Here is a 144179-nt window from a genome sequence, read left to right on the forward strand (position 1 = left end):
GAAGACAAACCTCAAATGAATTATGCACATATACAGTAATTTGATTGCTTCATTAAAGACTTTATTAAAAAAAAAAAATTATATACTTAACATTTTGTGTGACCACAAGTTGGATTTGTTGTCATCCACTGAAGAGATGTTTTTAGGATTCTTCCTCTCTGCTTTCACACCATTAGGTACACCTGCACTGTAAAACAAAGTTTAATACAAGGGCTTTAACAAAAATGTTGCCTTTACAAAGATAATAATAATTTTTTTTAATTAATTTGACAACACGTTCATGTGCTTGTGGTCTGCGGTGGTATACAATTGCACCGCATCATACATACAGTGCATGTACATGCACAAGAGGGAATTATTTCTGATTATGCTGCACATATCTGCAGTGATACTGTTTATTGATAAATTAAGGCCTCTCTTATAGTAAATTAAATTAAATTATAGTAATTCTTAAAATATAACAGATCATATGGCATATTTGGTTGAGATTCTTGTTCATGGTCCTGCAACACATTTGGGCAGCCTCTTGTTGCTAGGCAGAATTTGAATAAAAATAATAATAATAGAATACAATCATTGCATAAGTCAGCCTGTTTCTATCCAATTGCACAGTGAAAGGCTGCAGGAACAGGAACACGAAGGAAATCACCAGAAAATGCTAAATTTGTGGAGCAATAGTTTGTGAAAAGCCCAATGGAAAAATATTATTTGTGATGCCCACTGGGCTGTTTGAATGAGAGTAAGGAGAATGTCAGCAGGAACAAGCACATTATCCCCCTGCCCAAATGCACGAGAATAATTACGGTATGAGATGAGTGTATGTTACATTTTTGTTCATATTCAAATAAACACTTCCTATCCTAAAACATTAAAATTGTAAAAAGAAAAACAAATTCATTATAACACTTATTATAAAAAAAATAGAATGTACATAGTGTACAGTACTACTGTGCATTACTGAATGTTTAAGAGTTTAAAGGCTGTTTAAAAATATAGAAAGTGTTTATAAGCATATTGTAGAGGTTAACAGCAGTGTGGGGAACATTAATGAGAGTCTGGGGATGTTCATACAGCTTTAAAATATGTATTAATAATCCCCCAAAATAAGTGGTCGCTACTTTGCAGATTTCACCGATTCCAGGGGCGGTGCGAAACCGAACACCCGAGATAAACGAGGGATTACTGTAATTTGTGGAGCACAATGATTTGATGCCCCAAAACCCAATGAAAATGTTCATTTTCCTCTAATGCCCACTGGGTTGTTTGAATGTCAGTGGACAGTAAGTCCTCAGGAACAGGAACACTATTGTAATTACCCCAAATTGAATTATGAAAAGAATTATGAAAGTTCATGTCAGATTCTTTTTCCTGGTCATGTCACATATTTTTGTATGGCCTTTTGTTTCTCAGCAGCAGAAAGCCAGCAGAAACAGGAACAAGAAAATTACTTTGAAACATGCTGTAAGAATTATGAAGCCATATTCTTGTTCCAGTTTGTGCAATGCATTTGCATGGACTCTTTTTGTTCAACAGAAAACAATATGCAAACTAATAAACAATTATATGTCTAACCTCTTGTTGCCAGGCAGAAGAGAGACATTCAAGGAACAGGATCACGAAGGATCACGAAGGAAATGACCCCAAAATGGCCTGTAAAAATAACGATATAGATATGTCGAGTGATACATTCCAGGTACTAAAGGCATTAAGTGGATATACTCTCGCGGTTCAAACATATAAAGATGTGGAGTTCGATGTCAGGTGCATTTGAGTGACAGGTGAAGGACGAACGTGGCGTTTTTGCATTCAGCGGACACGCCCAGTGTCTGAAAGCAGGAACATCTTTATTTTTCACGATTTTGGAGCCTCATTCGACATGCTTTGCATTTTTTAAATTTCAATTTGGCAGGGAGTAAGACATTACACATTTTTATTTTCACTATATAGGGACTTTAACTCTCGTGGACACCCACTATCCGCGGTAGATTAGGACTGGGTCACACCACGAATCACAAAAATCTGTGGATAATTGACGCTCATTATAATTGCATTGGGGGAATATATATGTATATATACACACACACGCTATATTGCCAAAAGTAATCATCTGCCTTGACTCACATATGGATTTAAGTGATATCCCATTCCTGATCCAGAGGGTTCAATGACATTGATGCACCCTGTGCAGCTATATATGTATATATATATATATATATATATATATATATATATATATATATATATATATATATATATATAGTAACTCAAAACATATTTGAATAAATGGGGATAAACCGCAATAAATTTGTTCATTGTCGGTTCCTCCCTAAAAAAGTGAAAGAGAAATGAAATTACGATGCACCAACAGTTTATTTCTTTACATTGTATTTATTTGTTATTACTATATGTTTTCATCCTGTACTATACTGTAGAGTGCTATTATTTTTAAATGAAAAACATGCTGCAATGTTGTTGTTTTTTTTTTTTGGGGGGGGGGGGGTGCTGGAGAGATGAATGGCCTTTCCCAAAGGCTACCTTCTATTCATTTCAATGAGCAAAGATGTTTTTGCGATTGTTGTGAGTTAAACACCAGCGCATAATTTATGCTTCATACTAAAGCAGAACTAGTTGTGCCTTTTTTTGTCTTCTGTTCTTTAATATTTCACTTTCATTATTCGTCGATGACCATGAACACGCACGAGTGTCACCGGTTGAGTTTGTTGATTGAAAGAGGAGGACGTCCCTGTCGGCAGCCATGTTGGATGAGTCTTTCTGCTCAGGTGTGTTCCAAGCCTCTCACTTCCGGGAGCTCAGCTGCCTCGGACCACCGGCGGCACCGACACAGTGGACCGGGCGACAGGCAGGAACAAGGTCGTCATATAGTTCGTGAAGCGCGGCGGAGGAAGAACGCTTTCCTGACAACAGAAGAGTCTTCCTTGCAGTCCACTTGGCGTGGCTCCCCCGCCGGAGCTGAGCGAATTGACGCATTGTGGAGTCGACAGGGTGGGGGGGAGAGGAGGAGGAGGAAGAAGAAGAGGAGGAGGAGGAGGAGGAGGAGGAGGTGTTGGTAGTGGTGGTAGTGGTGGCGGTGGTGGCGGTGGAGGGGGCGCGCACTGCAACCCCTCCTTCCCGAACACAACCGAGGAGGCATCTACCGGCGGAAGCGCGATGGCCGACACCGACGACCATCAACCGGAGAACGGCTTCGTGTCCCCCGAGAGCACGTCGTCGTCTTCGCCGGCTCCTCTGACGCGCATCGACGGCTCGGTCCTGCCTTTCCTCGGCGGCTTCGGGAAGTACCAGAAACAGCTGATCCTGCTCACGTGGATCCCGGCGCTCTTCATCGGATTCAGCCAGTACTCGGACAATTTCCTGCTCGCCCAGCCGAACAACACATGCATCCAGCCCTTGGCGAACGCCACCGTTTCCACCACGAGCTCCACCACGACCACCACCACCGCCGCCGCCGCCTCCACATCAGCCGGCAGCAACGTGACGTGGGCCCACTCGGGTGGCCCCAAGAACGCGAGCTGGCGGGCTGCTGGCGTCCACAACGACACGGGCGACACGCAGTGCATGTGCAACGCTTGGACCTTTGAGCTGGACACCGGCCTTGTGCAGAACGTTGTCACCAAGGTAAGATGTCTTCATCCTATGGAGATATTCATTCATTCACTCGCTCATTCATTTATTGAACACAATGGGGGGGCAGGCATGAGGGTTCTGTCCCTGATCACCTGCTTAATTTCCACATTTTGGTCCCAGAGTGTCTCCGCAAGCGTGTCTATACGATTGTCATTACCCCTCTTTTTTGAAATTTACTCACCATTTCTAGTCTGTCCTCTTTGACAACAGTCCACATTTGTCAGCTGCACCCCTTGGTGTCACCTTACTGACAGGCCCGGTGGAATTTGCCGGTGGTGGCAGCACACCAAAAGGACATAAAAGACAGGAGCCGTTCGATTTGGGGCAAAGGTCTTTAGTACGCACGCTCTGGAATAATGCAACTCGTGACCAAACGTCGCCTCCACCCCTGCCCGCCGGCTGCCCCGTGACTAAACAACATATTCCTACACTGCTCGTTCTGGAGGCCTTTATCATGTCGTATCATGCTGTTGATCAAATAAACTAGCGTCACCTTGGTGTTCTAGTATCATCACAGCAATTAAAAACCTGGCCTATTTGTGTGTAAAAGGACCATGATTTGCTAACGTAATCAAATCTTCAACGCTCGCCTCACAAGGAGAATCAATGGAGATGAAAGTGCAATTTGATTAGCTGGCGGCTGCTGGCGAACAAGAGGAACTTATCCAGATTCTGCAAATGAATGTCGGTTGAGTTTTGCGGGCTTATCAGCGCACACGCAGTCGGATGTTAAGCTAAGCTTTGAAGTGTCTTTGCACTAAAGGTGGTTGGGGCAGCTTGGGCTTGTGCCCGCTACGGTGCCGACAGCCCATCTGCTTATCTAAAATAATGTCTGATTTAAGTAAAGCAAACAAACCGCAGCGACCCAGGACGAAAGTGAGCAGTAGTTGATAAAATATTCTGGTTAGAATGATTTACGTATTCATAGGGTAAGAAATGTTTCACAGTTTAAACGGGGTACACGCATACCAATTATTATTATTATTGTTTTTATTTTTGTTTATTTTTATTTTTTTAAATATGAAAGACCCCCATACTACAATTGTCCAACCATTGCAAAAAAATTGTTAGAAATTACATTGACGATGTTATTTGTTAATATTCTAATTGAGTAGGATGTTATTGAAAATGTCATGTCTTAAAAGTCCCGTATTTTGCCAAACTAACTTTTTCTAGTATATGGGATGTAATATTGTCTCCATGGTGCCTCAGTAAAGTTCCAGATGTTTTTCTACCGAGACGCCTGAAATCAGGCCATTTGAATTTCTCGAGCTTAACTACGTCACTAGCGAAGATCTCCGCCTTCCCTTTCCGCTCCCGAGCCAGCGCTGTAGACATAACGAGGCACACGGGGCAACCAATCAGAGGAAAGGTGTCGATCTTAGCCAAATATGGATAAAGCAGATACAAAACTGTGTCAAACAGAATTAACTGTTAGAGTGGCCTTTTCTGGAGACGCGTATGGCAAAGCCAAGGTGTTTTTTTTAAAATGAAATTGACACTTTTATGCTAAGTCCATGTTAGAGAGTAACTCTATAGGGATCTAAATAGCCAAAATATTGGACCTTTAAAACTAAATAATTTTACCTCTGCATCGAAACTTAAGGGAGACCCCAATATTTTGATAAAGTACCCACAATCTTGTCTTCTCCAAAAACCATGTCATTTGTAGTACCAAGGCTGACCTGTGAGAGGCAGCATATTGCCGCAGGGTTTCCAGATTTGAGGAAACTACAAAAAAGAAGCAGTAGAAGAAGAAATGGAAGAAGCTAGGCAAACTGATAGCTTATCTAGTAACTACGTTGCAGTTGCAATCACTTGACTTGTGAGGAACTTTATAGAAACACTCAGCACAACTAGTTTGTGTCCGGCAACAGCGGAAGCTTCAGGTCGCATCCTAATTGGCTGTCTTTCCATTTTCATGTCACAATCGCAGAGTCCATGTTCCTGCTAAATTTGGTGTTGACCACATACGTAAGGAATTACGATCATTAATATCGAGGGAGTTTAAGATCGAGCCTCCCAACCGTTGGTCGATCGGGAGGGGAAAAAACACTCTTAATCCACCCTGCACAACTTGATATTTACTCAGGATGATCTTTTGGAGACATCTGATAATGAGGCCTTTGCTGACTTTGATTAGAATTGAGAGAAAATGCTTAAATTTGGCTTACATGTTGGTATGTGTTTACCCTGCTTAAGTCGTAAAATATATTGCAAAGTGAATGGGTGGATCCACGCTCAATATTTTTTTTTTTTCTTTTAATATTAAACACCGTTTCATCCTCTCTTGCTGGTGTTACCTGCTCTGCTCATTCTGCATTTGTGTTGCCTTTGCATACACACCGAGAATGTCATGTTGATGCCACGACATGCTTGAATGGTCAGTAAACGTCTCAACCATGCATGTCAACCTTGTGACAAGGTCATAATTGGGAGAGATTAAATCTGTGGCGACAACAACCTTTTACTGTCTGTACTCTTCCTACAGCATTTTACAGCACAAATCTCACATAGAATCATCTACATTTGCTATAAAATGACACAATTTTCCCAGGCACAGCTCAACACAGATTCTAGTTCCTGGTCATGTCACACTTTTATTGTTACCAGAATTTGTGGAGCACAATCACGAGTGCCCATTGAAAAAAGTGACGTGACAGCTACCCCCACTGGGCTGTTTAAATGACGGTGGGCAGAAAGTCAGCAGTGGATGGACCACAATCATTTGCGCCTGAAAACCCATGTGAAAAAAAACCCAGACATGCCCACTAGGTTGAACGACAGGAATAGGAACACTAAGGAAGCTACCCCCACACAAAAATTTCTGCAGCAATCATTTACGCCCTATTGGTAAAAATGGTAGTGTATATGCCAACAATCCCCAACGGGGTGTTTGAATGACAGCTGGCCAAAAGTCAGCAGGAACAGGAGCACTTTAAAAACTGAGAGTAATTTGTGTGAAATTCTTGTTCCTGGTCATGTCATACCATTTCACGGCTTCTTGTTAGGCAAAATTTGTGCAACAATTATTTTAACCCATTGGGAGAAACATGCCATATGCCACCCATGCCTACCAGACTGTCTAGATTTTAGTGGACAGATGGTCAGCAGGAATAGTAGAGCTGCACGATATTGGGGGGGGGGGGGTGACATTGAGATTTTATTTTTTAAACCTGGTGATATATATCACGATATTTAAAAAAAAGTATGGGAAATGTAAAACGGGCATGAAAACCAGCGCACATTTCTTTTCCCCCCTCTGATTTATTTTTTTTAACAGTTTATAATACTGTTAATACGCATTACTGTATGTTATCATTAACATAGCTGATGTTCGTTGTTTTAATTCTTTGCTTTTTACATGTCATTTTTACAGTAAACTATAACTGGTAGTGACAAACAGCTTGAAGCAAGCACGTTCTGCTTCTCATTTGGAGAATTGTTCCCCATTTGTCAAACGGGACACACGCACGCTTTAAAAAAAACAAAAAAGGTGCTAAAAAGATCATTTGAAGGCAAGGTGCAGCGATTTGACTTTTGTGATGATGACGCTCAAACGATATTGTGCAGCTCTAAGGAATAGTACCCCCCTAAATTTGCGGTGCAATCATTTGTGCCGTAAACAACATACACACACACGTTACATTATAGTTATGCCCAAACGGGCAAAACGTCAGCAGGCGCTGGACCACTAGATACTGCACATTACCCCAAAAAGCACTACAGTGTAAGAGTTTTTGCCTGCACATTTATTTCACAATAAAACCTATGAGGGTGGCACTTCTGCTCTTTCTCCCACTGCGTGAAGTGCGGCCCCTGCAAAAAAAAGGATCCTCTGCCACTTGTGCTCCAGCGTGTGTGCATTGCCACATGTTCCCTTCTCCAAGTACATCAAATAGGATGTGGCACAGCAGCGGGAACTGATGACTCTGCATTTGCGCCTGTGTTTGGACTGCGTGGTCACAGTTGGGTTCAGCTGTCCGTGACTCTGTGTAAGTAAGGCGAGTGTCAACACTGGCCTCATGCACAAACACACACAGACACACAAGCACACGCACGCACGCACTGAGCCCCATGTGACTGGGTCCTTATGATCATGTGTGAGCAACCCGAGGCCACACTCTGTACTCTGCATTGAGTTCTCACTCTTCAGCTGGAAGGAAAGGGGTTTGAAAGCTTCAAATAGTAGAGTGCTGAAATGACGCCAACCAAACACAATTCAGATCTTCCTTAGATTCAGGGCAAAACTCACTGATAGTCATCGGAAACATGTTGAGAATTGTGACATAACGAGACCTCCTTGTGCTAGTCAGTCATTCTGTTATCACTTTGCAAGAGTCAATTCATGAGCTCCACTCATTCCTGATGCTTTTCAACCGGGCAGTGCTACTAGTTTAAGGACCTTGTTCCAAATGTGCCTGGCTGTTTTTTTAAATTTGTTTTACATTGATGGCCTATATGGGTTTTTCATTCAAATAATTACTCTTATGACTTTATGACTGTCTTACGACGCACCCGTAGGAACGGAACGCCGTCGTGAATCGAGGACTCCCTGTATTAAGTGACATGAACCTCAGCCATCGTATGTAGGACATCACTCAAATGTAATTCGGTTCATCCTTAGATTTAGGACAGTAACTCTTAACAGTAACCTCAACCATGTTATGTTGAATGTTATTTGAAATGCTTTGCTTTATTCCTTTAGCTGGTTTACCAGTTGACGTACTTGCCAGGTTTCCTGAGTGCAACTTGCTATCTTTCAGTTCCCTCCTAGCCAGCGCTGAAAGTAGCATTTACAAGAAGTGGCGAAGGATCCAAAGTGGTTCATGTAGAGACTCGCTCTAATTGAGTCAAAGTCGTCCTCAGGGTCCATCTTAATTGGACTGAGCCTCTGAAATGAGAATGTATCATTACTCTCGTTTGTAACCGACCCTTATCGGCTCACACTTGGGGTCAGAAACATTAGAGCGAGACCCCAGAGTGCCGCAGGTTTGACTACGGTGTGGGCGGATGTGATAAGGGAGACCGTTACGTAAAAAGCTGCTGGGCCTCAGATGTGAAAGATGATACTGAAGGATGAACACCCATGACGTGAAGAGGCCCTCACTGCACTGTGTCCATTTTATTTTGTTTAGCCAGCTGCTCATACCCCCCCCCCCCCCCCCTACCTTCCTGCTGATCAGTGTGGGACACTTTGAAACACTTCCAGCTGTCAAAAGGGGATGAACCTGCCCACCCCCGCCCATCCACCCAACCACCCACCAGTGCAGCCACTCAGGATGCAGACATGAGCGTCACTCTGCAGTGTCAGCAGGGACGCAAGACGCCGGTGTTAGCCACAGATAAAACTTACACGCGTGTCAGCTTTGTATCTAATAAGTGCAATGAACATTTGGGGAGGTTGGGGTTCGATTCCATCACTAAAGTATGGTACTGGGGGTGGGACACAATATCAATATCGCACTGCAGCTTTGTCATTGCCTCATCATTGTGACATTTCGGGACACACAGCTAGAAAAAAACAAAATAATGATGTTAGCGAGACGCGTTGATGTGCCTATTGCAATAATATAGAATTAACATAGCTGTACTCTAAATGTTGTTTGTTTGCATTTTTTTAAAATATATTTTGGGGTCTTGGGTGGCTGGGAAAATGTGTTGTAGCAGGTGTGTGGCTTAAAAGGAAGTTTTAAGGCTACAGTTGTTGTTTTCGTGTATATTGTCAAAGGTCTTGAAGGATGCCAAAATGACTACTTTGTCGCGATTCGCTTCTCTCCTTTGTGCTGCCAACGGCAGTCTTGTGGCCCCCGAAATGGGTGGAGCTTGACACACTGCAGTTTACTGATTGGTTGACAGAGAACCGTCACTTCCTTGTGACAGCAGGAATTGAATGGGAAGACAAAAGGCACTGTTTCTCAAACAAAGCTTGTCTTCTTCTTGTAATAAACATCATCCACATGCCAAGAAGAAAGAACATGCCATGCCCCCCGTCTTTGTTGAATTCATTGTTTGGACACTTTCATGCTGCTATGATGTCATGCTATTTATTGCCTGTGTTCAAGCCAGATCAGGGTTTACCATTCCAAACTGTGCCGCGGTGAGCTCAACTGAACTATACGGCAAGTTTTTGTCAGTCTGTATATTGACTGCGTAGGTCGGTGTTGATGTGGTTAGCACGGCTGCCTCACAGTCGAGAGGTTCGGGTTTCTGTGTGAAGTTGCATGTCCTCCCCATGCTTGCGTGGGTTTTCTCCGGGTGCTGTAGCGTCTACCCTCAATTCTAAATGCAGTCATTCTAAATAAAATCATTTTAGGTTTCGGTCCATTCGGTCATTGCTACATATCTGTAAGGTTCTAGCTTAACCGCAAACCTAGTTAGCTAAGAGGTGGTGTAGAAATTCGACGGGTGGATCACTGCAGCAGTACAACGGAAGCAAATTGAAGCACGGATTCTTATTCGTACACTTGCTCATATTGTCTTTAAGCCCCAGTCTGTACGCCCACCACTTCACAGCATTTTCCACCCATGGGTCAGGTAAAACTTGGAAGGGTCTGATCATCACTGTTGCTAGGCAGTAACTATGCAGCAGCCTCTCTCTCTCTCACTTCCTCTCTTGCTCTCTGTATCGCTCTCTTTCTCTGTGTTCTTCTTTCTACCTTCTCTTCCCCTCAAAATGTTTCCTTGTGATTCATTCTTTTTATCTGTGCATTCCTTTTCATCGTGTTTCGATCTGATGGTCACATATTTAATGTATTTTTGTATTTTATTTTTTGCCTTTTTTTCTCTTCTGGTGTTTCTCTTGCTCTCCTCCTTCCCCACCTTTGAAACACCCCACCCACAACTTTAAAGTTCGGCAGGTTCACAAAAGAGCAGCACCAATTGTAACATGCCGACTGATCGTTGATGTAGTCTTTCATTATTATGACTTTGATCATTTATTAATCAGGAAACCCCCCCCCCCCCTGCTGAATTTTCTTTATTTTCCATCCAGTTTAAAAAAAAAAGTTTTTTTAAAACCAGCTGTTCATTATGATCGTAGATGATTGTTCAATACAGTCAATTTATTTATAACATATTTAGTATACTATAATGATTCACAGAAAGATACAGCGGTACCTTGCCTTACAAGTGCCTCAACTTTAGATACAAGCAAGCTTCTGATTAAAAATAATAATAATAATAATGGAGCATTTATGTGGGCAAGGAGAGCAGCTGTCGTTGATGTACTTTCGGCTGTTAATTGAACGGGACAAATAGTCAATCGCACAAATGCAATATAAGAACACTGGCAGGGAGCTGCTGTAGGTCACAACTCACGCTCCGATGCTCACATGCAGACTGACCGGCCAAGCAAACTCCAGCTCTTGACATCAATCACTAGGCCATGCCCCTTAAAGTCATACGTCAACACAGAAATACTACAGTGCTCGCAGTAATTACACGTAATAAATAGGCTTTACACGATCAGGATTTTTGGGGCAATCAAAAATAAATAAACTATTTGGGGCAATAAAGTCTGCACAGAATTTGAGACAACAAGCCTTTGCTAAAGATTAGCATTCGCAAGGCTAATGCTTGCGATGCATTAGCGAGTTAGTGATGACCATTTTAGGTAAAATAAATAAATAAATAAAAACCCGCTAAATAACACTACTATGTTATATTTATATTACACATTTAATAGTGTCAAAAATCACTTACAGATGCTCGTCTGTCGTTTTTTGGCAATGCTTTTCCACTGGCTCAAAAGTGCGTCCGTCTGCAACAAATGTCCGTGCACACAACATGGAGAGTGGCGAAATGGTTCCAGGCGGCGCAGATTTTTTCCGAGTGGCTCAAATATGCTTTTATTAGCGTTATTTCTCATGTAAAATGCACACCCATGTATTATACGCACCCCCAAAGTTGACCTCAAAATTATCATTAAACAAAACATAACCATAAATAAATTAATGACGGTTGTTGTTCAGTCATCAGTCCTATTTAAAAACACAATATTTCACAAATTCTGCCAGCGTATGTGAACAACTGTGTGTGTGTACAACTTTACATATATGCCGTCATACGTACCCCTGTCATATTTGAATGAAAGTGTAGGCTACACCTTTTTCATAACTTCTAGGTGGCGGTGGCATATTAGAATGAACATGTACACCTATCTCATAACCTCTAGGTGGCAGTGGCATATTGGAATGGAAGTGTACAGCTTTTTCATAACCTAGATGGCGGCATACATTTATAAAATGTGAGTTTTTTCCTATTTTCCTCTATACCTATGTATAATGCGCACTATTGACTTTTGACGTTTTTTTTTTTTTTTTGGGGGGGGGGGGAATATACATTATAGATGGGAAATTATGGTCATACTTTTTATTGCCTCGAGGCAGAAATTTTTGCATTGGCCAATTTTTGTGGTTGACTTTGTCGAGTTAGCCGATTTGATCATTTATTTGATTTAATTTTTTTTTTACCACCGCCGTACTTTGATGCTCACTGAACTAAGTTGAACTCCAGCATAGTTTCCCAAATATACTGGCCAGATTACGTGGCATATGCTGTGAGGGATTCCTCTGTAGTTCATTCCCCAAGTCACACACATCTCAACAGCACTCGGTTAGTTCCAATTAGTCAATGTTTATTCATGTAGCAAAGACCTCAAATGAGCAGCAGGAATGCCGTAACCATTGTTCCAATGCTGTCGCATTCATTTACGAGAAGTCAGTAGACGCGCTGAGGATTTTAACGTATTTTCTCTCCCCAACCCGACCTGTCGGCTCTTCACGGCTTCGCATTTCTGTCTGCTAATAGGTTTATATACGTGTCTCACCCAACTCTACACACTGCCTTCTATTCATTATTCTCTAATGAGCAACACAATAGCAAAGCAGCAGAACACGAGGATAATGGGGTGCCTGCATAGCGGACGAGCCGCGCATGATGGGACTGGGACTGAACCTGATTGTTTGGAATTGTTGCAGAGAGTACCTTCATTTTCATACAGTAGCACCTCAGAGGTTGATCTTGTAAGTGCGTAAGTAAGTGAACTTTCAAAGCAAAATTTTTGTTTCTTTTTTCACTGCTCAAGTAATGTTTAAGCAACATTTTAACATTATTCGTTGGCAAAAATGAACCAACCAAATAGTAATCCGTTAAAACAAGGAGCCACTCGCTTAACTCCAATGAATAATAGGAGTAGTGCTATGCAATTAGGACAACATTTTATATCCTGCTAACAATACACAGCCTGATATACCTGTAGTATTTTCTTTAAAATTACATGAAAGTAGATTTTCTCTTGTCTTTTCCCCTTTTATTTATAAAACACATTTTTATCTAGAAAAGATAATACAATGAATAAAGGATAAATAAGAATAGAGTAAAAAACAAATACCCAGTGGAAAAATACTATTCAAAATATATGGTAGTACAACCAGTTTTCAAGGAATGTGCACTGTTGTTGTGCACATTATGTAGTGTAATATAAAACGTAGTTACAAGTAGTGTAACAAGGTTCTATAGTGCCACAAACTGTTATTTGCGGGTGATGTAAACATGCTACCGGAAAGTAGATGCGTTACTGCAGTTACGAACATTCTGACTTGTGTACAAATTCGGGTTCCGCCGCTGCTGTTGGATTGTAACTCCCTCATAAACAGAGGACCCTGTCAGTGTACTACTGTTTTTGCTAGCGCAAGCTGCTAGCTCAAGTCACAGCACGTAGTTGCCATCAATGAATGCACGAGCTTGGTCAGCGATAGACCTAGTTAATAATACATGTGTATTGACAAATGCTTTAACAGAAAATGCTAATGACGTGTTGGCAAGCACAACCTCCCCCAATCTGTCCGCTGTACAGTTCTGTAACCCTTGAACATTTGTCGTGTTGTGGCTTTGCCACCTTGTGACATTGGACTTCCATCCATCCATCCATTTTCTACCGCTTATCCGGGTCGGGTCGCGGGGGCAGTAGCTTTAGCAGGGACGCCCAGACTTCCCTCTCCCGAGCCACTTCATCCAGCTCTTCCGGGGGGATCCCGAGGCGTTGCCAGGCCAGCCGAAGGACGTAGTCTCTCCAGCGTGTCCTGGGTCGTCCCCGGGGTCTCCTCCGGGTGGGACGTGCCCGGAACACCTAACCGGGGAGGCGTCCGGGAGGCATCCGAATCAGATGCCCCAGCCACCTCATCTGGCTCCTCTCGATGTGGAGGAGCAGCGACTCTACTCTGAGACCCACAGCTCGTGACCATAGGTGAGGGTAGGAACGTAGATCGACCGGTAAATCGACAGCCTCACCTTTCGGCCTTGCCCCTTCTTTACCACAACAGATCGATACAAAGTCCGCATCACTGCAGACGCTGCACCGATCCGCCTGTAGATCTCCCGTTCCGTTCTTCGCTCACTCGTGAACAAGACCCCAAGATACTTGAACTCCTCCACTTGGGGCAGGATCTCATCCCCGACCTGGAGAGGGCATGCCACCCTTTTCTGACTGAGGACCATGGTCTCAGACATTGGACTTTTTGTATTTCATTGTGTTGCAACACTGGTCATCTAGAGCTTCGGTGGGCTGCAGAGGCGTGTACAGCACATTCGCCACACAGCCTAGCCTCTAATTTGTTTCAGTCTAGAGAGTCACTCTGCGTTTTTTCATTCCGTCCCTCAGCTGTGAAGTGATTGCACAACAGGAACTTGTTTTGTGACCCTGCGTCTTTTTCCTTGGCTGACATCGATACCAAAAGTGTGAATGAGTGACATTCCTGGATCATGTGATGCCTGGGTGGTTCTGTGTAATCCTGGTGCGTTCCATTCTAAGCGGGTCACTGAAGTCATGCCAGGTTAAATCAAGCGCCCCCACCACTACCCAACCTAAAAGAAGGAAACCGTGTTCAGTTGTGTATGATAGTAATACAGGCTGATTTTATTATATAAGCAAAATAGAGAATGTATGAGTACTGATACAGACTGTTATAATCGATATCAGCTACAGTGGAGCCATAATGATTGAACAACACCTGATTTTGACACCAATTTCAGTTGTAGGGTAAACTGTTGCCCTCTTAAAATCTTTCTCCACTGTGTAGGCAATGCTGTAATGAACATTTCTTTAAATCTTTAAATAAAGTGTACCAATGTAATATGATTAAGTTAAATAAATACATTATCATAACTTCAATGACGTTGGACGAGGAGGATGTAAAGTTACGGGTTGTTTATCTCTTTTTTTTTTTTTTTTTTTTTTTTTTTTAACCTCACCAGCAATATCTGTCACAATAGTGTGGTAAAGTGGGTGGACAAAGTTCTTGAACCCATTGTAATTACTTTAATTTCTGCATTAATTGGTCATGAAATGTAATCTGATCTGAGTCTGCTTAGGCCAATAACACCCAAAAAAAATTTCATATTTTTTTTATTGAAAATAACGTAAACATTCACAGGATAGGAAGGAAAAAGTAAGTGAACGTCTCGGCTACAGATTCTCCAAGAACTCATGATTCAGGTGTGAGCCAACCTGGAATCCAATCAATGAGAAAGATTGGAGATGTAGGTGGGGTTCATGGTATTTGATTTTCTCTTTGTTTTTATTGAATAACGTTTATTGTAAAAATTCAAAAAGGTCAAAGTGGCAGATTAATAAACGCAGCAGGCGTTCCTTCATTCACCATGGTGCCATCCTGCTCAAGGCCCACCTTCCTGCATGGCATGATCTTGATTGGCTGGCATTTCAGACACTGTCATGCATATCATTGAACAGTCTCACCAATGCCAATCTTTGTAGCAACACCACTTATCACTAAATGGGTATTTTTCCATTCAAGTCTGTCAAAAGGGAACGTAGTACCTTAAATTTGACAATTGTAGGAAAACTTAACTTGGCATTCATTGTCTTTACAGTGGAGTCTGGTGTGTAACTCAGCATGGAAAGTCCATATTGCAAAGTTCTCCCTCTTGGTGGGCTCCATCTTCGGCTACCTGGTGTTTGGAATCCTCGCGGACTGGTAAGACATCCTGACAGCTTTACAGCCGCGTCAATATCTTTACATTTATAGGTGTTTAAAGATTTATTTAAGGTGTGTGTGTGTGTGTGTGTGTGAATATATATATATATATATATATATATATATATATATATATATATATATATATATATTCATATTCATTCATTCTTTACGTTGCATCTCATTTTGTAGGTTTGGCCGCCACCCGGTGCTGATCTTATCCGTGCTGTTCATGTTGGTGTTCGGGCTCACCGTGGCCTTCTCGGTCAACCTTCCTATGTTCAGCACGCTGCGATTCTTCGAAGGCTTTTGCTTGTCAGGCATCACGTTGTCCCTCTACGTCCTCAGTAAGTACTTCCTCTGAGTTTTATTTGGTTTCACAACTGCATGGCGGACCAGATCAAAAGCTCTGAGCTCCACGTGACGTATGTTTCCAAACGTCCTGCGCTACCTGGACCAAAATATTATTACTCGTCACAATAGTCTCAATCCTACAAAGACATTTAGGGCAATTATATGCTTCCAACTTTGTGGTAACAGTTTGGGGGAAGGCTGTGTCGTACAGAACTTTCAACATCCCGACAGAGTTGGCGCACTCCCTCTCCCCCGCACTCACCCAAAAAACAAATGCAAAAGTCAAATCAAAGCCCTTTTATGGCCAAGGCATCATGATTAATTATGCACACAGTTGGGGAACCCCTGTCAAAGAGGGAATGTCCATCTTTTACTTTTCTAAACAGCAACAATGCCAGATTGCTGCACTTTAAATCTTCCCCACCCTTTTGGTAAATACCAAAATAATGTAGAAAGAGTTCCCAGGACTTTGGAAGCTGTAAAAGCTGTAAACGGGGTACAATATGTTAATATATTTTGGCTTATATTGGTATAAAAAGGTTTGTTGATGTCCATATGCTGAAATATTATTTTTTTTGGGATTAACCCTCAAAATTCAGTACAAAGCACACCTGCACATGTTTGTTGAAGCTTGATTTAATATTTGTATGGGCTTTTGTCTTTTCCATGTGGGCCTACCTGCATTTCAGATGCGCTTTTGTGTGTGTGTTTTCCAGTCTGTATTGACAAAACTCCGCAAGCACTCTGAGACTCTGGGACGGTCATTCGATAACACATTAGCAGGGAGAATCAATCCTGTCTGACCTCCCGCCGTTCTCTTTTAAGCATTTGCTTCAAAACCGGACAGTGGCCATAAACAGCAGTTTGCAAAAAGCATCTCGGTCATACGAGGTTTACGCTTGCAACAAAACGTGACGCTTTTTTTTTTCTGGCTGGATTTTTATTTTTGATTTTTTTTTTTCACTCTCCCAGCATTGGTTCGTGTGTAGTAGATATGTAACACTCATCCCCTTTCTTCCTTGATCATCAATCCACACGCAGTTAAGTCTCCTCTATGGTGCACTTTATCCTTTTACGTCATCCTAAACAGACTGTGAGTATTAAGGGCCTTTTGGAGGGCTTGAACACGCTCCCCAAAAGGCAATATGGTAAATTCCTCTTCAAAGTTGATCAAAATGACAGATATGTTTGTCATAACAAGACAGACATAAAAAAGTCTCGGGACACCATGCCTGAAAACAAACAGGAAATGAGCAATTTTAGTTTGAGCTCAACTTTAGTCTAATGTACGTGTCTAACTCTCTTTCGACGATTTGTTAGATACCAAATTTAACTAGACAGATGGGCACATTTAAATAGTGAAGAATATGAGTTCAGCATAGAGACAAAGTTGCCTCGTCATAAAATGCAAAATTTTAATAACTCTACAAAAGATTTGGCATTTTCCTTGCTCAGTCATACCGCCAACTTATAATAATATGTAAAAAGATGTGTGTGCTTTAACATACTTAAAAACATTCCAAATTGTGCAAATGTACAGTATGTATTTTAGGGCTCCCGGAGCACAAAACCCCCAGGAACTTGTAGGAGTCCACTGTCTCCACTTCCTCCCCTCTGTAATGACCAGGGTCGCGAGTCTGCTGCTCTTCCTGTAGTCTACCACCAATTTCTTGGTCTTGCTGATTTTGATCTTCAGGTGGTTGCTGTTCACCGATTGCCGGTGGGTTTGGGAGAGTATCACCCGCAATCAACGGGGGTTCGTTGTAACTCAGCAAGAAATTCATGTGCCACCTTCCTTTAAGTACACTGCCAAATATCGGCGACGGGAAATGTTAAAAGTTTGTTATAACGCAGCCAAGCGGAGGCCTCCCTGTCCATTAACTCATTATGTCCGGTTGGTAAGCCCAAAAAAAAAGTTCAGTAGCTGCAGGAGCATTTGCACAGAGTGGCCTGCCGTGCTGAGACTTTGGAGCAGGTTCAAACATGGCTGAAACGATGTGACACTTGTGCAGCTACTGATGCTGTCTGCCACACAGGGAGATGGAAAAATAAAGCGAAAAGTATGAAAGGGGGAAAGAAGGAACGTAGTGAACCGGCCAAGCACCCTGTTTGCATAAAGAGTGTATGGAGGAATGTGGAGGCTCAACAGCTGACAAGATTTCTCACCTGTGATTTGCACTGATTTCTCATCTGCTAAGGTGATGAAATTAAACATCAGGCTCCACATTTGTATTACACAGATTTGAAGCAACAGACATTTACTGTAGAAAGTCGTTTGATGCAATTTTTTTGTTTTGTTTTAGTTTAGTTTAGTTTTTTTACCCTGACCCGCCAAGGTAGGGTGGCCCAGGCAGTCAGTCACTTATGCCTGTTATCCAAGCTCTGTTCACACATTGCCATTAGCGTGCATCCACCTGTGACAGCTTTAATGGCGTCATCCAGCAATTGAATAAGCACTTCACCTACTAAAATAAAAAAACATTCACCTACTAAAATAAAAAAAACATGATGTCTCATCACGTTGCACGAGCTTTCCTTGAGTGGACGAGATGCGGCGTGTAAAATAAAGACCTTGAAAAATAATTCAGGGTTTAGGCACAACTTAGCTCCGTGTAAATGTTAATCAAACTGCCTCGAACCGGATGATGATCCATTCACCGCTCAAAGAGTGCGCTCGTGGGCCTCTGTGTGATAAACGCTTCATTAATTTAGCAAAAGACCTTTGTTTAGAATGTTTACTCGCTGTGAGCGCTCTGTCCTCCTCGACCCGTTTTGCGTGTCCGAATGGCCACGCTTGTGTACGTCACGCACACTCATACGCGCGTGTGTGTGAGGGAGAAGGACGGGTCAAATGCAGACATGCCGCGTGAATATGTCATCAAGGATTGTCTTTTTTTTTTTTTTTTTTTACAGACATATTGTTCAATGTTTCGTTTAAGAAGGAATTTCTGATGTTGTAAAGTGCCGTCTGCTGATGAATAAAGAAACAAGATTAATCGTTCACTGAGGTTCTCCTGTAAATACGTACAATTGTGTATTATTTGCACCTTGTCAGGTTAGTCAGGTAGCTTGGGACGATCCCGGACGCCCTAATGAGATGTTTTCTGTTTGGTTCCCTCCTGTGCACGCACAAATTCATCTCTCACAGCGAGGAGACTCCATGTTTGTTTGTCCACATAAGTCGCTGCCGGATCTGCTGGATCAGCGCAGACAGGTGTCACGATACAGTATGCACTCATATTATGTTGGATAATTAAGCTACACGATTAGCCGGAAGTTATCTGTAACACCTGTTCAAACATGTTCACATTGAGTGAATGTTTATAACCACTGCTTGAGACCACAACATGTTCAGACTTTAATTTCCGAGGGTTGAAGCTAGAGCAACTACACTGTCGTTGTGCATTTATTTATTTAAATGAATCAGAATATAGATTACCTACAGACTGGGACACTGTGTGGCCCTCATTTTTAATTACCTTTGTTCAGCCAGTGTTCAAGTCGTATTTGAACATATAATACATGTGTAAAAGAACAAAAGATGCAGAAATGAATTTAGGCTTGTGTGCATGTGTAATCATATTGAAATAGAAAAATGGATGCAAAATTAATAAATCCCTAATAAAGCCGAATGCTCACTTCATCGTGGCATCCAGTAGGTCCAGAGATTTATTCCCTCTCGTTGTACATTCTGCAGATTGTGTGAGCTGTGTTATGTTATGTTACATTATATTACATTGTTATGGTTAACATGTTATGTTATGCTGTTTTACATTGTTTGTTAATGTAATGGTATGTTAAGTCACGTTTTGCATGATGTGGTTTTATTACATGCGTGTTGTGTTAAAGATGTATTTCATCTATATTATGTTACGCTATGTTGCATTATGGGAAGATACAGTACTTGGCGGGTCTGTTTACGATTATATTTTACACACAGAACAAGTATTTTTTTCAATTATCTGCGATACAGTTTGCCATGTCCTTGACCCATCACTTCTGCAATCTGTCTTCAGTCGTCATCCTGATAAATGGGTAAAGGTGCATACTTCTCTCTATCGAGGAGGGTTAAAGTTCCCTTCCGTGCAGCCGTTTGGCTCATGTGTGCTGAGCAAATACTCTTCTGCTATGACTCTACTTCACGTTCCGACTGTCTAGCTGAAAAAAAAGAAACTCTTCCCTGTTTCAAACTGCTGTTTGTTAGTGTGTCACATAGCCTCAAGCTATCTCGCATATTCCTGAGTGAAGTCCAGTGATTGACCAAATCAGCGCGGGTGACCTTTGTTTGGAGATTATAAAAAGTGAAGGAATTCAGGTCTGAGTTTACATTGGGAAATTATTCCAAGATTTATTTATTTTTTTTGGGGTCGCTGTTCCCTTTTTCGGTGGCTCCTGCTGAGCCAATCGCTTGTTTTTGTGCTGATTGAGCATGTGTGTGGGAGGAAGGTGGTTAAGGTCAGAACAGACAAATACACTCAAAATGTAACAGTTGCCCAAGCTGAGTGTTTTGCATCACTTTTTAATGGCCAAAATTATCAAGGTTTTTTTTTTTTTTACAAGATTTTATTGCCTTAGTCTGACATAGTGCAATCGTGAAAGAGCAAATTTGTCTTGTAGTCTGATCCGGGCATTACATGTTGTCTGTCTCAGGCGTGTTGTCTGTTCCACACCGCCGACGTTTTATTTATTTTATTTTTTTATTGTAAATAACTTTATTGGCCGTCAGATATTTACAGGACTACGCCAAAAGGCACGCGACAAGGCTACAAATAAAAAACTAGCTTTTGGATTCAAATATACTGTGCACGATGTCTTGCGGAGCCGATCAATGATGTCATTGATCGGATCGGTGAATTGTGACATTAAGGCTGATCATCATAAAATGGTAATTATCGGCCGATACCGATAAGGCCGATAAAATCGATGTAACTGTTACACATGACAACATCTTCAAGGATCAATTATTATTTATTTATTTTTTTGCATATTTCCCCCCAGAATTCCAGAATGTTTGACAATAAAGGTTCCACTGTAAATGTTCTTGTTCATGAAATACATGTTGTTACAAATCCGTGCAGTAAACATCTGATTTCTCTTCCGTTTGAATTTTACTTTATTGCAAAATACCACTGCTTTCAACTTGTTGAAGTACATGGGGATCCTCCGTTTATGATGGAGTTCTGATCGTAAAGTAGTGACGTGACCCAAATTTGTGCCAGTTGCAATGTGTAGTCTGTCACTAACGAACACGGGTACGACCGTAACTGAGTGGACCTTTTTACATCGCTGCACAAAAGTAGTTTGTGCAGCGATGTAAAAAGGTCCTCTGTTCACATTTTGAGATTACAAATGGCACCCAATAAACTACTGCACAAAAGTAGTTTGTGCAGTAGTTTATTGGGTGCCATTTGTAATCTCAAAATGTGAACAGAGGACCCCTTGTAATCACTGTAATTATACAATACATATAAAATAAACCCTGAGGTGTTTGAACGGATTGAGGTCAGGCCTCTCGGGTTCTTCCACACAAAACTCTTCCAAGTTTGTCTCTATGGTCCTGACGTTGTGCACTGGGAACAGAAAAGGGCCTTGCCCCGAACCTTTCCTGCAAGGTTGGAAGCATAGAATGGTGCAAAAAATGTCTGAATAAGATGAAAAATTAAGATGTAGAGAGAAGTGTTCATACTGAATGTAATTTAAATTATCAGCGGCTTAAAGCGGCCTAACGGTAAACGCTAAAGGCCCTCCTCCTCCTCGCACTGACAAAGCACTTTTCCTTCCTTGCACAAAAGCTCCTCTAGCTATCTAAGTCCAGTCTAGCAGCAAGCCGAGCTGGCTGCGGATCAAAGATACGCTCAGTGCTGACAATGCTGCACTGGCCTGTCAGTCATAACGAGCCAAAAGTCATCAGCAGCTTTGCACATGGCTGAGCTCAGTTTGAGCCAGACGAGCATTTCCATAAATATGACTTCAGTTTGAAAGAAAGAAGTCTGCTTTTAATGTTGGCTGTACAACAGAATGCAAGTTGCAATTTATTAAATGCATTCAGTCTGACTTGCCTTGGAAAAGTCATCACTTTGGGGGATTATTTTTGTTTGAAATAACATCCATCCACTAATTTACATAATATTTTTTGTCATATCGTATTTTATGTTAAATTAGTTTGGCCCATGTTATGCTAAGCTAGTTTACCTTGTGTTGAGTTCATTGACAAAGTTGCATTTTAGAGGACAATATTAGTTTTGCAGTAAAACAAAAGGCAAGCCGGAAGGATTCAACAAGCGGCGGCTAGTTGACATTCGTAACATTGCCCAACCCTTGAAAGATTGACTGTGAAACCTGCCGAATGTGTACACGTGCCAACGTTTGGCAGTTCAAGGCAAGACACAGGAAGCAAACTGTTATTTTACTGTTTTCTCATTTTATCAAGAAGGTCTGTTGCTGAATATAAGGACACACGTCGGTGAAAACATTTGTAGCAAAGACCAAAAAGTACGCTTAGATGAATGGGCCCGACGAGCTGCACGGCCACCAGGGCATCACGTGACCAGTTCAAGGTCACTGTGGGTACAGGAAGTGGCTTCACTGAGTGCTTGTAGTGGTCAACTGAGTAAAACAATAAGCATCCCAGACGTCTGCTGTGCCTTGTATCCGATTCACTTTCTGCTTTGGCCAGTCAGCAAAGCAGTCAAAGCTTCTTTTGGGATTATTGTCATTGCTAATTGGCTCTCAAGTAGAGTTGATTACATCAGTGTCGGACGGAAAAGTACAGTGCAGCCATCGAAACCTGGAAAGTCGAAGACATTGAAGTTCCAGGAGGCAGCTTGCACTACGATTTGTTCAGACGCTCATGAGTTTTTTTAAAATTATCATCACTTGAATGCAAAAAGAACATAACATATTTCCATGATTGAACTGAACTGCAGAAGGGAGATGTCTCTTGATGTGTCTCGCGTGGTGCTGCTCTTTTGGTTAGCAACATTTTAACCGGCGGATAATCTTGCCCTATGTGTGACGTTTACCAACTGAGATATTTACAGTTATCTTTTCTTTGTTTTCTTTTTTTCCCCCTGATGGGGCAAAGGGAAGGCGTCTATTTGAGAGAGGTGTTCACTTTTGCTTTGTTTTGCACTTTTTTGTTGCAAGACCCAATAGTCAATCTGACAGCTTTCTTGAATGGATGGTTTGCATGCGTTCTGCCTAAAATCAACGCAATTAGATTAAGCGGGAGATTAAGACGTTTTCTTCACTTTCTTTATTGCAACGTAACTGGGCAGTGTGCTCCTTTCGTTGTATTCTTGATTGATTTAGTCATTGCAGAGAACTTGGCGACAACATTTTTGAGTTTGTGGTATTGATTAGCGGGAGATTTATGTCAGTTGGGCACTGGCTCAAGATCAGCATTGTGCGAATGCTAGTCCGGTAAATTGGGGGAGATGATTAGGGTCAACGTGAAGCGTAAGGAGCTCAGGGCTACTTTTGTGTTTTCTTTTGTAACTCTTGGTCCTCATTGCACAGTTGTACATCAACGTGACGTGTCTGTATTCTTGCGTCTATGAGCACTTTCTTAGACTCCCCTGTAACGATTCACTGGCCCGTTTCATGCACATGATGCCCTCCACCAAACTGAGGAATTCTAATCCCATTCAGTATTCGAGCAGTGAACCGTCTCGCAACAAGTTGAGTCGGGTCAGACTCGGCGTGTCCTGCACCCATCGGCCCGGTCTCCGTTCATTGGCCCTGTCATTCTAGCTGTGACGCCGTCCGCCAACAGAGAACAAAATTCATGGCCGCCGACGGGGGGCACGTCCTAATTGAAATTCCAGTCTTTTTTCTGCTGGAATGGAGCCGGACCGCTAGCCCCGACGCCCACCATATTATGCCGGCCTCTGTCACCTTGAAAGGTCCATTTGGGAGAAAGTTGACATTCTGGTGCAGCAGCAAATGTGAGGTTTAAAAAGATGGATGAATGAACAATGTGAAATCGCGCTTTGGCTGTACTGTGTTCAGGGTTGTGATGTGAAGCCGTCCCACCGCGGCCACTAAAGGCTTCCACTGTCTTTGGTGGCTGGCAGCCTGTGTGGTGCGAATGCTAATGCCCCAAATGAATTGGTGCCATTCTAATAGTGGACAAATGAGCACAAAGACACTTTTTTTAAAGTTATTTATTGTTTCCCCCCCCCCCACCCCCCTCACCACAGCACACTGTGCTGCTGTGTTCACAGGCTCACGATTAACAGCAGCTATAGATGTAATGGAGGTCTTCAAAATATTCACGTTTTATTGTTGACTTCAGGGTTGTTTGGCTAAGCTTGACATCTCTCAGTCTCAAGCTTGTAGGTTCAAGCTCCCAGTTTCTATCACTCAAGCCTATTTTTACTCAGTTAAATAAAATACAACTAGAGGAGGGCAGCACGGTATAGGTGTGAATGCGAGTGTGAGCTGTTATTTGTTTATATGTGCCCTGCAATTGGCTGGCGACGAGTTTGTGCTGTACCCACCGGTGCCCAAAGTCAGCTGCTTTAGGCTCTAGCTCAACCCGTGACCCTGATGAGGACAAATATAGAAAATGGATGGACGCTGACTGGGGATCCTCGGTTTAGGATGTAACCCTCACTAACATATGCTAATGCTGTAGTAAAGTCATAATTACAGTCAAGCAATTTGAGACTTCCTTCTGTCTGTGTATAATTTTCATTTTATTTTAAAACAAACGTATACAAATGTACAGTATATATCCAGTGTATATTCGTGGATATTGACTGTATGCCTATAAACTGCGTGCGCTTGTATACTGTATATGTTTGTTTTGTTTTAAAAACTACAGTCTGTGCTAGTTAGGTAGGAATGCAGATGTTTCCCTGGAATCATGGTAACAACACAGTAGAAGACACGCAGTGCAATGGCCAGGGGCAATGTATCATCATCATAAATGTATCATCACTTCCATATGTGACACCATCTTGAAAATTCATGTCGCTACCTGTGAGCCTCCAGTGTTTGCTTGTATTGGAGTATGAGTCATGAACCTCGGCCCATGGTTACCATTCAGTGTTCTACTCCCTTCAATAATCACGGTGTTTCTCTCCCCTCCGCCAGGGATCGAGCTGTGCCTGCCGGGTTGGCGCTTCTCCATGACCATGGTGGCCAGTTTCGTGATGCTGGGCGGCCAGCTGCTGATGCCAGGCGTGGCCTACTTGTGCCGTGATTGGCAGGTGCTCCAGGCCGTCATCATCTGTCCCCTGCTGCTTATGCTGTCCTACATCTGGTAAGGGGCCACCCAAGCGCCTGCTGAATTCACTTTAGCTCAGGCTTTTGCTGTCCATTTTGAAGGAGGGAACCCATGACCCGTGGACCCCATATACAGTCTGCTGTGAGAAACTGATTTTTCACATGATCCCCGTTCACACTATCGTCATCATGCAACCTTTAATAACCGTAAATGACATTTCTTAAGTAGCTCTCATACAAGTATAAAGAAATGTTAACCCTTGCATATTAAAACTAAAATAAATGCAACTACTCACCCTTTGGTGATGCCTGACCGATGCATCGCAGACGCTCGTTGGTTTTCCTAGAAGAGTGTCATGTTCACTTCCTGTCATGCATATTTCCATATATTCTCAATAGAGTGTTGCTGCAATGTGTAAGATAAAACACTGATTCTTGTAATTGGCCACATAAAATGAAAAACCTTGGTATTGTTGCAGATGGTTTATTGGTGATAAAACCTGAAAGGAAGACCTTTTCCAGTGGGTAATTCTGTGTTACACTTTATTTGTTAGCTTTTCTAGTGACCTTGTTTTAGACTGGAACATCCATCCATAAACACACTCCGTTTTGTACTGTACGCTGCTGAGGTCGACAAACCCATTTTATTGCCGTCTGTACGCTGGAGTTTGGCGTTCCTCCAAGGCCGACCTGTGCGACTGAAGGCGGTTACGCTCAGCAGCTCTTGAAAGGGCTAATCTGATCATATATCAATAATGGGGAAATAATGCAGACTAGTGGGCTAAGCTGGCTGATGGGGCTTTCCAATTCAGTGCAAAGATGATGAAGTGCAGGTGTCAGGCAAACTATTGTTCGTATGTTGGCGCACCAGCCACTTAAGGCAAATAAATGCCACCTTTAAATGGATGTCTCTCGTTTCCTCTCACTGAAGAAAAATGGGTACTAATTGTAATATTTTGTCTTTTATTTTTAAACACTATTGTTTGCACACAGATGAAATACATACTGTATATATTTTGATAGCTAGATATAGATAAAAGACAAGCCTACATGCAAAATGTTCTACAATCTAGCATACCAAGAAATATTTCCTCCTGCATTTCAATTTTGAGCCCAATGTGGCACTGCAGATATGGAAAACAATTGGGTTTCATAGTCCGTCCGTTCAGTGAGTAAGCTCATCCAGCTTCAAAATGGGGTTTCATTCCATGCGGACTCATTTGTCACGGCTGACGAGCGAGGACTTCCCTCTCGTCTACTTGTCAGGATCTTCCCTGAGTCACTGCGTTGGCTGCTGGCCACGCAGCAGTACTGCCGCTCCAAGTGGATCATGGGACACATCGCTAAGAAGAACTGCGTCAACATGGAGCAGGATCCGGACAACATCCTCACAGGTAAACCAAAAAATACAATTAAAACAATGAACAGAAATCAACATGGTGTTAGATTTATGCCACAAAACCATGTTTTTTTTTTTTTTTTTTTTTTGGGTCAGAATTATTGACCAATCCGGAGTCGGACAGCAGGGCAAATACTGATTGGCCCACCATTCTTACATTTTGACATCATGAGACAAAAACGACACATTTGCCATCGTGAGACTTCAAGCAGGATGGAAGTGGCCACTGAGATTAGTGTCACGGTATCACCGGGTTACAGAAGGACTGGAAGAGTCACAGAAAGGCATGTGTTTTGGGGGAAACAACACACCTGCTGTGGATTTTGCTTTTCAGATCCTTTGTTCGAGAACAGCAAGTTGTGCAAAAAGTACTGAAACATTCAACAGTTTGAGGTGCACATTCAAAAGTTTAGTATACCTGTAAAGGTTATAGTGCATTTTAGGTTCATTGTATAATTTCCCCTCAAAACTTATCTTATATAAAAATATCAGCATTAGAGGAAGTTAGTTTCCCCACACAGAGAGCACCTGTGCTCCTTTTCTCAAGAGCTTCACACTCCCGATCCAAAGGGGGGAAGGAAAAATCCGAGCTTCCTCAGCAGGAGCTAAAAGTGCAACTAGTAAGACATCATCAGTCAACACATCCTCGGGACATATTTGATCATTTTAAAATTTTCAAGCCATTTTGGCTGTGTTGAGGGAATGTAGGTGAAATTTGCCAGAGAATACTCATTTCAAAACGTACAATTGTCCTCTCTGTTCCTTGAATTAGCCTTAGAGACTGTTTTTCTCCTCCGTTGTTGTTGATTGTGTCTCCTTCTGACAAATGTTTGACGTGGTGTAGTTTTTGCAGTTTGACCCCAAAGACCCTAAACATAACAAAATAGAGCTGAGTCGAGCGAGCGCCGCGCAATCCAAAAACGTACATACAGCCGAAAAATATTCATTTTGGTGTCAAGATTCCGTTGGACTGCTCTGTGAATTGAACTTTTATACTTCCAGAGTTGCAGCGAGCTCTTCAACGCAAGCCCAAAAAGACGTGCATCGTGAAAATGGCCCGGACCAGGAACCTGTGGAAGAATATTGTCGTGCTCTGTGTCAACTCGTAAGTGTTTTTCAGTGTGTGTGTGTGTGTGTGTGTGTGTGTGTAAATCTTTATTTCAGTGGCGTCAAGCTCGTGTTGACAGGGTAAATCCAATTTATGTTGATGCTCTACTCTCATTGATAGGCATCAGATTTTTGGCGAGAGTTCTGATTCTGATCAGATGGTATCTGATTTCCTACGTTTTTCTAAAACGCTGCCGTGACGTATATGCCAATTGTGCCACTTAAGAACAAAAAAAAAAGGAAATTGCCACTTGAACCATGCAGTGTAAAGTCCAGTCTTGGATTCAACTGTTCACTGGCAAATTCAATTCTTTCCCCACTAAGCCATTTTGTCTTTCAATAAGAGTGGCTCCTTTCCATTTTTATCCTGCTCTCTCCTTTTATCCCTTGTATCCTCCCCCATCCCTGACCGGCTCTTTAGCACGTACAGACACTCGCCACAGCGCCTCATGTCGCTGACTCCTCAAGTCGGCGTGAATTATTCATGAGCGGGCGTCCTTATGAAACGTCAGACGCACACGTACACGCGCGCACAAGGGAAAGCGCGTCGCCTCTGCTTTTCGCGCATCCTGGTGCGGAGGGCGTGTGTACGCTCGTGTGTCAACATGCGTGTTGACAGAGTACATTGTAGAATTGCACGACAGTACGGTGGACTTTGAAATGTTATTTTATTCACTAGGCTGGAATCAACACCCTTCACTTCATTAGGCACACCTCCACAATGTCACGCCGTTTTAATTGACACTCCAAGAAATGTATTAATTTAACACATTAGTTATCCTTGCGGTTATATATTTCTTCCCCTATGCGCATGTTCTGCGCAGGCTAACAGGCTACGGGATCCACCACTGCTTCGCCCGCAGCATGATGGACCCGGAGGCCCAGGAAACCACCATGTTCCACGACTTCTACGCCGACTATTACACCATGGCGGGCATCGCGGTGGCATCCTGCCTGGCGCTGTGCCCGGCGGTGGGCCTGATGGGCCGGCGCGGCGGCCTCCTCACGTTCATGATCATCACCGCGTTGGCGTCGTTGCTGCAACTGGGCCTGCCCAACTGTGAGTTCTCACAGGTCACTTTTGACCCTCAATCTTCCCCACAACATTTGATACACGAAAGCTTTCAATCAATCTTTGACCCTTTACCGACGAGTCTACTACTCGTGTTGACACAAACTATTGGTGTTGCACTTTCCTAAAAAGAAGAGCTCAGTGCCAAGATATTCCATGTTATATACAATAGACAGCTATGTTCATCCTCAGTTTCTTTAAAAATGCGCTCTGATGTGGAAGCATCAATAGATCTGTTTGAAAATATGATATTCATATTTTTTCCAAAAGCTGTTTTTGAACAATACACGTTCTTTAGTGTTCCCAACTTCTGTGCTAATGGGTCACAACTGAGCAACGATAGAAATAAAAAAACTAAATACAGGTCCGAGGGTGACAAACGTTGAGAACCAATACACTAACACATTTAAATAAGGTATCATATACTCGATACTATATTTTTGCCCAAAATAAGAGCTTGAACAGTGTTAGATATTTGACCTTTTTGACACTGTCAGAGAAGTATTCATTCAATAGTACCATATTTTCCACATACAGGGATGGAGAACTATTATTGAATCTTTTGCAGAAAGTACTAGGTCTATCAAAACCCCCAAATTTAGCTTTTCTTTTTTGGGAGTTTTTACTTATACTATAGTTTATTGTATTTTTAATGAATGTTTTCTTTGCCTTCCAGAGGAAAAGCAAAACTAACAATGTTTGTCTTAAGATTAAAATTTTAAAATGTATTCTTCATTGGCCAATGAAAGCCCCACATTTTGTGACTTAAAAAAAAAAAAAATATATATATATATATATATATATATATATATATAGTCCAGTTCCATGGTTCTTGAGCTTGTGGTTGTCTTATTTCTAACCAAGTATATGGTGTTAAAATGTGCCGAGGCAGGCGTCCCTAATGAAGTGTCCGGCACTTGCACAACGAGGCATGTCAGCTGTTCGTAATGGCGTGTTCGGACACGACGGTAAATGGCCGTCGTGGTCAATATGTACCACCGCGACACGAGTCCGTTTGTTCAGTTACAGGCGACTTAATGTTCAACCCGTGTCAGTCGACGCATCAAGGTGTCGCGCTCCTTTTGCACTTTGTCTTGTAGCGAGCTTTCGCCGCTTTTGATCGCGGATTTAATCGATACTCATGCGGATTTAATCGATACTCATGCTTTTTTTTTTTTTTTTTTTTGGTTTCTCACACTGACACGCCTTTTCTCCTGATTTATCTTCCAGTGCTGGGAAAGTACAGCACCCATCTCAATATAGGTAAGACCCACTAACATTATTATCATTCTTTTTGATTGGTTGTGGTTATGTATGCCCCTAACGACTAAGCAACATCTGACTGTATTTATTGCACATTGCACCTGCATGTGTGAGAGAGAGAGAGAGAGAGAGAGAAAACCCAAATCCATGTGTGCTGCTACAGCGCCCCTAGAGACTGTAAGTGCTGCCACAATCTAAAAATATGACAGTACTGTAAATGAACTTTATATACATTATTTACAGTATATGCAGAACATTCTATTGCCACTTTTATTTTATTTTTTTGCAACAATGCATTAAAAACATTAGAGGCAAAAATAGTGACCAATAGTTCCAATTTTTCTTTTGTTTTTGCATCTTTTACAACTACTAACTACTACTACTCATAATACAACTTCTGCTAATAATAATTTTCTGCTTTCACTTTCAGATCTGCTACGACTATAATTAACAAGTAATATTTTGTTGTTATACATTTGATTTTGTATTAAGCTATTGATTATTATTTACATTTGAATGAAATACAACTACAACACTGATCAGTGCAATAGAAATATAATAATGCAAATGTACATAATATAAATAATTAATACTAATTTAAGTTTAACAATTAAATGTATACTACGTGATGTGATACGAGATACGAGTTCAAATAAAAGGAACTGCCATTAGTCTGTTCCAGTCTCCAAAAAAAAGCTATAAAAAAAGTTGTGGTTTTCTTTTTTTTCCTGTGATATTATACTTTATAAAAACATAGAATAATAAAATAATTCAATAGCATTGAAAAGAATTAATCAGTTTTTGGCACACTTTTCTCCTTTCTGCACATTGTGCTGCTCATTCTAATGTGTGCACGCCTTGGCCACCTGGGGGCAGTATAAGACAGACCAATGGATATCGAGTACTGGAGACTACTAGAACTACTAATAAGGAATTATGTTTGAAATGTATGCACCATCACGGTTGTCCAATCACATATTGAAATGTACTGTGTCTCCTTGTGTGTGTGTGTGTGTTTACGTGCGTAGATAGTTCAAGCACGCTGAAGAAGAACTTCTCCATCGCTTTCTCCATCATCGGGATGTTCTCCTCCCACGCCGTCAGCAACCTGAGCATCTTCTTCTGTGCGGAGATCACCCCCACCGTCATCAGGTAACACCCCTGGTACCGGACCACCACAACATTGGGACCAGGGTCTACGTAGGTCAGGGGTGGGGAACGTGTCTTGCATAGTTTGATTATAGATTTAGTGTGGGCCTCTGAGGACGAATTTCAGTTCAACGTTTTACATTTATGCCCAGAATAGCTTTTCATCCCCATTCGTGTGTAGTTACGACTTTTCTACTGAATGAGCATAAAGTTAGTGACACACGACGGTGCGCTCCTGTTTATATACAAATGTGGGAACAGAAGCTGAGGACCCAGAACATTAAAACATACCTGGGGTTCCATTCACTCGGGTTGTGAGCGGCACTATTGAATTCAGCTCTGTTGAACTGATTTGCTGCTCCACCTCATCATTGAGATGAAATCATTGAACGTGTGCCACAAGCACAGGAAGGCCACAGCATGAGCATCTCGTGTGTGTGTGTGTGTGTGCGTGCGTGTGTGTGTGTGCGCGCGCGCGTGCGTGCGTGCGTGTGGGTGTGTGGCCTTACATAAGGTGTGCTGCCGTGCGAAGTGCTTGATGGGCGCCACCTGGTGGATTGCAAGTAGTGGTGGCAGGAAAATGAAATGGTGGCTCAGCACTCTCTGCTGTCTTGAACAGGCCTCTCCTGAACAGACACCCAGTGGGGGAAGTGATTATTTGATCCAAGTTACAAAGTTCTAATTTGCATTTGTTGTTTATTGATTTGTGGGAATAGATCGTCTCCCTTAAATTCTTCAATTTCTTGGTTGCCGCTCGGAAAATCAAGGCTTCGGCTCCTTCCGCAAGTTTTCTATTGGTTGAGATCAGTAGCGTGACGAGGCCACTCCGTGACCTTAATATGTTCCCTCTTGAGCCACTCTTTCGTTGCCCTGGCAACATGCAAATATGCTTTGGGCCAATGTTATGCCGGAAGAACCATCCATGAGCTGTCATCAGTGTCCTTGCTGAGGAAAGATTTTACAGGACGTGGCTCTGTTCATTGCGGTGTGGTCTTTGACTCGCGGATTCACCTATCTGCTGATTTTATTTTTTTTTAAAGGTTTTTAAATTAGATTTTTTTTTTTTAATTTTTTTTTTCTTCTTCTTCTTTATTTCAAATTGGTTTGATTTTCATTCTTTTTTTGTGGGGGGTGGCCCCAACCCCAAAAGCGCTTCGTGTGGTGGCTTATCCAGCTTATTGAAGAATTTTTGAGGGGCTTAGAGAAACATTTTAATTTTGAAACATTTTTTAATTTTGAAAAATTATAGATTCTGTCAATTATCCGCAGTTTTCCAGAGTTGAGGGATCAAATACAGTTGGCGTCTTAACTTTTGATATCACCAACTATCACTTTTACAAGCTCTGTCACAGAATGGTAAAAATAAAGTAAATAAAAAAAAACAAAAAACAAATGACTGTAAATGTCCACGAAGACCATCAAAGAGAGAAAATGCTCTGTCATTGATGTCCATGTAGGGGCGGCGGTCTGGGCCTGGTCCTGGCGAGCGCCGGCTTCGGCATGCTGACGGCGCCCATCATGGAGCTGCACAACCAGAAGGGCTACTTCCTGCACCACATCATCTTCGCCTGCTGCACGCTCATCTGCATCATCTGCATCCTGCTGCTGCCCGAGACGCGCTACCACCCGCTGCCCGAGACGCTGGCCGACGGCGAGAGCTACACGCGCCAGCCGCTGCTTCCGCCGCGCAAGCCCGGCGAACAGCGCCTCCTGCTGACCGAGAGCGCCCGGGATTACACGCGCGTGCACGACACGCCGCTGCACGAGGCGGCGGCCGTCGCCGTCTCCAGCATGGACTCCGCCGCCGATTCGACCGCCCTCGCCGAGCGGCCGGCCGAAGACGAGGACGCGTGCGTGGGTCTGTCTAAAGATGACGTCATAGACGCCAGCAAAGAGCGCCTCCTGTCTTCCACGCCCACGCACCCCTTGCTGTCTGACGAAGAGAAGTCCTCAGAAGTGGTCCTCGCTTCTATCGAGCCCCTCGCTCACGCCGTCGTGCCGCAATTGGACGACACTCTGCATCCGTCCCCCGCGCGGGAAGCACTTCCGGACCCCTCTTGCGAGGGGCCCCCGCCCGAATCCCCAGACCATCTGGACGTGGAGCAAACGTCCAAGGAATCGGCTCCACCGTCGCCAGAGGACAACTTAGTCGACCCTCCGACATCGGCGGCCCCTCCCGCCGCACCCACGGTAGACGGCGATGCTTCCGCCAAGCCCCCGCCCTCCCTCTGCTCAGACGTCCGCCTAGAAATAGAAGACGAATCGACACCGCCGCACCCCCCCAGTGGCGACCATCTTCCCCTCCCTCCGGCCCCCGTTCCAGACTCATCTTTCCCCTCGTCGAGCCATATGGCACCACCCGAATCCCATTCCCCGCCTCCTCCACCCGTCACAGAACCAACCGCCACCGAGGCGACCGCTTTGACTGATCATCCTTTACGGGATTCCCTAGACTCGGACTCCGATTCCAGCGCGTCAGGAGCGTCGCCCACTTCTCTAATGGTCTGTACGGGTTCCTCCCCTATAGACTCTGGCGTGCTGTCAATCAGCGCCAGCACAGAGAGCAACGCCCTCAATGGCGTGGCGTCGTCATGATGATGATGATGATGGTGATGATGATGATGACGATGGCGATGGAGACTCTGCAGCAAATAAATCTCGCACTTCAAAAGAAAGCCGTCCCAGCCTGGAGTTGGGTGGTCTTGACACACGATCCTCTTCCTGCACAAGAGACTGCTTTGTGACAGTGTTGTTTTTGTTTCTTGAATGTCCGTTAACAGAGGGGGAAAAAAAAAAAAAATCACCAGCCTTTAAACTGCATCGATGGACAAAAAAATTTTAGTCAATCAGAAAAAAAGCACCAGAACGTGAAGGCAAATGATGCTGAAAAATCCAAATGAATAAATGTTTGCCAGACATGCAGTGCTTAACACATTTATTAGGCCAGTGTTGATCTGATCAATCTTTATTCAGACAGCGAAGCACCCAAAAAAGCTAAGAATATACAGTGATGCCCCTGCTATTTGCAGTCCCCCTCAGTGATGCCACAAAATGGCAGCAAAGCATTACTTGTCCAAATGAAACTCCTCAACTCACTTCAGCATACTACCTTGGCACCAAGATGCCACCAAACGGTGCCAAATCAACACTGTTATTGCTTTGGCATGAAGACAAAAACGGCAAGTAGGTGAGTTTTTTTTTTTTTTTTAGCAAATACGTCTCAGGTTTATAAAAAAAAAAAAAAAAAAAAAAAGCGAATAGACACATTTGCACCATATACTAAAATAAGGATGATGATGATGAGCATTTCATTGTATTGCCAGTTAAAGATATACATTTTTTGCAGTAAATAATTTTCAGACCAATGAAGTGAAATCAGATTGATAATTTTACTATTTTTCAATTTTACACTCCCACTCGCTTTTTCATCATATGACCAACTTGTCGATATGCTGCGCCCACATGAGAGGACATCTGCAACAACAAAAAAGCTTCACGCTTGAACGTCGTCAGTCTCTTCTGTCCCTGCTTTCGACTTGGCTTCATCTGGGCCAATTCCACGTTGGCGTTTTGGAAACAGTGGGCAGCACATCCGCCTCCCAATATTAAGGTTGGGGGTTTGAATCCAGGTTAGGTGAGTCCAGGTACTCCGGCTCCTTCCCACATTCTAAAAAGGAAGGAGGTTTATTGAAGACTCTAAATGGAAGGTGTGATTGGGAGCGTGAATGCTTGGCAGCCAGTTCAGGTTGTGGCCCACGACCTGACGAGGTTTAGCGCGATTGAAAATGGACGGCTGGGGTTTGTCAAAGTATGGAATTCACTCAAAATGGCCAATGAAAAAAAAAAATATTGAAAACTTCCTGTTCAATTTCGGGCATCGGTCCTTGAGGCGTTTTTATGTGTCCTGTTATGATAGCCCCGCCCACTCAATTTAGTGTCAAACTGGTGAAAGGGGATTTGGTCCTACTTGCCAGGGCCCTCAAACTGAGTGAGTTTTAGGGTGTTGAAGTAACAGCGTTCAGTGCTTGATTCCTTCTTATATTATCCATAAGGGAAAGATAAATGCTGATTTTTGGTAAATGCCATTTCTGATCATTTCAGGGATCATAAACTGGTCTGATACTTTTGTTATGCACTGTATGGAAGAACAAGAATTAGTTTTTGCGGCAATACCCAAGTAAACAATCACAAGAAGAAAAAAAAACCTACTCCCATGAAACCAAAATGAAAATGTTAAAATAGTGCCAAAAAATGAGTATTGCATGTTTTGGGGGCTTCTTTTGTGCAGCCCCCTGCCATAGACTGAATGTGGATGGAGGTGATTAAATGCAATTGGAATGTGTTTCAAAGGAAGGCGCCGCATACAAATGTGTATTTCTTTTCAAACACTGGGTAAGAATTGACTCATAATATTCTATTGATATTGTCAGCAAGTGCATAGTTGTGTGTGTGTGTGTGTGTGTGTGTGTAAATCAAATTGAAAACTGATTGACCCGATTAATGTACAAAGGTTCATTCTTGCAATATCGGTGGTGCCTCACACAGCACACAAAATAGTTGATAGAGACAAAAAGCGAGTTTGTTTATTTTTTTGAAATTAATGCATTGATGACTACAATTGTTTTTTTTTCCTTTTACATCAACGCACAACTAAACTGCTTTTTAAGACTTAACTCTTCCATCCATACTTGACACAGACAGTCTTGCAGAGATGTTTACAACAATGCTCATAAAGCAAATGAAGGGTCATTACTGTAAAACTCGAAAGTCAGACAAAGATTTAACTTTTTTTCTTTGTTTTGTTTGGGAAAAAAAACAAAATGTGACTCAACTCATTGTATTGCGTGGAATTTGCCGAGGGAGGAAGAGACGGTGGCGTTCTCGAAAGTAAGGCTCGTGTCGCAAGCTTGTAGTGCGTTCATGAAAACACACACACACAAACAAAAAGAAATCACAGGTACTTTCCAACAATGTTCTTTCTCCATGTGCACTGACGACAAGATTGTGCTTGTTTTTTTTTTTTCCCTACCTGTGAATGATTTAATGCAACTTGAATGAAAATATGAGTTTTTTTGTTTTGTTTTTTTAAGATGGCAATCCTTGACAAGATTCTGAAATATTCATGCCAGTGTCCGATGCTGCTACTCACCTTAAAGCACAAAGTCCCCGCACTCGTGTGACGTCGCATTGGCACCAGGTCACGTTGGGGCCACACTGAGAAGAAATCAGCAATACTCGGTGAATAAAGTTGGAGTTTTACCTGGTAAAAGGTCGCACAATCATCACAATAAGGGAGTAAGAAAAGAAAAAAATCGTTTATTATGAGAGAATCCTCATTTTACCAGGAAAAAGATGGGTCAAATTTTTGAGAAAAAAATGTAAGATTAGAGATTAACATTCTAAAATGAGAATTATGATTAAAAAAAAAAAATAAATCACTGCATTTGCGCTTGTGTGGCAATTCTGACATTCAATCAATTTTCGACTTTACTAAAAAAGTAATTTTGACGACTTGCACTTGTGTATTTTTTCGTTTTTGATGTTCATTTAAATTTATCTTTGTATTTAAGTTTCTTAAAACTCTTTAAAATGCTATTTTATCTTCTACTTCCACCAGTTCTTCTAACCTGACTTTTTCTAAAAAAAAATAAAAAGGACAACATTCATCTTGTAAAATTCCCTCTGAAAATCTTATTTTAATATAACGAGATTATTATATATATATATATTTTCCCCATTATCTATACTTCTGGTCACGTGAATTTTTCTCGTCGTCATAGAACATCTTCCTGAAGACAATACAACTTAAGACTACTATTGTAATGACTTTATTCTTGTAAAAATCCAAATATTTTCCCTGTGAAACTCTTCTTGTTTTTCCTCCCGTGGCATTAACACCTATTGTCACAACAGTATGACTTATTTTATCTTAATATATGACTAAATATGAGTCAAACAAATTTTCTTAACGTTACCAATTTATTTTGATTGTTCTTTTTTTCCCCTTTTCAGTGTGGCCCTAACACTTGCTACATTCAATGGAGCTTTTCACAAAGAGAGGGAAAACAAACAACAGAAACTGGAAGGAGCTTAATTATAACAATTTAGTATCCAGCCTTTGACAGTGGAAAGGTTGACATCTGTTGCAGAGATTTTGCTTTAATTTGGCTTCCTTCCGTTTGTTATGTGTCCACGTGCGTGTGCGTGTGCGTGCGTGTTTGTGTGGCCATCACAGCGGCCATATTAAAACAACGCACGACACACTTGTGTCAAATCTCATCAAGCTTTTGCATGGTGCCGACTGAAGCGTCCCCAATATAACAAGTACAATTACGCACCAGTGCAAGCATTGAGCGGACATCCAGTATACGAATATATTATATTCGTATTATATATTACGTGGAGTACTATTAGAACAGTGAATGTAAACACGAAGGATTAAGGATGCTCGTGTGAAAGGTGATCAAGTGTTAAGGTTCTGCTTCCTTCCTCTCTTGAAGGGAAATTTGAATGAATGTATCAAAAAAAACAACAACAAAAAAAAACATGGATTGTACCATTCATGATTTCTGAATGTTTGGTTTCACTTTGTTTTAACATTATTACATGCACTTGTATATAAGCCATACCTGTTGTTAAAATAAACCACTATTTATTGATCTGCTGTTCACATAGCTTTTCCAGTAAGAATAGCACGCGGTGAACCGTGTGACGGTCCGATAAAACCAAGGGTGAACTTTTTGGCACAAATGCAACACTGCTCAGCATCCAAAGAACGCCATACCGATAGTGAAACATCGTCAACTGGGGTCTTAGTCCAGGTGAAAGGAATTACGAATTGTTCCAAATAGCAGCCAGTGCTAGCAGAAAACTCTTAGATAGCAACAAATGTCAAGGAAAGCCTACTAGACCAGCTGACATGTATTTAGGGTTAATCAGAGGTGCTTCAAACGGTGACAGGTGTGTGCTGATTCCCATTTAGCACAAGTTTTAATGTGATTAATTCTTTACATGGTCACATCTGAATGATTAATAAGAGGGTGTGCACACTTGTGCAACTGTATTATCGCAGTTTATTTTTTTTACTTTGCCTTTTGAATATATTTTTTAAAAAATCAATTGAGTTGTGCAGGTCATAATGTGGACTAAAATAGGCAATTGTTTTTTTAATATTGCAGAAACCTGAAATTTGAACAGGGGTGTGTAGACTTTTTATGTCCACTGTAGCTAAGTAAGGTAATCGAAAATAGTAGTAACAGCCTTTTAGTTTTATGTATTCATTCATTTGTATTATTAAATATATATGTTTAAATATTTGTAACATATATTTATTTTAAATATTTAAAAAAAATACCAATTTATTTTGATTGTACTTTTTTTTCCCCTTTTCAGTGTGGCCCCAACACTTGCTACACATCCCAAAAACATGGATGTGACGTTGATTGAAGACTCTAAATTGCCCGTAGGTGTGAACGTGATTGCGAATGGTTGTTTGTTTCTATGGCGACCGGTTCAGGGTGTACCCCGCCTCCCGCCCGAAGATAGCTGGCATCGGCCCCAGCAAGCCCCGCGACCCTCGTGAGGAGAAGAGGTAAAGAAAATGGATGGATGGATATTTTTTTAGATGGATAACATTAGATTTTGTAATATGCCACGTGACAAAAATGAACAAATATGTTCAATTAATAATTCTCATAATTAAGCATCATTTCTCCAAATGAATACTGGAATTTGTATTGTATTAATTTATTGAAGATTGAATAATTTGCCCCTCACGTAATTAAACAGGGCAAAAAAATATTCTGGAAAAAAAAACGTTTGCATTTGTTTCTGTTTATTTTATTGGATTTTTTACTTTAACTCAATATATTAGCAATGATCAAAACACTATTCCCACCTATCAGAAGTGAGCCTTCCTATTTTTTCTTCCCGCTGCTGTGCAGGCGTTCCGACTATTGGGCTCAAAGCCGATGGCGACGATGCGCGCTGCCTTGCTGCGGCAGCGTGGCGCCGTAAGAATGACTTGGCCTGCGACTGTGTGACTCCGTGTCGCAAAATCCTGCTAGAAACTCTAAATCCCGTCGGGAACAATTTCCTTGCGGGCGACACAATGAAGTTGCCTGGCAACCGACGGCTGTGCAGGAAGAATGCCCCCCGCTGTTAACATGTCTTTTCTTTATGCTTTCCACTATAGCCGCCTCCTGGCTGCAGCTTTATGTACATCTCAACAGCGCCATCAATCGTCTCAAGGTTACACACACACACACACACACACACACACAGGCGATTAAGACTTCCACCGAAATGCAGCAACAGGATTTCAATCCTCGCCAAAGACAACCTCTGTTTGGCTCGAGAGGACAAAGGGCAGCTTAATGAATAGCAAGCTTGGACAGTAAAAAGGTAACACAGCAGTGTGTGTGTGTGTGTGTTTGTGTGTGTGAGAAGAAAGAGCATATTGTGTGAACGTGCTTTGAAGGCCGCCATTTAATCCCCAGCCAAACAGGATGTGAGACAAAAGGAGAACTTTTGTCCTGAACCTCCTTCAGAAGCACGACACAGACACACCACTTTTTTATATCACTCACTTTTTATTATGAATGTTGTCGTAAGGGCAGCACGGCGGCGTAGTGGTTAGCACGAGCTTTGGGTTGCGGATCTCGGCTGCGGCCTTCCTTTGTGGCGTTTGCGCGCTCTCGGGCGTCCAGCATGAGTCACCTTTGCCCTCTCCTATCTGAGAGCCTAAATCGGAGCAACGGCGGTTAGTTGTTAACAATTTGACCCATCTGTACCACTAAGCGGGCAGTTAGCTAGCTAGCTAGCTAGCTATGCTTACACCCTGAAAACGGCATCTTCCCCGAATGGTACGATTTACAGAACAGCTCAGTGTCATTCATTAAGTTCCTATTTATTATGGACTTTGTGTTATTCAGGCTACGAATACGTTGGAACGCAAAGCATTATGGGAATATAACTAGCAGGAAGTGTTTGCTGAAATGTCCGTCACGTAACCGTAGCGCGTTCCGCCGATTTTAATCAACGGCTAACTTTCCCTCAAGTATTTCTGTTTTGTGGAACTACACTCCCACACAACAGCGGGCGAGGCGCTGACTCATTGGGCGAGCCAACTGCCCGTCCTTGGCGACCCGAAGCCTGTTAGCATGCGAGCTAGCCGGTGGCTAGCGCCTCTTGTCGCGCCGTGCAGAAGTCCCGCCACGGCTTTAAGCGCATATATTTCCGGGGCTGAAACCTGACGGGATTTGTAGCCCTCAGAAAGATGTTAGACGCGCGTAGTTGATCGACAGTTGAGCGGGGCGCGGTTTAAGTGCATTGGCGCACAGGCCCCGCAGAGTCTCAGAGCTGAGAGAACTCATTTTATATGCTGGGCCATTTTTCTAATCATTCCAATTTGGCAGCATTGTCAGCAACACTCAACACTGGGGTGTGTCAAATTGACGTATTTCAGAAAAAAAAATTTGCGGGGGAATGTGAGGTGACCTCAGCAAAGAGGAGACAAACGTGGTGAGCGTTTGTTATGTACTGGTTGCGTACTGATGTTATTGACACAAACAGTGAAATTGATATAGATCTCTCTTTTTCCACCTGCCTGACAGACTAGCGGCATTCTGCTGGTGAGGCAGGCTGATGATGATGACGATGATGCTGATGCTGACGATGATGCAGCACAATTGATGCTGCAGTCGGCCGCACCGCAGCCGAGCTCTGCGATTGGCCGGCAGGGACGCTGAGGATGCCGCGACGTCATCCTCCATAAGGTGCCGGAGGGAAGCCGACGCACGCATCCGCCAGACGAGCCGCCCAGTCAGCCATCGTCAGCGCATCGCAGCGCACTGCACCATGAGGGAGATCGTGCACATCCAGGCCGGGCAATGCGGCAATCAGATCGGGGCCAAGGTACTCAAGCTCATTAAATGCTGTTCATGACTCTAAATCAGAACGTTGACGTATTAGTCAGAGAGCAAAATTTGCATGCTTAAATGTATCCGGATGTACAGTACTAGATGGCTCCTTCATTTATAACTGAGTTAAAATGTTGTATAAAATGCATGAATAGACTCAAGTTTCATGTCATTTGGGCTGCGAGCAGATGCGCACTTGCTGAATGAAGGCCTCACAAAGGGCGTGGCTTTTGTCATCGGTTCAGGCTTAGGATAATGGATTTGTGTGCGCGTGCGCCGCTTGTCCAAAAGCATGTACAGTATGTTAGTTGACGTAAATACAGAAAAACACGTAGGTTGCTGGGTTGTGCGATTAGCACATCTGCCTCGAGGTTTTGAAGTTCGGGGTTCGAATCGGGGCTCTGTCCTTCTTGCGTGCGTGTTCTTTGGGTGGATTTTGTCTCGATGCGTTCCGAAAACGTGCGTGTTAGGTTCACGATTGGAAAAAAAAAGGGGGGAGCAAGTCAAGTGAATGGAAAACAAAGGAATGAATAGGAGATGAACTAAAACAAATGCACGTGATAGGTGAATAAAAGCCAAAGAAACCTAGGTTAGGTTCTTAGCCTAGACTCATTGAAAACAAAAACGTGTATGTTAGGTTATAAAACGTACCTTTACGTTAGACTAACTGAACACAAAAATGCGTATGTAAGGCGAAGTAAAAACTAAAACGTATGTTTGCACAAAAACATGTACGATACATGAATTGAAGACAAAAAACATGTATTAGGTTATAAAAACATACGCGAGACGAGTTAAGGACAAAATGTGTACATTAGGCGAAATAAAAACTAAAATGTATGTTCACACAAAAACCTGTAAGTGCCAGGAATTAAAGACAAAATCGTATATGTTCGGTTATAAAAAAAAAATGTATGTTAGACTGGTCAAAGAAAAAACATGAATGTTAGGTTATAAAAACATTGAATTGAAGAAAACAAGGTGAGATTAGAAAACCATATGATAAACTAATTAAAGACAAAAACATGTATGCTCAAATAATTAACAACAAAAACACGTTATGTTATAAAAACATGTATTTTAGACTCACCAAAGAAAAAGCGCGTATGTTAACTTACGAAAGCATGTATGTTAGACTAATAGAATTTAACAACATGTATGTAAGGTTATAACAACGTATGATAAAGTAATTAAAACCAAAAACATGTATGTTACAATAATTAAGGACCAAACCATGAGGTGACAAAAGATGTTGGTGAGGTTAATCGAAGACATAAAAATGTGCATGGTATGTTATTAAAAACCTGTAAGTGAAAACAAAAGCATGCAAGTTGACACAAACGTGGAGACTAATTGAATTCCAAAACGGAAAAATGCAAAGTGTAAGTGTGTTTGTAAGTCGACACACGATTATGTGTCGACTCTGTGATCGACGGGCGCACAGGATGCCCGGGACGCAAAAACGAATGAATGAAGCGTCTGTTCCTTCCAGTTCTGGGAGGTGATAAGCGACGAACACGGCATCGACCCGTCGGGCAGTTACCAAGGCGACAGCGATCTGCAACTGGAGAGGGTCAATGTGTACTACAGCGAGGCGTCAGGTAAACATATGTATAAATGTATGATCTTCATCTTCCACGGCAGAAAGTAGGTCGTGACATGAACAAAATCCAGGACTGTGAACTTGCAGCTAAAATAGTTTTTTTTTTTTTTTTTTCTTTTTTTTTTTTTTTGTCTCCATCTCCATGTCCACCTCCACCCGTGTGTCCGTAGGGAGCACAGGTATCCACGCTCACGCACACTCATCTCATCTCATCTCGCCTCCTCGGGCATTTGCTGCAGTGAGGTTACTTCAGGTCATAACGCACTGAGCCTCCTGCGTCTGTCACATTCATTCGCAACGCCGCCTTAAGACGTTGACATACACACGACATTTTACAACAGAAAAAGCCTAAATCCTTGTCATCCTATCTTATCTATCTATCTATCTATCTATCTATCTATCTATCTATCTATCTATCTATCTATCTATCTATCTATCTATCTATCTATCTATCTATCTAAAAAAGTTGACATCTGAACTTGATATTCATTGTAATTTGTATTTTTGTATTTTTTGTATTTTTTTTTTGGATAGTGTTTCGACAATAAAAAGCGCAGATGTTACGAGAATAGTCCTTTTTCTGAAAAGAAAAAGAAAATGTGGTTACTGCAGTTCGCTTCACTGTCGCAGTCAAAGGGAAGTATTGGAAAGAGAGTCACGGGAGCACAGGGCTCCATTGTTGGAGCAAAGACGAGGCTTCAAAGCAAGACACATTTTTGGGAAGCTCCTTGCTTGAACGGACTGTGCCGACCTCGGCACTTCAAGAGGCCCGCTGCTCTGGAAGAAGCCATGCAGTATGTTGCAGCGCTCGACTAAAAGGGCGTATCAGAAAACAAAATAATAAATTTTTAAAAAATGTCAGACACAGATGGGGAGACATTCAGTCGCAACGTGTGGAATGACATCATCCAGTTCTTCTCTCCTTCTTTGTTTTCCCCAAAGGCAGCAAATTTGTGCCCCGGGCCATTCTGGTGGACCTGGAGCCCGGGACCATGGATTCGGTTCGCTCCGGCCCATTTGGGCAGCTGTTCAGGCCTGACAACTTTGTCTTTGGTAAGTGGAATTAGGATGTCCCCAACACACACACACACACACGCACACGCACGGTGCACTGGGTGAGTGTCCCCAGAACACCCGACGCATTCCACAGCGCACAACCCTTCACGGCATTGTGCGAGTGGAGTGATGCGTTGCTAGCATGGCGCTACGTGACACGCTGTCAGCAACCCCGGTGGTCCGAAGGGAGGGGCTGCCGGTCAAGCCGTCGGCGAGCGGGTCGCTCAAAGCCGTTGACACGTCTTATTTATCCACGACCGGGCCGAGACAAACAGTTGGAAAAGGTAGTTCTACCGTCGCTGGTGTAGTGGTTCACACAGCTGCCTTTTGTGGCGACCAAGATGACACTTACTGTGTGGCAAACCCTTCTGACATTTAACAGCTTGATGAGATTTTTTTTTTTTCTTTTTTTTTTTTTTTTTTTTTAATAAATCTCCATTTAAATTGCAGATACCCGCCACATAAATTACGAATATCTGCCACCGAATTGTAGATCTTCAACCCCAGTTTAAAAGATCTACAACGTCATTTTGACGAGTCATTGAATGGAGGTGAATTCAAGATATTTTGGATTGGAATTATGGCTGCTGTCTCGCCAAATCGCCAAATTAGAATTCTTTAAGGACACACAAACTCCTCATGTAGCGTTTTTTTTTTTTTTTTTTTTTTTTGCGACGCAGGTCAAAGCGGCGCGGGAAACAACTGGGCCAAAGGTCACTACACGGAGGGAGCGGAGCTAGTGGACTCGGTTCTGGACGTTGTGAGGAAGGAGTCGGAGAACTGCGACTGCCTGCAGGGCTTCCAGATGACCCACTCGCTGGGCGGCGGCACCGGTTCCGGGATGGGCACCCTGCTCATCAGCAAGATCCGCGAGGAGTACCCCGACCGCATCATGAACACCTTCAGCGTCATGCCGTCGCCCAAAGTGTCCGACACGGTGGTGGAGCCGTACAACGCCACGCTGTCCGTGCACCAGCTGGTGGAGAACACGGACGAAACCTTCAGCATCGACAACGAGGCGCTCTACGACATCTGCTTCCGTACCCTGAAGCTGACCACGCCCACCTACGGGGACCTCAACCACCTGGTGTCGGCTACCATGAGCGGGGTCACCACGTGCCTGCGCTTCCCCGGCCAGCTCAACGCCGACCTCCGCAAACTGGCCGTCAACATGGTGCCCTTCCCCCGCCTGCACTTCTTCATGCCGGGTTTCGCCCCCCTCACCAGCAGGGGGAGCCAGCAGTACCGCGCCCTCTCCGTCCCCGAGCTCACGCAGCAGATGTTCGACGCCAAGAACATGATGGCGGCGTGCGACCCGCGCCACGGCCGCTATTTGACCGTGGCGGCCATCTTCCGCGGCCGCATGTCCATGAAGGAGGTGGACGAGCAGATGCTGAGCGTGCAGAACAAGAACAGCAGCTACTTCGTGGAGTGGATCCCCAACAACGTGAAGACGGCCGTGTGCGACATCCCGCCGCGCGGGCTCAAGATGTCGGCCACCTTCATCGGCAACAGCACGGCCATCCAGGAGCTCTTCAGGAGGATCTCGGAGCAGTTCACCGCCATGTTCCGCAGGAAGGCCTTTCTGCACTGGTACACGGGCGAGGGCATGGACGAGATGGAGTTCACCGAGGCGGAGAGCAACATGAACGACCTGGTGTCCGAGTACCAGCAGTACCAGGACGCCACCGCCGACGAGATGGGCGAGTACGAGGAAGACGAAATGGACGACGACCGGGACGGCCGCCGTTGAGGAGGCGCCGCCTCGGGAACGAGAAATCCACCTCTGGGGTATAGACGCGTGAGAACAACAAGAGATGTCGACGTAGATCCGCCCGCAAGCACGTGTGACTCGTTATCCACGCCGGTACAAGAAAAAAATACAATAAAAGCCAAACAATAACGTTTCGCCTCAATAAATCCCAAATAAAGCTTACACGTGCAAGTCAGCAGCTGTCTGTTTTCTTTTTATTTAATTTAATTGTTTATTTTTTAATGCCCCCAAAAAATTAGGTTTATTTCTAGAAAATAGCAGCTAAATACACTCCTTGCGTACACTTTCACAATCCAAAAGAAGAACAGGTCAAATCTAGTAGGCGGTTAAGGTTTCAAAACAGGTTTAGGTTTTCAAAGTAGGGTTTCAAAAAACAGGGTTAGGGTTACAAAGTAGGGTTTCAAAACGGGGTTAGGCCTTCAAATTAGGGTTACAAAATAGGCTAAGGGTTTCAAAGTATTGTTTAAGAACAGGGTTAGCATTTCAAAATAGGCTTTCAAAACAGGGTTAGGGTTTCAAATAGAGTTAGGGTTTCAAAATACAGTTAGGGTTTCAAAGTAGGTTTTCAATACGGTTAGGGTTTCAAATTAGGCTTTAAAAACAGGGTTAGGGTTTCAAAGTAGGGTTTCACAACAGGCTTAGGGTTAAAAAGGAGGGTTTAAAACCAGGGTTTGGGTTGTTCAAGTAGGGTTTCCAAAACAGGTTTCGGGTTTCAAAGTAGGGTTTAAAAACAGGGCTAGGGTTTAAAAACATGGTTAGGGTTTCAAAGTATGGTTTTAAAACAGGGTTACGGTTTCAAAATAGGGTTTTAAAATGCGGTTTGGGTTTTAAAAATAGGGTTTCAAAATTGGGAATAGGGTTGCTGAGTAGGGTTCAAAAGAGGGTTGGGATTTCAAAGTAGCGTTTTAAAACAGGGTTACGGTTTCAAAATAAGGTTTCAAAGCAGGTTTTAAAAACAGGGCTAGGCTTTCAAAGTAGGGTTTTAAAACAGGGTTAGAGCTTCAAAGTAGGGTTTCAAATTGGGTTAGGGTTTCAAAAAAGGGTTTGGTTTTCAAAGTAGGGTTCCAAAGTAGGGTTTCAAAACGGGGATAGGGTTAGAAAGTAGGGTTTCAAAACACGGTTAGGGTTTCAAAGTACTGTTTCAAATTGGGTTAGGGTTTCAAATTAGGGTTTCAAAATAGGCTTCATAAACAGGGTTAGGGTTTCAAAATACGGTATCAAAATAAGGTTAGGGATTCAAATAGGGTTTCAAGAAGCCCTTCGAGGTGTCGTGCAAAAGTCGTAAAAATCGTACACCTCGTCGTCGGGCATTTACGCGTCATTAACCTAACTCATAATGGGTAACATATTTTTTTTTTTACAAAGACTGGTTGGCGAAGAATCCCAACTGGATAAAGAAAGCTCAATACAGACTTTGAACTGGTTTGACATGTCCAACATGGGGGAGGCGGCACTTGCGAGTCATCGGCAGCAAAAAGCACCAACGTCATCTTGTCATCTGGGTTGGTTCTTTATTTGCATGAGCGGCATTACTTCGCCAGAATCCTCTGGAAATTATTTGGCCACATGATGGCATCTAAAGAATAAGAATGCTACACTTCTACCCACTCAAATGTCACAAATTATTGGATTTTTGGGAAATCTCAAAAACGGTTACGTATGTGTACGTGTGCATGTTGGTGTCTATTTATAATGAATAAACAAAACGTCCAGCAAATAAAATTAAACAGAAGATATTGACACTGCAAGACCGTATTAAATGTGCAACGTATCGTATTACATAAAAAGAAAATAAAATAAGGAGACTGACACTGTCGAGACGGGTTTTAAATCCAAAAAAAGCAGAATATAACGTAAATTAAATCCACTTCAATTTATATCAATTAAGACGGCACCGTCAGAGGGGTTAGAAGCCAAAGTATATTAGTTTTTAAAAAAAAACACACAAAATTCAAATAAAACGTAAGAAAACTGAACGCTGTCAGACACGGGTTAAAGCCAAAGTGTAGTGTATCAAATATTTTTGAAGTGCAATAATTTATTCTAATGCTAGAAAACAAAATAAGGCAGGTGTATCTAATGTGGTGTGTATAAATGTACTTCTACTTTATTCTTGGTTGTGGGTGACAGCCACACACACAAGCAAAACATGAAATAATAGTGTCTTTATTTGTTCATGCTGATGAAGCACAATCAGATTTATATGGAGTAACTACCAACATCAATGAATTGATAATATTTCTCGGTTTGCTTTGGAGAAAGTCATTGTAATATTGACATTAAACTACGAAGAGCAGAAGCCTCTCACGCTGAAAGTGAGCGTTATGAAGCCATTAATCATTGGCAAGCATGCAAATGCTCGCGCTGCAGTATCGTGACAAATTCTTTAAGATGTGCCCACACCCTGTCGCGGCTGTCTGTTAGGCAGGAGTGCCTCATTGTTATAAAAAAAAAAAAAAAACAAAAAAAAAACATGACTGATGACCTCACACACCCAAATTCTACCCACAATTTATGGGAAAGGTAGACGCCTAAAGTTGAACAAGGTAACGGCATGCGTAACACCAGAGCTCAGTTCAGCGAGCATCAAAGGAATCATAATGCACGCGTTTGACTTTTTGGGGTTCTTTTCGGAAAATCTGTGAGCTGTACTAACTCACACTGTACACACCGTGTGTGTGTTTGCGGTGCTTAAAGGCAAAGAACGCGCAGTACGGTGCAATAAGGTCTGGCTTGTCGATAAGGTTTCTTCCTCAGGTCAAATCTAGTCTGAAACAACTGATGAGCTCTTTGCAAAGCTCTGCACTATCAACTAAATCATGAGGGAAACCTGATTCCAAGGATTCGTCACTGTGTTCTTCTCTGGACAAGGAAGCAGTTGTTCGGTACATGCAGTGAAAAAGTAGTTGGCCACCTCTAAAATTCTCATTTTTTGGCAGTTTCCCCACTTTCATATTTGAGATCATCAAACAAATATCAGACAAATATTAGTCAAGTACACATAAAATGCAGTTTTTATTCATTGAGATGAGTCTTTCACATCTCTCTATTTTGGCCTACACTTTCCTTGCAGAATTGATTTAATTCAGCAACAATGGAGGGTTTCGAGCGCGAATTGCCTATTTCAGGTCATGCCACAATATTAATCGGATTCAACTCTTGACTTAGACGAGGCCACTCCAACACCATTTTTTTTTAAGCCATTCAGTAGTTGACTTGTTGGTATGTTTTGGATCATTGTCCTGCTGCAGAACCCAAGCATGCTTCAGCTCGAGGTCACAAAGTGATAATTGAACATTCTCCTTCAGGATTTTCTGGTAAAGACCAGAATTCAGGGTTCCATCGATCACAGCCAGCATGTCGTCCAGGTCCTGAAGTTGACGAGCAACCCCAGGCCACCACACTGTCACCACGTTTGACTGATGGTATGGGTAAACTGTTGACACTGTAGTTCCACTTTTCTACGTTAGCCAGCAGTTGGAATAAAACATTGCTGCATATTGTCAATGTTGTATGTGTCAAAAAAGAGGCCAAGACGACAACCTTCTGTCGATTCAATTTTATTACGACAGACTTAGCAGTTTTTAATGCAATATATGCTATTTACATTCAGAAAGTTAGAACTTGTATAAAATATCTGCCAATGAAAAGCAATATGTGAAATATTTAACATCTTCAGGAAAAGCAATTCATTTAACCCCCCCCCCCTCTCCACACACACACAAAACACAACTTTGAACAGCACTTTTGCAAAACAAGAAAGAAGTGCAAAAGAAAATTAAATGTAATGCATTAATTGCGCTGGTTTAATTGCAGGATTTTTGAAAAAGTTCTTGTTCGCAAAAGTGTTTTCATGTGTTTTCCTGTAAACAGTCCCTGATAAGTTGCACTATAACTAAAGCTCAATATTAGCAAGGTCAGCTCCTGGCATGCCTAAAGTTAAACTATTACAAACTGGTCATTTGTCAGAATAACACCAAATGCATTGTGCACTGTGAGTGGATGAAGGCACTTAAAACAGAAACCTGGTTTTGAAAGCTTTATTATTTCAAGCCAATACCGCAAAAGTAGCACAAGGATGATTTTGCTTCAAACCTTTAAGAAAAGCTGAAGCCTTGTATTGTATACTGTTCTAGTAAACACTTCTAAATTTGTTGTTGTTGTTTTTGCAAAGGAGCATTCTAATCATCAGTAATGGAGGACAAGGACATATACAGTGGCTTGTACAGTAATGTATTTCCAGTGGACGTGCCGATAGCAAATATTTTCTTTAAGCTCTGGACGTAGATTCTATATTCCTCTCTGTAACCGACACCTTCTTCCGCTGCTGCACCACCACTCTCTGGCCGACTTGCGACTTGGGTGTGGCTTTCAGGACAAAGTCCTCCTTGGAACCTGTAGAATCTTGAGAAGCCAGTGAGAAACTCTTAGCCTGCGCACTTTGACCTCTGACGTCTGACCCTTGCTCACTCGATCCCCGACCTGTCTGGACAAAGACTACTTGTGCACCCCCGCCTGAGGACTCCTTCTCCACCACCAATACTTGTCTAGATAAGGTTGCTTGCTTGCTAGATCCCTGCCCGGTCTGGACAAGGGCAACTTTTGCACCGTGCCCCCCACCTGTAGAGCCGTTCTCGACTACTACTACTGGTCGTGGTAAGGTTCCTTGCGCCACTTGCCCGTCCACGAGCACCATGCCTTGAGATCCTTGGAGGCCGCCGACTTGAACCAGGCCTTGCATCAACCCAACCTGACCCGCTCCCTGCTGACCGACTTGAACCAGGCCTTGCGTCAGCCCAACCTGACCCACTCCCTGCTGACCGACTTGAACCAGGCCTTGCGTCAGCCCAACCTGACCCACTCCCTGCTGACCGACTTGAACCTGGCCTTGCGTCAGCCCAACCTGACCCATTCCCTGCTGACTGACTTGCACCAGGCCTTGCGTCAGCCCAACCTGACTCACTCCCTGCTGGGCGCCCCCCGCAAGAAGCACCATTTGGTTCTGGGGCTCGACGACATACATGGGTGTGGCGGCGTAGTACAAGGCGGGCTGTTGCACGAGCAGTGTTTGACTGGGAATCACGACGTTGTCTTGGACGTGCACCTTGGACAGTGTGGATGATCCCTCTCGGACAAAGGTGGACGTTCCAGATGTTACCTTGGAGGTGTTGAGGGTGTCCACATGGATGCGATCCCTGTCTCTGACGGTTTCAGTGTGACTCTGGACGTGCTTCTGAACGGAGGGCCTGACAGGAGACGCCGGTCTGGCCGCTGGATGGATACATATGCCCGCATCCACTTGATCTGACCCCCTGCAAATCTCAGCTAAGGTTTTAAATTTAGGGTCCAGGTCATCGAGGAATGAAAGGTCGTTGTCGTTCTCGTGGAGGCTGCAGCAGCCCACAGAACCCGACAGAGACTCCCCACCCTCGTAGTCATAGACTAGTATGGCATCCTTCTCCTGGGACTGCTGGGCAGCATGGTTGGACTTCTGCAAGGAAACAGAATCAGGCAGTGAAACTTGATGATCAGCCCATATACAGCCCACCATGCAACTCTAAAAACAAACTCTGTGGCGTCGTGATGTTTTGATCTCCTGAAGGCAGGACCGTTTTCATACACAGCCTTTTTGATCCAGATCGGAGCTCACGCATGTCAGTTATGTGAGTTTTGTGTGTCTTGGAAACTCATCAAACATTGGGTTCGGCAGGTGTTAGGGGGTTGCATCAGGGACTCCTAAAAAACGTACAGTGCATTTTCATTGGGATCCAAGCATTTCGTTTAAGCACCCCAAAAATGTATTAATAAAAGCTGCAAAGAGCGGGACTTCACTTTCCTATACCTGTGACGGCGCAAAATTTGCTTCACCTAAGAATAAAAACGGCGAAGAAACAAAGTCATTTCATGAAGGTTTTCACGCCCATGTGTACCACGACGGCATATCATATCACATTTTGTCATAACTTCAGTTTGGTCCTTGGAGAAAAAAGGTCCTCCATCTTTGTTTTAGTTCCTGAGATTGTCTGGTACTCACACTGGAATAGTATTCCTCCAGGAAGTGATCAGACAGCGCCAAGTTGTCAAAGGCCCCGCCTCTGTACTGGTTGAAGTGACTTTGTCCGGTCATCACGCCGCCATTGATGCCGTTCATCCTTCCTTGGCCAGAAAATCGGTTGTACTCGTTGTACAGGTACACATTGTCTGTTGTTAGGATGGAGTTTTCATTGCCAGACATAATTGCTCCACCCCCTTCAGCCAGTCCCCCGAGGTATCCCTTTCCTCCGAAGGTGTTGATGTCCTTGGAAATAGTCACCTGTCCAGCATCTGGTGTGTGGAGGAGGGGGACTTCCTATGCCCCCCAAAGTAAAACATCAGACATGAAGCTTTCTTGTTGCTGTTATTGACTAACCAAAGAAATTCAAGTACCCTATCTTCTCCTTGGCACTCGGTGTGGTAGGAGATCAGCTGCTGTTTGGTCTCAAATGGGATGACTTTGAAGTCTCCTCCGGTGCCTCCGCACAGGCAGAACAACAGCAGACAAGGCACCACTAAAACAACACATCATCATCCTTCAGGTTGGAAGTACAGCGCTCGTAAAAAAATATGCATCAAAGTTCAAACAATTTGGGGAATTGGAACCACCATTATATGTGATGTCACGTGAGCGATCAGTGCACCACAGTAGAGCTCATTTCAACCAGCATCAACTAATTCCGCATGTGTGTTTTTCTTTTTCCTTCTTGTTATGTAACAGTGGGGCTAATCTACATAATAACCACGCCCCCAACCTGAGTTTCTCCACCCATGACTTGATCGACTAGACTGAGCTAAGATCCAGAGACACTTTCAAGTTACGGCTGCAGTCTGGCCACCAGACTCCACAGTGTGAAACGCAATCGGGCAAAAACACCCGCATCCTCCGCAGGTGTGACTCCCCTGCTATCATGCCAAAGCCAGGTAAGCAGAGCTGCATTACGTTTAGTGTTAGCTGACAGCATTTGCACATTTTCAGGCATTGGGTATTTGTGTACGGTGATAGAGTAATGTACAGTATGAACTAGTCAAGTGCCTCCATGAGTTAAAATATAATAAATTAAAATTGATATGCTTGTCACTTGTGATCAAAAGGTAGAATGTTATATACGGTATGTGTGTTTAAACATATGAATTATGTTAATATATTAATATTCTACTAGATATCATCTAGCTTTGACTTATATGGCAAGTAATAAAAAAGTGACTTATTGCCTGTACAGGTAATAAAGGATTTATGACGTTTCGACTCTACAACAAATTTTTTTCAAATTGATCACTATCAAGGGGAAATGTTACTTCGAAAGTCAACCGAAGGAAGTCGGAGCAGTGTCTGCTTCAAAAGTAAGCAAACAAACAAAAAAAAAGGGTAAACACACTCACAGAGCAGCAGCAGTAGTCCCAAGAGCAAAAGTAGAATTGCAGCAACACCAAAATCTGAACGCCTTTCGATGTGGGCCGCACACGTTTTGGTGTTTGGCTCGCACGTGCACACGACCACGTCGAGCATCTGAATGTCGGCGCACGACTCTCCTTGCTGGTCCTTGATCTCAACGGCCACTTTGTACGTGCCCGGCCACAAGTGCTCCTGATCTCGCAGGATTGCCGTCGTCGCTGAAGTAAGTCAAAGGCAGTGAACACGTTTTCAAACGGGCAAAATGTATTATCACATATTTGACTTACAAGTGATTGAGCGAAGACAAGAAGTTTGGCAGTAAAGGAACACGAACGATACAAGGCGTCCTCGGTTTTTGACAGTTTTTTTCCTGCGGCTGTGCCATAACCTAAATTTGTACGTTGCTTCAGTCTGAACTGTAGGCTATCACTAACGTACGCTATTGCATTTTCTTTTCTTTTTTTTTTTTTTACATTATGCTGAACAAGTAATCAGAAATATTCAAATTTACTTCAGCTTTATCCAAACACTTAGCTTAGCTTAGCAAAGCTAACTGTTGCCTTCAACTAAAGTAAGTAGGTGCATCTGAAGTAACAAGAACTTCGGGAAAAGTTTTAATTACTGAAGTTGTTCGAGTCATATATATTCATATACAGCACATATGATATAGATTTACGCAACTTAGAATTAAATATTTCATGACTTTATGTGCCGCAGCAGAGTGGAGAGTGCGGAGTATCAGAGTGTAAGCTAACGTTAGCACGTGTGTCGGGCGATCTTGACGAATGTGCTCTATCAATGAGCGAGAAGGGAGCAGAAAAAGTGTTTAGCAGGTCCTACCATTGAGATGCTCCACCGACCACTTCCCCTGGCTTCTCGTGGAAGTCACAGTGAACTCAAACGGGGCTGAATTGGGGAATCTGTCCTCGTCTACGGCCGTGACGTAGATGACATTTTCCCCGTAGCACATGGTGTGACTTGTAGCGGTCACTCTGGGACAGTGATCGTTGAAGTCCTCCACCTGAATGGCGATGGTCCCCGTAGCGGTCTTTGAGGACACTTCTGCAACGCAACCAAACATATGCTCAACGCAAAACACTAATAAACGCAACGCAAAACACACAAATAAAAATGTGCTTTTGGAATATGTATAATTTAACTTGAATTTTATTTGTTGGGCTCAAATCTGGGTTGTTGTTTTTCTGTTACTGTTTCACGTTCGAAATAAAGAATTCAATTCGGTTCAGTTCACATTGACAACAAGGGACTATTTACAATCTTCAACAACAACAAACATAATAATTCCGGACCAGAACTGTGAGGCATTCGCGCTAACCACTACCTTATCGTGCTGCCACACAAAACATGAAGAAAAGAGCAACATATGTGTACAAAATTCACCTTTGCTAATGCATATGATTTGGGCGTAGTACGTTCCATTGATCAAAAACTTGGACTCTCGATCCGGCAGTTTATTCAGCCTAATTTCGGCGGTTCTCTCGTCAATGATCAACCAGTTGTCATCGTCGCGGAATTTAACGTACCTGAAAGAATGAGGACGTGTTTTGTCTTGAATGTTAGTCATAAAACACATACTACTGGATGTGACGTATATTCAGGCAAAAAAATATCATACCTAACATTGGTGGCAGTCTGCTGCGTGTCGCTGTCAATGGCGCTGTAAGTGGCGATGACGGTGTTGACGGAGATAGACGAGTGGTCCTCAGACAAAGTCACCACTTTGACCGACGGCTGGAAACGGGGACCCTCCTTCTGATTGACCACGTTGATCTTCACCGAGTAGGACTTTGAGATTATGGAAGTGGAGGTCGAAGAGCTTCCGAAATCATACTTGGCCTTGTTGGAAACGACCACCGCCAAGTTGAGTGACTTGATCTCCTCGTAGTCCAGCTCCTGCGTAGACAAAGCACGAAAAAAAAAAATTAAATTAAAAAAAAGGCTACACGCTGGACTCGTGGCCAGTCAATCACAGGGCACATAAAAACAATCATTGCCAGTGCTTGAATGAGTTTAAATGCGCTCAAAACGTGTGGAAGGGGTAAAATATTAGATTTTGTTTTCTTTATGTATATACAGTATGTATACAGTATTTCTTTGTATTGCAGACTTTCACCAACTGCATTTGGGTCTTTCACATCATACTTGCTTACCTTCTGAATCATAATAATCCCCTGGTTGGTCTTAGCATCCGTCGTGATGTTAAAGTGTCCTCCTTCGTTCCCTGAGACGATTTGAAAGACCGCCAGCCAGTTGTCGGTGTATTTCAGGTCCAAGTCGATGGCCTGAATCCTCAGCACTTCCACGTTGATGGTGTTCTCCTCCACGCTGCCCTCGTACTGTACACAACAGGAGCTCAAGTGGGCTGAAGGGATGTATTTTAAAAACAATATAAAAGTTGTCTTGACGTACCGATTCTTTTTCCAGAGTGGGTATGTTGTCATTTATGTCCAGGATTTTGATCTCAATTTCTCCCATTCCCACATTTCCTCCAGCTTGTCCATTCAAGTCAGAAGCTCTGACGACCACCTTGTATGTATCTTTTGTCTGAAAAAAAAAAAAAAAAACATCATCATCTTGTTTACCCAGCCGTCCCCATAGGAAAAGTCACTAACCCTCATCTTATGTTTCACTTCTTTGCTACACCCAAAATGTTCACGGGTCAATGAACACGCCACAACTGGTCAGTCAACTTTGAACACACCATAACTGTAGGGTCAATATTTAGTCCATCTGCCAAAAACGCTCACTCCTTTTTTCCCCATAAAAATCTATTATCGGTAAATATTGGAAATTATAGTATAGATCATAGTATCTAAATTATAGTATAAATCATAGTACAGTATAATATGTGTAAAACAAAAATGCATCAAGTGTTTATAAATTGGAAATGTCACTGAGGCTCAGTTAACTCCTTTAGTTTTTTGTTTTTGTTCTCCGCATTGATGAGCTGAGGTCATTCGTGACGTTGGTAATGTAAAAAAATAAATAAAATAAAACGTTTGCAGTGTCGTGGCTCACCTCCCTGTCCAGAGTGTTTCGCAGAACCGAGACCTCTCCGGTCTGAGAGTGGATGAAGAACATGCCGGCAGTGCTGCTGGTCTCCACGATTTTATAATAGATTTGGGAGTAGAGGGTGCCCTCTTGATCGGCGTCGGTGGCGTTCACCCTCATGACGACTGTGCCTGCGAAACGACCGATCGATGTTAAAAGCCCACTAAAAAAGTCTGCAAAAAGGGAAACCAAGCAGACATCGTCCGATACCTGCGGCGCATGATTCACTGACGGATCCCACTTGGTCTGCTTTAATTATGGGTGTGTTGTCATTTTCATCCACCACAGTAATTCTGATGTCCACGTCCTTTTCGGCACGAGTCCCGTCTTCATATTTTGCAACGCCTTTTAACTAAAACAAAACAACAAAACCAAGAAACCTTGGGGTTTACAATGTGTCTGGTTTGGCTTTATGTGTAAGTAGGCGGAAGTGATCTTACATCATAAAAGGCAATCTCTTCGCGGTCCAAAACTTTATAGGCCTTCAAAAACCCAGTTATTGGTTCCACCCCGAATACGCGAACGGGAGGCTCGTCAGCACCAGGCCCCCTTAGCGAATACAGTATCCTCGTAAAGTTCTCTTTATCGGAACGAATCTGTAACACAAACACAAAGTGATTTGTCTAACACACACAACAATCGAACATTTTAGAATAGGCTCACTATTCTCCCAAATATGAATGAATGTGACCCAGTTGTTAAACATGATGGCTCAAATCCAAGTCACTTGCACTTTTTTTTTTTTTTTTTTTGGAGTTTGCGATTATGAAAAGTAACGTTAGCATCTAGTAGTAAAGTACCCAACCCACGATGTGACCAGGCTGGTCCAACTTGTCTCTAAAATGTAGGTAATGTCGGGTTACCATGGCAATTATACATTGCATCATGTGAGCAAATGTGAGCTGAACATATATTTAAGTGGTTATGGTGGTGAAATGGTGACAAAATGTAAACTACCACTAAGCACCAAAGCCCACATACAAGTCATGCGGCCTTTTTTTTTTTTTTTTTTTAGCGAAATGTTAGCATCAACACTATAGCTAACGCAACACCAGATGTGTCCAGGCTGATGCAGCAAAATTGCTTTTGACCAAATTTTATATTATACTACTGTGATAATGATAGACTCACCAATTCCATCATGTGAGCAAATGTGACAGCAACGTGACTTTCAGGTGGCAATTTTAAGCTACAGATGTTACGTATTGCGACTTTAAAGTGGATAAGCACCAAAACTCAGATACAAGTCAGCTGACTTTTTTTTCCTTTTTTTTTTTTTGGGGCTGTCTGAACAGTAACGTTAGCAACAATGCTAGTGCTAACACAACACAAGATGTGTCCAGGCTGGTCCATTACTGATGTATACTATATGAAATTTAGGTTTACTGTGGCAATGATAGGCTTGCTATGAGCAAAAGTGAGAACAAAAGATTTTTAAGTGGTTATTCTAAGTTACAGTTATGACATATGGTGACTTTAAGAGGATCCAAAGTTCAAATGTCAACTATTATACCATCCAAACCCCAGATCCAAGTGTCAAGCAGACACCCAGTGAAAGAGTGGATTAAAAGGTAGCGGTGAGCGAGTTGTATTTATTGTGGCTCATGTTAAAAATGGAAGCGTGCCAGAACACATTTCACACATCTGTTTCGTTGCCCTACTTTAAAAAACAATGCTGCATGTGACCAGCCTGGTTCAACTATCGCATTGTGTTACTGACACATATTTCGTCTCCCAAATGCTAAAAAAGCACACACTCTGCCGATGTTTATGCCGGAGTAGTCGTGGTTCTCTTTCAGTTGCCTGGGATGACGAATCCAATCTCTTTTCTGCCTGCGTAGCTCATTTCCTTCTGCCCACACAGGAACAAGCTGCAGGTATGCACAAGGAACCCATGGGGGTGGGAAGAAACATGCAAGTCATGAGAAGCGTGTCGCAACTGTACACAAGTGTGCTGTTTCTTCAAATCTAATAGAATCCCTACAAAGGACCCCGTCAATCACATTTTAATCCAAAAACATACAATTCAATTATGACTGCTTGCACAACCTAATTAGAGCCATTACATGTTTTTAAAATGTTTGATGTTCAAGTTCAGTGTAATTAAATGTATTAAATGTATGTGAATTAAACCCATGGTCTCAACTTTTATATGATTTTTTAAAAATGTTTAATCTAATTAGTCAATTCAGTCAACATAAATTAGATTTTTTTTTAACATGTCGTTATAGTCCATTATTTTCAAACTTGAATAATTAAACCACGAAAAAATAAAAAATAAAATCATTGCATATTTATTACAAGGAAATAAAATGAAAATTATTTATTGATTTGACCATATATATATATATATATACATACAACAAAAACAATATAATAACATAGCTAATATAATAGGAAGAGATCAGAAAACCCATTTATCGGAAAATAAATCAGGTTGTATTCTTTTATAATGTAAATACATGTATAATCTATTACTCTCAAGCTTAAACAATAAAACCATAAAATGAATACCAATAAATAATAATATACACACGTATGTACATTTTATGATTCATTAAAGTTGAATACATGTACAAATAATATTCTATTTATTTTTGTCAAAAGAGTCTCAATCTTATAAACCATAAAATAAAAAAATACATTCACATTACTTATACATTATATAATTTTACATAATAGTTTGACTTTAAATTGTTTTAACTACAAATTGATTAATTGCATTAAAAGTTAGTATATTTAAAAATAAATCGAATGTCACACTCCATAATTTTCCATATTGAAAAGGTATATTACACAGTAATTATTTCAAGCATGAAATTATGTTTTGATGTGTAATAACTACAAATGATTAATGTAGTCTACTTAAAATCACTGACATGTCGCAATATTTCATTAAGCTACCTGAGTCAAAATATTACAAACAGCTGTCTGTATGTAAATATCTCTGTAAATAATTATTTATTTTTTTGGTAATACATCTTATTAGGTTGTGTCATTTACGATTATCATTGTAGCTGCACTTTTCCCCTTTCGGTTCAACAAGAGACAATCCGCTACTCGTAGTAAATCACGAAATATCTTTTTTCTTTCTTTTTTTTTTTTTTTAAATCGCCGCCTTTGTGACTTTTTTTTCCTTCCCTCCTGCCGAAACTGCACTCGGACTTGGCGCTGGCTTGCCCGACACGAAAGCCGCGCCGCCCGCAGCCACACCTGTGGACGGGTCCGTTAGTCGTTCGTCGCCACCGGGACGACTTTGAACCGCATCACACTCACCGTCCAGCAGCAAAGTAGACCGACGATCGTGCAGCACGACAGCGGAGCCATCGTCAACAACAACAAAAAGTCCACTTGATAATCCTGAATTTTCAGGGACGTTATTTTCCGTCTATTGTTGCTGGCAAACTTTGACCCTTCGCGGTGCGAGGAGGAAGAACATGTAAGCGCAACGGGCGGCTTGACGGGCTGGCCCCTCCCTCTCCCCCTCCGCCAAACCGCGGAGGAAAAAAAAGGAGGCGCAATGGGGGTCAACCACTTGTGCACCAATTTGGGCCTTATGCACAGCGGTAAACAATGACAACTCGGCGTTTCTCGTGAATCCAGTGTGACGCTTTATGTTAGCGCTTCAGATCACACATTTCACCCCTCTTGGCTTTATTTAAGTTCGAACTGAAGTGCACTCAAGAAGTTTACTTTTGGGATTCTCAAACCCTGCGTGGTATAATATATACACAGCGATACTCACGCCGACATTTTACTGGATGTATTTCCTCTATAAAATGTAACATTGAATGACAATAAAATTAACCTTTTAATTAAAAAAATAAAAAGAAGAAGAAGAAGAAGCGAGTAACGCACCTGAGCTCACATTTTTAAAACGGGCAGATGGACCAGATCAAAAAAAAAAAAAAAAAAAAGGTAAAATAGGTATTTCATGTTTTTCTTTAACAGTAAGAATTTTATGAGACCAGATAAAGACATTAATTCATTCCAATGTTTTATTTGGTTATTTATAATTTGATTCTAAATACAATACCAATAATTTTACAAAATATTTAAAGTTAGATTCATATGTAAACATAATTTCACCAATATATTCTTACTTTTTATTTACAATAAATCAATCTACTAATCAAATTAATAAAGGAAATTAATCAAAAGTACATTTGAACTAAATAACCAATTATTATTATTATTATTGTTTTTTTTTAGAAATAACGACATGTATGCAACAAATATGACAGGCCTGTTGATTATGAAATGTTCGGTTGGCCAGACTGAAGAACAAAGTGTGGCTTTTATAAATTTTATGGTGTAAAAAAACCCCAAAATATAATGCTCACATTTGAAACACAGTGGCTTAATAGGCTTTGTTTCCACTTTTTTTGAGGGCGTATGTGAGAGGGAGCAGAGAGGCACCATCGTATAAAACAAAAAACAATCAAATAATGCTGCCAGCATAGAATAGCGGTGAGCACGAGGTTCTAGGTTCGAATGTGGGCTCCAGCTTGCATGTTGACCTCATGCTTACTTACGTGGGTGTTCTCCAGCCACTCTGGCTTCCTCCCACGTTTCAAAAACATTCATGTTCGGTTCATTGAACCACTGAGAACGAGAGTGGGCTAACTCCATGTTGTTGTTGTTGTTTTCAGTTAGATGCAGAAATTAATAGAGAAAAACCATATCTTTCTGACGAATACCGCTCTCAATCAAGATTTAGTTTCAATTTTGACATATATCGGGGGCAGTCCATTATCGAACTCAGCGCTTCTTTATTTAGCTCGAGTGCCAGGGCATCTGCATGCTAATGTCATTTATTATTTTTCATGAAATATTGCACCATTTGACCTCATGTTTGGACTTCAACAGCTATTACACTAAATGTTTAGTAGCAGCCATTCAACTGAACTTTCCTGCAAAATGACACAAATGAAGTTAGCCCGCTGTAGTTCTCAGTGGCTCGATTGATCATATCGTGTCAATGTGCGTGTGAATGCTTGTTTGTCTACTGTGCTCTGTACTTGCTGGTGACCAGCCCAAGGGTCTACCCCGCCTCGATTTCGAATTCCTCACAATCAGCAACATTTATTTATGAATTTATGACTGGAAATCACGTATTGTGTGTCTGAGGCTTTGTGTACTGTACATGCGCTCACCAAAGCGGACAGACACTCATTGCTGACGCAGCTCCACCATGTAAACATCGTCAGACAAAGTGAGTCATTTTGAACGTTAGCAACGCGTCTCTTGCAATAGCATGAAGACGGATCCCTCACACAATGGGAGGATTTTTATCAGGTACTTGTCATAGCGTTTTTATCACCCAAACCATCTGCTCTCCTTTGTATTACTCCAACTGTAAATGATTCAATGTTTGTTCATGTTTTCATGTTTCTGGGACCCACAAACACACACACATACACACACACACACACACACACACACACACACACACACACACACACACACACACATACACAGGCAAGATTTCCTTGTAAAAAGTATAATTCCGTCAGATCACTTCTTCTGTGGCACTGCTTTGACTGCACTTTGCACGGAGACAACACAGTCAGCTAATGCGCGGCTGTTTCTTGATCAGTTCCCGGGCCGCCCCCCCCCCCCCCCCCCTCACCCCCGACTGTATTAAACAAACATGCTCACTGAAAGTCACAGGCAATGCGATGCGCAGTGCCAAAGCTGCGCTCCCAGGGAATGTCACGGGCACGGGGCAACTTGTACACTCAAGTGAGAACACATCAATCTAAAGGAAGGCCAGTATTGTATATAATATAATATAAACAGTATACTTCATGTGTTTTAATCTGGGTCATAAAATCAGAACTTTTTTTTTTTAATTCATAGTTGAAAGAAATTGTAAAAAGAGAAAATAAAAACACATCTAAGATGAATTGAAAATATTTATGAAATAACTCCCCAAATAACTGAGCATTAAGCTCTCCGTAGTTTGTCAAGATAATTGAGGAAGAGGCTCTTTTAAAGTAGACAATAAACTCACACTAATTGTCATGCGAGACCGTTTACCGTGCATGTTGATTGATCATTCATAGTATGCGCAAATGGCATCTCAGTGAACGAAGCAAGCGGTTATCGTGACAGGACTGGAGTGACGCCAATATCACTTATTGATTAGATTTTTGATTGATAGTCTACAGCGGAAAGTCAAACAAACACTTCCACCGACACGATTACATTTTACTCCCGGGCTCCTCCTGCAGTTATGAAGTCAAATTTACACTTACAGGTATGAATATAAACAAGCCAGCAGTGATAAACATGACTTTGTTTGAAAAAGCACAGCAAACAATTCTGAACAAGAATATTAGCACCCATGCGAGTGCTAACACAACATAATAGGGGTCCTGGCTGGTCCACCAGTATTTGTCCACTCCCAGAAAGGCAACCAAGGCAGTAATATCTCTTTTCTTTATATAAAAAAGTTTGTGTACCATCAACGTGATTTGGAAGCCATTACATCAATACCATTTTCTAATTTACATAGTTGCTTTAAAGTACAAATACACCAACTTCCCGTGACATTGTCTGATTATTTTAGAGTGTGGCACAGGTTGTGCAAGCATTGCACGCAACTCTGAACAGCATTAGCACCCATGCTAGCGCTAAAGCAAGATGACAGGTGTTCTGGCTGGTCCACCAGTATTACAAGCTACTTAAAAAATAATAATAATTGAAATGGAGGGTTGCACCGGCAATGAAAGTGCAGTGCATCAACAAGATTTGTATTGTTTTTACTTGTGGTCAGTTTATTACGTAATGTTGCTTTAACAGTGAAGGACATAGCGCCCTTGACTTTATAGTCAATGTAAAGGCCACCGTGAGTGTTTCATACAATACTTTTATCGCATTATCACAACGCAAATGAAACACTAATACGAGGGTGTGCGTCTGTCGAGCAACGTGTCTTGCCGGAAACTCGACCGACGCACGTGACGCGCCCGCTGGAGTCGCCACTTTGCCACGCACACGCCCAGAGAAAGCGATTACATAAGGTGCACTCAAAGCCTCGGTATACATGATAACTTGACATTCCATTCAGACACGCGCGTACAATCTCGTGACACTGATGTAACCTTTACAATGAGATTAAATGTACAATGGCACCGAGGGAGCGTTTCGTTCGGACACGTGCCGATTGTTTCTATTAAACTATTAAACTGAAACTCTGTTGTGAGACACAGGTCATTTTGATTTGTTGCGGTTTGTAAACACCTTTTTTTTTTCCATTTCCACTTTCCTAACCGTTTGTAAAAACAAGTTCCCTTATGTTAATATTGCGACGAAAACAATAAAACACATAGGGCTCTAATTTCGTGGACGGCGCAACTGGAGCGGGACGCAAATTCTGGCGCATCTTGATTTTACTGCAAGCGCGAGGCTGGCCTCCGTGCAGATTTAAGGCGCCCGCTGCGCCGAATGTACGCCGGTCATGAAAAGACTTCACTTGAATGCCAAAGGCGTAATGCCAGGTCACACTCGCTACAGTATAAAAGAAGATAAACACTATGAAATGTAACAACAAGAAAATGCTTGATGTGCTGACATCTCGCGTCAAGTTAAAATAGTGGTTGAATTCTGAATTGTAATGACATTAGGGGCATCCAAACTGGACACAACATTACTACTACAGGAACCGGGCCGGACCGCAAATAGTGAAAGTCTGCGGAGAATTGACACCCATTATAATTGCATTGGAAAAAAAGTTGTTGTTTTTTTAAACCCCACAAAATCTTGAATAAACCGCCAATAAGGGTCTTTAGGTTGGTGCACCTAAAAAAAAAAAAAAAAAAAAAAAGATAAAAACAAAAAGAAAAACATGAAAAATAATTGGGATTTTTTTTTTTTAAATTATTTTTTGAAGAAACAAATTGGAAAAAAAAATCAGCAAATAGGTGAATCCACAGGTGTTCAACCGCAGGTACGTGGGCGTCCGCTGTATATGAAATTCTGTACCCCCAGGAGTCCAATATGCAATTGTTTGCTAACTGTCATGAAACCTCTTTCGTACAACAATTACGCACAATTCCTCACAAGTTCCACATTCCCAAGAAGTGAACTGAAACACACAAGTTCACAGTGAAAGTGACTCATTTTGAGTTCATCACTCAGCGTGAAGAGTTCAGGCCTGGTGGTGGGGCATTTAGAAAGGGAGGGGGTTTCATACTGCCTGTGTGCGCGCGTGTGTGTGTCCATGCACGCACACGTCCCGGCTTGAACGTGGCTAATCAGTTACTTTCCCTCTGGGAGTCACACAACTATTTGCTGAGTCTGTTTTGCGTTTACTGTTATGGCTCCCAGCCCTGGGCGGTTTCCTAATGTCCACGCCCATGACTCATTGCAATCTTCCTGACATTTTTCTCACCTTTCCTGTACGCGCATAAACTCTTTTTTTCTGGTTTCCTCTATGCACAGTTCACACTCGAGGACACTGGCCTGCAGGGTTGTCGACCACTCCCCCCCACCCCCACCCCGTCGACCCCCCTCTTCTTTGCAAACACTTCTCTGAGATAGTGAGTGGGAGGACAGCACCCCCCCCCCCCCCCCCTTGCCAGGCTTCATTTAGTGCACATTCCTTCAGAGCTAAGCGAGGAGCCTTAGCTGTGTTCAGGGATGGGGAGGGGCACCCAGAGGTCATTCATCTGTGCAGACTTGGGAGAGCTTCCACAGACCGGATACACAAGAAAAACAAGTAGACGAGACAATTGTGTCAAGGCAAGATGGACAAAACACATGCATGCTCTGCCTCGGAGGCATGCGTAACTTTGACAGTCGCAGAACAACATCTTTACCGTTTTCAGGCGCTGCTTTGTGTGGAAGACGTAAACCTGTGCGAGCCATTATGTACAGTATTCTGAAAATCCCAAATTGTATAATCATACTAAAGCATTGGGGAAACGGCGCCTCCTGCCGGAAGACATGAAAGCTTGCAAAGTTTGGAGGCGTTTTGAGGGTGTTGTGTGCACGCAGGTCCTCGTCCTCCCTGCTGGGGAGGCCCAGCCTTCGGGTGGGGCGTTCAAGGTGTGTCCGGATTATTGACACACCGCCAGCCAGCAGCGAGGGAGAGAGCAAGCGCAAAAGGTGCCATGGAGGCGTAGGAGACGCAGCAGAATCCCTTTATTCCTCGTTGTAGGGGCTCCCAAATCACCAACTGAACGCTTCCAACCTTGCCTTTTTCGGTTTTTATTTAAAAAAAATTTGTGTGTGTGCTGGTGACAGGACTGCTTTCTCTTTGGGGGGCAAAGTGCGAATTTGTGTAAAAAAAATACAAAAGATGGCGAATGCTGTCATTTTCAACGTGTGCCTGGCGCTGGTGAGTCCAAACTTATATATATCTGTTTGTTCTTGTGTTTGTAATTTAAATGAACATTCGTAGCGTAAAAGAGGAACATTCGAAGCGGGTGTGACATTCGACACTTAACGCCGTGTAACTTTAGATGGCGGCCGCGGTGGAGTCGTGCTTCGTCCCGAGCTTCCTCTACGTCCCTGTGCCGCGAAGTATCCCGGCCGGATACGAGATAACGAGAAGTATTTCTTTTATCAATTCACCTGCATTTTATTCGAGATATGTATTGAAGGAAAACAAGTAACTCACCGCTGTTTGCTCTTCCGCTGTGTTTTAGTCAATGTGGCGAACTGCGGCAGCGTGACTACGGACGAGGGTGCTTTCGGAGTTTGGCCCAACGGTTCGGTGACGGCCAGAACCGGCGTGGAGGTGTCGCCCAAAGGCCGAACTTTCTCCGTGTGGGCTCGGCTCAGCAACGGCCGACAGATGCGCATGGACGTCAACCTCGTCGCCAGCAGACAGGTAGGGAGAAAAAAAATCCAATCAAATAATAAAAAATAAAAAACACTTTTCACACTCATTCGAAGTCCTCCAATCACCGTCGTCGATGTCATAATTATTTGACAAAAAAATCCTTAAGTTGTGTGAAAGATTTTTTATTATTATTATTATTTTTTTACTGTCAATTATATAATACCGGTTTTGATCATTTAGCACAACGACAAAAATAAAGCATACTTGTTTCCCTTTTGTATAAACTTACATAATGCTAGCATTGAGAAGAATTTAAACAAAGACGTAACATGTTATTTCAGGGCGAGCTCGCATTGGTCAAAATGTGTTCTCATACCTTTGCTAACATTGTTAAATGACACACAAAACTAGCACTACTAGAATGTTCATTTATGTGTGGGATTTTTAGAATGAGTATTATTTAGCGCCAGGCAACGTTTTTGCCACGAATCCTTGTCGTAACCGACAACATGGCCGTGCATGGGGAATATCTCGCTTCTCCAAATCTGTTGCTGCTGTCCCTCATTAGTCTCCAGATCTCAATCAATCAAAATCCCAGCCACAGTTGACTTTACTTTTCTTGAATTACATCTTTTTTTTTTTTTTTACATTGTGATGTCATCCATGGGGGTTATTAAAAGTAACAAACTTAAGTGAAGTACACTGTACAGATATCTGTTTTCCAATGAGCAAAAGTAACAATCTATTAAATCAATCGATCAGTCAGTAAATACTCAAGCAATCGACCTGCAAAACAACTTAAGTACAGTAATAAATGATTTGTACTTAATTACTTCCATCACTGTCGTTGACTGAAATATTAATTGACTGTATTGTAAATGCGTGTAGCCCACTGATGTGCTGAAACGGTACAAAAGACGCTGGAGCCCCCCACCCTTCAATATCCTGGAGAATGACCCCGGCCCCTATCCAAGAGACATTGAAAGGGTAATGCCATTGAACACTCATGACACGCCAATCATTTCAGCCCTTTTGTTATTCCATATGTGTATGTATCATCTGTTTTTTTTTTTTTAAAATCATCACTCAGTCAGGCGGCACGGTGGACGACTGGTTAGAGCGTCAGCCTCACAGTTCTGAGGAGCGGGGTTCAATCCCCGGTCCCGCCTGTGTGGAGTTTGCATGTTCTCCCTGTGCCTGCGTGGGGTTTCTCCGGGCACTCCGGTTTCCTCCCACATCCCAAAAACATGCATTAATTGGAGACTCTAAATTGCCCGTAGGCATGACTGTGAGTGCGAATGGTTGTTTGTTTCTATGTGCCCTGCAATTGGCTGGCAACCGGTTCAGGGTGTACCCCGCCCGCCTCCTGCCCGATGACAGCTGGGATAGGCTCCAGCACGCGCGACCCTAGTGAGGAGAAGCGGCTCAGAAAATGGATGGATGGATCACTCAGTCACAACAACAAGTGCACCACCCACTGTAATGTTGAGTTTACAAACTGAGCCTCAGTGGCCCCAAGAAGTTGTAAATTGTTTTATTGGTTTGCCAGTTGTTCAAATATTAGCCATTAGAGCTATACAAGTTTGGTTTGTTACAGAAAAATCCTGTTTGACGTGTTCTTTGTTGTTAGTTTGTGAACAGCACACAATAAACCGCCAACCACGTCAATTCACGTTATTGGTAAACCAACTCCAATGCCCCTAAATGCCTTACTTTACAGAAGTACTGAAAAAAATAGCAAAGGATATCATTATTTCTTTATTAAGATGTGGATTTATAGTTATGTACTTGCATTGTTGAACAGAAAAAAAGGGTTTTATTGTTGAACGTTATTCATAATTAATTACTGACTTACTCACAGAAGTACGTACCAGTTAGCTAGCTCACACTTCGCTAAAAAAAAAAAAAAGTTACATTCAATGAGATTCGTGTTTCCAACATGAGTGGCGCACCACATATACCAGTCAAATCGCTTCCTCTATGACAGTGTCAGTCAAAACTGAACATTGTTGTCTTTGTAAATACTGATATTGTATTTATATAGCAAATGATGGTAAACAATACATCATTTAATTTCTTATATAATAGATGAGGTGCCATAAAACCCTTAAGGCCACCTGGGACAATTATTTTAACAGCAAGTGACTCATACATGCAGTACACACTCATGCGTGTGTGTGTGTGGGCGTGTGTGCCAACAACTGTGAAATAAAAAAATAACAAAAAGTCCCGCCAGCCTTGAGACAAAAAGGGAAGGGCTTTCATTTAGTGCACTTTACACACACACACGACACAGACTATTATGTCACTTAATATAACAGAATAATCTGTTGTAATTATGTTTTAGTCCGTATGTTGTTAATAAAAAGGCTATTTGTGTCTGAACTGAGCTTCCATGGGGTTCAATGACACAAACTAATACAACATATTAACAATATGAATTCATTAGTATTTGCTCAAAATGCTGTCAATCAAAATCTTGAAGTATAATTTGTTTGTAATTTCTTGCAATGTTGCCTCGCTTCAAGTGATATTACTGCGCTTGTCTTTGGTTTGCGTGGCAGCTTGTGTCCGACACCGAAGGCGTGCATCGGGTGTACTACACTCTCACGGGGCCCGGTTACAACAAGCACCCAGAGGGAGTGTTTCGGTTTGACAACAAGACCGGAATGTTGACTGTGCTCAAGGCAGTCGATCGGGAGGAGTACCCGCAGTTCGCCGTGAGTCGCCATTTTATCCTCCTTCAGATTTTCATTTGTTTTAACTGATGTTACTTACAGGGTGTTCCCAAACATTGACACCTTTTGAAATGTGAATATCTGAGTAACTACACGTTCTCGGGAAACAAAATTAAACAGGCTTCATGTTGAACATTCCATTTCCAACAACATTAGGTACCTTTTGCCTTCCTTTATGCATTTTTCATGCTACCCCCAAATCTGCTTTCCAGTTGGTGTATTTTTACTGAATTTCCCTGAAAATGCACACTGCACACTCTTGTTTGAGTGTGTTCGACCATATGCTAACTCACAAAATGCCTTTATCAGCGCTACCCTGAGAAGAAAATATTAACATTAAGCTTGAGTTGAACATTAAACTTGATGCCACATTTTTTGGAATAGCCTGTATTTTATTTCAATCCATTTAATTCCAATTATATCGATAATTTAATTACCCTCACTTGATTTATACAGTGTCATCTATCTATCTATCTATCTATCTATCTATCTATCTATCTATCTATCTATCTATCTATCTATCTATCTATCTATCTATCTATCTATCTATCTATCTATCTATCTATCTATCTATCTATCTATCTATCTATCTATCTATCTATCTATCTATCTATCTATCTAAGAAACTTTGTGTTTGTATAGTTCAACCACACAATTGCAGAATTTGTAATTGGATCTTTGTCTTTGCAGTTAATAGCCAGGGTTTTCGACAGAACGACGCGGCAGGAAACCGATGACGCTTTGGGCATCTTCGTGAATGTCGACGATCAGAATGACAACGCGCCGCAGTTCCAAGGCCAGATGCAGTTTTCTGTGCCCGAGAAGAGCAAAGCAGGCGAGAAATATGACCTAGACGCCATCGTGGGTTGTTTGTTGCTTTTTGTTGACAACGTTTGATAAGATAATCTCTATTTTACATCACAGGGACAATAATGGGGAACGTGAATGCCACCGACAGAGACCAAGCAGGCACCGACCACGTGAAGATCCGCTATTCCCTTTTGACCGAATTGGACCGATTTGCCATCAACCCAACGACGGGTGTCATCACCACAGCGACTAACACGTTAGATAGAGAGGTGAGGAGCGCTCTAGTCCGAGTTCTGTTTGATTCAATCGAATTCTACCATGTTGGAAATGTACGGAATCATCCCTCATCAGATTAAAGACAAGTATATGGTGACTGTGCAAATCAAAGACATGGACGGCGCAGCCAGCGGTTTGTTCACCACGGGTACGGCGACCATCACCCTGAGCGACATCAACGACAACCCGCCGACCTTCACAAAGAACTTGGTAATTGATTTACAAATTCAAACATCATTTTCGTTGACTACCATGAGGTAGTTTGGTAAGTGAAAATGGCGGACAATGTGGAGCTGGTCCTGAATCCACTTCCACTATTCTTAGAAGACTTTCTACAAGATGTTAGAGTGTGCCTGTGTTGTTATTATTATCATTATTTTTTTGTCCTAGCAACCAGAAGAACATTGGTGTGGTCAGAGGTTGCTAATGTTGGCGCTTTATTCTAGTTCACCCCAAAGGTGTTTATGGGGGTTTTAAGTCAGGGAGTCAACTTCTTCCACACCTTTCACAAAATTGAAGTGTACAAAATGTAATCGAAAGGAGTCCAGCTAAACTCCTGATTGTAAAAATTACTTATTACGAGTTGTATTCCATTATTATTAAAATGATTTACTAGAAGTTCAGACTATGAAAAGCAATTTTTTACATGTATTATTAGGATTGTATTGTTATTAACGACCCAATCTTTTCATCCGGCAGTATCAAGCCACTGCAAAGGAGAACGAAATTGGGAAACTTGTTCTTCGAATGCCTGTTGAAGATAAGGATTTAAAAGACACACCCAACTGGAAAGCTAAATTCGTCATTACTAAGGGAAACGAAAATGGAAACTTCCGGATGGAGACGGACCCCAAAACGAACGAGGGGCTTCTGTACGTCTCAAAGGTGAGTCGATTTTCACTTTGGTATAACACCGTGAAGATTGCAAGCAAACTTAAGTAAATAGTCCTGCCGTCTTCCCAGCCATTAGATTTTGAGCAGTCCCAAAAAATGAGAGTGGAAGTCATGGCCCGAAACGAAGTCGATCTGACTGGCACCACGGCCCAGTGGCAGATCGTCCCTGTGGACTTGACAGTCGGCGACGTGGACGAAGGCCCCGAATTCACGGCCCCTACAATTCGCTTTACTGTAAAAGAGAACACGCCAAACGGCACAGTGATTGGAACTTACAAAGCCATAGATCCGGAAACCAAGAGCAGCGACGGCATCAAGTAAGCAGCCCCCTTCCAGTCACTTGATGCTACGCGCTAAACAACGTGAGACTGACGAGGACTTTTTTTTTTTTTTTGACCATCTTCCAGGTATTACAAGATCATGGACCCAGCTGCATGGATCAGTGCGGATCGGAACACGGGAGAGCTGAGGGTGGCAAACACCATCGACAGAGAGTCACACTTTGTCAAGGATGGAATTTACAACATCACCATGAGAGCCGTTGATGCGAGTACGTTTAATTGGCCTTCTCTAAACTTTTCTAAGCTCTGGCCTGAGCACAAAAACAGCAAATAGGCGAAAACATCTGCGACTACGCGATTTTGCGAGTGCCGACCCGCATCTATGCGGGAGTTCACTGCATTATTACTTGCAAGCTGTTGATTGGTGGAGCGAAGTACCTCCACATTTGCCTTTTCATAAACAAAACCTCAGAGTCAGATAACAAGTGGAAAGAACACAAAATGCTGGATGTCCTCCATTGTGGTCTTTGAACATACAAGATAGAATGTTTGTTAAAAATTCACAATTCCTGATCTTGTTTCACGTTTCAGCTTCCAAGACTGGTACGGGAACCGTCATAATCCAGGTGGAAGATGTGAATGACAACGTACCCGTCATTGTCCCGCCCGGTGAGAGGGTGGTGTGCGAGAAGGAAGGAGAACACGGCTCTGCGCTGCTTGTGGCGGAAGACAGGGACGATGCACCATTTAAAGGCCCCTTCACCTTTAGCCTGCCAAATAACAAAGATGGCAAATGGTCTGTGACCAGATTCAATGGTAGGTGCTCGCGCTCCTTCCCGCTCAATCGGCTTCGGCTACTGTATCTATTCATTCGTTCATAGTTTCATCACGCCCCAAATAATTGCGCGTTTCCCTTTGTAGACACTGCAGCTACGTTGCAGCAGCTCAAAGACCTTCCCTTGAGGGTGCACAAAGTTCCCGTGGAGGTCAAAGATCTGCAGGGCAACGGCAAAATCCAGACAGTGAGCGTGAGGATCTGCCATTGCAGGAACGGCGCCTGCCTGACCAAGCCGTGGTCGGCCTCGCTCGGCCCGATGGGTTGGCTGGCGTTTCTGCTGCCTCTGCTCCTCCTTCTGCTGCTACGTACGTCAGTTCCTCTCTTTCTTACTCACTTTGCCCACATCAATAGTACACTGGAGTGAAGAACGTAGAAGTTTTGCAATATGTTAAAATCTAACATAGTACTGTACGTATAGCAAGTCTGTTCAGAAGCTGTATGAACAAAGAGCACTTGTGTTCGTTAAACACATTTCCGGCTACTTGGTAAACAGAATAGAACAACAGAAAAAAAACAGCCTTCCCTCATTCCCCATTGAAGGACATGAGACTGGGAAAGATGCTGATCAATTGAATTTCCTGTTGTGAAGGATGTGACCTCATTCGCTTTCCTCTAATCAGAAAATTGTCATGAGAGCTATCGAATCCTGAAAGAAAAGGTTTGGGACAGGCATAGAAATGGATCTGTTTATTGTGTGGAGTCCAATTCTTAACAATCGTGTCCTGAAGCAATTGAGGCAAAATAAACTTGTTAAGGTTCCTTCTTATCAATTTCCGCAAATGTCCATCCAAGTCATGGTTTGTTCTTTGCATTTTTGGGTTAGTAAATACACACGCACATACTTTAATTCGGGCCAAAAGAGTCCTGCAATATTGGTTGCATTCATTTAGCTGTTTTTCTCATTAAAATGTATGAATTGGTTTGATTTGTTCCCTTCGTTCAATAATTTAGTTCAAATATTGTAAATAATAAAATAGTAAAAACAACTTTTTACATAGTAACATTATAAATAATAACGTTACGAGATTTATTATCATTTATTACTTGTCATATTTTAACAATAAACATTTTTGACCTTGTCTATTAATTACTTGGCCCATCTGTCTGATTTTGTGGCCCTTGAGAACATAGGTTTCCCTCCTTTATTATTTATAGATGATTAAACATCGTCATCATCATCATAAAGAGCAAGATTTGATGGTAATTTGATTCCCATCCTAATCCACGACATACAAGCTAAGGCACAAAAAGCAATTACTGAGCCTCAAGGACGCTGGCAGTCAAGGGTTGCTTACAGAGCGTGGTGTGGAACATCCGTATGTCATAAGGGCATGCCCATTGCTAATTTGGATTAGCATCATCATTAAGGAATGTACATTTCCTATGAATTTGTGCCTTTGTGCAGATGTTACTGGCTGCCTGTGAATCATGACTTATTGGTTGACAGGTTAGCAACGTTTATTCATCAGGTGTATTCATCGTCATCTCACAGACTCCCTTTCGCTCTTGCAGTCTTGTTGCTCGCCTGTTTCTGCACGACAAAGCCGGACTTGCAGATCTTGGACACAACTGACAGCGGCGGAATCCTGATCAAGTCAAACACGGAGGCCCCGGGGGAAGAAGTGGTAAGGACGAAGACGTGTTGTTTCCTCAAATACAAGCAATGCAAAGGAATCGCTTTTCAATCTTTACAATGCTTTCTTTTCTAACGCTTGTTTTTGCTCGACAGGATGCGAGTCTCATCAAGGTCCCCATTCCCGGTTCTGAAATCAAGAGCTCAGTGGGGAATCAGGATTGGCAGATCAAGGGATCCACCATCGGACGCCAAGACGTCGGAGTGTATAAGAGCGGCTTTGGTAACACGGAAACAGAGTTCTTCACCGGACACTACAACAGCCAGTATGGAACTCAACAGTACAACGGCGGGATGAACTACGACGCAAACCTTCTCAACACCTGGCAAACAAACGGATTCTATTTGCACCAGGTAAAGTTTCACGACCTTACGCCAGTGCTGTTTTGTTTGTTGGTTAATTAATTAATGATGGACACTCCTTTAATGTAGCATATTTAGACCATATTTAATTGTCTATGGTTTAGCTGTAGTAAGTCCAAACCACATCAGTGGTGGGGAATCTTCTTTTCAACCAGGAGCCAGTCCTCATACAAAGTGTATAAAAAAAAAATAATATAGATTTAATAAGTACAAATCTTTATTCTAATGTATTTGTGTGGCTTTAATGTTTTGGGTCAAATTTTCTCATCATCTTACCATTTGCCTTTCAGAAGCTTTCCTATTTAGGAGGGGAGGAGGACGGGCGGTACGCGGATGACATCATCCACCAGTACGGCTTCGAGGGAACGGGCTCGGCGGCCGGCTCGGTCGGGTGCTGCAGCGACGACGGCGGCAATAACGACAACCTCGACTTCCTAAACACGCTGGGACCCAAGTTCAAAAACCTCGCAGGTGTCTGTAAAAAAACATGAACAATGAAGCCGGAGAACAACAGCGTTTTGCCTTTTCGCCGGACAGGATGCGGCCCCCCCCACCGTGCCACCTGAACACCAAGAGTGAAAGGGAAGACAGAGAAGCGCAGTTCATGTGTTTGTGTCACTTTTGTTGGACGTTTTTTGTTTTTGTTTTGTTTTAATCTCATCTCTGCTGCCATTTTCTTAGTCCCAAGCACTGATAACTTTGCTGGCACTGTCATTTGTACATACAAAAAAAAAAAAACAGCATTGCGTTTTTTTTTTTGCATTCTTGGTTTTACAGGTCACTAATAACTGATGAATTGATGGCTTTGGGTATTTTTTGTGTGTAATAATTTAGTAAGAACAGGTATTTGGGGTTTTACTAATTTCATGTGTTCATATAGTAAATGAACATAGTTTGGTTGGTTATTGGCTAAAATGGTTCCCCACATTTTTTTTTTAAGAGTTTTGATATTTTTCTATAACAAAATAATATGAACTAAGATAATTATTATACAGTTGCCTAAAAGACATCAAACTGCAGACTTTAAAGTAGGGATGGCATGATAATCAGTGGCCAATTGGAGTGCACTGATTGGCTGTTCCAGCCACCACCGGTCCTGTTTGGTTGCAAAAAAGTCCAACAAGATGCCTGCTGTGGGAAGCTGAGCTACGATAACCTTCAACATGACACATAGCATGACTATGGAAGCAGGAGTCCAGAAAATTGAGCAATTTTTTATTTCTTTTTTAATAATATTGAAAAAAATAACAATTGATGAATGATCAATCAAGGAAATTTAGTCCAATGGCATCCCTACTTCAAATTATTCTTGTTGTTTGACTAGTCTGGTTGTTCCTAACCGTATGAGATCTGTGCACATGCATTCCAATGACGGTCGCGATGGTTGACTGTCGAGCAGGCGTGGCTGCAGCAGCCGTCAGCAGTTATCGCAACGTTCTCCGAACCATGTGAAAGTCGGCACAAGGGCGTCAACTCGGCGACCAAAGAAGTCGGGTCGAAGGGCAAAACGACGGGAAATCTGGCATTTCCGCGTTGATTTGCTTAATGTCTACGAACATTCTGAACATCTCTCTAGATCACGTGTCAAACTGGTGGCCCGGGGGCCAGATCCGGTCCGCCACATCATTTTATGTGGCCCGCGAAAGCAAACCCAAATCGCTGATTGTGTTCTGGTGTAATACCATTGAGATATTTGCAAGCATTTTTTTTTTTTTTACCAATCCCGCTTTGAAAAGAAATGTAATCGTTGAAAAACGTGCATTTGTAGGCTTCTGATTTCCAAACTGGTTATTCATCAATGTGTTGTGTGTACTGTAATTACAGTATATGAGGTAATCTTTCATTTCTATGGGTCCACAGTCGTAGCGGCCCTCCGAGGGAAGTCATAACTGCGATGTGGCCCGTGACAAAAAGGAGTTTGACACCCCTGCTCTAGATGAATGTGCACAGGCAGTAGATCTGGCTTAACTTATTGAACATTTTACTGTAACACCTGTATTGTGTGCGGCTGTAAAATAATAAAAGGCTCTCTTGTACAAGTGTTTTCTCTGGGAACAGGAATGTTGCCGGTTTTGCTGGCGGTGTGAAAAGATTTACTGGGTGTGGCAGTCTGGCCTTGCGCAGCTCCAAACATGCAGTTGGACACCTTCTGCCATGTAGCGCCCAACCTTGCGTCGTTGACGCGTGCCGAAAGCCTGTTTGAGCATTTTATTAAGATTATGGCTCATGATCTTTGTCCTATACTTAATGTTTTCTATTTGATTTGTGTGTGTGTGTGTGTGTGTTTTACCATACGAATAATGACCATCTAGGACAGCATGATGGACTTGTCTGCCTCACAGTTCTGAGGTTCTGGTTTTGAATCTCAGGTCGTGCTTGTTTGGGTTTTCTCCGGGTACTCGGACCACCTCCCACATTCCAAACACATGCACGTTAGCTTTAAACACACAACGAGCCTCCAAAAGTGGAAATGTACTCTGTGACACAAATTATTTTTGACGCAGCCTGACACAGGAGTCCCCGAGCATCTGGAGCGCTCCGTATCGGGTCCCAGAAAGAATAATTCAAAAAAAAAAATTATAATTGGTGCCTCACAGCGTATCTATCAAAGCTTATTCTATAGCGTTTGTCTTCATATGAATCTCAGAACTGATTTGTTTAGGGGGAAAATAACATTACATAGGTGAGTCACCACTTTTTTTCCCCTTTAATGTGGCAATGTAATGTCAGCAAAAGGAAGTGCATGAATGAAGATGTAATACTGTATTTGCACAAATTAAGTAATCATAAGAAAAAGTACTGTTGCATGCAATTGAATGAATTATTCATAGTCTAAAAATGAGGGAGATTCTGCAGATAACAGGCTTATCTACCTTATGCACCGACCAACATAAATAAGTGATACCCTATGAAAAATGAATTAAAACCCAAATTGAAATTCACCTTTAATGAAGACAGAGGGATTTTGTGTGCACATGCAGGAGACAGTCCACAGACTATTGTTTGGAAAGCGTGCTGATCATCTATCATTGTGATATTGCATATTACAAAAGTGGGATCTTGTTCAAAAATATAACAATATGATCTGCGGGGATTAGCAAAAAAACAAAACAAAACCACACTTTCATTATGTGTTTGAGATGTAAACATCAAACCCAAATCCCACTGAGGCCAATTAAGAGAATGTTGAAAAGTCCAAATAATGAAAATACGCAGTTAACCTGAATATTTTATGAAGGCTCTCAAAGCATTCCGGCTGCTCTGTTAGGCGCATTTTACAGATAAACAACTTTGTTTGTTTTTCTTTGAAATTTTGATTGCAATCATTGACAAAATGACTACAACTGCAATGAGAAGCTCAAGTGATTGTATACCGTTGCTACAAAAACCTAAAGTATGTATTATGGAAATATTATTATGGCTATCGATGATGTCAGCAAACTACAAATTACAGCCAACTTTGAAAAGCAAAACAAATGTCCTGTTTTTTGTCATTTGATCAGAGAATTATTGGTTTTGAACCGCTCCAGATGATGTGATGGCCACCGTTGCGTGCTGTTGTATTCCGTCTTTGCATCGTATCGACGGTTTCTATAATTGTAACCTGACAGCGGTGGCAATAAAAGGTGGATTACGTAGGGCACGTCGCGAGTTTGTGGTATCTTTATAGTTGAAATTATTAGGCCCAGGTACCAGATGCACGGCCCACCACTGTGGCAAAGGTTAGTCAAGTCCCAAGTGAAGTCACCTAATGATATTATTGGCCAATTATGTACAGTATGTACACCTTATCATGTCTCAGGTCAAGTCTGAAGTCGTCTTTAACTCTCACACCCAAGTCTTGAGCCGAAATCAAGTCTTGCAGTTTTTTCACGTCAGAAGCCATCAAAACAGTGACTTGTTTCGACTCGAGGTCCAAGTAGCCATGACTCAAGTAGTCCCCATCTCTGGATAATAAGGTCAATAATATATGGGATATAAATTGGGACTCAAACAAAGAGACATAGCCTTAATGCTGCACTCGTGTTTCATTCATTTGCACTTCCTTCAGCAAAAAAGGCTGCGATGGAGTCCAAGCTGTGGCATGACAATCATGTACACTAGATGGCAGCCGTGACCTCTCATAAGAAGAGCAGGCCGAGCAGCCTGAGGGTTTGCAAAGTGGGAGAACTCCTGAGGCAAGCAACCACTTGACAACACTTCAATTAGACATTAATGGACACTTGTCTGACCACATCTCAGGTTGTTGTTGTTTTTCCCACACACCTGCTGCCTCAGTAAAAGTCGCAAGAGACTGCTCAATGACGATCAAAACGACACGCTTTGAAGTCCCTTGGTTGAAGCCTGCAGATATCCACATTCAGTGTGGGACTGGAGACGAAAAGTCTTCCTGCGGTATGGAATACATTAACAAGAACAACAACACAAACGCCAGTTACCAGACATACTTAGTATTAGAAACAATCAAACATATTCCGTCCAAAAGTGCACACACCTGAGCGTAGCACATCAATACCACTGCACTGCATTGAAAACACTGGCATCCCGTGAACGTGGTGCCTGCGCCTTCACCGGGGATTTTGCCCTCTTAAATCACTTCTTAATCCGTCGAGTCGCAATTATGGAAACCAGCGATACTGTACAACAGGCACGTGCACAGAAATTTGGGGGGGGGGGGGGGGGGGGCAGCAGCTCGAGCCAATAAAAGGGCACCCATTTCCCCCAAATTAATATGATGAAAACACAATAGTACATATTTAATGTATGTATTTGTTTGTGTTCGTATAATCAACACAGTCAATACAACTATTAACAAAGGAGAGGACTATGAACAAACATCAAGCTTTTGTGAAATACAAAAATGAGACCAAGATCCATCCCTCCATTTTCTGTACCGCTTAGTTAGCAATTAACCGTACAACTCAATCGAACGAAAGAAAATAGCGAGGGGAGGTAAAAAAACAAACGGAGCTAGAGTACCGTGCTTGCACAAGTGCACACACCGTCTTTTCAATGGGGTTGTGGCCGTGCTCAGAATGAAGTAATCACATTCAAACTCAGCACACATCTGCCACCAACACAACTGCACCGCTTGCGTGCCCGCTATGCAAAAAACACATTACGACGGCATGCGACTGTACGTGGCGCGTACGTCGCTCAGCGGGACAGCAACTCAGAATCTGTTAGTCATTCAATTCCGCTCATTCAGTTAGGTCCTCCAGCAGATTCGAATCGAATTAATCAAGTAAAAGACTTTGATCTATGTAGAATTTGACCTTTCTTTGGCTTGATGTGTTGGAACGAGATGGCTTTCATTCCTTCTATGTGACAGTTGGAATTAAAGTTACAAGTAGTTACAACCCCAACACTGCCAGGAAGTTAGAGAGTGGGCAGTCGCTTTATGAATAAATCACAAACACAGAGTAATAGACTGCGAAATAAGAGACTGAACCGACCAAAAGAAATGTTTTTTTTCCCCCTTTCTTATTATATTGAGCCGTTTTTCTCTCCACAAGGCAAATGACAAAATCAAGGGAGGAAGCAAAAAACAAAACAAAAAAAAAGTGTGGGATGAAAGCACAACTTTCTCCTTGTTTTCTCCTAATGAGACTCTAACACGGATCAAACGGCACTATCCATCAAACACGTCTCACTGCGGAGTGCACGCCGCAGTAAATGTCGCACGCTCGTTATTATGAGGTGTAAAGGCCGGTGGCCCCGTGAGAGAAATGACAGGTGAGGCAGCAACCACTTACAGGAGGTGGGCGACATACGAACACCACACTACAATCGCTCTTATTGTCCAGTTCCTTCCTTGGATTTCTTTTCCAAGAGCAGAGTACGAAACAACACAGAGGAGCGCAATTTATTGTATTGTGTGTTTGAATGACTTTTTCACCGCAGCCATTCTGAGCCTCGGAAAGAAATAATGTACATTGAATTCAGTTGTTCCCAGCGCAATCATCAAACGTTTATCACCGGTCAGACATGGTTTTAAATAACATTTCAATACTCTTCACGGTCGCACAAATATCAAGAGAAGTAAACTTAAAACTAAATTGCCTAAAATAAAGTTCGACGACTACAGTAGAATACACAGTTTGCAGGATTATCCAGAAAAAAAAAACGTGAAATTTTGCAGGGATGTGTCAAGCGAGCATCTGGATAAAGGTGCAGATACTGGGAATCATTTTTACAATTCACAATTTGACATCACCGTAGCATCCGCGGAACGTGCTATTGCGGAAAAGTTCAATTATTTTAAGAGTTCCAATGGAACAAGTCAAATTCAAATATGGTATTACTGTACACATTGTAATGAAACACAGGAATTCCCATTCATTTCTTACATTTAATTCCATAACAACAATTTGGATTGTTTCTTATGCAATACAATCGAATCAAAAACAGTAAGAACGGCGGTAAGTGAGCCTTCTTGTGTCACGTGACGGGGTATTCTTATGCCGCGCACGTTTTTAAGCGTGAAGAGTCATACTGTATATTCTAATGAGGTGCTTGGAATGGCAAGTTAGTACAGTGATCTCGTCATATTCACGGTTTGGCATTCGATAATTTGCCTAGTCACTGATATTTTGGGGGGAAACTATCCTCTGTTATTTGCCGAAACCCCCTATTTTCGGCAATAAAAGGTACTTGGAACTATGTTGAAGTGCGTTGAGGAGAAGTTCGCATCGATAGGCAATTATTTCCCTTTTTAGGGCGCGTCTATTGCTCACAGATTTTTGCTATTCGAGGCAGGGCCCTATTCCCTGCGTTTACACGAAGGAAACTACTTCAAAAAGAGCACTGTATGGATTATAAGACAAACTTCAAATCAAAAAGCGCAGCTGACGAAAAGATGAGAGGCAATAACCGACGTGTCAGAAGGGCAGCGAGAAGACTAAACGCCTCACATTGTGCCTTGTCAGAATAAGAAGAGCAGATCCAGTATTTTTCTCTCAATAAAAGGTGTCTTGCACCTGCTGAGCAAGGGCGTGAAGAAAACGTGGCTTGGAGCCAGCGCGCGACCCCTGCCGCGAGGATCTATAGACCGCCTCCCGTGCCTTCTCTGGCGGCGCTTTGAGGCCGAGACACGACAAGCTGTCGTCTCTCGCGGCGATCGTGGCCGGAGAAGCGTGCCGAGCATTTGTAGAGTTTCATTGGCTGCTTGCACGTTAGATTTCGAGGTTTTTCCCACTCAGTCGGGGCTAAGGTAAGGGACGGTGCTGGAGGTGCAAGCAGAGGCCCAGATCTTGAACGTGTTGAAATGCAAGCCCCCAAACTCTGGAATGAGCCCCCCGTCCAAGTTAGACCAGGTCCCACTTTCCTTATATTTCAATCCCGTTTAAAAAAAACATTTATTCTGCCCCGTATGACAGTTTTTATATCTTGCATTTGTTTTCTGTTATTGGTGCTTAATTTCGTATTGTTATTATGATTATTTAATTTGACATCTTGTGACGTACAGAGCTTTCGGTCAACTCTGCTGTTTTCAAATGTGTCTTTATATGGGAAAAATGTCATTGAGAACAACCGGGTTACCAAGTCCCAAAGTAAATGACAAAACAGGCGAAACGGAGAGAAGAGCGCAAAGCCTTCCGCGCTGAAGTACGTTGGTCCAGTTCAGATGAAACTGCTGCTCTGGCAAAAAGCTTGGCCACAGTAGATCCTTCATTTGCTTGTGCCATTCAGACCACAAACAGCCAATTAGAGGCGTCTGGTGAGACTCTACTGTGATCGGTGAATCCTAACAGCGAAAATGATTTTCAGTTGTTCCGTTCATTTCCAGTAACATATAAAATAACAGATTTTACTCTGTGTTGGCGGTCACTAAAATACTTCCTTTCATGGTCTAAGACCGAGCTTCGGATCGCTGGGGGAAATACGATTTATTGATTTTCTGCCAGTCTTGGCTCGGCGCTGTCCTATCAGGAGGTTGAGCACCTCGCAATGCAGCCAACAGAACACAAATAGAGCACACGTGACAATGTGTGCTGCAGAAAACAGAGGCTTTGACCCTCTGTATGACATGCAGCTGGCATCAAAAATATGCGGGCTTGCGCCAAGCCCGGTCCCGGCGAGCACACTTGGATGGTTTTCCCCAAATATTGGCAGCCCAGTAATAGATGCCAGAAAATTGGATTCAACTGAATGAGTGTATTGAATTATCAATAGGAAACAAAAAGACTCGCACCAGCACGCTACTGGTATGGATTTATCTTGCGTAGCGGAGACGCACGATCCAGCTAATATCAATTCGAATGAAAACCACATTTTGACGGTGGTGAGGGAAGTGTTTTCTCTTTAAATCTTTCTTTCTGATTCATACAATAATTAGCAGTTTCGCAATGAGTCTTGGCTTGCAGGTCAATGCCGACTTATTTATTATTATTATTATTATTATTATTATTATTATTATGTATAACGACAGTGATGCTAATGTTTGTGTGAATGAAAGTTATAGTAGCTCGTCGATGGAAATTTTTGATTGGATTTTTGGAAAACTATATTTTACTTGATTGTTCAAGTACCGTATTGTACAATTACGTAAGCTTTGATAGCTGAAGATCCCTCGCTCTGCAGTTAGCATTTATCCAGTTTTCATTTGAATGATAAATGTCTATGCTTCAAAATCTTTGCCTTTCGTCGGGCGTTACGGGAGGGCAGAATAATACGATTTTTGCCCAGATGATGCCGGTGGCCCTTAGGGCATTTAAGAAGGAGCACAAACCACGTCAATGGGTGAGTTTTGCAGCAAATAGGTGCCACAGAGAAGTAAACCCCACACAAATAAAAGGAGGTCTCTCACATTTCAAACAATTGCTGTGTGTGTTGTTTTCTGGTCTCCCGTTTGTAGAGGAACGAGCATTGCACAAAAATATACAACCAATGTCACAATATTGAGGAAATGATGTGTCAAAACACAAGACCGAGTCTATTGACGTCACTTTTTCAGCCTCCTGGTTTGCCAAAATGCGCTCGAGACATGATGATTATGTTTGTTTGTTTTTTGTCTTTTCCTGCTCTTCACGCTTCCAAATTCTTCTCTTGTGCTCTTTTCCCACTGACTGACACACTGCGTCGCAGTCACCGAACCCCCTCTCCATCCGTCTTGAGGGGCAGATAGAGGCGTGATGGACGATGGGGAAATCGATGCGAGAACATTCCACAGTCTTTCCTCTCCTCTGACCTTTAGTCCTCGCCTCAGTGAGGTCAAATCAAAGCGATGTCATTTGCAATTCGCACACCGGGGAATGAATCACTGCATGTTTTATCATTGTTCTTTCCGCCGTAGTTCATGTGTCTCCACAATTTGAGCGTACTAAATCAACTGCGGCATGTTGGAAGTCACGTTTGTGTTCATGTCGAGTCATACACAAGAAAGATGACCTGTTTTATTTGAACACGTATTTGTACTTTTCTCAATTCCCCAAATGACACATGGCACACAGACAACAGCACTTCAATCCTACACGGTTAGCCAGCGGGAACGGCGAGCGAGCGAGCTAACGCTAGCGTCAACGCCAACTGTACTTAAACCTAAGTGGAACAGCGACAACTGTTGTATAAGATCACACCTATGTCCCCTACTTGACCAAATTGTATTGAAAAACATAGCTTCCTCATGTCACACGCTTTCATTCGACTAAATGCGATTAATAAACAAAGGCTCTAATTAATTTTTAATTGAGTCCCACGGCTAGTTGAAAAATCTTTAAGCAAGTCGATGGTGGCAGAAAGTGGTTGAATATGTGCATAGTGATGAACTGCTATTGACATCCTACAGACACAGGTCTGCAAAAGTCAAAGCCGCTTTTGGAATTTGACCTTTGGAGGGTCTGAGACGATGAATCCCTTTTAGATGGAATGAATGTATTAGCCGGTGCCGGTGATTAATTACGAACAGCAAATGGCTGCCATGGGTGACAGCTTGTGTGATAACATTTCTTATCGGTGACCTCCATCGCCGGACGCCGCCATAACTCATACAGTCCTGATTTAAAGCGTCTCTCATCAAGATTTTCAGCAGAGCCACCCTTAATTCATGATGGATTCCCTGATTAAAAAAAAAAAAAAAGAAATTAATACATGCAGTAATTTCACCTTCACATTATATCACATTACTTTCATATCATTAATTGGTGCCAGTCAGATACTGTAGATCACAATCTCGTCTAGCAGTAATTGTAAACATAAAATGCGGTAGGTCACGCAACGCCGGTGTAGAGATATTCTACGCATGTCGCCGTTATGTGTGGAAACTCCGTTCTATTGATCCGAATCTACGATCACGTTCTCTCGGTTTGTAAACAACATTATTAATTTACAATAACACAGCCATGAGCAAGTCCAGACAGGAGTAGTTGGGGGGGGGGGGGGGGTTAGAAAAAAAACACTAATGGACCAATAAAAGTCAAAAGAAAATGCTGCCTGTTTGTACATGTCAGACCTCTTTGGAGCTAATTTATGTCATCAATGAGATTTTTAGTAGGATTGCTTCGTCCAAAGGTAACAAGTATGTTAATTGTACGAGGGGATTGACTCACTAAGACAGTTACTGCTGACTATTCCCAGTGGTGGATGGTACTTCAATTGAAAATACATTTCCATTCATGACCAAGCTCAGAACAGCGTTTATTGCATTCATATCCATTTTCCCCATTGAAATGACTCGAAATGCCATTTATTATAAAAGCATAATAAACGAGAATGTAAAGAAATAAATTGGTTTTGTGAAATTACCATACGTTGGCTTCTGTAGTTTTCATGTCTTGGTTCTGTGCCTCAGTCACTGTAGTGGTCCACTCGCCTGACATCGGTGCGGGCAGCGTGGGTTCAGTTCCCGCTCAGTGACGGTGTGAATGTGAGTGCGAATGGTTGCCCGCGTCCATGCGTGCCCTGCGACTGAGCGGCGACCAGTTCAGGGCGTGGTGCGCCTTTTGCCCGAAGTCAGCTGGGATAGGCTCCGGCGCCCCCGCGACCCTAGCCAGGATAAGCGGTGTTGAAAATGGATGGTTGGATGTGTGCCTCGGGAGTGGCATCAGGAACTGGAGCGTCTGCTTGTCAGTTGTGGCCTCCAGCAGCTCCATGCGCGCGCAAATATGAAGAGGTCGATACGACATGCACCTTTTGAGCTGCGTGCCTACGGCGACGCTAAGCTAGGAGGGTCAAAGTCGTCGGCGCGCTCCATGTGCCCGGACAGCAAGAAAACCAAAAGACCAAGTCTTATAACGAAATTGGACAATATTTGGGATGAACTGTAGTCAATTATGTCCATTCATTTTTAGTTTAGATATAAAAGAAAAGATATAAAAAAGATATAAAAAAGCGTATAACATCATTATTGTGGGGGGGTCTTCTTATGGGGAGCTTGGGTGGAGTCTGTGCTGCAAGAACCATTTTTTAGTCATCAAGCAATTCCAGCTCATTACCTGAAACCTAAACACCAAGGTTGTTGGAAAGTGTTGGTAAAGGCTTGAAGAGATCATCTGCTTTTAGCCTCTGAAGAACATACCAGAGTGCTCTCAATTGGTTGTTTTCACCTGAATAGCAGTCTTCGGGTTTATCGGCAGCAAACGTGAAGCCGGCGAATAGAAAACTGCACTTGAAATTGTTGCTCATCTAAAATACACAAGGAGACATTCATTATTCATGCGAATCATTATTTTATAACGTTCCATTATCAAACTAAGTGACGAGGGCCCACTGGTATCTACATACACATACGCACGGAAAGTTAAAAGAGGCTTTGGGCTGGAAAAAATACTGTATCTTGATCAATATATTTACTTCCCAGCTGCATTGTAGAGCGGCTTTGGCCATTGGCAGCAAGTGGTCGTAACAATAGAAAACAGGGCAGATGAAGGTTGCCGTGTAATTACATCTACTCCTAGGCTTAATTAGATCACCTTCAAGTGAGTGTTGCGCATGAGCGAGAACATACATACAGTATGATGTTGAAAACAAAACAAAACTCACTGAGAGCATATTTAATGCAACATGCTTTCATAGCTGTATTTGCTTGCATCGTATGGGATGACAAGTTGTTATTGTTTTGACAGGCATATTGCAGACTGTTTACACTCACTGTCATGTCTGTCTTCTCAAGAGCTGAGCATGGAGTCATTAGGGCTGCCAAAATACCGCAGAGCGGTGGATTGTTGGTAATAATGGCGCCTGAGCGCGTGCATCAAAATCATCATCATCAACGCAGCGTTTGTCTTTCTCCTGCATAACGCATGATTGTGTTGCGTTTATTCAGAGAGCAGCTGACAAGCTCAAGTGTGCTGGTGTATTATTATGATTATTATTTAGCTGCTCACAATAAATCCAGCGGGAACATCTAAATGGTCAACAAAATCCATTTTGGGACGCTGGTAGACCTCTGATTTGTTTCCCATGGGAAATACCGGAAATAAGAACAATCCATTTTAGGGTCAAATTGTCACAATTCAGCTAATTTACATGCAAACCGCCTCCACGCCACCTTTCTCCGTCTGTGACTTGGGAGCCAGGCTGGGCAAAGATCCAGAGCCACTTTCAAGCAACGCTGGACGAGGGTGAGATGGCCCTGCCATGTCAAAGCCAAAGGGTAAGCAGAGCTGCATTATTTGTTGGGCGCACACGAGTGTGAGCTCACAACATTACCTTGTGATAAGCGGCACATACTTGATTGATCTGACAAGCTGTCGACATGGTCGGGGCGTATTTGTATTAGGTGATGTGTCCATGCGCCACATACACACAGTGTAGTTATTGAAGTCCTGCCTCCACAACTAGAGGTAGAAGCCACGTCACCGCTCGCCATGTTTATGAACGTCGGACTCGCCAGTATGCGGCGGGTTATAGAGTCGCTCACTTGCGTGAGACGGGGCTGCCTCAAACTGGCTAATTCCAGCAAGACAAGAAATAGGGTGTAAATTGTGCTATAATTCTTCATCCTTGGGAATGTGTGAGAGAAAACACTTGGAAACTGTTTTAAATTGTGAACAAGTGCATATTTTCCTTGAGATACTGCACATGCACAAGGGCAATTGGTCACCTTGCAAGCCTTGTCGACTTGCTTTTGACAATTCCTCGCAGTTTTGCTTTGCGATGATGCGTAGCAGCTATGTGACGCATGTACAAGCGGGCAGGTACTGTATGCACTTGAGATTCCATTTTATTGACTGTCTTCAGATAGTGTCATCACAGAAAAACGGCTCGGCTGCTTATTTAATGACATTGGAATTATTCTAAGGTGATATTATTGCCTGCATTCTGCGTTATTCTACGCCCGACCGTGGCCCAACCACACCCGCCTGGTCTTCCGCAGCTTCCATTTGTCATTGTCATTTTAAACTGTCAACCTTTACTCCTGCGCCTGTGTTTCTCTTGCGCCGTCCTTGGTCCAAGTACCCGTGGCTTTAAACTGGGAGCGCCGTTATTACCACGCATGGCTGTTTGCTGGAAAGTGTGTGTGTGTGTGTGTTGGGGGGGGGGGGTCAAAATAAAAAAAATGCTAATGATGTTGGCTTGCACTCCGAGCTAATTACAATTCTATAAATATGGTGAAGGTGGGTGGCGTGATGGATGTAGTGTGTCAGGAGTCCGTTGAGCAAGGACGTCCGGGTGATCAATACAGGAATATTGAATGCATAACAGCACATATGCACAACAGCTGAATGAACCAAGAGTTTTTATCTGTTAATTACATGTGAGAATGGACACGGACACACTCGCACCTTAGCATTCCTCTCACAGTGCTAAACCACCCTGGCCCGGCTAGATAATGGACGGTTATTTCGCATAACAAATCGGCAAGCGGCAGGTGCATTCCTCTATTTTCGCCCACTCACACTTTATCTCCCGCAGCCCTTCCCGAGCTTTCATTTAACCGCGGGTAATTCTCAGTGCGACAAATTGGACGCTGTATCTGTGGAATGTAATGCACTCTTTGTTCCCAAAGCATCCGAATTTATTCTGCTCAACATTGGATCCCCGAGACCGTGGATGGCTTTTCAATATATTGAGGAGGTTAATTGGGCTAATAGTTATTGTTGGCAAAAAGGTACAAACATATCCCACGCAGTCCAGATATAAATAGAGCGGAACATCTAAATCTTAACTCCCAAACACTGTACAATTCGAAAACGGACCAACATTTTCTGGAAAAATAATCCACTCACTGCAACGGAAAAACTGCAACCCCTGGTGTTCTTATCTGGAGACACAGGCACAACATATACTGCACTGTATCTTTTTTTTTTGAACCGCAAACAACATGGCGCGATTGTCCAGGAAGAAGTAGCTCGCCTTTTCCACTTTATTGCTATAATAACACAAAGAGAGGAAACGGGCAAGAAAACAGGAGGGAGTGGATATTTGAGAGGCTGCTGGCAATGGTTGCCCTCGTCATTGACTGCAATTCGGTGACAGATACTCTCCACGCTTTGCTTTTTAGACACACATATGAAAGTACAAATGCAGTTAATTACTTTTGTAAAACACAATATATATTGTACATGCAGTATTGGTACAGTTTGGCTAGGTCTAGTCTAGTACCTGGAAACATACATTTTTGTTGTGAAAGCTCATGTGATACGACATGGCCGTTCACCTGCGACTCGAAGTGCAAAGATGTGCAGCTTCACAGCCGACACTCAGTTCTTCTAACCGTGTTTTTCGAAGCAATTGTCACCATCAAACTAGCCACCAGAGAGGTCATCACGCATCTCATTCTCAGAAAGGGGGATGCTGTGTTGCTGTGTAAAAGCGTGCACAGTCGCAGCAATACGCCACCTTCGTTGGGTTCTGTGTTAAAAGCCCTGATGTGGTTATTTTGCAGGAGAATCACCTGCCAAACTCATGCATAATGAGTTTGGCTCCCTCAACACGTCCGCCGCATGTCATCTCAGTTCAAAGAAATAAATGTTGTGTTTTTTTTAAGGGCAAGAGTTTTCCATTTCCGTTATTAGCGATGTGGAAAAAAAATGTCATGAAATAGGAAGTGCACAGGGATAACCTGCTCGACCTTCCGCTTTGCTCTTGAAAGACCGAAGTGACAGTTTATGACAAGCGTACAAATTCATTCTGCTCTAAAGGTTTGTAGAGAATAAACTAGCACGGTCAATAGTACTTGTTTTCCCGTCGCTGCCATACTCTCACAATGAGCGATTATCTGCACCGCAGTAATTCCTCTATTCAGAAAACTCTGCCATTGCAGTTTACAATTTGAAGAAAAAAAAAAAAAAAGCTGTATCGTAAACTGTGGTATAATCCATTACGACACAATGAATTCTGAGTCAGTGGTATTTTATTTTGGGGAAGGCTTTGATTTAGTATCATCTCACGTGGTGTAAATTGTTGCTGGATGAACGGGTCATGTTGGGAATCAACGGTTATGATTTACTTCAAGACCTTAACAGTTTTGAAGTGCATTAACTGCACGGGATAGGACTGTAGCTCCAATTAGGGCATTTAGAAGTGTACTTATTATTATTATTATTATTATTATATAGTAATAAGTGCTGCATTTAAAACGCCCCGAGGATCTCAGTTGAGACACCAGATGCCTGAAGCGCTACAGTAACTTCTAAGTCCCTGAATGAAAGCTTTCATTTAAAAAAATATAACATTTTGAGTCGAGGTTTTACCAATAATAAAAACACGCTCAACTCGCTGCTGTAAAAGTGAAGCTTATGAGTGTAAATGGGGGGGACCACTCAGCCTCACAAAGTCTGTTAAAAAGTCTTAACTCACAGGAAAAGTGGAAACAGTGCACATCCACTCTAATGACCACTCAATAAAAATCAAAGTCCCTTTTTCCAACGTAATGCCTAAAGCAGAGAATTTCTATTTCCGTGTACAGAACATTCCAAGTGACACATATCAGAAATGATGGTACAATCACACCACACATGAAAAGACCCAAAGAAAAAAGGAGCTGTTTATTTCTTTTCAAAGAATGATGCACAAAGTGAATAAATGTCTATGTAGTGACTACCAACCAGTTTTCTGTGGGAAATTGTCCAATTTCCCTTTAACTGGTCCCAAAAATATTTACTCCAAATAATGTATCGTTGTTCGTGTACAATACCAAAGCCAGCGACATACAGTGACAAGCAGAACAATTTAATGCTCTTCCACAAGATGACTGAAGGTACATAATCAACCTGTGAATCCACTTTTAATGACATTTGTTTGGTGGCGTGCAATGAGATTTTTATATATTTTGAAATGTAAACTATTTTATGAACCTTAGTGCAACAAAGGTTGGGAAAAACTATACAGTGGGACCCCGCATACTTACGGTTCAGCAGCAGCGGATTCACTTATCCGTGGATTGTTTTTTGTTTTAGAGGGAGGGCCATTATTTCAACAAATGAGGCATTACGTAATTTATGATGATGACTGAAAGTGTCCAGGTATGTCCATTTTCGACATAATCTTGATATATTTGCATGCTTCGCAATGCTGCACAGGAAAAAACTTATATATAATAAATGCAGAGGTGTCAAAAGTACTGCTATTCAGTAAAACTACTGATACTTATGCAAAAAAAAAAAAAAAACTCTGGTAAAAGTACTGAAGCCTCTCCCTTACTGAAGTACAAAAGCACACACTTATAAATGTACTTAAGTAAATTGACATTTTTTCAAACCAACAAGAAAATACACATACACTGTTGTGAGATTTTTGTATCTCTCCAGATAATTGCCGTGTTTGCTCTGGAAGCAACCCTAGACAAAACAAAAACAAAAATAAAAACAGGTAGGCTATAATGAAAAGACGAGTATTTACTTGTACTGTTGAAATAAAGTTCTATACAGCACAACATAAATAGTTAAAAATGTATTTATTTGCCCACTGTCAAACGGGAGGGGGCGGGGATTGACGGAAACTGGTCGAAAATGAGCAAATTATGGCCATTTTTAATTTAACGGTTTTGTTTGGCAGTGGGCAAATGAATGTGTCTGGAATATTATATGTTTATTCTCAAACGTGACATAATTTACTGCCAGCGATCCAGACTTCAACAAGCTAGCATTCTAAAACACCAACGTGCTTCATTCATTACATTGCAGGCACTTTTGAAAAAAAAAAAGAGCCCAAAAATATTCTTAGCTGAAAGGTTCGGATTTCCCTTGTTGTGATTGCACGACGTGTGTGCAACAGTACGCAGCACGATGCGCAGGCATTCTTGTTATTTTCGAGGACATTTTATTCCTACACCGTCCACAAGCATGCGCCGACACTTTGCCCCCACTAGCTTATGTACACGGAATGCACCCATACTTTGCCCCTCACTATGCTAGCGTCGCCGTCGGCACGTGGCAGAAATAGAGGAGTGTCGTATCTACGTTGTCTATGAAGCTACCGGCTTCATGGCTTCCTTCCGGTTTCCGGGTTTTCGACGTTGTACTTTTTACGTCGCGTCGTCGCTAACTTTTATGTTTTAAAAGTAACGAGCTCACTTTTAAAATGTCAGGAGTAGAAAGGACAAATATTTGTGTTGAAATGTAAGGCGTAAAATTAAAATGTCGCCAGAAAGGTAAATACTCAAGTAAAGAACAGATACCTGAAAAATCTACCTTAGTACAATAACTTTGTTACTTCCCACCTCTGAAAAAAAATGATATAGCTATGAGTGTATTTATTTGGAGTAGCCTCAAACAAAACAAAAAAAAAAAAATCATTTGTTTGACATTTTCAAGTTCCTCTGCAAACACAAACACGAGCGTGACCTGCGGGGCCATTAGTTTTGGCCTCTTGAAGTGCACTCTGAAGCTCTTGGCAACTCTTCTCCCATGGGCACTGCTTCTATTTATTTTTAACTCCAGTGGCTGCACCTTGTCCTTTCTTTCGCTTTCGTCTTTGGGCAAATCTGACAGATAAGCCGAGGGGGGAGGAGGCAAACATTCCACACAACAAGTTCTTCTGGCGCTCACAGTTATTTACAATGAAAGGATTTCAGTAAGCCCACTCAGGTGGAAAAGATTCTAAAAAGCGGGTATACCGTATGAACGGCGCTATTAAACGCTAAGCTAGGCCTGGCTGTTAGCGTGCACCCAGCGTAAAAGTGTTGGCAATATGTGGCAGACGTGTTGAAGATGGAGCCGTGTGTAAATGCAAAGTGCAGTTGGACGGCCTTGACTAGCTTGCAGGCTCCTTAAAAGAACTCTAATGCCACTACTGATTGCTTCTTGCACAGCAGGAGGGTGAAGCCTGCTCAGTGGAGGCTGTTGCACGCTCCGAGCAAACAAGTCTGCATGACCACTTCTGAAGGTCAGGGCTTTTTTTTGTTTGTTTGTTTTGTTTATAAAGCGGTTCCTCTTGAGCTTGAGCAAGTGTCTGTCACACGGAAAAGTCCAAGGCGATCATTTAAAGCGAGAGCGCACTCTGAGGCACTCACAAAAAAAAAGTAACAAGTGATGCTTGACACCAAAGTTTGAGTAGAAGCTGGAAAGTTATTCCTTTGGGTTTTGGAAATACTGTCATATGCATGCCACAACATTAGATGGCGATGTCACTTTGTAAAGTGACACTACTGGCATGAGCGCAGCTTGTCCTTTCCAATCTTACCCAACAGTGTGTTTTTTTAAATACTATACCCTTTCCGGGAGTAGTCCATCCATCCATTTTGTATATCGCTTATCCAGTCCCAGGTGACTTCAGACTACACCCTGGATTGTTCGACAGTCAATTAGACGACTTAGCGGGGCAAACAGCCACCATAAACACGCACATTTGCACTGTCGCTAAGTGGGAACTGAGGTCGCGCTGCCCGCACAGAAGTCGAACATAAAAAAATATCCACTAAATCAACAAAGTGGAGTTATTAGTGTTTTTGTCACCCCCCCCCCCCCCCCCCCTTCTCGATTTCTATCAACATTTGAATCTGCATAATTCCCACTTTAACGGGTAATGTGACCACCCAATTTTGGTTTGCATGCATCAATCAGAATCTATCTTTGACAGTCATCAAGTTGCGTACAAATTTGGGTTACACTGTCACCGTCTGTTACCTTAAATAAATGGCTATAGTTTATATGTCAGAGTGCTAGTATACATTTAAACCTCAACAAAATATAAAAGTACCGTTTTTGTGCTTTGTAGTACATTTGGTGTTTTTGCCTGATTTTTTGCACATGGGTGCCTTGAACTGGTCAAAATAAAGGATGGGCAGAGAAGCTGTCACTACAGTAACTTGTACAAATGGCATTCACCTCAGATACTGAAAAGGTCCCTGCAACAAAATGCCACAACGTGGAGCGAAATTTCACTCTCTTAATAATTGTATTTATTTAAGATAAACTGCACATTTCAGAGTGGCCTTTTATAGCGGCGAGACTTTAACCAGCACTTAATCGTGATAAATCCCACCTGCCGAATGGGATGTACAATACTGCTTACTAATACACACACACACACATATATATATATATATATTTTATTTGTTTTCATTTCAACAAAGTATGATAAAAACAAACCCCTGCATGCAGGTAATCTTGCACAAAATGTAAAATGTAAGCAAAACCAGAAGTGTTGATGACTGTTGTGTATGTATGAAGCATAGGGCACCTTTGACTCTGATGAACCATAAAACATGTTGATTGAACGTAATCCGTCATGCACTCTGTGAGGTGAGGAGTCGTGATCCTAATAAAGGCATTCGATAAATACGATTACTGCCTGGTGGTGCTGGGTACATACAAAGAAAAGTCAAAACAATAGCAGAAAATAATATGGCACAATATCATATTTACTGCTACCACAGAAGGGAACCAGTGATGGCCAATGACTTTTTTTTTTTAACCGTTACTTTTTACTTATTTTAGTTTCATTGAGCTATATTTTTCCAGTGTAACTTTTTTTTTCCTTACAATGCACTTAACATCGACTTTGGCGGTTCCATCGTATCAAAGCGATTTCTATGATTAATTTTCTGATTTCTTTCTATTCTTAAGTATGTTTTCTTGTAAGTCTCATGCATTTCCTGACTTGCTCAATAATGACTGATTAAAGTGTTTGGTGTGTCTTGGGTCAGAGTTCAAAGTTCCTGTTTGATTGAATCAGAGGATGACAAAGTCAGACTGTCTGGAATTCGAGAAAACAATGAGAGTCTGATAGCGCAGCCCACATTTGGTGAAGCTCAGAGAAAATGTCTTTGAACAACTTTCTCAGGGCATTGACTCGATCGCAACTGGACTGTTCCGGTTGTCTTTTAAATGTATTCTATATTGTGGATCTATATAATCCATACATATGTATGTAATATTCAAAGACCACCAGAAAAGGCCAGTTGCGATCGAGTCAATGCCCTGAGAATGAATTGACCTGGGTGAACGAGAATATTCACAGGCATCTCTTCGAACAAGCACTGTGTTCGCTGCCGTTGCTGTGTGAGTGTTGTTCCTTTTGGTAAGAATATTCAATCTTCAAGCTTATCTGGCTCTCCTAGATATTATTGAAGTCATTTTAACTCTTTAACTATGACTTTTGGCATATAAAGTGTCCTGTGAGAGATTTGCGGTACATTAATATTTCACCAGTTGGCCTGTGTGTGTGTGTGTGTGTGTGTGTGAGGTCATAGTGACACGGACGCATCTCCTTGAGGGCATGAGGGGCGTTTGTGTCGAAATGGAGAAAATTCTGCAGATACAGAGGCGTACAAAGGTGCCTGCGTGAACTTGTTTATTTCTGTGGCAGAATTGCACTGGCCTAAGGTGGAAGACATTTTTGACCACTTGCAATATAGATTTCCAAGAGTTTAAGAGATGTATCAGGTCAGGGAAGCGGCAAACGAGTGCTACTTCCTTAACAACGCCCGTTCCATCCTCAGAGTTGGGTTGGAGTTTACCCACTTTCCTTGCCACGTGCCCGCTCCGCCCCAAAAGGACGGCCCAGTGAAGCTGATAATGGGTACAGCAGGCGCCCTGCAGGCATAAGAAAATCCACAGGCCATTAGGAAAGGTGCCAAAGACAGCTTAGCGCACTCCATTATGAGTACGTGTGGGCCAAATTAAAATCTAATTCTGGGGTGACGTCAAGATAAAAAAAAAAAAAAAATTCTTCAATTTATGCCGCTCTTCCATTCCATTAGAGATGCTCATCAGACACTGGATGAAATTTGTGCCCCACAGGATTTTTTTGTTTCATTTAAAGTAATTAGCTGCGAAGAAAAGGCTCATGAAGGCAAGCGTGCATGTGCACAAGTGGACTCAAATTGAGAAATTACTGTAGAAAAAAGGAGCACGGGAGGAGCTGCAGAAAGACTTGTTGTTTAGTTATGGAGATTGAAAGTAATGACTCATTTGAATTCACGGCCAAATCTCCAGAGAGAAAATGCTAATGTTCTTAAGATGACCAAGTCCATTTAAAACCCCAACAGTGCTTACTGATTTTTAAAGACTTGCTCACGCTAAAATGAACACTAAATGCTTAATCTCCTGGCACTTTTTTTTTTTTTTACAGTCTGGCTCAACATAGTATTACCAACGTGGGGGTGCAAAAACTTGGATTTGACCGTGATTGGCTCAGGTCCTTTTTTGTTTTTTGTTTTTTTGTTTTGGCCCTAATTAAGCCAGACAGAAGACAGCATTTGATTATATTGAAACATTATAGTCCAAGGTAAGTGATTGTACCTTGTACCTTGACCAAAAAGGGAGCGACACTGTTATTTTGTAAGTGGTCCCAAATGCCTTGTTTCAACCCAGCGGTACGGTTCAGTTTGGTACACAATGGAATTTAGTCCATTGTAAACAGTCCCACAATATTTGACCTCAACCGACCCACTTGTTCAAAATGATCTCGGTGCTGTACGAGAAACAGAAGAGAAGAATGACAGATTTTCTTTCCTACTACGAATGTGTGTCAAACAGGTAAATAATCTTACTTTTCTAACCATGCACACTCTGTTCTTGGCTTTTCAGAGATGCGTTGTAAATTAAGCGAGTATTTTTCAAGGGGAGGTGGCAACTTGATTCATAAGTACAGGTGAAAGGCAAATAATTGCGGCCAGTCGTCAAGTTAGAATTCATGTTACTGATGAGATGCGGTCATTTGTCAGGTCTGAGAGTAGTTACCCTTATGAAACGGAGTGGAGCAGCGAACAGGACATGGAGGTGAATCAAGGGGATTCAATTAGGAAGGAGTAATGTTGCATATTCATTATAAAGCTGACGTTAATGGGAAAGTGTGCAGTTGAAATTTTTTTTTAAAAAAAAAAACAGTTTTTTCATAGTAGTCCGGTGCAATCACCATTGTGCAAAGGGCGCCGAGACTTCAAGGAGTGTATGCAGTTTAAAGGGACTAGTAGCGCGATAATCTGGGACAATGTCGATTGTGCAAATGTTGCAGATACTCCTCAGTCAGTGTGCAAGTGGGGCAGATGCTACTCTGGCACGAGTGGCCAGTATTGGTCAACAACAGATATGCAAATAGTGCCGCGTGGCGAGACTACTGCAGTGAGTGCACGAGTAATATATAATAATAATATAATAAAATATAATGTGGAGGGTCCGAGAGGATTTTGCACGCTCTTGTCTTAGTTCTGGCAGCGTGCAAGTCCTCAAGGGTGGGTAGGGGGGTACCGACAAACCTTTCAGCAGTTTTGATTGGCCGTTGCAGTCGGAGTTTGTCCTTTTTTTGTAGCAAATCAAACAAAAGATTTGAAAGATTTGTAGCAGATTTGATGTCTTTGCATGTTTATTGGAGTCAAGTCCTTCTTTAATGCTTTTGTCCAACCTGCCGCCCGTTGGCTTGCAAAGCTTATTATAAAACAGACTCGCCCAGTGAACGATTGAGCTCTTTTATCCAGACGCTCGCCAGACAGGGCGAGCGTCTGGATAAAAGTCGTGAGCGAGGCCGAAGCCGAAGCCGATTCTGCTCTTTGTAGCGAAGCCGCCGGCCCTGCGCTGCTGATTGGATTTATTGTGCTTTAGTCTGCACGAGGTGTCGTTTTGATCATGCCCGGTGTGATTCAGTCCAAACGGGAGGAAATAAGCTCAAACTACCTCGGAAACCTCGCGGTCCTGCCCGGCCAAGTAAGGGTGCTTATCAGAGAGCACGAAGCTGTGCGCCAAAAGGAGGTGCTCAGAAATGAAAGCTAGGCACAAGGTTAAAAACAAACAAACCAACAAAAAAACTTCAATTGCTAACAGTGTGATGCCGTATATGAGGGCACGTCAGCAGGGCACCGCAGTTGGGTCTTGCCCGCAAAGCAGACGGTTGTCATGACAATTTAGTTGGCTTTTACATCAAAGTAATGTACTCTAATGAGTAGGAAATATTCTTTTTAATCAGAGAATATTATGAAATTACCGCAATTCCTCAGATCTATTCGGCAACATGCTTCAATTATTCACCATGTGCACATTAGTAAATGATCAATAGTTGTTCTCAGTTGGCTTTTTTTGGGTCATTTTTCATGATAATTGTAATTAAAGCTGTGAGCAGCGATGAATGGGCCTGGGCACCTCGATTTCATGCTGAATCCTCATAACGATCATCAAAATTTGATGTCATGAGACGGCGTTGGCAAAAAAATTCTTTGTAATTTAGCATCGCCCATCTGTTAAGGATACTTGCTTCTGATTGGGGCTCTTCATTTTCCGAGTCGGAGTTCGTCAAAATATGAGCACTGGAATTTGCACAGAATGGCCGACTTGTTGTTCAATCGCAAGCATGGGTGTTTGAGACTTTTGAACGTTCTCGATCGCACGCAGTTGTCGTCTGCGTAGTATTGGACATAACATTTTGGTGACGAAGATCGAGCTTCTGCTGCCCTCTTTCCTCGCCGCTGCCACCGGTGCAAATGTTTTGATCGGAACAGCCGCAGCTAGCAAGGCTAACCGCTAAGCTATTCTAAAACCATCTTATTTGAATATTTATATATAACATCGGATTAGGGATAAATCGACTGCAAGTGTTAAACGGCAACGGGGACTAATAAAGTCGACTATTTGACCCTTCGGTTTAACCCCCGAGTGATAAGTCATCTTTTTGTCGCTCCATTGTGACAGTCTAGTTTAAGATCTCAACAAAGTTTGTTATCTGTGAACAACAACCTTTGCCCAAGTAATAAAGTGTGTTAGAAGCAGATCTTTAATGGGAACAAAACCAAAACAAAGTGACACAACGCAGCAGACTCCCGCAGGTACATTTACAGACGTTTGAAATGAAAGGAAATCAAAGGGAACTTGTAGACAATACTTTAACAATTGTTTATTGTTGCAGCTGAACAACATGGTGTCGTACTGTACGTTCCTGCTTTCAAAAGACGGCAAAATGAAAGCAGCACGACGAGTCACAGTCACATGATTCAAAAAGGCAACCAGCAAAACAACCACTATATTTCCAGAAGTCTTTTTTCCCCCCTTTCTTTTATGTCTCCTGAGGTCAAACAAAATAACTTTGAAATTAGTAGGCAAAAAAAAAAAATGAAATAAAAGCAGCATCCCGTGAAGTCTGAACGACTTTCCCCCAACGTGAAGTGATTAATCGATTCAAAGCGCGTCCCCGCTCACATGCACCGATCACTAACAATGTGGCTGTGAACAAAAAGGAAGCTAGTTCGCAAATGGAGTCAACCTTGCCGACTTGCTGATTTGGATACTATATTCAAAGACTTTTCCAACCCTTCCAGCGACGATCTTTCGAAAAAGGAACTAGCGAGTTTAGTGTATTTCCCGCTAAGAAAGAGACAACATGAGCGGAGTCATTTCCGCATTGTTCTCCATCTGGCAAGAAATAAACACGGTGGACAGCAATCACAGAGTGAGTCATGCTGAACATGGCAAAAGACATGGTGCCTAATTGTACGTTGCAAAAGGAGCGATTTATCGACACGTTGGAGACTTTTTCCGGCCCGCTGCATGACTCCTTGTAGGCCACTGGAGTAAAAAGTCTGTCTACTTGATGTTTCTTTCAAGACACACAGGCCTGATACAGACGGAATGACAACGTTGTTGCGTCTGTCGCGTTCCTTTCTATTCAAACAACCACTGAGGAGACGCCTGGCACAAATGGTTTGAAAGAGTCGTGAGAGATGGCTGAACATAGCCGGTAGCTTACAACATCGCCTAGCTCCCACTTACAATGGCGTCCTTTCGTCCATTCCAAAGAAACTGGATAAATCTGCCCCCAACAAACAGTACGGCCTCCTTGAGCGTTAGGCATCTCCACAACCACTTTACAGCTGAATGGAATATTAATGATGGAGTTTCCACACAGCGAGTCTTGTGGACTGACAATGGCCTCTCGGCCAGGCAGCCCAACGACCAAAAAATGATATCATATGTGGTTTGGGGTGTGCTTGCTTGGAGCATAAATATCTAACTACGAATAGTTAACCACTTCCAGAGACAACAAAACTCACGTTCAAAGTAAAAAAAAAAGTACATTTTGAAAGTAGCTTCCCTAAAGTTGCAGATGGTGACAGGACCCCGTTCCGCAGCCCCCCGGCACTCTTGTTTTTTTTTCACCTGCCGGCGAGGGGAAGCTAGTAGGGCATAAAACAGAAGAGCTTTACGCTATCTGCCCCGTTTCCACTCCCCGCTGTGCAGGCACATGGAGCGAGTGCACCGCGCGATAAGGACATCCATCATGTGCGTTCTCAGCTTTGGGAGCGCTTGCTGGGGTTGGTGCACCGTTAAAATTACCACCCCCACCGCCCAAACGAGACGGTCTGCGGCTGTAGCGCTGGTCTCCCGTGTTGCAGGATGGCCAGCCACGGAGGCAACGCGCTCCAATAACACAGCCTGTCAGCTCGGCCCACCATGATTAAACTCTTAACAGGCCGGCGACACGAGGGCCCGAGGTAGCAGAGGGGCTTAGCAAAGTGGAAGTTATCCACCGCTGCCTTTCGCTGTGAATTCTCATTGCAGGAGCGCGTACTGTATGTGTGCAAAAGGCAAAGCCGACACGGGCGCTAAGAGTTGGAGCATTGGCTCCTACTGTGCTGCTGATTGATCTCCGATTTATTTTCCATGTAGCGGCTTTAAGAACAAGATGTTCCGGAAAATTTGTCTCCCTCTCGCTCCGGTTGACGTCTTGTAGTTCTCCCCGCGGAATCTCACATGGGCCTGACCCAGATAGCGCATCTCATATATAAATACAACATATCACTACACTTTTAACCCCCGCGTTATAAAAGCTATGTAAGAGTTTGCAAAGGGAGTGAGACATTTGCATCATGCCTGAAGAGTAATGTGCAGACACTTGTTTCGCAAATTTTCATTTTATTATTATGGTAATCGTTGCAACGTTCTGCAAAAGTTCTCAGGAGAGTAATTGATACATTTACATAAGCAGCGTTGCTCGAAAGAACTGAATCTCCATGGTCAAACAATTAGCATTCTTGTGTTGTTTTGGTGATACATACACAAAGTATAGTGTACGAACTGCTCCCGACATGAGTAAAAATGTTTTTTATTTTGAAACTCGAAAAACGTAAAATCGAGGAACCACAGTATTTGGATCCAAGTCATTAAATGAATATTTCAGCAGCTGTCCTGCGAGTGTGAAAGGACCAATTCGGCATGATTTATTCTGCCTGCGCTGGCCGCAACGCAGGGTCAAAAGATGAGCGCTCTATTTTCTCCCTGCTCTTATATGTTGTTGTAAAAGTGCTAAGTCAAACGCCGACGGGTTTTACTGCACAATTATCATCCAACATCTATTACTGCAGAGGCTAAAAAGCAGTTGGCCTGACAAACATGATGCTTATTTACGAGCAAGGCCCTCTGCAGTCTTTGCAGTGGACAAATAGTCTTGCAAAAAAAAAAAAAAAAAAAAAAAAACGTCATTCATTACAAAGCGCTTAGGCTGCTTATAGAGAAGTTAACCAATGCAAAATAAAACTATTCATCCATTTAGCATGCAGTGAATCCATTTATCATGAGGGATACATTCCAGACCCAACCGCAATAGGCGAAAAGCCACGATAAAGAGAGACCATATAAATTTTTTTGGTATAGTTTTACCCTGCACACGCTCTTTAAACATATTTAAACTTATTTAAATCACACTTTTCAAACATGTTAATGTATCACAATACAAAAGAAAGTAAAAACAGCAAGCTTAAAATAGAAACTATCGCATCTATTCTAGTGTCTGTGTACATGCATGCGCCTTAAAGAGGCGGGGCCTGGTAGGGTGGCAAATGTCGTCTGTGTCTGAGTGTCTGGGTGAGAGCAGTGGCCCACAGCAGCTTGTGCGTGAGTGCACTCTTTGTGGTTTTGTGTTTTACTGTTCCCACGGCCTGCGATTGGCTGGCGACCAGTTCAGGGTGCCTCTTGCCCGAAGATAGCTGGGATAGGCTCCAGCACGCCCGCGACCCGAGCGAGGATAAGCGGAACTGAAGATGAATTAATGAATGTTCCCACGGTTTTGAATACACGGCTGTTAATTTTTCCTCATTAAATTAGCTGCAGGGACAGGCTGTACGCATTTGCTTGCCCCCCCAAAATAACAATAAAATAAAAATCATTCAATAGTTTTAGAGTACAAAATGAAACACAGCACCTTTTTTCCATCCTCCTCATAATGATAAAGCTTCACTGGACTAAATCATGTCCACCCAAGGCCACGCCCACGAACAAATCTGTCATGATAGTGTTGTTTGCAATCTGTGTGTGTGCGTGTGCGTGTGTGTGTGTTGTGGTAATTATTAGTATGTACAAAAGGAAGACAGCATTAAATCAGTTAGAATAACACGATGGATCAGCTCTGCTTTTCTGATTGTTTTAATTCCATCACATCTTCTAAATAAATTTTGTATCATTAAATTAAAGATGCTGCAAAGACAAATTGCTTGCGTTTTTTTTTTTTTTGCTGCTCCCCCTCTGTATAATTTAATTGTAAGTCACTCTTGTGAATGCAAATCGGTAAAGTGCTGTTTTGTTGACAACCTGTGCAAAAATGAAGTCTGTGCGACAAAAGTGGAATGCTACACGCGCTGGACGAAGACCGGCATATCGGAGGATAGAATACAGAAGAGAATGCAGGAGGAAGTAGGTTACCACAAATTGTGTTGAGCACTTCAAACCAAAGTCTTTATCTATTGATGTCTGTTTCTAAGTGCATCTGTCCTTTGGATGCACACACACGCTAACCAACCCACGCACACTCAACCGCAGCCCTCCAGCACCTGCTTCTGTCTCTTCTTTATTTGACTTAATGCTGATAAATGAGGCCGCGCGCAAACCGCGGCGTTCGTCATTCCGATTGACCCGCGTGGATTTAGCGGCGCTCTGCAGCATTTTGTGTGTGTGTGTGTGTGTGTGACATTGGCGGTGTTCACAATGATCATTCGGCGCAGAACTTCACAGGAACGTGACAGCGACAGAGTTAGTTTTCTATTTCTGAAAATGTGTCTGTGGGCCAGCCCTTCTACACGTCTGCCTTACTGTTACGAGGCAGTATTAGTTATAAAATCAATTATTTTAGCTGGGCCGGGTGAAGATCCAGAGCCACTTTCAAGTGACTACTCTGTCTGACATACTGTCATATGCCTAGGCGCTACCATGCAGAAACACCCACATTAGCCACAGCATCCATGGGTGTGACGCACCTGCCATCTTGACAAAGCCTAAAGGTAAGCAGAGCTGCATTGATTTGTGTTGGATACAACGTTGGATGCTGCACACACTGGTAGTTGATTACTTAGTGAAGTTGTTGACTCTGTATTTATCTTTTCTGATGCTTCCGAGCACCACGTACGGTAGTTCACACACTATGTGAAGAAATAAGGAAGAACGTAAGTAGGTCAGTCCATTTTATTTGTATAGCATTTTTCACGGAAAAGACTGACAAAGTACTCCATATATACTTATATCACACATGAGAAAACAAAAATCAAACCTAAAACAACAATGTAGTGTATGAAGTGCTGCCTCTGTGAGTGAAAATGCTTTTATTGTCTTAACAGGAACTCCTACTCCCTTTGAACATATAAATTGGTCTTAACAATGACTCCCTCGATCTTTTTTTTTTTTTTAAACATTGATTTTCTTTCACTTTCCATGATGTCTTCTTTCATGTTTGTATGTTCAGTAAAGTAGTCAATCAGTCTGTGCAACTAAACTCCAAAGTGAGGAGATAAGGGGAAAAAAACAGTGAAGGGGAAAATGGAAAAGTTGGATATTAGCGCATAGAAATTAATTTGACAAACTGGATGATATAATATATACATAATACACATCCCCGAAATTCCTATCAAAACACCACTTGGTGTTAGTTTGATTATTGATTACTGCCTGTTGCACCATGCTGCCTCTCACAGGTCAGTCCTGGTACAACAACAGACATCTGATTTGGCAGAGATTGGTGAAAATCGGTGGTGAAAACCTGGTTATGTGTGTGTGTGTGTGTGTGTGTGTGCTCTTCGATTAAAATAAAGGACATAGATCTTAAAGGAAACTGAACTGTGCACTTTTGATTCATTATTAGTTTGCTTGGAGGCGACTGGTGGTTGCAAAGAGAGGCTGTTTGTGGTTATGTTGTTAAAAAATGAAAATAAGACAACTTAAATTGAACTGCTTAATTCCACCTTTGGACAATAAAAGCTAATGCCACATTCTCGGCGATATTCCAATTATAGCAATTACTGAGGCCCGCGCCTCCGATTGCTGTCTGAACAATTTCGTCCACTTTGCGTCCATAAAAAAAACACTGCCCAGTTCTTGTTATGAAACTTTCTTAAAGTTATTGTAATTAAAGTTGACTAGAGACATTGTTATCAAAGTTTATTTTAAAGTTATTTCAATAATTGGGCTCCAAGGAAAGCGTCTGAAAACTAAAACACTCACTCTTTCAATAGAGACATGAATCTCCTCTTGATTCTAATACCAGGATTAACATTTTTCATATTTTCCCCTCTCTTATCAGCATGAGACACTAGCGGCTAATTACGCACTTCTGCCTCCGAAACGTACTTCAATCAATATCAGTTATTTGCAGATGGATAAACAAATTGACCCTTGAGATAACAGAGGGAGGGTCACGACAGGTGCACGTAGTTCGCTGGACTTAAAGAAGCGCGGCGGTGCGCCTCTGTAGTCTGCGTGGATATGACCGCAAAACGCGGCATCACAATACGTGATTCAGAAATGTCAAAGAGTCATTCATTAGGCCGTTTGGTTGCCTCCCTGCTTGATCTGCAGTGCTTCTGATAGTCTCTCCTCCAGTTTAGCACCCAAAAAAACAAAGAAGCACTTTTTAATGAGCAGCAAGGTCACTGATTCGCAAGTCTGCCAAGTCAGTGGACTGCTATGAGTCACCTTCTGAAGCCTGGTACACGTACACTAAGAGACCCGACACACCAGTGAGCTTACCGCTGTAATTGCGTGGTGTACTGGCGATTCCCAACACAGCACACCACACTCATAACCGCACCAAAAACCGTTGTAGTACCGAGACTGACCTGTGAGATGCGCCGTTGTGCCACAGGGTCTCCAGACTGGCCAGAAAATACAAAGAGGAAGAACATATCTTATTTGATTATCTACAAGGGAAAGAGGGTACAATTATGTCAGTTTATCACATTTTGATCGTGCAACGGAAAATGAAGTATGTTATTTATTTTACCTCTTAAAGCCACATCTCCAACACAGATACACTATAGTTCATACAGTATTTTATTTATTTCTTACAAACATTTTATGCTTGCAATCTTTTTTTTCCATTTCATTTGTTTACAATGTGTTTAAAAAGTGTTTTAAATAAGTTTAAATGCCTTTGAAGCAAGTAAAAGTATAGAAGCTATACTATATTTACTATTTTAAAAAACCCAAACATTTATATATATATATATTATATATCTGGGTGTATCCCTCCTGATACACGGGTTCACTGTAGTAGAAGCAGAAATAAAAGAAGCTAGGCTATGTGTCAGCTAATCTTGTCACCACATTGTGGTTGCAAACTCTTCTCATTGGCTTTTTTTTTTTTTTTTTTATCGTGGTGAATGACTTGCGAAAGTTGTTAAACAAACACTCAACACAACTAGTCCTCTGGTTTTCTCCGCCAACAGCACTTTCTAATTCCTAATAGCTATATGATGTTGACCACACACATAAAAGATTTGAGACTTTAACAATTGCGCATATTTAACATTTATGATTCTCTGGCCGACCGTTTTCCAAGCAGATCATGAAGGAAAAATAACTCTTTAATTAACACACCCCACACCACTGGATGTGATGCAGTTGGTAGATGCAAGAAGCTAACTCATGATAATACATTTCAAATAAATAAATGATGAGATTTTAGGAGTTTATAGACTTTCAAAGGATCCGCAGACACCATGCGCCTAAGTTTTGGGGACTTTTGAGGTCAAACCTTCCATGACAATTTGGTTGAGCTTCCACTGTATGCAATTTGGGATACGGTAGTTTCCAAGACCTTAAAACAGGCACCCAGCAATAAGCGGGGCCTCATCAGCAACTGCAGAACCAGCCTGGCCCTGCACCCGCGACCCCCCTGGGCGTCAAAATGATGTGAGTCAGCCCCTCCACTCCCAGAACACATGCGGCGAGCTACGGCACCGCTAATAACATAAACACCGATAACGACTTTGCGCACACAAACAGGCTGGCAGCATGTTTTGTGACAAAAGCAACGGCGTCCAATTACGTGCAGATGTTAACTTCACAGAGTGCCGGCCGGTTCACCACATCTGTTAGTTGGTGGGAGATCTCATTAAATGGAGCCCCCCGACATCCAGCGCGAGTTGGCACATTGCACAACAAACGTGAGGACTTCCAGCACTTTGTGCATTTATATGTCATTGCTCTGTTAATAATCATAACAGGATATGGATCTGAATTGTATTTTCTTTTTTTTTTTTTTTATTTCTGATCGACTTCATTAAAAAAGGCCCGTTATTTATTGACATATACATTTCCATTCAGAGCGTTATTGCTTCGTCAGCAACCAGCAAACTAATCATTTGCACACCTGAAGCAGAAAATAAATAGATAAAAACAAAATTAATTTGTCTGTCATCAAAGCGCGTATTATGTCCTTGTATGATTAGCTGCATACAAATTCAGTTAAAACAAACACCGCAAAATCCCATTTTTCAGTGAAAGACGTAAGGATATAAGATTAAAACTATGCAAATCAGACCCATCTTGTAATGCAAAAGTATAAGAAGTCACACGGCGTCTATCTTACACAATCAGGTGCATTTTGAATCAACAGTGGTAAAAATGTCTTTAAATAACAAAGCTTTCCCAAAGTCATCTGAGAGTGTTACTAATCTAAAAGCCAATCATGATGTAACAATCACACAAATGTTTAGCATTTTATATTATGGGCATTTGTAGGATAAATGTTTTGGGCCTTATAAGTTTCTTTTTTCGAGTTGGCTCAGATGATTCTCTCATCGGGTTACGGTTAGGACTTGGTTAGGGTTGGGTTAGTGGTGAGTAATGGAAAGAGTCATGGTCAGGTTATGGTCATAGGGTAGGGTTGTGGTTAGCGTAGAGTTATGGTCCGTGTTAAAAGTCGGGGGTTAGGGCACAGTTATGGTCAGGGTTATGGTTCGGGTATGCCAGCATATCAGAATCAGAATCAGAATCATCTTTATTTGCCAAGTATGTCCAAATCACACAAGGAATTTGTCTCCGGTAGTTGGAGCCGCTCTCGTACAACAGACAGTCAATTTACAGAACACTTTGGAGACATAAAGACATTGACAAAAAACAATTGTGCAAAAAGATGCTGAGTCCTCTAGCACTTAGAGCACACCTGTGCTCAACTGTGACAGTTATATATCAACTGTGCGCCAGGTGTTCTATGGCCAGCTCCTGCCAGCCAGCAGAAAACCTGGAAGGCAGCAGTTGAGCTCTAAAGACCGTCTGAAAGAGACTCTGTAGAGGTGCAACATCAACCCCAATGACCAGGAATCAGCAGTAGTGAACTGGCCTCATTAGCATTCAATATATGCCACAATGGGCTTTTGCACCTGGAAGAAAATGGCACCCAAACAACAAACGGAGGGATCCACATCAGCGTAGACAGCACCCAGGACCAACACAGCCACCTGAACCCAATCGCCTCCATTGCTGCAAGATACTCGGCTCTCAGATCAGGTTTCGTAGTCACGTACGGTGGCTAAAACTACCACCGAGTTCTACACAGCAAAACAGAAGCTTGGTTATCTTCGACTACGATGGACCAGCGAAGAAGAAGGTTAAGTTGACTAAGGTTATGGTATGGGTTAGGGTCGGTTTATAGAAAGAGCTGTGGTCAAGGGGTTAGTCAGGGTTAGGGCTTAGAGTAGGGTTATGGTCAGTCTAATGAGCTGGTGTTAGGGTACAGTTCTTAACCATAGGATTATGGGTTGGGGTAAGTGTTTAGGGTTCGGACTGTAGCGTCTCTATTCACGCTTTAAGTGATACACAAAAAAACTAAATTAACAAAAAAAAAAAAAAGGATTTTCCCCATCGGAACAGTCTTCAAAATGTAGCACATAACCAAAGAATAGAAAAGCAAAAAGAAGACATTTGCAAATGTCAAGGGCACAGTTGGAGTAGGAACCTTACAGTATGTCATTAACCATCATCATCATCAAGTGAAGCTCTCCTGCTGAGAATATAATTGGCTCCTCGTACAGCGCAAGCTGTACGAGGTATTCGAACAAAGTAAACCAAAAATAACAACAAATTGTGGGCGTCCATACATGCTTGTGTTTTGAGTGAAGAAATGACACAAACCTCCAGGTTGTCCTCATTAGTAGAAAAGTCTTGTGAGGATGTTTTCCTGCTCGCGGCACAACTCTACATTTAACAATCACTCTCCCTATCCAAGTTGCTCTACTTTGCTAGTGTACTTTGTGACAAATTTGCATATGGCGTGTTTGCAAGGGCCGCCTTCTACTACTGTACTGTATATGGACGGCAAAGGAAGGCACGCAGGCAGCAAAAAAGCTGACCTTTAAAGCTGCTTTGTTGGCCAATCCGTTCTTGCACACACTGCAGAAGCGGGCGTCCGCGTCCCCCCTAGAATTAGGTTGATTGAGCATGGCCGCAATTGGATCAACCATATCTTGCATGCTCGGAGCCCAGACGGGCCGCGTGACACCCAGATACCGGAATGTTTAGTTTGGCAGGTTCCAAGCTGGAGCTTTACAGCCTGGTGAATGTCATATTGCTGTATTTTTTATTTGAGGTATAGTACAAACTTGAGGTTCAAGGGTAACGGACATCCAATTTGTATTGATTTCCCCCCAAAAAAGAATCTTTTTGGTGAAGTAATAGGAACAGAAATAATTCTCTGTAGTGGAAAACTGTTGCCATCATCAAATTCTTTTGACAATTATCAACTGTTATAGTGTAAATATTTATGTATATATTTTATGGCGGCACGGTGGACGACTGGTTAGCACATCTGCCTCACAGTTCTGAGGACCGGGGTACAAATCCCGGCCCCGCCTGTGTGCAGTTTGCATGTTTTCTCCAGGTACTCCGGTTTCCTCCCACATCCCCACAAACATGCAGGGTAGGTTGATTGAGGACTCAAAATTGCTCGTAGGTGTGAATGTGTGCGTGAATGGTTGTTTGTTTCCATGTGCCCTGCGATTGGCTGGCGGCCGCTTCAGCGTGTACCCCGCCTCTCGCCCGAAGATTGCTGGCATAGGCTCCAGCATGCCCGTGACCCTTGTGAGCATAAAGTAGTACAGAAAATGGATGGATGGATATATATATGTGCTTATATATTTTGGATATATATATTAATTTATATATATTTTTTTCAATACAATTTCATGGTTCAGTTATCTTTTCGCTATTCGTTGTCCACTGTATATAGTTTTTGTGGCTTGCATACATATACATATATACCTTGATAAACAATCCAAATATACTGCGTATACATATACTACACAGTCCCATATCTGGAAATGTTCGCAGTTGGATTTTATTAAAAGGTATCAAAACGGCACAGATTACATTTGCATGCCCCATTTTTCAGTTTTTAATTCACCCAAAAAGTGTTCAAAATTATGTGCCACTGGTCTAGTACATGCAATTCCCATAAAATACATTTACGTTGGTGGTTGACACTTGACTAAATGTGGAAAAGTTAAAAGGGTATGAAACCTTTGCGAGCTACTGTATGTTTTGATAGACAAAACCAAATTGGATATATCACACTTTGAATCCCGCGCATGCTTCAGGGTCGCACACACCACAGTTTGAGAGTCTCCAGACTCGGACCCTGGCCCAAACATGGTATGTTGTCGACAAATATCGCGAAAACAAATGGGATATTAAAATCCAGCGGGCCATAACAAACATCTCGCCTACACGTTAGCTGAATTTTGGTATCCGTCATTTGGATTCCTTCCGTCCGAGAGGTGGCGGTTGAGATGGATCGTGATGGCTTATCGAAAGCTTTCAGCCTTAACTGCTCTCAAGAGTCACATTGCATGAAAGAGACAAATTTACAATCTCGTGGCACACTAACAAATGTTAGTGCCAGTCATAAAAAACAACACACTCACCTTCCTTAAAAGCCAGAAAAGCTGTCGTGTCAACGGATCACAGTGGGCCTTTTGCTAGAGCAGATGAGCTGTTGAAAAGTAAAAGTGATGCGGAATATGAAGATTTTGTGCTTTCTTCTCAGGAGTGTGCCGCTCTGCTGCGGGGAGGCGCTGGCACAGCTTGGGGCTAATGCAGATGGAGACGTGCCACGGGAAGACCAATCCCCAGCTCGGTCGGCCAAGAGAGCTCCTGAGATTTTAATTAAGCCCCTCCACAAAACACCACACAAGCGAGCAACAAATTAATAATTCATACGCAACAGCAGATTTTTCTTTGGTTGAGCGGAGGTCTCCGTGGCTTTGGAGTCAAACAAGCCCTCCTTGGCACTATTAAGAGGAATATGGTGGCATCCGGAAAAGTGGAGTGGGTCGGTGGTGGGGGGGACGACACACACACACACAAGGTTTTCTCAAAAGGCCTTAAGGCAATATCAGCTTTTATCATTCTGCATAATATTATGAATAGATACAGCTGTAGTAATACACTATTATTATTGTGTGCTTGATCACTTGAATGAGCACAAGTTTAAAAAAAATTCAAGAGTCTTTCGAGACCAGTCATTGAAACATGTATGCCAAATTTAAACTACGTTTATCATTATTAGAATTATTGTTGTTCATTCATTTCTATTGTCTAATTATGCCATTGTATCCATCACAATGATAACGTATAACCTTATAAGGTATTTTGCTGTATTAAATTATAAGATTTTTATTTTCAAAATGTTTCATTTCTCTTATTTTTTTACCAGGATAAATAATTTAAATATTGTTTTTATTTATTTGTATTACTCTTATGAGACTATTTTCCAAACTGCATCAAGCTTTAAATTTATTTCCACATTTTTTTAAATTTTGATTAGTTATGTATTTTTTTCTTATTTCATAATTAAAAAAATAATAATAATTATAGCTTTTTTTCTAAAATGTTCTAGCCTTTCAATTCAGTTAGTATAATTAACAATATAATTGCGATTATTATTATCACTGTAAATAATCTAATAATATCACATCATAAATATAATTAAGTTACGTAATTATAATGATACATAATAATATTACATTATTATTATTATCATTATTATTATAAAATAAAAATTCATCCCTAAACAACTGTATTTTACTCCTGTAATATATAAAATTGAGAGGCTTTCAAGTAGTATTGAGCTTTTTTCCCCTTTCCGATTGAACAGTCAGAAAAAAAAAGCATCGCTAAGTAAACTTGTTACTGGCTCAATTACCGGTAACAGTTCTCTTAATTGTGTTCACATACCAACAAAGATCCAATCGATATATCGGTTATATGTCTCGTTGTAAAACTAAAGCTCAGAATGTCTCTTGCATGATTTATTCCAAAGAGCAATCATGGGGAAAGATGCCGTAATGGACTGAGGACAAATAGATAAATAATAGGACAGGAAAATCTATAAAGAAGAAGAGGGCATGAAATTAGAACACAGACGATTATGGTGACGCACGATGGGAATGACAAAAAGGCGAGCTTCGACCTGGAGGTGCATCGCTGCTTTTGTTCTGCATTTGTGTTCAGTAAGCCCCACAAAGAGACGAAAGACTGAGTCAGGATGACTCATGCAGTTACATGTCTCTGCCTATTGGGGGCCACCATTATCCAAGATGAAAAGAAGGGCGAGACATTAAGACCACTGATGGGATTCGAGATACCGCGACAATGAGTCACTCCCGTTGGCATGCTAGAGACAAGGGATCCAATGTTAGTCAGTGCTTTGCTTCATCATAAAACCTGACAAACTGTCTGCGTTGATCCGAGTGTGCACTGTGAGGCCGCAAATGTGATGACTTCACACTCCCTTTTTTTCTATATTCTAATTGCTTTGAGAACAACCGAATGGTAATTTACCTTTTTTCATTTCCCTGGTCTTATCTCACAAAGTATCTCTCTTTTTAATTACTTGACTTGAAATTATCAAGTGGAACATCTTACAATGCCAAGAGGTGTAAAATCTAAGCCTCATTTTCATTTTCCTATCAGATGGAATGCCGCGTATTTGACTCGACTGGAGAGCGCTGCTGCTTATCAATTCTAATTAAGTTTTCATTTCAGCTCGTTAGCGTTGGCGAAAGAAGCTGCGCGTGTGTGAAAATGGAGGGGGACTTCCAATTAAACATTTAATAGACATAATGTGAAGCTCAGGACCGATGAGAAGATTTTTCACATGCGTGGGCCTGCAAAGGTGTTAGGGGTTAGAGGTCGGGGCTTAGGGCTAAATCAGATGCAAGGTTAGGGCTCGATTTAGCTGTTAAGAGTTTAAGTGTTAAGAGTTGAGTCGGGGTTCACATTTTGGAAGATTTTGTTATCGTCCAATGAAACTTTTATGGTCATAATTCCAAAAGGCTCATCGCCAGAAAGAACACAGTGAAGTCAGTGTGCGCACAAGACTATCTGGTTTCTGCTTATAAAAATAAATACATAAATAATCAACCAATCAGAGGCACTTTAAATGATGGCAGGTGTGTGCAGACTCCCATTTAACATGAGTTTGAAAGTGTGTGATTCATTCTGAACACAGCCACACACATCCCAGTTAACCACATTATTACACACTATTTTTTGACTTCCCCGCTTGAAAAGAAACATTTTAATTCGATCGAATTGTATAGGTTATATGTCACATTAATGGTGGAAAATGTTTTGAAATATTGATATAGGACTTGTTTGGAAATGCTCAAAATGTCCTTTTTTAAGACACTCCAGTTGGTCTTTTCACCCAGGCATTTGACACAGCTGGATTCATTAATATGCAACATGTAAATGAGCTTTGCTCTGATTGGATCGCTCACCTTCCGCAATTTAAATATGGAAACAGCTCGGCCCTGATTGGTTCATGCGATGGCGTCTGCTAGCATAAGCTCTCATAGCGGCGTCGTGTCCTTCGCAAGTTTATAGAAATAATGAAATACTCAAATATATATTGAAATAACTGGTGAAATAGTGAAAAATGTAAATACCTAAATATATATTGAAATCATTCGTAACAGCTAACACTTAATGATTAAATTATTCAAATATATACATATTTAAATAAGTAGTGAAATAAAAAAATATCTAAACAAATTTTGGAGCAACTTTTGAAACAATACGTATTGAAGTAACCGGTGAAATAATTAAAAACCTACATATTGAAATAATTCATAAAATATTAAAGTAATTTGATATGGAAATATCGAAATAAGCCAATAAATATTGGAATAAATACATTTATATAAGTAAATAAATGCTGAAATAAAAAAAAAACTAACTATTTATTGAATTACAGATTTATTGAATTGTGGCACTCTCGGTCCTCCATAAATCCCAAACGTTTGGATGGCGAGTTTGTGATGCCTCGTGCTGACCGCTGCACTCAACAAAATCAAAGCCACAAAAAGAAGAAAACATGAAGTGTGCAGATCCTTCAAAGACAAAATGACATTTTGCTCAAGAGAATTATTGTTATTTTTTTAGACGCCGTCTAAAATATCCACCCATTTGAGCCGATCCTCACGAGGGTCGCGTGCGTGCTGGTGAAGCGGGGCACACCCTGAACTGGTCGCCAGCCAATCGCAGGGCACACGTAAACAACGCAACCATTCGCACTCACATTCACACCTGCGGGCAATTTACATTCTTCCGTAAACAATAATATCCAAGTTTAAATTTGGCTTGATTGAGTTTATGAATTAATTCCTAATCTTAAAATTTGGATTTATGTGGTGTTGCTGCATGCAAAACAATTGTGGGAGCAAAAATATCTCCACCATCACCGACTTGGAGTGGTTGCATGAGGCCTAAGTGAAATTATTTTCAGAGGCCTTTCATCCTCCGTGTCAAAGAAAGGATATATTTCTATGTCTCCAGACAAACCTTGCCAACCACCAATCTCCCAATGTTTGGGTCCAGAACGACGGCACTGTAGGAGAACTTCTCCTTCATTTGTTCCCACACGGTGAATTTGAGGTTGTCCACGTTTGGCTTCATCCAGCAGAGTTTATTGGGGCAGCTCGGGAAATGTGAGCATCTCTTGGATTTTGCTCATCGTAATTTGAAAGTTGTTCATGAAGGAAAGCTGGCCAGATGTCAACTGCTCCACTCCGGTTCCAATCATATCTGATTGAGCGGCCATATGGCTGTTGAGAGCCTCAATGGCCTCCTTAATGGTCTGACTCTTTCTTCTGCTCTTCCTCCGTCACACCAGACAGTCTGGCCTCTTTCTCAACCTGCAGGAAGCGCTGAAGCTTGCTTTCGACCTGCTCCCTCTGGACCTTGATGTACCCTGCTTACTTAACGTAGTCGTCGCTATCGGTCTTATTACATTCCAGTGCTTCCTTCACATCCTTCAGGCTTTCCTTAAGTTTCGCTCTCTGATCTTGTGCAATTTTAAAGGGAGAACTGAACTTATGGCCGGTGTGGATTTTTGTGTTTATGCAGATGACGTACACGAGCTGCTGGTGGTCCAAACAATAGAGTTGAGTTTCACTTTCTCCTTGTGCAGACTGCAGATATCCTCTGGCTCCTCCCCGGTTTGTTGAAAGGCCTCACACACATTCTTCAGTGCCAAGTGTTTGTGGAACTTTGTCGAGTTAAACCAAGTCCTACAGTATGGACACAATAAACATTTTGTCACATTCCGCCACTGCTGCATGCACATGGAACAGACGCTGTGACTACACGGCAGGATGATAGGATCTTCAAAGATCGCCATACACGTCGGACATTTGAGATTGTCCTCAATTGCGTCAGCCATTGCTATCGTGAAGACACCGCCTCGGTTTTGCTCTGTATGTCCCAAATTCACAAAAGTGGCTCCGGAACTGAGTGATGACACAAAGGGGACAAACAGTTGTGTGAGATCTCATCTCGTGGGAAGGACGAAAGCACGGAATGCACATGAACACATGAAATGTTATAAAAATCCAAAACATACATATGAATGAATGACTGACTACTTGAAATCACATGGCATGAAATCATAACATTATATTAGCTTAAAATCCAGATGACTCAGGAAAAATAAATCAATACATAAACAAATGACATCCCATCACCACTTCAAACGCTACATTGCATTTAAACCCTTAAAATGAACATTTTTCAAACATCTCATTGGAAGGATGAACGCAAACTGACTCGAGACGGGGGCAACCAACCACATTGTATCATTAAAAAAAACAAAAAACAAAGACGCGTTTCACAATAAAGCCATTGTAATTTAAAAGGAAAACAAAACAAGTATTGTATCCAAATAAATTAATAAAATTACAAAATAACCCCCCCCCCCCCCCCCCCCACCCCCCCATTCGGGTCCATCAGACTATTTTAATCAACTCAAAATATGATTTTTCCCCAGTTTTGTTCAATCGCAAGTCGAGGCTGTGTTCTTGTTTTTACAACCACCTCAGCCAACTGACTGATGTACAACATCTAACCAGACAATAGAAATAGAAGCGATTACTGAAAGCGTTCGGGATGACGAAATGGCCGAAGGACTTCGGCTGGGAAGCGTGGGGCTCCGGGACCAAAACGGACCGAGGGCACGTGACGATAAGAGGACCGATTGCCGGCAGAAGATAAAGTGAAGGACCGGTGGACTTAGCAGAAGAACGCGGATTCTGCAGACAGAAATGATGGAGTGGCGCGCCGCCTACGATGGGGCCGAATATATCACCTGTCCTTCCTCTCCATGGGGGAAACCATTACCGTGATTGATTCCTTGGTGGTATTGCTGCTGTTGTTCTTCGGAATCCAAGGAGAGATGTCGATTATACTGCAAGGTGATAAACAAAATGTGCGCTTGCTGTTAAGAGGTATTATCGGTGGAGGACAGCTGCTGCTTGGCAAAGACGCTTTCCAGCGCACCGGCCAAACTTTGTGTTTAGGGCCCCGAAATACGGTAATAATTGTTGACGCACGAGCCGGCGCGAGGAGGTCTAATGTCCGTTGCCCTCAGTCATCGCCATTAAGTTCAGCAGTTGGCAAAGCACCTTTTGACAGAGACGAGCCATTCGATTGGTCCGCTGCGGTTTGGCATCATTTGAGCGGCCGCTCACGAAAAGGAAAGGCTCGATGCTCAGCAGCCCACAATTCCTGGGATGCGTTCGAGGGGTCAGGACACTTGGAAATCCATGTAAAAATATACGGAGGATTATGTTTATTTGTCAGGTGAGAGCGAGGATGATCCTCGATAATCGCTCGTCGAAAGACCTCGAGGCAGCTGTCAGAATGGGAGAAGTATCCTATCAGTAATATACACGCTTAGCAACAGCTGCACACTCTAATGGCATCTCAATCGTCCATAAATGAAAATATGGAATACGTGTCAAAAGGAACTTGCCTGATTATGGCGAAATTTTATGATGAATGAATGTTTATTTTTGTTGAACCATCCCTCAAATGTTCTGAACTCTCGTTGCCATGCGTACAAGGAATAGTTTAGTCGAGACGAGCAGGATTATGCATGCATGACAATTAAACCAGTGATAGAAATTTCACAAAATTGATTGCGAGGAGAATAAATGATCAATTCATCAATTAAGTGTTGTTTTATTTTAATCTTTTTGTATGCAACTCCTATTTCCATGCGTACTGATATGATGAACAGAAATACGCCTAAATGAAGTTATACCAGCACTGGAAATTTGACAAAATCTACTTAAATTATGGGAAGAAGTCATGATCAAATGATTATTTAAAATGTGATTTGAATTGAAACATTGCCGCCATCTTCCATAGAACTCTTGTTTCCATAGAACTCTTTTTTTCATTGAATCACTGTTGAATGTTTTAAACTTCTTTAAACTCCTTTTTCTATATATATATATATATATATATATATATATATATATATATATATATATATATATATATATATATATAAATATATATATAGCTATGTTGAACAGGAATATGAGTGCATGATTTTGAAACTAGAGATGGACATGCAACCAAATTACACCGGCAATCGGAATTAAAAAAAAAGAATTACTGGATTATCGGACCACTTAACGATCATCGAGTGTCATTTCGTTTAATCTCGTTGTTGAGTGAATCACTCATTGAATTTTCAGAACTCTTGTTTCCACAAGTGTAGATGTGATAATGGGCTAAACCTGCGATTGGCTACTGACAAAATTTGACTGCTTGTTATTTTGTCATTCTGACTGCTGTTTGCGTGGCAATGTCGTAATGAGCACGATAATGCTGCCCGGATGTTGTCATGTTGTCAAAAAACAAAACAAACAACAACAACAACAAAAACAGCGCAACTGCTGGTCGCAACGCCATTTGGCTTCAATGACAATCAATCCATTCCAGACTAACGATCAACTAACTACTCATAATTTAGTATTACTATCAAGTATCTTGTTTTGAATGAGCTTTCCCAGCACAGGGACTCTTCCTTGTCGAGTTCTCCCCAGCGTAGGTGCGCCACTGTTTTCCCCTTCTTTCATCACAGTGTGTGGATTCCAGCGGCCCTCCTCCTGCTTTATTTTTCTTGTATAAAAACACAAGCTTGGTGTTTATCTGCTCCATCAGCATCTGGCGCCTATTACGGAGATGGGTTTGGGATTATTAGGATTACCAGTGGATTGAGAAGGACAGGATTCATAGGAAGGTTAATAACAGCAAACACGCCCTTTACCCACGCAGCAGCTGCGAGGCAAAAAGCTGCAGGCGTTCCCCTACTTTGCAAACATCTTGGCCTTAGCCCACTTTTGGAATGGAGTTCATGGGAAAAAAACATCTAGAATTCTTGTACAGTCTTGGCTCAGCGCCTCGTCAATAAGAAAAACGTACAGCTCACCTTAAAAAGGCAAACTATGTAATTGTAACTGTAGGTCTTTGTGCTTTGAGCATGTTTGTATTTGTTATTCCAAAAGACAGACATATATTGAAGGAACACTAATCCAGAGCGACAGAGGAATGAACACAATCCCTAATCTGACTGATCCCTGGCAAAATCATTCAATTAGACTCCGTCTGGCACCGTGCGCAGCGGGACAGGCGGCGAAGGTAAGAATTTCCTTCACGGAAATAAAAGAGAGAGCGAGGCAAACCAAATGATTGGATGCCACACGCAGGCAGATCTTTCGACATTTACGAAGGTTCTTTGCGGTTACATGGCAGCGTGCGCTACAACCCTCGCTTCATTGGCAATTTAAGCACTTGGCCTCATTAGGATCACGGATAAACTGAAGCCTACCCCAGATGCCTTCGGGCTAGTGGCGGTGTACACCCTACAGAAGACATCCAACATACCATGTTGACCTGATGACAAATGTGCACAATTTAAACTATCGCTTTCTATGACAACCCAGTCCAAAATTATGAAGATGAAGCTCTTCAAAAGTCAATGTTTCAATTTTATGTGGTCAAAAGTGTAACTATGAGTCTTACCTTTTCAACATCTCAGATGAACTAATAAATTGTACCGCAAGGTGGCGCCTTGAGGTCGTATTTGGAAAAATGTGTCATGTTTGAGACTACAACAGAATCGGAATCAGAATCATCAGAAGGGTGGCACATGACCAGAGAAAGCCAATCACAATCATCGCCTTTAGAAGGAGGAAGTGACACGAATAAAAAAATCAGCTATTTTTCAAATGGAACTAAAATTGTAATCATGGAATTTTCCAAAAGCAATTGTAATTCAATTGCACATTTTCTCCCCGTAATGTCATGAACTGCAATGACATACATTTTGTAATTGAATTACGTAATCCAGTTACAGTACATTTTCATTAGTTATACTCCCCAACACTGCATATACAAAAACAACCATTCACACCTATGAGCAATTTAGTCTTTAACTAACCTAACTTGACTTTTGGTGAATGATTTTGAAATTGCCAAGGGTGGCATAGGTTATAGGTTTTATAAGTGGATAAAATGCAAAGTAACCTGCCTCACTGACATTGTAATGGATTTAAATACTTGTCACAAACACGAGTTTGTGTGGTGGGATTGGCAAAAAAAAGAAAAGAAAAGTGGAGGACCAAAATAGAGGGAAGCAAAGGACGAGTGCAGGAGTCTCAAAAAGGGTTTTCATTTCAAAAAGCAAAAAAACAACAAAAGCAAAAGCAAAACAGTACATCAAAGTCCAGAAAAGCACTTAGGGAATAAACTTGCCACAAAAGGTAACTTAACATATATTAATTAGCTATATTAACACAACATCAATGAACAGACACAGGCTGAAAGAAACCAGGGAAATAAATACAAGCTAACTGACGAGACAACGAAGCACACGAGTGGAGGGAGCTGATTGGTGGACACAAGGAACACGGCTAACGAGAACAGGTACAAACAAAAACTAACCAGCATGAACATGAGATGCAGGAAAACAAGATAAACCAGGAAACAACATTCTGAGGATTTGGACAACGAGGCGCACCTGGACAAGACACAAGCGGAGGGAGCTGATTGGTAGACATAAGGAACACGGCTAACCAGAACAGGTGGATAAAAACAAATGTAACGAGCATGAACACATGAAAACAAGACAAACCATGAAACAAAAGTAAATGGAATCTGAAGAAAATCCCAGCGCATGACAATACTGTCAAAAAGCAAATAGTGCTGTATAAAATATATGAAGCACGACTCCCAACACTGGTGACCTTCCGTGCAAAGTAGGTTAATTATTTCCCGGTCAGCCTCATGCCAGACTTTCATGCCAGCTTCGACAGCATCTGGCAGCGGGCATCTGGTGCCATACATCAAAACCACCTCCTCCGCTGAGCGCAAGCCCACACACTCAACCGTCAACCTGACCAAACTGATGTCTCAAAACTAACATTTGCTTTATGGCAATTTGCTCTGCGACATGTTTGAGCCTTTTCACCGGGAGTCCACTCCTGCTGTACTTGTTATTTGTGGCTTGAAAACGCAAGAAAAAGGCTTCAAATGCTCTTTAATGATGGCTCATCTACATTCCGAGCGCGACGTCACCACACCCCCAACCGCCTCCTCCGTGCCCGCCTCCCTGCAGTCGCCTTTGAAGCCACTTGCCGAAATGTCACAAAGCGTGAAGTGTTCCAAGCGCTCCCGAAGCTCTAATGAACTGGATGAAAACACAACCATGTCGCTGTCACGCCGACATCACAGTCGGTCTGGGAAGAAAAACAGTCTTTCTCGCTTTAGGAATTTTGCCTGTCAGACTTCATCACTTTAACCCCGATTCCACCTCATTTCGTTGAGCTTTCGCTAAGACCTCCACCCGCCTTCGTTGCTGTTGCTGGGTCCGTCCAGCTTTTGGGAGACAACATCAATTATCTCGAACCTCAGGAGTTTGGGGCACGAACGAGTCGTAGCTCACCAACGACTATACCTGTATAAGTACAGTTCGAGGGGGGTGGGGTTTGGGGGTGGGGGGGGGGGAAATACACATTTATCTGTTTTTCTGATTTTGCTCTTTATAGTCATGTTTTACTCAAATGATTTTTACCCCTATTCTATAAAATAATAACTAAGTAATATAAGTAAGAGATCATATATAATTATATAATATGAATTAAAAAAATAATAACTTAAAAAAAAATCAAAGACCGATCGTCATTTAGAGCATTTATTTGCAGAATATGAATATATATATATATATATATATATATATGGCAGAATTCAAATAAATTTTATAGATTAAATGTATTGGTTCAGTTAAAGTTATATTGTTGGGCAATACCCGAATTTGCACATTCCCATATTATATTATTCTCTAGTTGATGTTTGATTAAAAAAACTTACTGACCAGTTAATTGTACTTATTTTTTCCCCCACTGAATAGTTACTTTTAAATAAGTGTTTTTTTTTTTACTTTTACATGAGTCATATTACTCTAAAGTAGTAATACTCTTACTTGAGTACAATTTGTGGCTACTCTACCCACCTCGGTTGAAATGACCAAAACAATCTATATATATATATATATATATATATATATATATATTTTTTTTTTACCGCTCATCCTCATTAGGGTGAGCTTGAGCCTATCCCGGCTGACTTTGGGCGAGAGGCGGGGTGCTCCCTGGAGTGGTTGCCAGCACACTCACATTCAATTTAAAGTCATCAATAAACCTAACATACATGGTTTTGGAATGTGGCAGATTTGAAAGCTGAACTTCTTGACTGTGAAGTTGTTGTGCTAACCACTACACCACAATGCTGCCAAACATAATCGAATTAAATGTTGTCTTTGGTCAAAGTAATTCATAAGTGATAACATAAATACTATATTACTTTCAAATGATTGAAACTAGTACTATATCATACATTAAATTTGGAAAGTAACAACACTGATGGCCACAGTGAAAATTATGTGTGTTTGAATGTGTGCATGCGATACAATATTTGTGTGTGCGTGTCTGGGAATGTATGGCGGACATGGCACGAACTCGGTGGGAGCATTCTGCGGCCGAAGTGCACGTCTGCCCGCGTCGAGATAAATTTAAACAAGATGTGGCGGCTTGGTGTTTCTTTGAAGGCGTTCCACATCATACCTCCACTCGGGCCGAGGGTAGGAGCCCGGCCATAAAAGGACACTCTGTTTACCTTAACCTGCCAGCGTCTGCTCGCCAGATGTTCCCAAATCGCTCTTTCATCTCCTGGCTCAGGAAAAAAAAAACAAAAAAACATATTTATAGACCGGCGGCACGGTGGACGACTGGTTAGAGCGTCTGCCTCACAGTACTGAGGACCGGGGTTCAATCCCCGGCCCCGCCCGCGTGGAGTTTGCATGTTCTCCCCGTGCCTGCGTGGGTTTTCTCCGCGCACTCCGCTTTCCTCCCACATCCCAAAAACATGCATTCATTGGAGACTCTAAATTGCCCGTAGGTGTGAATGTGAGTGCGGATAGTTGTTTGTTGATATGTGCCTTGCGATTGGCTGGCAACCAGTTCAGGGTGTAGCCCGCCTCCTGCCCGATGATAGCTGCGATAGGCTCCGGCACGCCCGCGACCCTCGTGAGGAGAAGCGGCTCAGAAATTGGATGGATAGATATTTATAGACCTTGCTGCAAATCTGTTGCCGTTTTGCACCGACGAGCACCGACAAAAGTCAGCTTTCTTTTCCCGAAGGCTGAATTTGAACACGCTTTAATTTGCCTTGGTGATCTTTGCCAGGATTTGAATTCACATAAGGTCCACCAGCGCTCTGTCCTTCAGGCTCGTTTTTCGCGATGGAGAACGCGATACCGCCAGGCTGAGGCCCATAAACTTGGCCTCCGTGAAGTCACGGGCTTTAGCGAGCAAGCGCACACACACATGTCGGCATGTCTCCCAGAGTCGCTGTTATTCTTACCTGAGGGTTTCAATTGGCTGTGATTGCTGGCAACCGCTAATGGTTATTCGAAGTCATTTTATTTTTGGTTAGCGCGGAAATACGAGGAAGGGCACAACATTAGGTGCACCTGCACGATGTAATGACAAAGCTAATTGTCAGTATTTTAAGCATTTTTTAAATTACGATCTCTATTTGGGATGCGCACAATAGTCAATTAATTGAGAGAGAGAAACTGATCTGAAACTGAGTGCAAGAAAACTTTCTGTACAGGAGATATATTTTGGGACAATGACTTTTTTATTGTGTGTATGCAAATTGTTGGGTCCCTGTAGTTCCCGCTCACCCATTAAGTGCAAAAAAAAAAAAAGTTTTGTTATCTGCCTATTTCTCAAACGTGTCGGTGAGAAAGCACTTCTGCACTCCCGCTCCACTGCTACTATGCAAATTTGCATAGCCGCCCCTTTGATTTTTATTGAGTCAAATGTCCAGTTGTAATTTACAATGGTTTCTAGCATTTTGATACAGGACGAGAAAAAGTGCACCTTTCTGTTCTTGCACATTTCAGTCTCCCATGCACATTCATGGTTTTTGAGGGAACTCAGTTTGCTTGGAATTACGCCTCAATATAAAATCTTCAATCCCTGCTTTTGAAGCGGAGGCAAACGTGCTTTGAGGTAGTGCACCCTCAATATTTTCCGTCCACTGAAAATGCAGGCACAACACTGCAGAAATAGTTTATAGGAACATATTCCCTCAAGCATGTTAAGTCTAAGGCAGTGCCCTAAAAGCTTATATTTGAACATGCGCTACAGTAAGGTGTCTTTTTAATGTAATGCAGCATGCAAAGCAAGTGCTTGAATGGTGAGCTTGTTTGAGTGTGCAGTTGTTTTCTATACACATTGGGTACGGAAAGTTTTCAGACCCCCTTAAATTTGTCTTTTTTTGAATAAATCAGCAAAAATGTCAACAATTCTGTTGGGTTTTTTTTCTGTCAATATGGGGTGCTGTGTGTACATTAATGAGGAAAAAATGAATTTAAATGATTTTAACAAATGGCTGCAATGTAAAAAAGAGAAACATTTTAATTCCGTACCCACTGTGTATGTATAAAAATGTTAAAGCCACGCAAACAGGATTAGACAAATGCCTTTAAATGCCAGCTAACACCAGTTCCCATCACAGTTTTACTCTGTCTGACATTCCCGTACTGGATTTAAATGGATTTTGCACGCATGAGGGATCCACAGAAAAGGACGCATGTGATCATAAACTGGAATCAGCTGCTGCTGTGTGGGCTGTGTTTAAATTATAGCAGATGTTATTATTGGTGTACTGTGGGACGTCTGCTGCTTTGGAAAGTAAAACTGCTCCAGTATGAGTCAGCGAGAACTTTTAATGTGGATCACTTTTTATCTTAGTGAACCGGAAGACTCCGTACGAGTGAAATGCAGACAAATAGGGTGCTTATTGTCAACACGTAATAATCACTAAATGGTGCATAAGTAGATATTTTATGCACCCCCCCCCCCCCCCCCCCCACACACACACACACACACAATTTAAAACAGTGCCAGCTGTCCCAATCACAAGAGTCTGGGTTCTGTTACTATGACGACCGGGATGATGCCTGAGTTTTGCGATGAGAGAGATTTGTACTTGCAAAAGCAGAACCCAGAATTTTGGATTGAAAAAAAAGAAGACAATAAAAGCATTTTCACTTGTGGAGGCAGCACTTCATTCACTATACTGTGTGTATGTGGTGCATATCACCAACACAAATACCCCCATCCCGTCGACAACTTCACCAAAGCAATTCAATGTACCGCTTGTCAGACCCGAACATTGTTATCTTACACTAATTTGTACATCTGACAAAACTCAATACAGCTCTGCTTACCTTTGGCATGATAGCAGGGTAATCACTCCTGTGGGGAATATATTGCAGGAGTATTGTTTCAGACAGTGGCTTGAAAAGTGGCTCTCAAACTTCGCCGTGCCTATCAGTTCATGTCATGTTCGGAGAATATGTGTTGGTGGTTATTATGCCAATGAAACAGATACTGTAGGTGGGATGGCAAAACTATTCAATGAATTTCAATATATAAAGGTTCATAAATATGCTCCTTTTAACCCAAATGAATTTGCTCGGACGCATAATAAGTCTCAAGTTACTGACTCTCCTGTCAAAGCACATACGGCGATCGCTGTTGCCGTGGTAACCCCAGGTATCACCAAATCAAGCATCTCTAAAAACCATTTCAATGTGGATTTTGAAACAGATGTTTGCTTATGCATTTCTGACACAAGAGTGACCTTGGCGATGCGCTCGGTGTGGTGCATAACTGACTTCGAGTGAGAGGTGGGGTAAACCCTAAACTGTTTTTTGCTGTTTTTTGTTTTTTAAATATGAACCTATTAAAGCAATTTTAGTCTCTGCGTAGGTGGGAACACAAACGGAACGTGACACACGGGCCAGCCAGGTTTGTTCCAAACATCCACCTGTTGACATTACACAAGGTGCTTTGAGGTGCACCAAGTCCATCGTGACTGTTGCTGTTTTTCCCTGACGAGGGCACTTGAAATTGTCGACATATTCCAGCGTAAAGCGTACACCAAAATAGAAATAAACGCCGTCCGCTTTGAAACACTTAGCGTTCACTCAGATGCTTGGCAAAAAAATGAACCAGGTACATTAAAGAGACAGCATGGACCCCTGCTTCTGATGCTGATCTGCTTATTTGTGTTTTTTTTTTCTCTGTGACACGAAGAAAAAAAAATCAAGTGCTTCAAGTGCCACCTGAACCCTCTTCTTGCACCTTCGTCTGTGCCTTAATAAGTGACAACGCTTTCAAAAGGCTGCCTGATTAGAGCGTGCGCAGTTGTCGCCGGGCCCCTGCGGCTGCATCGTCGGTTTACACGACGTGTGAGCGCTTGTGTGTGAACAGATATGCAAGTTCCTTAGAAAGAAAATTGGAACGCACACACAAACATACACACACAAAAAAAAACCATCAACAGCTTCCCAGAAGGAAGAAAAGAGGCGCAGATAGCAAAGGCTGACTCCTGGAAGCAGCCTTTACTTTTCATTATTGCTATATATAATGCTATACATTATTTCAAAAACTTAAATTGATCATGATTCAGTTACTAGTTTGCTCCGTAAGATGTCAACAAATCGTCAGAAATGTTAACCTTATTTTCCAAAGTGAGAGCAGACGTTTGCAAATGTCTTATTTTGATTAAACACAACGATAATCAGTCTGCTATCGTGGGGGACTGGTCTCTAAGCCATTCGCCGATTATCCAAACCGTAATTAAACATTAATTCGATAATCGATTAGTTGCGGCACTTCCAGTTAGCTTGTTTTTACACTTGTACGGCAGTTACTAATGTCGAAATCCATTTTTTCTTTTTTCTTTTTTTCTAGAGCGCTTCTCGTCACGAGGGTCGTGAGTGAGCTGGAGCCTATCCCAGCTGACTTTGGACCAGAGCAAATGTGACTTTAAAAGGTTGCCTGTACCTCCATGGAACTGACTGTGTATTATTTCCTATGGTATATGTGTGCGTGCGTTTGTGTTTGTGCATTTTGCTGGCCTGTTTTCCTGTTGATACTGTTCATTCATGGTCACGCTCTGCTATCGTACCGAGTGCAGACAGCGGAACTCGCATCTCGTCGTCCACTGAGCAAAAAAAAAAAAAAAAAAAAAAAGCAAATGAACATGTTGTTGGAATAATGACATAGTGGAGGTGCGGGAGATAAAATGAAGGATCTTTTGTGTGTGTGCTTTTTAAGGGGCTTATTTTGATGCGGGGGTATAGAAACGGGCTGAAAGGTGTCACTTCCACTGTTCCAGTTGTGTTGAACACACTTGTCATCAGCAGCAGGAGAGACACGTGCAGCACCTGCACGTTGCTCAATTGCAACAAAAGCACCATTTTAAAACAGGCACCGACCGTACTAGATTCATTTTCTCGAGCGCTTCTCCTCAGCTGCAGGCTGAAATAATGAAAAAATATATATTGACTTAGCGATTATTATTAATAAATGATTTATTCATATTTATCTTAAATAAAAATATAAAAAGAGGGCCACACCTAGTGGTTAGCACGTCTGCCTCACAGTTCCACGGTTTGGGGTTTGAATCTCTGGTCCCATCTTTGGCTCTATGGTTATCATTACAAAAAATAAAATAATAAATCAATAAAATAAATTATTCCAACTTGTTCAACTTTGGGGTTTCCACTGTAGAGTAAGCTCAAATCAAACATCGATCCATCCGTCCATTTTCCGCACTGCTTATCCTCACAAGACGTAAAATGTAAATATAAAAATGGCTGCGCAGTCGACGACTGAGTAGCCGATCTTGAACAAGTGAGTTTCGGGTTTGGATTTCCAAGCGGTGAAAGAGACTGGGGTGAGGAGGTCCGGTGGCAAAAAAAAAGCCCCAGAGCGGCTGAAAGCGCTGCACCAAATAGTGCTGAGACGGGCAGGCGGAACAGTCCGATGGATGGAGGAGGAGAAGGTGGAGGCGGACCCTCAGGTGCGCACTGGAGAGGCGAAGTGGACGACGTCGCACAAGTATGGAGGGCTGAGTTGTGAATGGCCTCAAAGGTGTGGAGGAGGAGCTGGAATTGAATTCTACCTCACCAAAAAAAGTTAGCTGGGATCGGCTCACGCTCACCTGTGACCCAAATGAGCAATAAAAAAAAGTGGACGGATGAACATCAAAACAATTGTAAATTTGTTGTGACAAAAATGCTATTTCATCTTATCCATTATTGTTGTTGTTTCGTATACAAAAGAGACAACAGAGCTGAAGTAAAACCATGCCGTATCTGCTGTATGAGGAACAATGGAGCGTGAATCCACCCCATTCTGCCAATATTCTGCGCTGGGGAAAATTGAAGGTAAAGACCTTGTCGTCCTTTCATAATAATCCAGAAAACGCCAAGCAAGCCGCGCAGCATGCAAAGACTCTGCAATTCCTGGCGCACGCAGCTAGCGTCTCTCATTAGCTACGCAACCGCGCCGTTGATGTTGCACCAGCCAAGGTTACCGATGGGGCGCTGCCAGCCCGTTTTCTGCGGGGGGTCGACGGGCATTTTGAAACCGAAGGGACCTTCACTACAGTGGTTACGCCCATTGTAGAGACAATCGTAATCCTTGCATGTTTGCTCGGTGTGTAGCCATGGTTACCACTGTCTCAGGCCAGCGGGAATATTTACTTTGACAGCTCATTGTGTCTGCAACGCCGCGTGCATACACCTGTACTTGCTGCTCACACACATACAAGAAATATATCACTCTACAGTCATGTACTTTATAAAAACATACCGCAACGACATCATTAAATGTCAAAAGATAAACTGTTTTTTGCCTCATGATTTCATGCTTCAATGCCCATTAACATTGGTCACCGATGGGTAGTATAATACAGACATACACAATGCACGTAGAAGCGTTTCGCAACTAAATGACTCAGCAAGATACAGTAGTATGAGTAATTTTTCATAAAGAATATACTGTATGCTTCTTGTTATTTTTATTTGGTCTGTCTACATGTGTTGCTGCGTCGTCCGTGTTCAAATATCCATTGCATAAAGGGTTTAAACTACATCGACACTATTTTCCTTAGCCCGTCTATGGCATTTTGCATTGTGTCTTACCACACTTTCATCGGTCACGTGGCTTGGTAAAAGATAAATTGTGTAATTTCCCTTGTTTCCCGTTTAACATCTTGAAGAAAGCACTTGGCTTCGTTTTTGAAGAACTGGCGACTTTTCGATGCTTGTTGCGAAGTTCACTGCCGCCATTTCGTGCTCGAAACAAAACATTTTTCACAACTCGTCCCAACAAAAAGAAAACCTCCGAGGTCTTGTCACACGTAAGGTGAGGTAGCACTGTACTTCCTGTGTTCTGTGCACTACATTTCCTACTCGCGTATCACTGTACAGTACTTCCTGCTCCATGCGACTTCTCGCTTCCACGCCACCGTATGTCCTAATTACATACCACTATACTTTCTTCTTATATTCCTACGATACTTCCCGCGTACATACCATCATATTTCCATTCATGCTGTTCTATCACATCTTTTTTTTTTTCCAACAGAGACGCTTGTGTTTTTCTCTGAGCTGATGGAGTGAATGCGTTCACATCATCCATGCAGTAACAATTATTGCAAACCCGCTATACGTGCTGCTTTCTCTTTGAATTCAACTACAAAGGCTGCAGTGAAGTCTATTAAAAAACAAAACAAAACAAAAAACTACTTCACAAACTACTATCATTGCTGTCACTAAACTGTTTGTGGAAACAAAGTGTGGCCTTTTAGTGCGTGCGTGTGTGTGTTTGGGGCTGGGGGGTGTATTAGCTGGTTTAAGAAAAAGAAAGAAAAGAAGAAGCCATCGTGCTTTTTTTCGTCTGCGTTGCATTGACTGAGTCCATAGGAGGTTCTCCATTAGCTAGCCGCAGTGACCTCATGCAACAAGCATGCAAGTGCTGATTCCTCCCAGACCGCCTATGATAAAGCCTCTCTTTTCTGGTAAGAGGGAATGTTTAAAAGGTGAGCAAAGCCATTGAAAAGGGCCGGAGACGGGCCTGCCGCTCCCGCATGCATTCCGCTTCAATTGTCGGGAAAATTGGCAAAGCGGAGGGCATCAAAGAGGCTGATCGAGTTGAGCGGGCGTCAAAGTCTAAATCCAAGAAGAAAAGGAAAGGTCCCACTTGACAAAACAAGACGAGGATGAGGAGGAGAAACACATGGGCTATTTTTAGCGCAGCTTTCACAGCTGCGAGCGTTTTGTGCAGCAACCAAACACAGGCGGGGATCGACGCGGGATCGCTCGCGACCATATATGGGCTTAAGCGAGAGGCGAGGTTGTACTTCAGTAGATTCCGTGTTTAACAGGCGTCGAGGAAGGGGAGTTGCTGTTGTGTCTGTGCAGAAGTGAAACAGGCTGTGACACATTTGACACACTGCTCGCGTCGTCGTCGTCTTGAGAATTTGCACAATATGTCGGTCGCTTTTTGCGTGTCAAAGGTGTTCGCGCGTGTCATTTACACACGGCCCCTGTGTTTCTAAGGACTGACTCCTATGAAAAAACACAAAACTGCTAGGTGGGCCGAGTACAAAAGCAAGAGAGGATTTGGTATCCCGCCACTCCAAAAGCTTAAGTGATTAATAAACCTCCCACAGTGTGTTTTCATATATCACACAGCCAGAGAGAACCGTGGGAACGTGTGGTCAACTAATGAGTTGCTACTGGTAGGCCTACTGTGTACAGGAATATAACTCTAGAATGGACCACGCCAAAGGCAAACAATGCAAAACGTCTTTTTGACCGGTTGGATTCCAAATGATGTGGTAAATGATACTGCACCGCTGCGGCCCCCTAGGTGGCGGTAATGTGTACTGCAGAAAATATGAAAAGTGTCGCCACATACCGTGTCATTATCTGGCACGGTGTCGTATTGATATGCTAACATATTGATATTGTAATTTCACAGGATGCGTCGGCTGCATGCGCCGCATTCATGGATCTACTACACTAATTGTGAGTGCTGCCTCCACAAGTGACTATATGATCGACACTTGTTATGCTTTATAATAATAGTTATTATAATAATACATCAACTTATAGGCCGAAAACCTTTTCCCAGAAACTAAAAGCGACTCTTGCCCGAGCGTCTTATTTGCATGCGATAGACCCGCCCCCTCAAAACGGGCCGAGTTCAGTGAGCCTCAAAAAAGATAGTGAAAAGTGCACTATAATTCCTCGGGGTATTTTGTTATTACGACACCACAAGACTGCTTTTACTTGTGAAGAAAAATAAATGCATGTCCCCTTGAAGATGACTTCAATTAGTTTTCACCTACACATAAGAAATGTTAAGAATGGAGGATGCTGTCGCTTGTTTCCAGCTTCTGATGAGCTGAAATGGCATTTGAGACGAAAAATATGCTTAAAAAGAGAGACTTGTTCCAAACACCATGGTCATTTTTTTTTGTTGGGCGGGGGGGGCTATAAAGTGTGTTTTCTTAAAAAAGAAAAAAAATAACATTTTTACATTTGAAACTGTGGAAAGTTTACAAGATAAACAATAAACAACAACTTTATATTGACAAGCAGCCAATGTTCCACCCTGGCTGATAAACATCCGTTATAAAACGACGATGAAAAGGACTAAAGCAAAGCCCCCCCTCAATAGCAATTAGCTCTCCAGAGGCTTGCAAGCTCTTCTCCAAAGAATCCATTTTAATGCAAGCCGACTCGGCCTTGACTCAGCTCGCGCGGCTTCATTCTCTCGTCTAAACACGCATGAAAGCTTGGCATGGAAGAGCCCCGTGGCGAGCTTTTGAAAGCTCCACACGGAGATGTCTGCATTTGCGCAAAACATTTGGACAATCACCAAGGCGCCATCGACGACGTAAACATGAAATGATTTTCTCCGTCCATCCTTTGGGTTGGCTCTACTGCACACGGCACGCTTCCAGTGACATAGTGACGGGATTTCAGGCTTTTTCTTTCTTTACGCTCGGCTCCTCGATATTTGCGTGGCATCAATTGACTCATGACCAAATTATGTGTCAAATGAATTACTAATTGGAAAAAAAAAATACAAAATCGGAGTCGGCCCAGTGTACAGTGTGCATTATTGTTCACGTCCAGTTATTTACATGCAATTTGCGCATTTGCACATTTGTGTTGTTTCGTGTGTTCTGTCAGTGTAAACAACGGTACTGTATGTGTCACTTTAATTGCACATGGAAATTGACAACAACAAATCCAACCTTTCATACGGTGAATGCAACCTTCAAAGGCAGACTGTACTTTCTTTTCCAAACAAATTGATAAACAGTATGCAGGGCGTGCAGACAGTGAAAGCGTCATGTCAGTTCTCGTGACCGGTGAATCGGCCATTAAGATGGCAGCGCAAAGCCGCTCGTATGGCTCCGACACTGCTTTTGGCCAGACGACGACAACGAAGAAACGCCGCCGTCAAGTAGACCGGGCACCTCTCTTCAGAATCACAGCCAACGAGAATTTTCTCGGGCAATAAAGTTTGCAGACGTCGCTGCCAAGGAGTGTAGGTTAATAGTAGCCGGGTCTCATCATTGCGTGAATAAAAATAGAGTTCCATCTCGTGACGGCGGCGGCTTGTCATTTGGTTGATGAACTACAAATACAATCATTTGTCCCTCAGGTGGACGCCGGATCGCTTATGTGGAGGAAATGTGAAACTTATTTCAAACACAAAGTGAGAGGAGACAAATTTCAACGGCATAGTCTTCTTTTTATGTGCGCACAGTAAGAAAAGATATGTTATCCTCTTGATTATGGGGATGTTGGCCATTATCGCAGAGTACAAACTCGTAATGCGTGCATTTTTGGGGTAATTATAGTTATTATCCAGGCAGGTTGAATATGAAAACATATATCGTGGAAACAGGAGAAGGGTAAAAGGGAGATATTAAAACCTGTTTGCTTGCCTGGAGGCTACGCATAATTTCCCTCTCTCTCAAAATATTCCACTAATTGTGTTTCACAATGAATATTCCGCCCAGCAGCACACAAAAGAGGATGTAATATATTCCCCAATACCTATTCTCACCCATTACACATATATAAAGATGACCATATGGGTGAAACTCTTAAGACGAATGAAAATATGTCTTTAAAAAATAGTTCTAACACACAGTAGATGTTGCCCTTTTTTAATAGTTTAATAGTTTACTATTGCGGTTCTTCTATGTACTTTTGTCTGTGTCATCTGCTGCTGTCAACAAACGCTACTCTTTTGATCAATCTATATCAATCTGCACGAAGGAATTGGCATTGCTTAAGTAGCGGCCAAAGCGTTTCGCCTCGAAGGGAGGCAGGACCTTTATTGGACGTTCGTGTTCATCGGAGGCAGGCTTAATTGGAGAGACGTCTGCTCGTTTGATGAGTACATTTGCTCAGATCTACGGATGAACACGGCCTGTTTGCCGACTGCCAAGTACAGTGAAGTTCAAAGACTGTTTGTTTGTTCATGTCAACGAGTCCAAAAAAATAAAAAAATAAAAAAATAAAAAAGAAAAAAATTCTAATCCTCGCTATTTACATCGGTTGACTTCTTATGTCCACTTTAAAACACATTCACAGCCTGTTTAGTACACAAAAAGAGCCACACAAGAAAGAAAGTATTAAACTATGAGAATGAAAGCATATTGTTTTTTTTTTAGAAAGAAAATGCAGACTTTGACAGTAAAAAAAACAAAAAAACAGACTTGTATAACAAATATGTTGTTGTTGATTTTTGCAGGGCAAAAAAATCATTGAAAAATAATTGTTTTCAGCACAAAAGTCCAATTTTAATGAAGTGTTTTTTGGGGGGATTTATTTTGAGGAAACGTAATTATTAGGTAATAAAGATGTTCAGGAAATTATAATGCATATTTTTTCAGGAAAAAATACATTATTTTGTTTTTGAAAAATAAGGTATATTTCCAAGGTAAAAATTTCATATCATTTTAAGGAAACATACCACATAAGGATATGCAATATATTGTTAACAAGACATTTTTGTCCATGTTTTTTGAACAAATTGCCCTCCAAACATGTGTACAAAGAAAAGCTTCCGACTTTTTCACCCTTCTGCAGTGAGTAAAAAAATAAAAAATAAAATAAAATAAAATCTTTTATTGGCTTTTTGAACTTGCGTTTTACTTTCCTGATATTGCTAATTGGAGCGTATTACATCCAAAACAACACCAACACACTTGTTGACTGCGATCAATCACCAAAGCATGTAACCGTCACCATTATTTCCCTTTTTATTGCCAGTTTACAAGTGTGAAAACATCGCCTACCCCCGCCGGAGTGAAACAAATGTGATTTGCTGCTTTGACTCGACCGGACAGACAGGCCGCCGTGATTAATGTGCCACTTCTCTTCACACGCACGCACGCATGCACACACACACACACACACACACACACACACACAGTCTGTGTAATCTGTGTTAAACGAGAACAACATACAAACTATAACCTAACCCTCGGTTAATCTAGAATTAAAGAGGCTACTCTCTCTATTTCTGCACGTTCGGCTTTATTTTGCTCGTCTATATAAAGAATGGTAAAATATCACTTGAGTTGACCGGAAACACTCATTTGCATCATGCTGCGAATAACACATGAAAATTATGCAATTAAAGATGCATATTAATGAAGCTGTCGATCATCATTTAAAGTGACTCGGGCACACTTGAGGCAAGTCGGCGACTTGAATGAGTTCTTACAATTAAGACAATTAATGCAGTGAAATTCTGATTATGAAGTTGACAGCCTTTTTTAATGTATCACTCAGGTTTTTAACTTAACATCAAGTCCAATTAGAAATGTTTATCAACGGCGTTAGCTTCCGCTAAGCGGCACTTAGTTGATTGCTCAGTGAAGTTGTTGACACGATGGAGGAGTTTTCATGGTACCACTTAGGTGTTTGATTTGGGGTGTATGCATCTTTTCTTGCCATAAATCAGCTTGCGTTCAGTGAAAACTAAAAAAAAAAAAAATTCTCAGGTGTGAATGTACGCATAAACTATAGTTTGGTTACATGTGCGCAACCATTAGCGGGCAACAGCCGGGATAGGCTCCATCCAGCTCATCCAGGAGACTAATGAGGACAAGCGCTATAGAAGACGGACAAATGAAAGCCTTCAAAGTTATACATGAGAATTGCCATTGAATTAAAAAGTTATAAGCTATCATGAATATGCTACACGGTCTGAAATAAAAGATTCAAAGGTTCACCACTGAGCAAGAATGAATCATTCAAATCGATTCCTTAGACCTCCTTGCACATAACAAACAGAGCACTTAAGGCACATTCTCTGGTGATTCATGGACACTTGCATCATGTATGGCTGACTTCTGCCTATCCGGACCTCGCCGTTTGATACTGAATCAATCTGAATTAATGATGAGGCCCTGTCGGCGCCATTAGAAATACCGGCTCGACCATTGCATTTTTAATTAACCCTGAGTACTAACATATCAGGGAGCTGTCCCGCGTGTCACCGCGCATAACTCTCGGCCGGAGAGCGGAAATGACTTCACGTACTTCACCGAGAATTTCAGATCGCGCCAAACACGTCGCGCACGTTTCGGCTACTTTGTGCGACATGTTCTTTGTCTCTTTATGCAACTCTGCGGCGGTTTTCATAAACATCAGGCTGTTATTATTATTGACTGTATTTTCCGCAAATAGTCTCAGTAGTTCAATTCAAAATGTGAAAGTCACATGACAACGCAAAATATGCATTCATGCATAATTTATAAAATAAAAATAAGTTTGGAATATTTCTCATTCATATTCATCCAAATTATTTCGGATATCAATCATTCAATATTTTGCTCTGTGTGTAGTGAATCTATATCATGTATTGTATAAGTTACAAATTTTAAATTGAACTACTATATTTTAACTTTGTAAAGCACTTGGTAAGTACTCTCTGTGAGAAGAGCTATCAATAGAATTTACGTGAATTGAGTTTTCCACAACATTGTATTGTAGTTTGCAACAGGAATGCACTGAAGCAGAACGAACCGAGGAACAAATAAGTTGCTTAGCTTCCCAGAACATCAAAAAATGGCGTACACGCAATATTGTAGAACGACCACATGGCAGCATTTACTTGAAGACTAACCGCTGTTAGCAGCAAAGTCTGCCCAATAACATTACAACTATCTTTAATATTGAACTTTACAATATGTAGTAGGACTTCCCAATTGAACAGAAATTGTTTACGTTTCAGAGCTGCTGTTTGGTAAGCAGTTAACTCTTTTGCGTATTTGCGTCAACAATTTATATGCCTCAAGCGGATGGAGGTATACGGGGTGTGTCAGAAAGGTTCCAGGACTGTAACCAAGGATATATTTCAAACTCCAAAGTGCAGGTTTTCCCCTTCAAAGTGGGCCAGACGATCTACTAGCACGTCAACAAAGCCGTCCCGTGACGTTCGCTGCGCGAAAAGACGCGAGAGTTGCGGCAGGAAAACGCGTGGCTGCTTCACCGGGACAACGCATCTGCTCACAGTGCCCTGAGCATCCGACAGTTCCTGGCCGAGACCAACGTCTCAATGCTGGGTGCAACCTCTCTACTCAGCTGACCTCTCTATGTGATTGTTTTTTTTTCTTCTTTCAAAGCTCCAGGGGACCCGTTTTGAAAACGTGGACGACATCGAGATGGCTGTGACGAACGGCGCAGCGCAGGATCCCGAAAGAATCCTTCCAGTAGTGCACGTAGGGGTGGCAGAAGAGGCGAGGAAAATGCGATATAGTGGAACCTCAGGTTACGAATTTTATTTGCTCCGTGATCCCGCTCGCAAACCGAAACGTTCGCAAACAGAGGTAATGGTTCCCATTGAAATGAATGGAAATGCCATCAATTCGTTCCAGCTAAGGAACAATGTTATATATTTACCTTATTTTGATCATTTTGTGGTTAAAAACAAATACTGTGCAATATAGAAACAGGTGAAAACAAAATTTAGGATGATGCAATAACAGTGGATTCGCTAGCAAATCACCGTGTAGTGTCTTAGCCTTTTCAGGTACCGTAAATTTTACTTTCACTGTGGTTACTGCTTGCACTAAATGACCACCACCTTCCACAATGCAGCGCAGCTTTTGCGTTGCATTGTGGGACATAGTGGCCATTTTAGGCAAAACACAAAGATAACAGAAGTGGGGAGCCAATGATGTTCATGCATCGTGAGAACAAGGAAAATTGGGGTACAACATCTATTTGACGGAGGTTTTTATTTGTCTTCTGAGAGACAGTGTGTGTGCTTCGTTGCTGCTGTTCACAAGTTCATTGTTTAATGTCCATGTGCAAAAATATACTCGATGAACTGAGATAATTAAAGTTACGACCCATGTTGATGTTTTAAGTGGGTGGAGGAATGTCTTAAGTGGGTGGAGGAATACATTTCTCTCAAGTAGATGATGCACTTACGAACAACAGCATCCATTTGGGGGAGGCAGTTATTTGTCTTTTAAGAAAGTATTTACATGCTTTGTTGTTGGTGTCTTGATTCGCAGCAGAGTTCAAATTGGGTTCAGCAGTTAACGTTTTAAAGTCCGTGTGTGAACTGCGATACAGTTACTTACTGTCTTTCTAGCAGTCTATATAAGGGAGGCGTTTATTTGTCCCAAGTGGACTCGGTGACTAATTGGGGCACAGTGATGTCTGCCGTAAGGACAAGCACTATTTGGGGAAAAAAAAAGTATATGTTTGAACAAAAACAAGCGGAAATTAAAACATGACCTAAGTCTAAGACTGGAAGTTCCCATGGCGATGACAGCCGTGAGCATATAAGAAAAATCCTTTCGTGTGTTATGTTGACAGGATAAAAAGTGAAGATTGCTTTGTTGAAGTATTTTTTTTTTTTTTAGCAGAATGTTACCAGAGGCGAGACTTGTTTGTTGAATAATTCAGTTGTCGATGAATAATTTAGCCGTGGAGGATCAACAAAACTGCCAAATTTTTCACAACATATGCAACGCTTGCTGCTAACATTGGCGCTACGTATACTACATCGAGTGTTTATCCTGTACGCTCGCACAGGTATATTAAATCAACACAACACCCTCATAACCTGTAACCTCAGAAAATGAGAGGCCATGCAGTTCAAATAACCATTTGGGTCTAATTAAGTGGACTGGGAACTTTGAATCGTTCAAGCAGACGGGTGCAGTAACACGCAATAACCTGTTAAAAAGAGATAATAACTCTGTGGAAACATGGAAATTGATAAGACTTAAGAAGTGTGCTTAGCTGGGTAATTAGATGTTAGCTGCTTGCCATGTCATGAAAGGATTTCCACAAGTCGTTGCGGGTCAGATGAAACCAGTCAATGCTTGTTGAAGGCTGCCTGGTCTCTGCAATGTAGAGGTCATTGCATTCCTCACTGCACTGCACTGAAGAGTGGCCATTAACGAGCTGTTTTGTCACCAGGTAGGTGAATGACCAGTTGGTATACAGCACAGGCATCCAGCAGCCATGCCAGACAACAACAAAAACAGCAACGACCCTTTTGTGACCACCCTAAGGGGACACACCCACTAGAGCCAAAAATAGGGAGACGGCACACCTAGAAATGTTTGAATGTATGAATCGTTTCGGATTAAACGTGAAACATCTTCAACAAACAAGAACAAGAAGATTCCGCTTTCCTTGATTTAACCTTTGCGGAGTACAATGATCTGGCTGACTGAGAATCTACTCAGACAACATTTACGATTTCCTGCCTGACCGCTTTCCAAACAAATCGGGGCGGTAAATCCACTCCTAAAATAGCTCATACCACAGGATAATCACTCAGGATCATTTTTAAGAGACATCCGATAGTCGGGCCTTTGGTAACTTAATCACAAGGGAGGGAAATTGCTCATATCTGGCCCGATTGTTGGTATGCGTGCACCCCACTAAAAAGGTGCATGCATGGTCATGCACAGATTTGGCTGAATATACTTTGGAAAGAGCGTCTGGGGAACTCATGGAGGCATACAGAATTTGCTCGCTCCTAATTGCGCAGTCCTGCTGGGTCGAAGAATGTTCATCATTAGAGCCATTACTCATAATCGGCAGCGTTTAGGGCTGGAGCTCACGCCAACGAGCGCAGACCTGATGGCTACAGTCGGGGGACTGCCCGTGTAACGATCATCACTCGTGACAGGCGGCAGCTCTTTGGAGCCTTTCGCGGGGCAAGCTGACGGTCTCATTTCTTTCGGGGCTTTCATTATGGCGCATTGTTTCACTGAACAATGTGATTTATGAGAATGAATGATCGCTACACGCTCGCCACAGGTTGAAGCGCGCGTATGATGGATAGCAACATGTCCGGGTCATAATTCTAGTGCGGGCGGTGATTTTAAAGTGTTACACCCACAGCCATCGACCAACACTCCCTTTATTTTCGGTGAGGCGTTAATCAAATACAATTTTTGGGCGCTTCGGAAGCAGTCCGCACGCTTTGCTCAAGGCAGATAAGCAGTGGCGAAAGAGCAACGAGGTCATCTGCAGTGCAGCCTGCAATCAACTCCATGGAATTAATTGGCAAATTCTGACGTTTCGGAGGAATAAGGCACAATAAGGAATTCAGTGGAATATGCTCTGATTGGCTTTCACGATATCTTAGGCTGAAATTTGCGGATAATGGCCAACATTGTGAGTTAGTATTCCATGAGAGTATAGCCGTTGCCACGTAAAAAGGAACAACCCACCAGAGAATTTTCGGTACAGAGGTAATGTGTCTTTCTATTTTATGGCCATTCAGGTGAGAATGTGAACACTATTGTGAGAATAAAGTCGGTTTACGGGAAAGAAACTCTAGGAATTACTGTATGTACGGTATTAGAATAAAGCTACTACTTTATGAGAATAAAGTCATAATTTATGAGAAAAAGGTGTCATTTTACCAGAAAACATCATGATTTTACAAGATTAAAATTGGGATTATGCACATAAAGTCATAATTTCACAGGAGAAATTTGATTTGAAGAGAATGTATAATTTTGCAAGAATGAAGTTGGAATATGAAGTCATAGAATTACAAAAACAACATTACATTGAAGTTGCAATTTTTTACAAGACTAATGTTGCAATCTATATGCCATAAAATGCCATAATTACAAGAACATAGTCATAATGTTCTGACTATGTTATGAGTATTGATTATCATTAACTCAGTTCATTCAACTTAAATCATTTGCCTCCCAGCCAGTCACCTCAGGTGTGCCCCAGGGCTTTGTTCTGGGGCTCCTCCTCTTCATCCCATATCCCATTCCTATCTGCAATAGCTTCTGCAAATACAACATTCACTTTGACTGCTATGCGGAGGACAACCAGCTCTACCATCTCCAGCAAAACCAAACTCCCTCCCACCCTGGCTTCAAAGACTGGCTCACTGAACTCCAATCCTAGTCTCGCGCTAACGTTTTCGAATTTAACAGTGACAAAATTGAATGCCTGCTCATTGGGTCCAAATCTACAGCTGCCAGAAACACAGAAACAGTTTCTCCAATAACCTTCAATAAATCTACTGTTTTCCCCTCTGCCTAGGTTAAGTATCTGAGTGTCATCCTCAACAGAACCCAATCATTTCAAACTCACATACTGTAAGCTTCATCACACGGTCCCCATATGCTTCCATCTCCGCCGTATAGTTCAACTTCGTCTGTCTCTCACTTCCCGTTCCATTGCCATACTTGTTCACAGCCTGGTCACTTCCTGGATTGATTATACTATTGCAATTCCCTTGCAAATCCCCCCCCATAAACTCCATAAATCATCAAGAATTCAGCTGCTCGAGTCATTACAAGAATCCCGTTCTTCACGCCAATCTTACAACAGCTCCACTGGTTACATTTAGCAATTGTAAAAACAAAGTAGTCAGAATTTAACAAAACATGTCAGAATTTTATAAGAAAGTCATACATTTGCAAATAATGTAATTTTACGAGACAAACCTCTCCATTTCAGGGGGAGTCCTAATTTTGTAAGAATAAAGTTGTAATATGAAGTCATAGAATTACAAGAATAAAGTCATCATTTTATGAGGAAAGAAACTTCACGAACGAGTTGAATAATAAAGAATAAAATCTTATTGTTTCCAGAAAAGGTTGCATGTTGTTGAGAACAAAGTCAGAATTATGCAAATATAGCCACCTGTCAAGAAAAACTCAAATGAGTCATGATTTTACAAGAAATTGTAATTTCATAAGATTAAAGACATTTTTCCACAAATTGGAATTGCAGAAGTCCGAATTTTAAAAATCAAATAAAATAAAAACAAATGAAAATAAACTAATAGCATTACTGTATAGAGTTGATAAATGAGTCATAATTTTATGGTCATAAAGTCAATTCTGCCAGAAAAAGTAGGAACTTTACCAGAATTCAATTGAAATTATGACAAAGTCATAAAAAAATCTTGATTTAGTGAGAATTAGGTTGTAATTTAAAGGAAAAGGTGTCATTTGAGAATAAATTCATATAATTATAAGAATGAAGCCAAAATTCCTAGAATGAAGTCGTAATAACAGACAAATCTGGATTTTTTATGAGAATAATGTAATTTTTGTGACTAAAATTCTAATTTGAGAATAAAATTACAGAATTGTGAAAATAAAATCGGGACTAGGAGAATAATGTCAGATTTCTTTGTTGAATTAGACAAAATTGAAATTGTGTGTTGAGTTATAATGTGTGAAAGCCTTCTTAGAAATATGCAATTGGAATTATAGCTGCCAGAATTTTACCAGAGAAAAATCATAGGAGAAAAAGGTTGCAATTTGTGGATGATGGCCAACATACAACATCAGTACCCTAATGGAATACTCAGTGAACTGTATTCCATTAGAGTGCAGTATTACCTTGCTACACGAAAAGAAACAACACACCAGATAATCTTCTGTCAAGAGGTAAAGTGTCACTCAATTTAAGGCCATTTAAGCAAAACATTTATAGAAGTAAGATGAAAGGATTATTTTATGTTTCTTTATTTTAGCAAAGCCCATCTCTGGGTCACCCTTATTTGTATTGTTTATCTAGGCTGCTCCTTCATCAACTATTCATGCTATTCATGTGTGCTCCTCAATGAATGTTTCATGTTTGCACAAGGTGAATGGCCTGCACTGATTGGTCCTTGGAGAGCCGATCTTGTACACAAGAGTTCCGAACTGTCTGTCAGAATCAGGCCTGAAAAGGAGAATAAGGCCGAGTCGCCCATTTACACAATAATGATTTGCTTTTGATTGGTTTAGTCGAACGTTTGTGGCCTCTGAGCCATATTACAGATGACACGGAAGAAACTAATCACCAGCAATCCGCCAACCTCAAAGACAAATGGGATGGTGGGCTAATTAGTTGGGCTTCGTCCTGTTTCGGCAAAGAAGGAATTCAATCGCTACCATGAATGGGATCACGGAAAAGCAGGCACTGAGACCCAGAAGTTTTAGGAAGGATTATAACGACTGCAACCTGTCACCATGACGATCAGGGGCGTAGCCTGAGCTTTGCTACCACGCAGGTTTTGCGGGCTGCTTTTCGTCATCTCGCCAGCAAGTGGGCTCCATCACGCCGGACAGCGAGCACGTTCTGCCTGGCACTCGAACGGATGAATTGCATTTCCTATCATTTAAATGGGGAAGGATGATTTGGCACTACTGTATTTGAAACATGAGAGTATTTTTGCGATCCCTGAGTCAAAAATGCAATAAAATGCCGAATAGGAAAGTAATAATGGCTATTTATACATGTTACAAAGCGACACCATACACCTCATCGTATTTACACCTCCAATGCATTTTTTCCCCATCTAAATCTAATAATCTATTTTGATAGCATTGTGACTGTGAGGCTAGTGGTTAGCACGTCTGCCTCACAGGTCTGACGTTCCAGATTCGAATCTCGGCTTCGGCATGTTTTCTCATGGCTTGCACGGGTTTTCTTTGACTACTCTGGCTTCTTCCTGTATTCCAAAAGGTTGCGTGAAGACACTAAATTGTCCGTAGATGTGAATCTGAGCATGAGTGCTTGTTTGTTTACAGTATTTGTGCCCTGTGATTGGCTGGCAACCAGTCCTGGATGAATAAGACAATTCTATTCAAGTGTTTTGAGATAATAGTTTTGGGCATATTTATATTTCGAGCACAAATTTATTCACAGGGGGTCTTGGTCCTTAACCCCTGTGAATAGCGAAGTAGAAGAAATTAAAAAGTTAGTTTTCCATAATAACTCCCCTTTAAATAACTTTATAAGTGCCCCACAATGTTAGTGTTTGAAATGTGAAGTAGTGGAGGCCCCGGCTGTTTTGTCATCACCGCCCCGCTGCTTATTGGGCAGGTGGTAGGTAACAAATAGGACAAACAGAAACACATCCTGAGACGTCATTCCCCAAATGAAATAGTCGTGTTGACTCACATTATTGTCAGGAAACATCATTCACAGCAGCCTCGCCTATAAAAAAAAAAAAAAAAACGTGATTTGTGTCGGCTTATCAACAGAATTTCAGAGAAACGCGGATATATCTGTGTGAATTGAAAGAGGCACAAAAGCCTTGCACTCAGTATTTCTGAGACTTACAAAGACTTCTGCTTCCAAATCAATACAAAAATGCGTGGGCAGCTACTTCTGCTTCAAAGATTTTTACAATAGCTGGTATGACAAAGATCGACTTACATAAACATTAATTCAACATATTCTTAAGATAATTATGACTCCTGTATTTACAGTCAAACTTTCTCATGGAGGGAGAAAAAAAAATGCTTTTTACACGTAATATAACATTAATCTAATTAGAAATATAAGTACAGGTAAACAACATTATAGTCTTGGACTCATTGCTCTCAACACTCTCGGGTAACTTCGGTTAGCCGCCGTTGTGTCTGCCCGTCTTGGTTTTTGTGAGACCACGTGTGATCACATGAGATTTCGAGATCGGCGGTGGAACAGAATCTTTGTGCGTGTGTGGTATTCTGTATTTATTAGAGCACGCCGCACACAATGTGACCAAAACTGTTAAATGTCTGATTTTTTAATTTTTTAAAAATCTTTGATTAAAAGTGTTTTTGCTCCAAGGCCAAGGCGCACTGTTAAACGTGAGCTCCTTGCAGGTTGAGTGGAAGTGGATTTGAATACCACCGGCTCCAGACACTGCTAACACAACACATTTGTCGAGGCCCAAGAAAAACACGCCTGACCACCTGTCAACCTAAAAGCCCTTTAAAATAAATCACGCTGACCTGTACCGTCTGCAGGGGACGAGCTAAGTAGAAAGAAATGGAGGTTGAGCAAAACAAAGAACCATTTTAGTGAGAGGGAGAAAACGTGAAGGATTCTCTGTTGAAAGAAAGAGGCCAGCAACACAACAATGTAGCAGTTTTCATCTTTTTCCAATAGTGAGATGCTTTTACCATCCCAAGTTCAGTCCATTCATGGTGCCTTTTTTTTTGCGTTGGCTATGCAGTATAAGTAGAATTTACAAGGCTTAAGGAAAACAGCTGTAGCTGTTGTTCATTCTGCAAAATTTGAATTAGGGCAAGTAAGGCACGAAACAACAACATTGGAATACAAAATGGTAAAAGAACAGTTATCAGGCTGCCATGAAACCTGACTGCTAATTATCGATATCTGGTTGATGCTTTCAAAACTGACATGAAAAGGCCGGAAAGGCGCATGTACATGTGCTAAGTAAAAGGCTTCATTGCAAACCGTCACATTTGGAGTTCATCCGAGTATGTGGACAAAACATAGCAGAATGCTAATTGCAGCTTGAAATTCAATTAGTGGGCAAGGCTGCAGACACAATATTTCATTTATCTCAACAGGAGAGATGAAAGCAGATGCTAGCAAAACAATAAAACGCGTCAAGATAGTCAGAAACATCAGAGTGCCAAACTTTAATAAATTAGATATAATAGATTTCTAAAGGGGCATTTATACAAGATGATTGTACGAAGGCGTATCAGAGCCACACTGAAAACAACAACCAAAAAATATATTGTATGACAAGAGTGAAGAGGATTATTTCAAGAATCCATCCTTGAGAAAAATATTTCAACCCTCAGTGTGTTCCACACCTATTGTGAATTGGCAATAAAAGCTACCATAGCATACCGGACCGGACCGGAACATAACAGAATGCGACAGATCAGACCAGACCAGACCAGAAAATACCATATCATACCATGTCATACCGTACGGAACCGGACCGTACCGGAACGCAACACAACGCAATGCAACAGACCAGACCAGACCGTACCATATGATACCATACCATTACATTTTTTTCCTAAAATAAATATAAATCATGTTTGTAAAATTAGGACTTTTTTTCTTTAAAAAAAAAAAATCAGATTTTTGTAAGTTTTTTTATATTTCTAAAATAATCGAATTTATTTTCTTAAGATTGCAAATTTTTGTCTTTAACAATGTGCTATGTCATTTTAAAGGATTCCAACATTAAAAAAAAAAAAAACAACAACTTTATTTTGGTCAGATATTTTTTCTGCAATATTTTCCAAAAAACATTTGCACCTTTTTTTTTTGTAGGATTACAACTTCATTAATTCTCCCAAATTTCTCCTTTTTTTGAAAAAAAAACAAAAAACTTTCAATAATCCATTTTTTGCACTGAAAAAGACATAAATTTTGTCCTTTTATGGAGTTCAATTTTGTTGAGCTGTTGCTGTCGAGCAGTAGTAGTAGCAGTATTAACAAAAAGATGAATTATGCCTCTTTCCAACTGAAGGGATCATGATCAGAAGTGGACAATTTTACATAAGTAAACAACATCCATCTCCTTTCGTGAAGTGGACTCTTTAATCACAGCTTCATGGTAATACGATGGCCTAAATGGCTGAAAGAAAAGAAAAAAATCATCGGCGGTATTTATCCGCAAGCAGCAATGTTTGCCTTGCATTGAACCAATGGCACTTTGGCAAGTTAGCAGCTTTTACCGCAGTTAATTAAATAGTGTTAAGACTGGCTATCACTCATCGGTCGTTGTTGCTTTCCAAGGCCATGTATGGTCTGTCTGCACGCTGTTATACGATGCTACTTATTGAGTTTCAGGAGCGATTCCTCAGACCTATTTAAAAGCTTCAAC

The 144179-nt window shown here is 41.9% G+C and overlaps 4 protein-coding genes, 1 long non-coding RNA gene and 1 pseudogene across 8 annotated transcripts; 3 read left to right on the top strand and 3 right to left on the bottom strand.

The window, feature by feature from the left end:
* Positions 1-3051: 3051 nt before the first annotated feature.
* On the top strand, positions 3052-36047 carry slc22a23 (solute carrier family 22 member 23). Of its 2 annotated transcripts, none has more exons than XM_061694948.1 (10): positions 3052-3636; positions 15538-15641; positions 15834-15988; positions 25095-25263; positions 26493-26620; positions 27628-27730; positions 28557-28792; positions 30035-30067; positions 31096-31219; positions 32674-36047. In XM_061694948.1, exons 1-10 carry the CDS (start codon positions 3169-3171, stop codon positions 33809-33811), a joined length of 2658 nt encoding a protein of 885 aa, XP_061550932.1. In that variant the 5' UTR covers positions 3052-3168; the 3' UTR covers positions 33812-36047. The 2 variants fall into 2 exon arrangements, with proteins under 2 accessions (XP_061550932.1, XP_061550933.1); XM_061694949.1 differs by lacking the exon at positions 3052-3636 and adding an exon at positions 7198-7640.
* On the bottom strand, positions 34153-40339 carry LOC133412003 (uncharacterized). Its single transcript, XR_009769714.1, has 3 exons — positions 39805-40339; positions 36366-36430; positions 34153-34883 (listed from the first exon to the last, which is right to left on the bottom strand). It is a non-coding gene; the product is annotated as an uncharacterized LOC133412003 (long non-coding RNA).
* Positions 39315-45744, top strand: LOC133412002 (tubulin beta chain-like). 3 transcript variants are annotated; one of them, XM_061694950.1, is made up of 5 exons: positions 39315-39619; positions 40831-41131; positions 42629-42737; positions 43682-43792; positions 44476-45744. In XM_061694950.1, exons 2-5 carry the CDS (start codon positions 41075-41077, stop codon positions 45546-45548), a joined length of 1350 nt encoding a protein of 449 aa, XP_061550934.1. In that variant the 5' UTR covers positions 39315-39619; positions 40831-41074; the 3' UTR covers positions 45549-45744. The 3 variants fall into 3 exon arrangements, with proteins under 3 accessions (XP_061550934.1, XP_061550936.1, XP_061550935.1); XM_061694952.1 differs by lacking the exon at positions 39315-39619 and adding an exon at positions 39819-40080; XM_061694951.1 differs by lacking the exon at positions 39315-39619 and adding an exon at positions 40158-40738.
* A 3399-nt stretch (positions 45745-49143) lies between these two features.
* Positions 49144-59533, bottom strand: dsg2l (desmoglein 2 like). The gene is made up of 14 exons (XM_061694642.1): positions 59347-59533; positions 57828-57941; positions 56511-56666; positions 56281-56422; positions 56038-56201; positions 55429-55563; positions 55170-55355; positions 54635-54912; positions 54400-54542; positions 53839-54060; positions 52986-53216; positions 51996-52117; positions 51604-51918; positions 49144-51060 (listed from the first exon to the last, which is right to left on the bottom strand). Exons 1-14 carry the CDS (start codon positions 59395-59397, stop codon positions 49840-49842), a joined length of 3480 nt encoding a protein of 1159 aa, XP_061550626.1. The 5' UTR covers positions 59398-59533; the 3' UTR covers positions 49144-49839.
* Positions 59534-65082: 5549 nt separating this feature from the next.
* Positions 65083-75735, top strand: dsc2l (desmocollin 2 like). The gene is made up of 16 exons (XM_061694644.1): positions 65083-65416; positions 65541-65631; positions 65727-65911; positions 66752-66850; positions 68428-68583; positions 69292-69436; positions 69526-69680; positions 69763-69897; positions 70387-70572; positions 70651-70898; positions 70989-71131; positions 71454-71678; positions 71784-72005; positions 73213-73325; positions 73430-73687; positions 73987-75735. Exons 1-16 carry the CDS (start codon positions 65378-65380, stop codon positions 74185-74187), a joined length of 2601 nt encoding a protein of 866 aa, XP_061550628.1. The 5' UTR covers positions 65083-65377; the 3' UTR covers positions 74188-75735.
* Positions 75736-113091: 37356 nt separating this feature from the next.
* On the bottom strand, positions 113092-113989 carry LOC133411762 (tripartite motif-containing protein 5-like; annotated as a pseudogene).
* Positions 113990-144179: the final 30190 nt, after the last annotated feature.

The sequence above is a fragment of the Phycodurus eques genome, chromosome 13 (assembly GCF_024500275.1).
Source record: "Phycodurus eques isolate BA_2022a chromosome 13, UOR_Pequ_1.1, whole genome shotgun sequence".
Lineage (NCBI taxonomy): Eukaryota > Metazoa > Chordata > Actinopteri > Syngnathiformes > Syngnathidae > Phycodurus > Phycodurus eques.

Bases quoted from the DNA above. Each gene is read 5' to 3' on its own strand.
- slc22a23 (XM_061694948.1), top strand. From the start codon at position 3,169: ATGGCCGACACCGACGACCATCAACCGGAGAACGGCTTCGTGTCCCCC. The intron at 15,642-15,833 runs GTAAGACATCCT...CTCATTTTGTAG, and splicing joins TTTGGAATCCTCGCGGACTG to GTTTGGCCGCCACCCGGTGC. The intron at 25,264-26,492 runs GTAAGGGGCCAC...TCTACTTGTCAG, and splicing joins CTTATGCTGTCCTACATCTG to GATCTTCCCTGAGTCACTGC.
- LOC133412002 (XM_061694950.1), top strand. From the start codon at position 41,075: ATGAGGGAGATCGTGCACATCCAGGCCGGGCAATGCGGCAATCAGATC. The intron at 41,132-42,628 runs GTACTCAAGCTC...TGTTCCTTCCAG, and splicing joins GCAATCAGATCGGGGCCAAG to TTCTGGGAGGTGATAAGCGA. The intron at 43,793-44,475 runs GTAAGTGGAATT...TTTGCGACGCAG, and splicing joins GCCTGACAACTTTGTCTTTG to GTCAAAGCGGCGCGGGAAAC.
- dsg2l (XM_061694642.1), bottom strand. From the start codon at position 59,397: ATGGCTCCGCTGTCGTGCTGCACGATCGTCGGTCTACTTTGCTGCTGG. The intron at 55,356-55,428 runs GTACGTCAAGAC...TGTTGTGTACAG, and splicing joins CCACTCTGGAAAAAGAATCG to TACGAGGGCAGCGTGGAGGA. The intron at 54,543-54,634 runs GTATGATATTTT...TCATTCTTTCAG, and splicing joins CAGACTGCCACCAATGTTAG to GTACGTTAAATTCCGCGACG.
- dsc2l (XM_061694644.1), top strand. From the start codon at position 65,378: ATGGCGAATGCTGTCATTTTCAACGTGTGCCTGGCGCTG. The intron at 72,006-73,212 runs GTACGTCAGTTC...TCGCTCTTGCAG, and splicing joins GCTCCTCCTTCTGCTGCTAC to TCTTGTTGCTCGCCTGTTTC. The intron at 73,688-73,986 runs GTAAAGTTTCAC...TTTGCCTTTCAG, and splicing joins ACGGATTCTATTTGCACCAG to AAGCTTTCCTATTTAGGAGG.